General features: G+C 39.5%; 1 protein-coding gene across 3 annotated transcripts; it reads right to left on the bottom strand.

Annotated features, from left to right (window-relative positions):
* Positions 1–10,486: 10,486 nt before the first annotated feature.
* On the bottom strand, positions 10,487–117,387 carry NOX4 (NADPH oxidase 4). 3 transcript variants are annotated; one of them, XM_074861057.1, is made up of 18 exons: positions 117,242–117,387; positions 116,372–116,467; positions 105,356–105,466; positions 104,283–104,367; positions 103,540–103,637; positions 101,591–101,618; positions 98,424–98,496; positions 93,853–93,933; positions 89,194–89,422; positions 86,964–87,128; positions 86,761–86,823; positions 67,944–68,004; positions 46,188–46,269; positions 22,903–23,022; positions 19,347–19,455; positions 18,706–18,774; positions 16,544–16,644; positions 10,487–11,147 (listed from the first exon to the last, which is right to left on the bottom strand). In XM_074861057.1, the coding sequence occupies exons 1-18, from the start codon at positions 117,296–117,298 to the stop codon at positions 11,027–11,029; spliced, it is 1,749 nt and encodes a 582-aa protein (XP_074717158.1). In that variant the 5' UTR covers positions 117,299–117,387; the 3' UTR covers positions 10,487–11,026. The 3 variants fall into 3 exon arrangements, with proteins under 3 accessions (XP_074717158.1, XP_074717160.1, XP_074717159.1); XM_074861059.1 differs by having other exon boundaries at positions 105,356–105,462; positions 117,242–117,361; XM_074861058.1 differs by lacking the exon at positions 93,853–93,933.
* Positions 117,388–121,896: the final 4,509 nt, after the last annotated feature.

Raw genomic sequence — 121,896 nt, 5'->3', positions numbered from 1 at the left:
AGTAACACATACGCACATATACACATACACAACATTTCCATGATTCAAGCAGTATGTCATTAATTAAAACCAGGTCACAAACAGCAACTCAACCATGTTTTGCTCAGTCTTGGAATGCTTGTTTATTCCAAAGTCATGAAGCTTCCTGTAAAGTAAATACCTTGAGAGTACAGTGCCATAATTACATGATGAGTAAATGTATGGTGCTTCATCAAATACAATAAGAGACATTAGCTCACGTTAGGGCATCCTGCTAATATAACAGAATGTAAAAATAACATCTGAACAGCAATGGAACTCAGCAGCCAAACAATTTACTTGTCAGGATTGCCATTAAGATAAAACAGCTAATACCGTCTAGTATTTTTGGAAGGAAGCATCCTTTCCATACTGCAACCAGGATTCTGCAATTTAACTAAAATTTGAAATGAAGGAATATTTGTCAGGAAATCCATAAAACTCTTTTCGGGTGTGACTGTCCCCATTTTACAGGTAGGCAAAAAGAATATGGGATTTTAGAAAGAAGCTTAACGCAGTTGGGTATCAAAACCTCAGGGAACTTGAATTCTTCATGTTACTCTGAAAATCCTAAACAGTGACTGGTTTGTAGGTGAACTATAAGACCATGGGATAAAGCCCAGGATTTCTCCCTACCTGATCCTTTTTTTAGCCAAGGGTTTGCACCTACCACCATAACACTGTATAATTAAGAAAGGGTCACTATGGGAAAAGATTTCTGCACATGACTCAGGAGAAAGAGAAGAAAAAAACCCCAGAGGACTCAGGAAAAAGAGAGAAGAAAAAATCCCCCAGCTTTTCTGATCAGTTTTCTAGCTCTGCCTTATTATACCTCTAACTGGTAAAAGTTTTGCTTTATTTGATGGGAACTAGCAGAGTTGAAAAGCTTATTGCTTACCCTTTGCAGGTTTACGAGGCATGCAGTTACAATAGTGACCTTCCAGACAGTGTAACACAGTTCCTCTGTGTTGGGGGGTAGCAAGCTGAAGCTACAAAATGGGCTGTTTCATATGACAAGAGTATGACTTGTTATGGGCACGAACACACTAAGTACTATTCTTTTTCTTAAAGTCAAGCCTGGGGGAAAAAATTAAAAATGAAGTTCAGGACCAAATTTTGCTTTCTGTTCCACTTGGAAACTAAGCAGACATTTATCTTCAAAAAATTGTACCACATCTTGATCTATAAAAACATAAGAACAGATTGAAATTACATTAATGTAAACAGGCATCTCTGAAAAGAACATTGAGTGCTCAAAATTGTGGACATTTATGCTACTACTTTCCAAAACAGTTATCTTGCATATTGTACAGGGATAAAAAAGTAAATGCCGCCTTCCTTTTTAATACATGAGTTTTAGTTCAGCTCTAGTGGAAAAAAAAATATAATTACAGAATTGGAAATTCAGAACAAATTTTCTGGCCTCTCTTTTGGGAGAGAGAAAAATGCAGTGACCAGTGAAAAAGTCAAGACCTGCAACTACAAAAAAGACGGGGTATTCATATTTTCTATCACATATTTTCCAAAAATTGGAAAGTTGAACTGAGTTTATTCTTTTTTCCGAATTTTTCCAAACAATTTAATCTGTCTTCCTTCCTGAGACCGGATTTTGATTAATTATCTTCTGTCTGTGTAGCACTGTGTTTCAAAGAAGTCCTTTGTCTAGTGGGATCACAGGCTAAGGTCTTTTCAGGACACCCACACTCGTACCAGTGTGCCCAGTTCTCGGATATATACCATATCAAACTCTCACATGGCTTATGAGCCACAAGTAACGATCCAAAGTGAGAAAAATGGATAATTTGTCTTCTTCCTTTCCAAGATAATTCCTAACTCTATATCCTCATCACCTCAGAAACCACTATGAGATAACATAACCTGTGGCTAAAGAAGGCAAAATGCCCGTCATGCTCCCTGCCCGCAGAACACACAGCTCTCTCATGAGAGGGCTGCTGTGTGTGCAGGAATCCATCGAGCCACCCGTGGCCAGCTCAACTTCTGGGCTCAAGTTATGGAGCAATCCAAGTCTAGATTTGCTGCAGACATTGCCTTGAAGGTTCAGATGACAGTGTAGAGATTATCCTAGAGAGATGGTTTGCTTTAAAAGGAAGATATTCACTTGTCAAAGCTCAGATTGTAGTAGTATTGCTTAGTTTGAACAGTACTTTTCATTAATGAAGGTTGGAAAGAAAAAAAAAACCAAACCCAAGAATGCTTTGTCATTAGAAAATAATAGCTTTTTCCAGCTGGTTTCCACTCTTCTTCTAAGCATCTTGAAAGAATTTTTTTTTTAAAACAGACATGTTTTGGACCTGCTAACATTTCCAAGTAAAAAGATGTTGGGGTTTTTTTGTTCTGCTTTTTTGTTCTGAAATGAAAATATATAAACAATGTAAAACCATAGAATGTGAAAAAAAAACCCCAACATATGCACATTATGGAACAATATAGCTAGCCCAGTCAAAATATCTTTTTGGACATCAGTTTGAGGAAAAATGTCACAATCATGACTTTTCTCCTCAACTATCACAGACCAAGGGAACCATTTCTTACCCAAATGTACTTCATAAAAATTGCTCTTTCAAGTGATGAGAAGGAACACAGGGAGAGAAAAACTCAGTGGGGTTAAGGGTTTCACAACCTGGCACATATGGTCTAAGGCTACTTGTTTCAGAAAAAGCTAATTAATAAACTCAGAGCTTCATCAACATATGGATCCAGGAAAAGGGTCTTGGTCACATCTGAACCTCAGTGAAAGCTCTGCCCTTCTGCAGCTTCAGTGCCTCCTTCTCAAAGATGCAGAGCAGAACATATGTGTTGGGAGTTGTCTGCTTAACAGCACAATCCTTCTTCTTTCCCTTTATAAACAATGAGTTCTCAAGCTCCCTGAAGCAAAGAAACCAGGTGAGGAAACATTTAATCAGTGAAAGGAGGAATTTCAATGTAGTTGATAAACTAGGGGCTGTATGGAAATAGAGAATGTAATTGAAAAAAAGCAACCCTTTTCATCACTGTCCGCTGCCCTGAAATGCCTATGTGCGAAAGCAGAAACATGACTTCATTTCGGTCATGGCCACAAACAATCTGACTTTCACAAAACCAAATCCCTGATTCTCATTCAGAAGATGGTGTAATCTTTGCTATTATGAGCTTTCCCCATTTTCTACAAAGCTGTCCTTGCAACACTGCCCATTATCTCATTCTAAAAAGCATCTCCAGGACTAGGATGCTGCCACCCCTCACTTTCCTAAAGCTAATTAAAGTGACTACAAGATCCCCATTGGTTTGTGTACATTAGGAGTATTATAAAGGCTGCTGTATGCTATGAATAAAATTGAGGACTTCTGCATTTCCCAAAGTGGCATTTTCCTGAGTTAAAGGAAGCAGAGGGTGGGAGAAGCCTCTTGGCACAACACATGCTATGGAGGGAGACAGCAGAAAAAGAGGACTATGTGACACATGGATGAGGCTGTTTCCAGTGATCCAAAGGTTAGAGCACATCTCCAGATAGAGGCTGAAGGTATACATAGAGGAAGAGATGGATCTGAAAGCTCAGCTCCCACTAATATTCCATGAAGAGGGAATAGACTGAGATTACTGAGAGCACCAATGCATCCAGCTCCAACAAATGATACTTCGCTACAAGGTGGAGACCCTTTGCCAAGTTGCATCTCAGCCACATTTTTAAGCTCTGCCTGGGGACATTATGTTTTTCTCAAAAAGTGTTTATCAAACAGTTACAAGTGCTTATGCAATCAAAACGAATAATGTCGCAGATGAATCTACACATTCCTATCAAATATTTTTAATAGTTATTTATGTTGTTCTGACACAATAAAGAAAAAACACAGCACTTGTACCTTCTCCATAGAGATTTTGCCATTTGTTCCTCATGAACACTAGTGCAAATATGGGCAGAGTATATTCAGTTGTCAGTGGAAGCTGGCATTCACCATCCTCATCTTTTCTGGACAGTACATGCTTTCAAGCACCTAACATCTAATGAAGTACAACAACATACCCCGCTCCCCAGTCCCTGAACAACATGCTTCTACCAAGCTACAGAAATACAAAGGGTATGTGCATATCCTCAGCTAACCACACAACTGAGACTGCACTCAAGAGTCAGACTAGCTCATTGCCTACACAATTCACCCTCAGATATGACAGGTCTGAGCTCCAGGCTGGAAAGCACACACAGGTGGCTCACCCGGCTGTATTTAAATCTGCTTTCATCCCACATTGCAGACTCAATCTGAGAGCCCTCGACTCTCCCTGTTGCCACAGTGTGCCTTTAGGATAGGCTCTGACTCAGCAACATTCAAAGACATGACAGCCAATGTTGTGACATGGCCTGCTTCTGACTACAGATCATGTATCACTGCCATGTTTCTCCTTAAAACAGCTCTTTCCTCTTTGCCTTAAACCTTGCCTCTTCCCAGCAGCTTGCAGAGTTTCTGTGCAGCATTCCTAACCAGGCTGCACTGAGTGCAGCTCGGGACACAGTCCACTCTGTATGCTCTCTGGTATTTATTTTGCAGCTCTCTCAGATTATTAAAGGGAGAAGAAAAGGCTCAGAGGTGTTATTTATTCAATTCAGAAGCAACCCGTTATCACTGTGTTACATTTCTAACATGCAAACACCACTACACAGCACCAGGAGGGAATCCGTTATCCCCGAAAAAGAAATTACATGCTCTTTTGAAATAAAAAAAAAAATGCCCTGCTGTCGATGAATATATTCTTGGTTACAGCACCAGGAGGAAGTTTTCGCTTTTCCTCCCCCACCTCTCATCCAGTTTTCTTCCCTGGGGTTGTAGAGTATGAGATGAGCAACGTGACCTTGCAATGACAGAATTTTAATGTGTGACTGGTGCACCAAAAGCAATGCAGCAGCATCCCTCTTCTCAGTGTTGCTATGTACACTAGACATTTATGTAACACTGCTTCTCATCCTCAAGGCTGTCCTTACCTAGGGTCAGCAGCAACGAACACAGAATTTATTTAGTCAACTGTCAAAGCTACTTACAGCTAGCACAGAGAACTACATGCTTCAGTATTGTGGTGAAGAGGAGCTAACAGGTTCTCCAACCCCAAAGCAGTAGTAGATAGTTTTTTGAAACAGGTTAACTAGAAAGAGTCAATGGTGGGTTTATTTCAAATAAATTGCTTATTTCCAAGGTGTTTACTAAAATATACCAGTTTTCTTATGTGCTTTAGCACCGAGTCTTTGCATAGATTAGTTCTCAAAGCCCAGGGAGACTTTGTATCCACATCCAGACAATGGGGCTTGTTTGTAATTTCTGGAGTTGAGGAGCCAGGAAGAATGTCACCCTTTCTTTCCAGGTTCAAAATATTTCATTCTGTTCATTGCTGGCATTCATCATGCTCTCCTGCCCGCCTTGGTTTGCTCCTCAGCAGTTGACAGCAGTTTACCCGAAGCTTCAGGAGCTACTCTTGGCTTCCCCCTCCTGGTGTAACTGTACAGATCATTAGGAAGAAAGTGCAGATTTTGGACTGTGGCATGGACAGACTTTGCCAGGAAGAAGCAGACAGCATGTATTTTTTGCCAGGTCTGACATTCTCAGAAATCCAAGGGCTCTGTTAAGAGGCAGTCTACAACTGGGATGGGTTGATTTCTCCAGCTTTCTCTCCATGCCCCTGTAACAATGGAAGAGTTCCACTGCTGTTAGTACAGCACCAGCAGCTGTCTCTTACAAGTTTGATCCTTCTAGGGAATATAACACTTCAGGTATGGCAAAACTCCACTGCAAATTTGGAGATATTCATAACCTCAGAGGAAGTGCACAGCACACACGGTACCAAACCAGATCCCATCTCTCTTACAACATGGGTGATACAACTAGCAGGATACTAAACCTCCACAAATACTCATTCAGCCCTTTAAAGAGCAGTATTTGTTGCTCAAAACCTTTTTGCAGGAGTATTTGTTATACATGAGAGTCCATCAGAAAACTCAGGGTTCAACCCTAACAGATGCTGGCTAATTAATCTACTGTACCTACAAAGGAAATTCCAGAGTTTCTGGGATTTTGTATGTTTGGTACAAAGCATTAAAATATCAGGCTCTTTAAAGGAATGAAGAGTCTCATTTCAGCTCCATGCTTTTACCAGTGCATCACTACAGTGGCCTTAATGAAAAACACCAGCAGCAGAGATGATGCAAATCCCAAATCACCGTTCACAGTTGAGTCATCAGCTGCATTATATATAACCCTGAAAAATGTACATTCATTGCAGAAAAGCTCAGTTCAGCACAGGAACCAGTGGCATTTTGATTAAACCTTGCTGTTAAATCCTCTTTGTTAAAACAATAAAAACTGGTTTTATTTGTGAGGGGTGGGAAATCTGCAGACAAATCAGATGCATAATCCAGAGAAGAACAGATCCAGCTTATCTTAAATCACACTGGCATGTTTATGAAATGATTGCCAGGCTGAAGTGAAAATTAATCTCCCTAGAAGCCCTTTTATTTTTAAAACAAGTAAACATTGCATTTTAATAACTATGTCTCTTCTCTGAATTATGGGGCTTGAACTGCTATAGGCAATGACTAGTTAGCCTCCTGCCTGCTTTTCTAGGCAATGTCTTGTAGTTTTAAACTATAACTTGGTGCGTTAGTGTTGGGTAGAGGCTTTTCTCTTAGGCTGCTGTTCTAAAAGCAAATGTTTTACCAAACAGTTACTTCTCTGCTCTGTTGGGTTGTTATAGCTGAATTACTGTCCCCAACGTGGCTGGTCTGCCACTTATATTATCTGCCCCTTCTCAGCCAGCTCCAAATTGCTTTCTCACCTATGTGCTAGCAAAGGGACGACTCTGCACTTGCTTGCACTGGTTGCAAAGTGTGCTCGCAGGTAGCTCCGTGCTTATATCAGATTGTGCATGGATGAAAGTATATGCAGTACTTCTCTCAACTGCAAGGCACATCTGCTAACAAGATAGGTGAAGATCTGCAGCCAAAGAAAACGATGGGGATTCAGTGCTGAGGGTGTAAGCCCACGATCGGGATGCAGTGGAAGCTGAACGTGCGCAGTGCTTTCATACACATCTTCACATCAGGCTTGTGTGGGCAGGAGTCTTCAAACAGAGAGGGTTTATCTATTCTCCCTTTACAGCAACTGTTCTCTAGTCGCTTGTGGCAAAACAATCAGCATTTTGCAGAAAAATGGATTTGGCTGAAAACTTTCTACCTTAAGCAGTGCAGTCATCGGCTAGGTGTCTGTGTTATGCAGTGGTGTCCTCTCCCCAGCCCAGGCTCAAGGCTGTATGTTGTGATCTCTCATACTCCTTTCAGTCCTGTCTCCTAGAAGAGCAGATAAAAGACCAAGGAAGAACTCCCATCCTATTAGTACCATATGCTGAAACAGGGAAGCGTTGCTCCAAACTCAGGGCTGCAATAATCATCATGGAGGGACTGGCTGTCCTGCAGACTTCAGAGATGAAGGTTGCTCCTCATCAGGCCTTCCCATGCTCCATCAGTGCTCACCTCTGCAGTCCTTTGCTACAGCAGTGCACATTTACTCACGCAAGTAATCTCAATGCTATGGGAATAGGATTTCCCAGGTAAATCTGATTAATCCAGCTGTTAGCTGTGCAAAGCCCCAAGTCTCACACTGCTGTACAAGGGCTGATTCCCACTGCAGGGAAAGGGCTTGGTTTCCATAATAGCATGAAAATACCCCTGGTTTAAAGAAAAATCCTGAAACGTTTATGATGAATAAAACACAAAGATTTTGCTGAGCAAACACTGAGGCGTCTGCAGTTTTGTGACAGACTGAGTGAGAAGTGGCAGAATACATGGTGGGATCCTTCCCCTGCCAGCAGGACACTTATGACAGATCGACTTACAGGACTCAGTTTAAAATGTAAAAAGATGTTCAATTACGTAAGTGCAGTTGATCTGTAAATGTGGAATTAAGTGCTGTCAGCCTTCACTTACTTGTCTGGCACTGAGTTAATTTTCTTGTATGCTTGCTTACAGAGCTTAAAAGAGGGCTTGGCTTGGTCTTGCAAGCTGGAGACACACTCAGCAGCAGCAAGGACAATGCAGCTTATAGAAAGACTGTGTTTATCACAACATCTGCCACTCCTGAAGCCACGTCACGGTCACTAACCCTTAAACTTTTTACTCCTCTAAAAAGCATAGCTCAAGGAAAAGGAAAAAAGCGACTGAGGCTTTTAGCCTTTTCCCAAACTTACCCTCACCTGGTCTAGCAACAGATCTTTTCACTGCAGGTGCACTGAAGTGATCCCAAAACATTAATTAAGTCTCACAACACTCCAGAAAGGTAGACAGTCCCAAGCCTGTTTTACAAGTGGGCCTGCTGAGGTTGGTACAGGAGAAAGGCAGAAAGAGGAGACCCTGGCTCTGCTTATATCTTGCTCTGACAGCACTGCCTAATCTAACAACAGGCATTTAACATGCCTACACACAGTGTCAGCTCCTGCTACAATGCAGAACAAGAGCACAGTACTAGTATTACTATTTTAATTATAAAGCTCTACCTATGTAGGAGCTAAGCCAGAAAATGGAATCTGTTTTAGCACAGAGCTAACTACAAAACTAGCTGCTCATTATATGGTAATGGAACTGATATCTAACAGAGAGGAGATGTGAAACCACAAATAACGTCGTGATTAGGTGACTCTACACCATATTTAAAAACCACTAGATACTAGATCCTAAAGTGAGGAAAAAGATCACTGTCTGGTTGTGGATAATAGATGCAGACATGATTTCAATTATGCTTTAAGCTAACCGCCAGCAAAGAAAAAAGTCTGCAGCAATATCCAATATCTACACATTTTGCCATCAGTGTTATATGTATTATAAAACCCATGTAGGCAACATTAGAAATAAATCTTAATGATTTCAAAGGATGTAATCCTTTGCTGCATACCCCCAGTTTTACAGTGATGGATGAATGAGATCCAATGGGAAAATAACGATCCTTCCAGCCTCAAAAAAAAAAATAAAATAAAATCAGTAGCTGCAACATAGGCTCCCATCTCACACTTCATTTCTATTTTGGCTTCTCTCCTCTAGGTTACATTGAGAATTCTCATCAGTAGGAATATGTCCATCTCTGGCTCTTTCCTTCCCTCTTGAATTTCAAACTGGGCAGAGCCAGAGGTAAAAACTTCAGCGCAAAGTCCAGACACTGAGGAACATGTCCCCATGTGGCTTCACTGCTGCTCCTCCACACTGCTGCTCCACTGAGGGCAACTCCTGAGCAGAAGCTGCCAAGGCACAGACCAAACTCATTTTCACTAGTTCCACATACATCATGCTTATACACCACCTACTAGAAAAATGCTTCCCTCTGAACACTGATACTGATACTTGTAGATCCCTGCACAGAGTTTGTGTTGTGAGCTTAAAATTAGTGTCTTTCCTATTAAAATAGAAAAGGTCTTCACTGGAAAGATGTCAACCAAATCAAAGGCACTGTGCTAAGTACAGGTGAACCACAGGCACAAGAGATGCTGAGCCATCTTACATCCATGTGTGGTGCAAGCACTACAGGGTATTGCTCCCAAGCTTCTGTTGAAGATTAAGGGGCAGGTTTTCAGCATGTGTAAAGTGAAGATGCTCTACCAATATGCACTAGAATTATGCCTATTTATGCCAGCTAAGTGTCTGACTCCTGTTTAAATGCTCTCTTCTCAGCAAAATAAGGAAAAGGGGGTAAAGAAGAAAAAGTTATAAAGTGCGTGTTTCAACCTCTAGCCCTTCCATGGCAACTATGAGCAGAGTGGAAAACAGCTGTGGGAAGAGGAAGGGAAGGAGAGCTTAAACTTGGATGTTTCAGATCCTCCCCTTTGGAACATACTGAAACTATACTGCAGCTCCTGAAAGGTTTCTATCTGCACACATGATGCAAAGAGCCACAGTAACGAGGGTTTCGTTCTTACTCTGCTGTAGGTCTGGCCTGATCCTGCTTTCAGTGACATCACTGCAAACAAGTGTGACTCCAGGGAACGTACTCAAAGGATCACAATCAACCAAACATACTCTGGAACCTCTAAAATTGGATTTCAACCTGCTGTGTTGTAAAATAATCAGTAAAAGCATCTGAATGCTTGAAGTATTTGACATTCATGGCATGTGAGTGCAGAGTGAGTGCAACTTCCATGTTGAGCACGTGGTATAATAAAACATCATATCCTGTTTTCTCCCATTAATCGCTTTTCTTGCTCCATCTATCTGGCTGCATAAATCACACATTTTGCAAACTCAATGAATGCTGAATCGATGCAAGATAGAGAGTTCTCCATGAACAGCTTTTTGCTTGCCAAAAGGCTGTGATTTACATCACAGTGGAGTCTCCCTACAGGTGTTACACAGTTGTACTCACTTTTCCATAGGTTAGCTTACATCTTCCCCCATATTCCACCCTCTCTTTCATTCAGGGTGGGAATATTCACATCCATTACAAAGTAGACTAGTGAGAGTAACAGTCTATATTTTAAATACAGAATCCCAAATCCGCAATGTATAAAATCTTTAATATGGAGTGTTTCCACCCCAAAGCCATGAGATTTGTATACCAGCAAAAGCAATAGTCTTTGTAATACACTATGTTTTGTCATTTGGATTAACCTGGGGTTTGGTTTACTGATCCAGCTTCAGAGGACTGAAGTGGAAGAAGTTAAAACATTCCACAGAATCTTCTTCCATCAGCTTTTAAAACAATTGTGTCTCTCCCCAGCTTCTGTACTTTTTAATTAACAGAAACAACTTCAAAGAATCACTGCTGCCACAAATATTGTGCAAACTTGTTTAGGTTTGAGCATAAGCACTTATTAGTTGTTGGTATACTGCTGCATTCATCATTTTCCAAAGTCTTAAATAATCATAAATAAGAAAATCTGTGCTATTCTTTGGTACATTTCTGTCTGTTTAAACCACAGCTGAACTTTTAAGTTGTACAAACAAAAAATTGCACTTTTATCTTCTAGAAAGTCTTGCTAGTCCAACAGTCTTTCAGCTGAAGGATTCTTTATTATACTCAAACCTTGCCCCATAAGAGTTGCTGTTGTTGCTCAGTTTGTGAAGTATCTTAGAGATTTTGTTCGGTCCACAACAGAAAACTCCAATGGTCTTCCTGTTAAGAAAAAAAGAAAAAAAGTTACGATATTGCAAATGAACAGTAACTTCTAATGATAGACAGAATTGGATTCTCACCTCACTGTATTAGAAGTAAGCCAGCTATGCAGAGATTATAAGGTGAGAACAGCTCACTAGATCATGTATTTAGTATTACTGGAGCCACCAAGTATCCCCACAACAAGCCCTATTACTTATTTGACTAAGACAACTCTTAGGAAAAAAGTACCTCATCTTAGTCTCAAGACACCAAGTGATGAAAAATTACTACTTCTCACTCTAATTTCTTCCATGATTAATCACTTTTTTTGCTAAAATGTGTCTCACTGTAATGACTTCATTAGTGTAACTCGTGATTTACACCAGCAGGAGATCTAGTCACTAACAGTGATTCGTTACACTAATGAAAACAGAGCACTACTAACCCATGATTATTTCTGGCAGCAACAGAATAGTTTTACCACTTTAGTTTCACATTAGCATGCAATCTTTCCCTCAACAGCTATATCAGAAAGTCTTACGAAAAGCCAAACACAGAATATGATCCTTGTTCCTCATCCACAGCTATCAGCCTGGATTCACTAGCTAACCTGACTTTTTCACACCACTCCACTGACAACAGCTCTTTGCTCTCTAGTCACCTTAAACACAGGCTGTAAGTCAGACTCACAGTCATACAGCATCTAAAGGCTCAGAAGAGTAGCCAGCATCAGAACAGGGCACATCCAGAACAGCAGGGCTGGGTTGTTCATGATATTCATCATCTCCCTTTTTTTGAAAGATTAGAGAAGGGAAAGGAAGGAGCAAGGAAAGAGGATGCGGTACTGTTTCTTCTATATCAGAAAAAAATAAATGTCTTCATCTTCCTGCTGAAATTGTGCCACTACAGAGAAAGATCTTAAAGATTTACTGGAATGGAGAGAGAGCACGCAAGAGGGAACATGGCTCTAACTATTGTGATCTCCAGCACTCACCAAGAGGCTGGAGACTTGCATTCTGGTCCCTGCCTCCAGGACTGTTTCAGTATTTTATTTAATATAAAATATTTTAGCACATGCAGGATAATCAAATGCACAGTTTAAAGCTGCCTGTGTATGAGTTTGGTGAAAGAAGGGAACTAACGCATATAAGACAAAATCTTTGATGCATACTGTCAATGTATGTGCCTGACGTTAGGCAGCAGTTTGAGCAGCATGGCAGTCCGTGCTATTGTGCACAGCACAGCAACACTGGCATGGTGCAACTGAGGACTCAAACATCAAAGAGCGTTGCAAAGTTATGCAGGTAAGTGCAACAGTGTCCTTGTGTGGGCACCTTACAACGCTGACTTCAATTGCTTTTAATCTCTCATATCAATCCCTGGCAAATATTCATAACTCATACTTTTCTCACCCTTATGTATATCTATTAAACTTTCCTGTCCTGGCAGTACTCCTTTTAATGGCAAGGAGCGTTGTGTTGGTGGCTGGATTTGCAGAAATAATGAGAGCACTATTGCTTGTTGCTCTCAAATAAGATTCTTCAGCACTTACAGACTCTGAACACCCTCTGATCTGTGCACAGTGGAGAAAAAGGGTACATGAGCTGCCCTCAAGAATCTATCTTCGACTGTGTATTTGAGAGAATTAATGTTGGGGGTTTTTTCATTAGTCTAATTAGTACAGACAACTGATAAAAGAACCCAAAGAGTTCATCTGTCTGTCTCCCTTTCATTACATATATATATAGCCCCTAAAGCCCAGACTGCTAACGTGTTCCCATCCCAGCAACATCCTTCCAAGGTACACAGAATTTTTGGTTAGAAAACAGAATCACAGAAAAGTTAAATGATTTGTCTAAGGTTACACAAGAGACCTGTGGCTACGAAGGTCTCCTGAAACCCAGCTGATCCACTGCACCATGCAATGAGCCAGAGGCTCTTGAACTTCCTTCCTGGCATACTCACCATCAGCATCTCTTCTGGACATCCCTCCACGCACCACTCACCTCCCACAGTTCACGCCCCACATCCTCCCCCACCCATGCCCCCCCCTTCCCTGCTTGCAGATACCTTCCTTCCTGCCATGCTTGGTCCTGCTCGGTTACTGTGACCACAAGCAAGCAGGGAGCTGAAAGCAGCTACTACACAGAGCAGCACACTACAACCCTGAGCTGATGGGCTTTAATTGTGTATCACTTGTTTGGGTCAATGGCTCACTTTGTTGCTCAGATGAAAATAGGCAGATAGGTAGTACTATGTCTGAAAATCTTTATAAATACCATTATGTATGTTTAGAATTAGGGAAACTCTGTTAAGGGCCATTCTTTGTAATAATTATTAACTTTAATATAGGATTTTACTCATTCAGAGCACTAAGCAAGTAACTCTTTAGAGTTACTACAGGATGAGTAGGTCAACATGTATTCTTACATCCATTTTATGAACAGTAGGAGGTGAGGGAGAGGTGAAATACTTTGCTATCTAGAGAGGACAGAGTCAGGACTTGAAATGTTTCAGTTTTAAATCCCACATTCATTCCTAGAGAGAGGTTTCTCCTTTAAAGTGCATGAGAAATGTATCATGGTGCTCCATGCCTTTCTCTTCTACAGATACTCATGTCTTTTTCTAGGTCAGTCTCAATCTGGAAAAAAGCACACATCCATTTGACCTGAGCAAAACTGAGAAATCGTGGCAGCTAAGGCATGTGGTGTAAGCTTTTGATCCAGGACAAAACTGAACAGGAACAAGGCTGCTGTTCCATCCCCAAAAAGAGAGCATGAAAAACAAGATCAGTAATTTATTATATAAACTGTCCCAATGCACATCGCTGGGACTGCGGGTGTCATATAAAATATCAACAGTAGATGGCATGCGTCTGCTCCTCTTAGTCCAGAAGAAAGAACTGGGAACCTGATGCTGGGTTGTCCCATGTCATGCTCTGAAGGTCTGGCAAAGCTCAGACACTTACACATGCTTTGCTTATTTGGGACCCAAACAGCAACAACAGCAACAATTCACAAACCACAAGCCAATCAGATGGCTAAAACGATGAGAGGTTTGCCAGCTGCATGTTTATTTACGCATGTCTTTTACTAAAATCACAGATAAAAAGTGGAAAATATCTTGGCTGCCCATAAACAAGTCCAAGGGGATGACTGCAAATACATGTGAAAGCCTGAACACTGGCACCAGATGTTGAAAACAACTTGGTTGCCCTGTTTTGGTTTTTGGGTGGTGGGTTTTTTTTTGTTTTTTTTTGGTCTCCATATTGCAGAAGGGTCATTTAGGTGGAAAGTTACAGAGAAATAAGAACAGAAATAAAGTTAGTAGACCATGAAATTGGACTACAGAGAAAAACTGAAGTTCCCATCTCATCCAGGGAAATAGGAAGAATATTTACCTACAACAGGTGGGGTTCTGTGGGATAGCTGAGTTACACCTTGCACTACTGTCTATCATTGTTACATGTAACTATGTCTATAGATACAGACCTGTATCTATAAACCCTGATAAAGGGGTGACAAAGGGTGAGGAAGCCTACATCTTAGCAAGCTGCAGGATAATCAAAAGAGTCAGAACATTATTTAGGTACTAAAAGACACCTGGAAATGGTGGCACAATTTAAAGACCTGATGTGAAAATGCAGAGGAAATGGTACTTGAAGTCTAATTAGGAGTAATGCGATAGAAAGCACAAAAGAAAAAGCAAGTATGACTGCCACTAATAGTTTCAGCTATATTATGTGCACTTACAGTATTGCAAGGAAGTGGCAGAAGCCTCATCATTCTCATCTTTTAAAACTCCATTCACACAGTTAAACAAAAAAGACATTAGAATGGAGCATAAAATGTCAACAGTTCTCTATGCAGAGGACTCTGAGCGAGAAAGTCAACTTGCTTCTCTGATCTCTCTATTTTCCTTTATTTTCCATGGTTCTTTACTGCAAAACCCTCCTCTAAGTGATACGCATTTCCACAGTGTGAGACTCCTACTAGAGATGCCCCTCTGTAGCAGCGTTTGGGGCATCCTGGCAAAGGACCCTGTCCACAACATCCTCTAGAACCTGAATCAAAGATACATATTGTCAGCAGCTTACATTGCCAACAGTGATATATATTGGCACTCAGTATTTCTCAAGAACCAGAGCTCAGTGTCCCCTAGTCATATCCAGCATCAGAAGAGAAGAGTCAATAAGCCATGGGCAGATGTTCACTTTGCAAGTGCAACAGAGGACAGAAAGTTCTCGAGGGAAAGTTCTGCAGCTGAACATGAAAGCCCCTCTCAGCCTGGTGCACAGAAATTTCTATCAACAGCTACTGAGGTTGGTTTTCTCCAACCCCACTAGCTTTTCCAGAAGTGGATTAAGGAAGATTCACATAATCTCTTCTACCAGGTCAGCTTTTGAGGCAGAAAACTGCCGGTGGGGGGTAAAATACTTAACTAACAAAGCTGGATCTGGACAAAGACATTCCATAGTCTAATTGCGTGTCTTCTCTGGTTTACAACCGCCTTGTTTCAGACCATAATATGTTTGCCTAGCTGTCCTGGTTTAACCAGGATAGGGTTAAGTTTCCCCAGCAGTGGGGGGGGAGCTCTAGCCGGGTTATTCAGATACCATGGGGACGTCACATCCTGGCGTGGGAGCGCGGGCCGCGTGGTTTTATACATCTGCTCCTCTCACTGCTGTATTGGTAGATATTTTGCTCTGTTCATTGTTATCACTATTACTGTTATTGTTATTGTTGTTGTTTGTTGTGTTGCTGTTGCACTGTTGTATTAAACCTTTCCTTATTTCAGTCTTGGGGCTTTGTATTTCACTCCCTTTGTGGGGGAGGGGCAGCGGCCGCGTGGTCTCAGACCCCAGCAGGGGCTAAACCACCACACTAGCACAGTAAAAAGGCATTGCCAGGTCTTAAGAAAGAATAAAAAAGTGACAGGAATCTCCAAAGACAATATATCCTCTGAATAAAAACAATATAGGATAGTAAAGTTCTTCCTTGTGCATTTTGTTCGTAAACCTGCTCTATAAATCATGAAAATTATAGAACTAGTCAACTATTTTAAAAAATGCAACTTCATCCATAAAACCAGCATATGTTGCAAGGAAGATATTGCCATGGACAAAAGCATACGCAATCTCTGTGCAGTGAGATGGAAATCTATTACTTTTATTTTCTGGGCCACTGAATATCTTAGATGCATGAAAAGATGAACTGTTCTGAGTTTTAAAAAAAAAATCTTTCAGTTTGTACAGGCTATCTCTCATAGCAAAATATTAGCTAATTTCAACATCAGTATCTTAAACATTACACTCTGAGATAAAACCCAAAAATATTTTCATACAAACATAGCTAGAAACAGAGAATATCCCCAGCCTTCAAACTGTGGCATCCTCCAAGCAGACTGGTACTTACCGCCTGTTACACTTTGCTATTTCATCAAAAAGGAGTTTCCACCGGGGTCGTCCAATCAAAAGCCTTGAGTTTAAAGCTTGATATTTTTCACCAATTATTTTCTGCAACAAACAAAAAATTCCATTCTCCCTGATTTGCAAACTGGCTCATATCACCCAGGGCTCCCATTTCTGACATTGGCTGACTTACCATATCGCTGAGGTGTAAAACCTGAGCACAAGTATCAGACAGTTGTGATTAAAACTGCAGCCATTTCATGCACCAATACCTCTGCTCACTGCCTTTTCAATGGCTCTCCTTGGTGTTCGTTATACGTTGTTCCTCATGCAGCTGCTCATTAATCTCTCCATTACTTTTAAACCAATTTATTTAAGCCATAAAAAAATAACCATGCTCCTATTATTCATTCCCTCATTGGCTTTTAATGCTAAGCTGGAAGAAACACTGCTGATGCAAAAATCATATTTCTGTCTGAAGTCTTTTTTTTAACTTTGTACAAGTAACTATTAAGATGACTAGGTCTGAAAAAGTAACAAGGGAAATCTTACATTTCTCCCCGAGAGTAGTTTGCCAGCTGTTTTGAGCTGCTGTAACAGCAGAAAGAAGCCAAAACTGCTCCCCGGATGGAACCCAACCCCTTCCAGCAATGCCAACTCACCAGCATTTTGATAAAGTCAAATGCCCTTCCATTGCAGGGCACTACCCTTCCTTAGTTTTCTGTCCTGATGTGATAGGAAGGTAGAAACTTACATCTTATCTAGACTCCCACGTTCACTCCACTGCTGAACAACCTGAAACATTGTTCCTACCAATGCAGAGTCTTGGTTAACTCATCCTCGGTTGACCTTTTATATTCAAGAGGCACTTGCTGAAGAATGAGCTTCGCTCCCTGCTGTTGCACAGGCATGCTACTCATGAGCAAAGGGGGCACAAAGCAAAACTGCTCTAATTTGTACAGTCAGCACTTTGGACTAACATCAGTGAACACATAAGCTGTATGGCAATGGAGAGTTGAGTTTAATTCCTCCTTGAGAAATTATGAGCAGCATTATGGATCATGCCAGTTTTGTTCATTAGCCACAAAAGAAAAGTGACTTTAAAGAAAAGAGTTAAAACAAAGTTGATCTAATAAATCCAGTAGCTGCTTGATACATAATATTAGAAAACTTGCTTTGAATTGTCTATTATTACAATCTTGCTGTGTCATTGCAATTCAGTCCTGCTTCAGGTTTTAATTTTAACCTAACAATTACATACCAGGTTCATCAATTAGGTATTCTCAAGCATCCCATTTCAATAGACATAGGTCATCCAGGCATTAAATTTGTGGAGCGCTGTTCACAACTACTGTAGCTATCACATCATTTAGACTATTGGATAGTGCTCCTACCAGAGCTGTGAATGTTATGCTATCTCCACCTGATACCAGGAAGATCAAAACCCTTTGGGTATGGTTTCTCACGGCATTTCATGTTTTGTAGTAATTGTTAGGCTTGGTTCTGGGCACGCTGCAGTCAATGGAAAGCTTCCAGACACAGCAGGGTAAAGAATCAGGCCCAAGCTCACGTGCTAAATAATGTAAAATGAAGATCGTAAGCATAAATAGCTATGGGAGATGCCAAGAGCTGGGGAATTAGCCCAGTTTTGGGGTTTGCAATACATGGCAATTGACAATTCAGTAGAATTTCCAGTCTCATACATCAAGAAATTTGTAACTTTTGTCTATATTTGAGGCAAAGAAATTCAAACCTTTTACAAATAGCTAGTTTCTCTCAAAATATTTATTTGAAAAGAAGATTTGAGCTTGCAAACTCCTAGAACTATTCTGTTTTGATTCTTAGCCCAGAAATGATGCAGATTTCCCATCAAACACGGCCAACTGTCTGGTCTGTGGCCTGGCCTGGAAGGACCTCTTTCCTAGAAAAGGAAGATATGGATTTCTGCCCACATCTAATCAAGTTAGAACTACTAGACTAGATTCTCTTAATGCTGTGGGGATGGACTTGCTCTCTTGCCCTAGTAATGAAGCAGTCACTTGAGTTTATAGCCTCATTTCCTGTTTTTACCATCTGCAGTAATTCTCTTTTTTCTTTGACTGACAGTTTACATTGTCTACTACCCCAAGGTCTAGTTTGGTTTACAAACAGCATTTAGCCACATACCTGTATTCCATCTGTTTGACTGAGGTACAGCTGGATATTTATATAGTCTGGTCGATTCTCCTGCCAAAGCTGGGAGGACAATAAAAACAGCTAGTGAAATAATATCCCTTCTCTTAATGTAAGTGTAAAGTCACTTGTGCCTACTATGCTGAGGGACATGGGTTTCAGCATCAGTGAAGCAAGCTTTTTAATGAAGAAAATACACTTGCATAGCTACCCTCTGTGAACCCCAGAATGTTGCACAACATGCTGTGTACAAAATATTATTTTAGGAAGCTACACTGCTCTTAAAATCCACCTGAAATTGTAAATCCCCCTCCTTTTTCTATCTGTCTACTAGTCAAATGGCTGAAGGCCACCCTAACCTGCATGCTCTTCCATCTCATAAATTTCACAGGTAAATGTCCAGACTACTGGTACATGGCAACACTATGCAATGAAATACTGGTGACAGATACTCAAACTGTTTTGTGCACTCCAAGAGTAAATGGAGTCTGGGTCAGTTAGCCCAAGCGGAAGTACTACTGGAGCTCCCTTGTTTTGAGCAAGGCTGCCTTTCTCAACTAGCATGCCAGTTGCATGGTGTGGACATACCTTGCATTTACTAAGTTGTCAGTACCCCTCCAAACAACACCCATTACCTTGTTATGCAACATACAGAGCAGATCTGCAAACCAGCGGAAAGATTCAATGTCCCTGCACACCCAAATGAAGTAGAGTCTTCTGAGCTTGTAGCACTGCCAGCCGTCACTTGAAAATAAAATGTTTGGGTAATTAAAAATTATCATTTAAAGAGGAAACATTAATTAATGTGCTTTATATTCATTAGTGGAAATGTGAGTTTCCATTAGAAGCTAACTGCTAAGTTGTTCTTCATCCTATGATACATCAGACACTGAAATGACCAGTGCAGCCCATTAGGATGATCCTGAGAATATTAAATCTCTAGCACAGAGCTAACACCCTTCACAGATCCTGTTTCTGCATTAGGAAGTTGTCAGCTATACAGATGATTTGGGCAGCAAATATGGATTCATGCATCATCATTAAACTTTTATTTCAAAGCAAAGCAGACATTCTAAGTTCAAGTGTATTATGTCAATTCTTTATCAGGTTTATAAAGCAACCCATAAGAGGAAAATATTGACAAATGCAATAATGTCAGGGCTTAATTCTGCCTTTATCTGTGAAAGGCTATGGTTGATTATAATTAATACTGTAGTGAAATCACAAAGACCAAATCAAATCAGAGCTCCATTACATTAGGGAATTGTGTGATATATTACAGTCCTCAGAAAATGCTGGTGGGTAACGTGCAGTCATGGGCAGATTCTGGCATTGCATTTAGTAAAACAGGACTCTCATGTCTGATTTCTAATTCAAATAAAACACAAATATAGCACAAAGGAAGGATTGGAATGAACTGGGGAAGAAAATAAAGTGAAAAAAATCTTGATGATTAATGAGTTCAAATAAAGCACAAATATCCGGGAAGTATCTTCTTAGCTGGCCAACACTGTTTTCTGTTGTTCTAATCACTGATATGGTCAGTGCACAGATTGTTTCCTCCTTTTACTCCTAAAATAATGGTCAGATAGAGAAGGCCATAGCTTGTCAACTTCAAACACTAGTCCCAGGAGCCAACTGCAATCAAACAGTCTCATGATACACCTCACCATACCCATTGTGCATTATTTCAAACTCTAGTGTTGCTGGCATATCCAGCAAGGGTATAGTATTAATAGATCTACGTAAGTGATGGCTTCAACCACTGTCTTACCTCCCCATACCCCTAACCTCCACTGTAAGACTGAGAAGCAAGGATGGAGACATTCTCAGCAGCATGTTGAGGCTGAGAAGTCACCTTTTGTGTAAACTCCCCATAGAGAGAAAAAAAGTGCTTTAAGACTGCAGAGTACAGTGTCTTTCAAGTCCTGTTTTCAGCTTCATTATTTGACTTTTTTATTTGTAAACAGTTGACCTGCATCTTTTTCTGACTGCCTATACTAACACAAGTCTTTAGGAAGGGTGACAATCTGGTCAGATGTGACAAGATAACTGTGAGCAGTAGCAAAGAAAATAAGTGCCTTTCACCATAAAAAATGATAAAAGAAGAGAAAAATGCCAGGCATTTTGTATTGAAATACTGCAGTTCAGTAACAAAACACCACTCTTGGTGATGAAACATTGCAGCTGGACAAAGAGGCTGGACTGCAAGCATTCATGAAACAAGTCAAGTATAGATTTAAAACAGCACCTCAGACACATGCTTGGGTCTACCTCAAGAAAGATATATTATGCAATAAAGGTGCAATCCCCCACTACAACCAAATCCACACATATATAACACTTCTTGTGTGTTTCTATGTTACCACTACCCATAATAACAGCCATTATTTACAGACCCTTCTGCATGCAAGCCACTAGCTTTCCTTAATGTAAGTTATTTTTTCTTAAAAATAGAGCATAGGGTTCAACAGTTAAGTGGAGGGAAGGGCAGAATCAGGAATGAAATTGTGTACATACAACAGGAACACAACTGAGCAGGAAACAAATGACTACATCAACAAGCTTCTGATCTCCCCAGACCTGCATGTCCTTGACACAACAGGACTGGCCCCGCTGCTCTGCAGCACTGGCATCGTAAGGCAGTTTGCATGTTCACACCCACCAATTTCTGTTTCTAAGCTAGGGCAAAGACAACAGGCATATCATCCACTAAAACACTGCTTTGTTGATGTTTAAATATTGAGAAGGGAATCAGGCTAGAACTGTTCCTTTTTCCCAGAATCACAGAATGATTACCCTGCATATTGTAGAGTGCACAAGGGGAAGATTGGCTACAGATGTAGGTTGGACGCCAATTTATGGCTTTATCCAGATAAATGGACATTGCAATGGACATTTTGGATACTAACCTTCTATGGCAATGTCTGTGCAAGTTCCTACAGCATCTGGTAACACACTAGTAGAGGCAAACATTACCTGCTGCTGGCCCATCATTATGATCTGTGACATTTTTGCTAAACTTTGTCAAGGATAATCCATCACAAGGAAAATGGTCATCTTATCCACCTGGGCTCCAGGCTTTCAGCAAAAATGTATCCTCTTCTTGAGAGGATGATCAATACACTCTCAGGAAAAGACAATGAGGAAGCCCCAAATGGTCTTTCAGGGCTGCAGTGCTATGAGACAGCCTGGTGGGGCTAATTTTCAGAAGCACTCAGCACTGTCAGGTCCAGCCCAGATCAAGGACAAAAGAACGTGCGCAGCTTCTAAATGCAGCTTTAAATTCACTTCGGAGTTAGAGCTGGCCATTGGCATGTCCATCTTAGAACAAATGCTTCAGTTGTGCACTGTAAAACCCTCTCAAAGCCAGCTAGCTTTTCAGGGAAGGTTTGCTGCTTTGGTTGGCTATTTATACAGTGCCTACAAAACAGGGGTGCTTAACCTGTGACTGGAGCTCTTAGCCAATACTCTAGCAAAAAAAAATAATAAAAAAATCAATAGCAATCATAAAAGCAAGCCTGTTTCACACAGTGTAAGATTTGGTGGGAACCATGTTGCCAGTGTGATACAGAAACAAGAGATGAAAGGTTTGGTCTGAATAGAATGTCGAAGGCTTTAAATTTAAAAAAAAATAAAAATAGAGAGAAACAAGAAAAAAAAAAAAAAAAAAGAAAAAGACATACCTAAAATTTAAAATTTTCAAATGGAGTTGAACATCCAAATGCTATCTGAATCCAAGTTGATCCCTTTCCTTTAAAACCTTAAGCTTACACATTTACAGAAGTCAAACAGACCATCAGAGCTGGCCCTGCATTTCCAGCAGAAAGACTGTCACAATATCCTGTCTCTCAAAAACTCACTATCATAGTCCATAGCCTCATCTAACTGAAGGGCTGTTACTACATTACTCACAGTCTAGGCTGGTGGCAGGGTATAAAGGCTAGTAACACTGTCCCATTCCAGTTCAAGTGCATTACTGGCACAACTCTGCTGCAACTCTTTGGGTTACAAAGCCTGGATAAGATGATTTATGCTCTTAAGGGGACATCCCAGTCCTCTACCTCTCACCAGAAATCATTCACTTACGTTACGCTAATGGAAGTTTTTAAATACTCTGAAAGTCTTTCTGACATGCACTACTATAGTAAATTGGGGGAAAATGGGTTTAAAAGGCTTAAGCTTACTTACAGCAGTGTGTTGAGTACTGATGCAAATGGTGTAACTCCGATACCTCCAGCCACGCAGAGGCTGACCTCGTAGTTCAGGGATTCCTCAAAGGGACTTCCAAAAGGTCCATCCACATACAGTCTGCAGAAAAAGCAAAAAACACTTTTAGAGAAACCTGTTAAAATTGAAGAGAGGAAAAGAAAAATGAGCTGGAATTAAAACTCTACAAAGAATTTGTTTCAATTTTTTATTAGTCTTGAGATGCAGAATGTGAAAATCTTTTTCCTGGAAAGCTTTATGTGGACAGAAGCCAATGTACAGGTGGTGAGAAAAACTGTTATATAAAATCTCTTGGCACATTCCATGATTAGACAAGCTATTTTTTAATCAAACAAGTGGAGGTGACTAAATTATGACTGCCCTTTGTGTCTGGTATTAGAGGGCAAAGAAGGTGCTGCACTGGAAATAATAACAACTTGGTGGATCATATGCAGGAAGAAAAAGAGTTTGGCTAGGCCTGCCTAGAAGGTTCATCTCTTGAACATCAAGAACAGCTGAGATGGGCAAAGGGTTAAAGAAATCTGTTTTTCCTGGCTTCTCATAATGCTTTTTAAGGGACTCCAGGGAATAAATAAGAGGTGACACATAACCATCCTGCAGTGTTCAAGAGGAACAAATTAACATCTGTCTACTCCTTCACTTCATGTCCAGACCCTTGGGAATGTGATCTATCCAAATCATACAGGATATCTGATGAGGAAGAAAAATCGCTGGGTTGTACCCCTTTGACTCATGCCTCTCACTATTATAACAGTTTTGTCCACCTGCTTTTAAAGATTGTTTTAGGAGACTGAGTCCCATTTCCAATCCGTTTTGAGTATTTCAGATACTACTGGAAAATCAGTTGACTATAATTTAAAAATGGGCTTTTAGGCATCCTCAAAAGTTTGACCACCAAGTCTTTCCTACACTGCTGAAAGTCTGACCAAGGTCATCCATAGATAGCTCAAAAATTATGGGTTGCAAGATCTCCAGTAAGAATCACATAACCGCTATTCTACCTGTGGAATAACAACTGCATATCTTACTTCAGAAATAAATTCACATTTAGAAACTACTACAAAGACAACTTGAACAATACATTTAGACAAGGTCCATTCAGTGCATGAGTGGCTCACTGGATCACCACATTTTAGGTAACCAGTGAATTCAGCAAAATGTGGTGGGACCAGCACCGTGTTCAGCAGCTCAGTGACTAGGTATTTGCTCACAGCTAGACTGACTGAGATCAACCTTTGGCCTGAGTCCACAAAGAAGCTCCAACGTATATTAGTTTTATAACACACGTGCTGGTACTATTATGCAACTAAGGCACGCATACTCTATGTCTAATGAAAGGGCATAAACTTCTTTATAACATCAGCCAGAGAATTAAAGGAAGAAGAGACTCATCTTTTCCCAGACAAGGTCTTCCAACCCTCATCTGATTCTTTCCTTAAGATCTCAGTCTGATCTATTTCTTCTAGCTTTGTGGTTTGATCCTTGGCATCTTACCAGTCAAGACAACAACATCTTGTCTGAGTGTCTTTGGCCAATATGGTCCTTCCTAGGAAATTTCTTCTGGACCTCTGCTATTGCTGACATCTTGATGCTTCATATGTTAGGCTCCTTCTTCCACAGTGTCTTATCTAAACACAGGTAAGTACCTACTTTCTGATGGATATGGCTGATCCTTAACTATGTCCTGTTTTAAAAACTCCCTTTTTTGTCTCTTGGTGTCCTACCTGGAGAGAAAAGGAGAAGACACTGGGCCTGTCTTCATGGCTGTCATCACCAGAAGGCAGTGGAAGTGTTGGCCGTAGGTATTTTTAAGTAACCAAAATTCATCACTGATATTCATAGCTAAACAATCTGAAACCTAAATATGCTTATTTCTGTCCTTATATTCTGAAGTCACTATAGTATTCTACAAATGTTCTCTTGGAGAATCTCAAAGATTTTCAATGTCAGTTATATTAGTTCCAGCATGATGAGAATACTAGAAAAACAAATTCACTCCTTACTTAGGACAGATAAATTCTTTTGCACAATGGGACCAAGAGAAACTTAACTGGACATGTATATACAATATAAACAGAACTTTAAGTATCTTCTCATTAAATGTTTCCTGTTACATAACACTATATACCCCATTTGCTTAACAAGGTTTATTTTTCCACTAATGAAATGATACCACTGCTGGTGCAGAGTGCATCAGCTTTTAAGAGATCTTCTAAACATTGCACTGTTATTTGACTGAGGAGGTAAAGGAGCATCACTTATTTAAATAAGCAAAAGGGGAAATGTTGAGAAGCAGGTCATTTCTCTGAAATTAATCTGGTCCAGGGAACATTTTGAGAGAAGTCCACAAACATTATGGGTCTCAGATGTATATCTCAACAGAAATATAATTTTGAGATATCAGTGTAGGGCAAAAAGAAAAAAATTTACTGGCTAACAAAGACCAGCAACTGAAGTCCAGTGTCATTCCTGGCTTACCTCTTATACATATATTACCCTAATCAGATCCTGCCTAGCTGGTGAAATCTGGAGAATCACTCCTAAAGGTATGAAGGGCATAAGCACAGGCCTGAAGGAAATTCCTTTCATTTGGCACAAGCAGCACTAACTTTCATTTGGGTATGCAAACTTAAAGCCAACATTTTTGGGGAAAAACACAATCAAACAAAGCAAAAGCAAACTAGCAAAGCACATTTTTCCAGAAATAACCACAGTGGATGTGACAATAGTCATATACTGCAGGGGTGCCACTTAGCAGAACTGCATTTAAGCCCACTTGAGGACTATCTGAAGCATGTATGTATGTATGTCTGATCTCAGAACGGACTAAGCAATTCCTGGAAAGTCACTGCCACTGAATACCACTGACATGATCAGCAGTTGAAATATAGAAAACTAGATCTGGTCACCGCAAACCAGTCAAGTGTGGTGCGTAATTCCATGCCAGAAATCCAAGAAACAACGAAAATAACAAATAAATATGTATTTTGGTCAGATTGCTCTAGTTTGTGGCCCATTAGCCCCATCTGGCCTGTAAAATATTTCTATCTGCCCACTGTGTCTTCCTCTGAGGGAGTGAGGAGCAGTTATTTGGACAGAAAATGCAGTCAGAGGAGCCAAGAGCCTCCTGCTGTGCCTGCATGTGGTCCAGCACAGGACAGCCAGAAGTCACCATTTCCAACTGTGAGAAAGAGAAATGGGGAAAAAGATGGAGAAATATCGCTACTGCATTAACCCACTCCACAAGACTGCCTGAAAAGACTGACTCCAAGGATAATATGATCTCCCTGGAAGATTTTGTTGGATGTCATAAACATGCACTATTTATTCCCATTTTACTGTGGGGATAATTTATAACTAAAAGAAATGTGGATCTGATGCCTTGATGGAAGTAGTCATTTAGGAATTGATCCTTTTATTCAAGTCACTGGAAATAAAAAACCTCCTGATGCCATATAAAACAGCGCAGTGATGAACAGAGCAGTGATTCAGTCATGGACTTTTTCAGAGATTATGCAACTTTCGCTTCCTGTCAACATATTCCTCCTTTCATTTGGTAGAACTGAAAAGTTTTGCATAAAAGCAGTTCATTATTAAAATGAAATCTCACAGCGTTCAATAAAAAGACAGACAAGCCAAGGGGGTAAGATGACTTTTTGTTTCTTGAGTTGTGCCCCAGATACATCAAACTACCATGCTATGCTCTCCTATTCCCCCAGCTTTAATTTAATTAACATGAAGGAAGGGAATGGAATTTTACTAAAAGTTTAGAAATTCCCCCTTCAGGCAAACTTATTCAAATAACGAGTTGTTCTTTTCACATGTATTCATTTCCAGTCTTAGGAGTGCTCTCAGTTATTCTGGCACAATTTCTTAGCTCACAAACAGAAAAAAAAGTTCCTCAAAACAGAATGTATCACAAAAAATAGCAGAGCATATTATTAAAAAGCATCTTACAGATAGCTGATGAACATATTTTCTATTTAAAGCACACTTACATTCTACAGTGCAGCAGTACAGAAATATCCCAGCAAGCACCAAGACAGCTTGTTCCAGTGCTGGGCAATGCAACTGCACTAACATGGGGCTGTCCCTAAACCAAGGGACACTGTCTCAGGAACACAGGCAGCTGTACTGCTTTTGACACATAAGTTATTATCTTCCATAAGGAACTGTGGAGACACCTGTTGACACCTCGGTCAGACTTGGACCTCAGTGCCATGATTTACTTCAGGGTATAGGTGCCCTTAGAAAAGTTTAATGCTTATATTATACTTCACTACCTAACTGTAAATGCTGATATTATATTTTTTTCCAGGCTTTTTGGGAGCTATTGTGAGACATCATCTGGGATATTAGTGGAATAACAGATGGATAGGGGAGTTAATTGAAGAGCTTGTAGGAAATTTTAACTAAAGAAGTATCAGCATTTGCAAGCTGAACAAAATGCTTGAATACAAAGTACTACGTAGAGCACAGAAAGTGAAGTCCTAGTCTAACTGAAGTTTGCAGAAAACTCTTACAAAAGTCAACAGAGTAAGGATTTCACCCAGCAGTATGAGATTTTTATATCCTTGGAGCAGTATTCAGTTTGTTACTAAAACCCAGGTGTAGATACCTTTGTGTAAGCATACTGAGTAAGTCAGTCCCCGATACAGTCAAAAGAGATCTGGTCAATACGGTTAACGGAGCCTGGAGAGAGATTCAGGATGTGATGAATTGTTCTCTATGTCTACTGACTGTACTGACTCAATTGAACAGGACCTTAGAGATCAGTGTCTGTCTGGAATGGCAGCTGAAGGCTAAGCAGAACTGAAGTGGCACTAGACACCTAGCCTGAGGCACTTGAATCCAGACCCAGATATCTACTGAGACAACTGGAGCTTTGATACCTAGCTCACACACAGACACACACATTCAGATGTCTTCACCTGGAGCTGAATCCCTCCCCTGACCCCCTATGAAAAATTGACCATGTCATTAGGTTTTGGATAAAGTTCTCCAAAATCACAATAAAATCAACCAAACAACCCTCCTCCCATGCTCGTTCTTCTCTTTAACTTGTCCTACCAAAACTTAGTACTGCCATGATGGATGCAGCCTGGGAACTCCAAGGAACCAACTGTCTGATGGCTGAAACAGTCTCCTTATGCTCTTCTGCTGCTGTAACTCATGCACCAGAGAGATACTATCACCAGCCTCCACCCCCATGTGATAAATATTCAAACAAGTGCCTTCATGTCCGCCCACATTGCCCTTCATGCCTGGGAGGAAATCTCTGTAAACATTTGCAGAGTTATTTCATTATCTCCCTTCAAACTCCTTCTTAAGACTCCTCTTTCCTCTAATATCTAAAAACCTGATAAACCAGAAGTTGACAGTAGTTAGGCTGCCAATGTGCTCGCCATAGCTCAGTCATATTCTAGCCCAGTACTGTCTCACTGTTTCCCTGAATTTTGCTGTCTGATTGTATCCATCTGTTGTCTCCTGTTCTTCTAGTTTAAGTTGGTTTGGTAAGGATAGTCTCTCTGCTGTGAGACTGTGTGTATCAGGGTGGCTTTGTCATGCATGACTGTTTCTTCAGAGCACTAGGATAATATAGATAAGCAAAGAATTACTGGAAATGATTCAATTCTGAAACTTGTATCAAAGGCAATCTTTCATATGGTAGGCTTGCAGAAAGTAACACTGACTACAGAAGTGTTCCAGACCACTATGGAGTCCAAGGCACAATTCACAGTTTTCAGTAAAAACCTAGCTACAACAAATTACATGATTTAATTTTTCAAAGAAGCTGTACTTACTGCGATAGAAGATTTACAAATATATTCTCCAGCAAAAAAAAAAAAAATGACAGCCTCTTCATTCTTTGAAGTCAGCATATGACACTTCATGTCATTACTTAAACCTCAATTAATAAGTGTACACTCTTGACACTATTTTTGCAGAGGGCCTGTGATTATAGACAGCATTTCAGTACGAACAGTCTTTTACAGATGAAGAACCACCACTGAACAAAGTACATCATCCTTGGTTTGTAGAGATTTCTGAAACAACAATGGCTTTCAAGGTTTAAAAGCGTAACAAAATGTGACATCTGGCATGTGAGATCAGATCCCCATGTGTTCTCCTGACATTGTGAAGGATGATGTTTTCATTACAGAAAACAGCAGCCCCTTAGACAAGTAAGCTTGCAAAACCCAGTGGTTCCAATTAACTTTATATACTATTTTGCGCAAGACTGTGAAGTGTTATGATTATAATTCAGATTTTATTAGGCATCCTCTAATTTTTTTAACAGCTTGAGTTTAATTTCTGATTGATTATTCATATTTTTTCCTTTCAACTTCAAACATAGTCTTAGAATATGTACTACGGCTTATAGAAGTTTCCTTTTCTCTTCTACAGAAGTTGCTTCCTTTATCAGTTAGTGAAACATCCAATTATAACCATGTAGATGGCTCAAAACCCTATAGAATCAATTAGCATCAGATTTTATTCTCATAGAAACATGACAAATTACTATTATTTTTAAGATTCTAGAAAAGCTGTTTGTTTTAGTAAATCTCAGTTCCATTTATTTCTCCCTGGTTGGGCAAAACAAAACAAAATCTCCTGTTATTATACTCTCAAGGGCCCAGACATGACTGAAGAAGAATTTCCATTTCTACAACATCTTAGCAAAAGAAGATATGTTGAAGGCATGATGACAAGGGCAAGAATGTGGAAAAGCAGAGCAGTTTTGTGGATGAGGCTCCTTCTGTAAACCCTGAGCTGAGATCCATGGCTTTCTATCAGACACAGTTCAGGTTCAAGAAGATCCCACTGGAGTAGGCTGGAACACTACAGCAGCAGAAATTGTACAACTACCTGTTGGGAACTTGTAACAGAGGAATGAGGAGGATGGTAGAGGAGGAGAAAAGAACCTCATAACTATGAATGAAAATTTCAAAAGAGCGTGGAGATAGAACTTCTACTGAAGGCAACAGAAAACAGACTTGCACAACCGATAGATACCCTTATAAGCGTGGCTCTTCCTTGTTCAGGACTCCTAGAGCAATCTGAAGGCAATCTCTCAGACCAAGTTAATTTTCCTCAGAATTGAATAAAATTGTCTAAATATTGCCCAAAGTATTTACAGAGAGCCCATATTTCTTATTACTCATTGCTGACTACTACAGGAGAGAAGCAATAGTTTAGGCTATTCACTTACTTCATTAAAAAGGTCTGTAAAACCCCTATGAGAACTACAATCAAGAATAATTATGTATTCAGACAACTTTGTTCTCTGAAAGTAGTACTTTCTGTACCAAATTCCTGGGTCAATATTTTTATTAATGTTGTATTAATTCTTCTCCATGGCAGCCTTTTTACCATCATTTTTATAAAATGTTTCCAAAACATATTCCTTGATTAAAGATCACACATGATTTAATTTTATTATAACAAGAAATCCAATTTTTCTCTTATTGCCTTTACAAATTACAGTATCTATTTTGTGAAATGTCTTGCCTCTCTATAAACTCATCTCCTACCAATTTTGGCTCAGCTAATAAAGAGAATAATAAAAATAAAAAGACGAGTATTTGTAATGACTGCACCACCTATTGTAACTCGCTCTTTGAAAATTTAGTTTGTTACATCATTAAGTGATAAGATGCTGCAGACCAGCAACCACAATTAGGTTGAACGTGTTCTCTACAACTTATTTGCTGGCACAGTAGTTATCTGCCCATCTCACTGCAAACAGTATTTCTGGGTAAGCAAAGTGACTTAGTCAAACCTATCTTTCTCTGGAAAATTCTCTTTGTAGGAAATGTCTCTTACAGCTATAGTTCTTTTAAGGAAGGATGCTCTCCATGAGCCTCACATCCTACACAGGCCAGTGAATGTGCCTATAGGAGTAGGTTTCTTTCAGGGCAGCTTCATGAAGTAAGTAATTACTGGTTTGAGGGTCTGTAAAACATCTTTGCTTGAACTTAGCTGCCAGGAAGCCTAGAAAGAAATTCTCTAAATATTGCTCTGACAGTTGAGGAGTGAGGTCTGCAAGATAATAATAAGGCAACTCCAGATATTCAGTGATGGCCAGACAAGCTCATTTCATTAGGCAGACAGCTTCTTATGTGGAAAGGGATATAGAAAACCAGCAAGGCCAAAATGGCAAGAAAGAACACCTGCCAAACACTAGTGAACCATACACAGTTGCAGTAAAATGGCGGATTAAGAATGAGATCATCCAACTTGGAGGAGGAATTTCTGAAGTCAAGATAAGCCTATAGATGAGACTGAATACAGATTCATGGGCAGAAGCTTATCAAGCTACCAGAGAATATACTGCATTACATCATAGATGAGCTCAATGCAGGCCTGACCATCTTGACCTCTTCATTGTTTTTCTCTGAATATTCTCCAACTTCATATTTCAAGTTCTGTTTTTTAGAGTGAATGACCCATTATTGTCTGCAGTGTTCCAATTTCAGTCCTGTCAAGGCTCTATATAATGGCATCATTATTCATAGGTGGTACTGTCATTATTACTACCTTTCTAGACATACAAAGATGCCTCTGTACAGCCCTCTGGCCTCTTGGGTTATTCAAAATAAAGAATTTTTCATCCCTTGAATTTTTAAATTCCTTCAAGCTCTTACCTTTCTACGTGCTGTAAGAGTATCCATGATAACAGAGTCTTATTTTTAGCGTTCCTATGAGTTTTAAGAAGCTGAGAGAGGACAGTTGACCCCGAACAAGACAGATGAGCAAGTGACTTGGTGAGAGAGAGGGGACTAGTGTTTAAGTACTTCAAATATATAATTCCTCTCACAACTCTTCCCACCCTTAGTTTTCGTAAATATCCTGAGGGTTACAACCCACCGGGTGTGAAACACTGCTGTAGGGCAGGGTGACTATAAGAAACTGAAGAGAACAGAGGCTAGACATCACAGCAGAATACATACAGCACAGAGTCAGGGTCTAAGCTGAAGGAGCTTTTCCTGGAGGTCCAATACCATTTCCTATTGACCAGGCCCCCTGAAGCTGCTCTGTGTATATAGAGAAACCCCACTGTGTGTGACTGGTCTCTCATTCTAGAGACATGGCAAATCTTGACTTGTGAGACTTCTTGCATAAAATCAGTGTCCTGCAGCTCCACACTAGTCAAGCTGATCCCTGTCATGTTCGTTGTCATTGTGAAATACAGATCACAGGACTGTGCCTCAGGTCTGACCTCAAATGCCAGTTTTGATCAGTCAGAGAGGAAGAGAAGTCCAGCCTTTTAATCCCATCTCTCTCATGCCAATCCACTGTCATTTCCAGAATATTTACATCCTCAGCTATGCTCTTCCTTTTGGTGAAACCAGGTAGCAACACCTTCTCAGACCTCCCCTTCACGAGATCAGGAATGCTTAATTTAATAGGTTTAATACTCAGACACATGCAGACAAAAAGCTGTTATAAAGTGCTAAGTATGATCCTAACATTTCCCCCACCCCATGTCACTGTTTCTTCTTCAACAATGGTAATTTCTCTCTTGGTGAACTGTCTGACATTTCTGCCTATTCGAACTCATCCTCCTTTTCTTCCACCCACCTCCTGAAATTTGCCAGATCATTCAGAGATTTCAATCCATCTGCTCTGAAATATACTACCCTCCCTGGTCCAATATTATCCGAGGATTTAATTAACTTGGTGTTTACATCTCCCTTCTTGTCATTCATTATTTGATATATTGAAAAGAACAAGCCCCAAGATGAATTGCTGCATATTTGATACCTCACCCCTTTTAAAACCGTCTGCTTAAGAACTATTTGCTTCTTGCCACCTGTCAGCAGTGACTTTTTCTTTTCTTCTTTTGAACATACTGTGCTGTATTCTTATTTAGACAATACTTTGCTAAATTCTTTATAGAAAAAAAAAATTCTATTCCAGGTCAAAGCAAATGGCAAAAACACCACTGAATTCTATGGTAGCAGGACTTATTTCTGTAGGACTGAAAGGCATATTATCAAGCAGATATCCACTATACAATTGTATATATATACCAAGTCTACTTTTTACTATTTATCCTGCTGTGGTACCTATACTTGTAAGTAAATACACCAGGACACGGGCAGTACACAATGGATTAAATCCTAGAGGTCTTCATTCTGTGTATCTACCAAACCTCATTATTTGAAGAGCTAACTCTGTATCCATCAGCTGTGATCAGGTTTAGGTGTTCCATGTACCATTTACTTTCTTTCTGTTTAAGGGTTCCCTTAACAATTGTAATTTAAACAAATTGTAAAGTGAAGATTGGACTGACAGGTGCATACTTTCTGGTTGTTCCTTTCTGAGATTCTGAAAACTGCATTTATATTTTCCCTAATGGTTGCATTCATCAACCATTTGCTAAAACACCACCACGCATTTCTAATGTTATTACTGCTACATCTATTGTGGAAGTGCCCAAAGGTTCCTAATCAAAAGGTACTTTCCCCCTTGGAATAGAAACTTTACAAAGAGTTCAAAGAGCACAAAGAGGAAGGATGAATGCAGAAGCTTGGGTTCTGTGCTGGGATCCAACTCGCTCTCTGCCATACCTTCCTTCGGAGAACTTGAGCAAGTCTGTTTAACATCGAGTGACAGCATCTACCTGTTAGATGGGAACAGTCATATTTCTCAAACAGAGAACAGCATTGCAACAATTACTTCATTACAAGTTTGTGACGCCCATAGATACATCTAGAATGGTGGTCATAAACCCCATCAACGTATGGATCACAGTCCTTAATGAGCAAATAAAAGGAAAGGAAGGACAATATTACACAAAGGAGTGTTTCTAGAGATTCATTGTTTTACGGTTTCCATCTGTCCAGCTGATGGCTTTTATGTGCAGACCTGATTGATACAGTTTAAAAAGGGTAAGCGATAGCTTCGTATCTCATTGGAGAAGTCTTACCAAGAAAAACAAGTGAAAGAAAGGGTAAAGGTGACTGTGGATAAAGGCACCAGCCCCATTATTTCCTTGTTCATTCTTTTTCATTAACCTTACATGACAGTATTCAAATATTTGAGTGCACAGGGGTTTTTTACCACCAGTGACCCAATGATAACAAAACTACACATGGTTTAGAAGCACTTTTTATATTTTTTTTTCTGTGAACAAGTTTTATGGTGCAATGTCCCTTGAACTGTCATCCTCCAAGAGACCTTCAATGCAGAGAAAAACAGACCCCAGACTCAGCAAAATCAAAACACCCCTTTTGTTTTTTAACAGATGCTAAATATTTCAGTCATGAGTCTTCTCCTTGGACATCATAAGAAGGATAGACCAGGGGAATGAGCCAAATTTAATTGGCTCTTAATTGCCAAAACATTTCCATACGGTGCAGATGCTATTTGCTGGTGCCAGAATCTGAGTGCAGGGCCAAATAACTAACAACAAAGTTAATTCAGTGAAGGGGGTTCATTTGACCACGTACAGATGGCATAGCCAATGCAGAGATGAATGGATTTCTTAATCTCCAGTGATGCTCTTTAGAGTTGCTTGCAGCCACCGTGCTTTATCTTGCTATAAAATGACTTGAGAGAGCTAGCTTAAATTTCAATAATCACTGTTTGCACCAATCCCTTCACGTGGATTCATTAACTGTAGTGCAAATCTGCACCAAGAAAAGTTAACCACCAACCACTACACAGATACTTACTGCCATCTAATAACATGAAGGCAATATGCTTATAGACAGACACGCAAAAATGCATCCAAACAGCAAAGAGATGCTGCAGATGGGGCAGTGAAAGCTAGAGAAGTTCCCCATCTCAGAAGTGCTGCTTGTGCTGACTCTGAAAGAGGGAAGCAGGGGCCGAGCCCCAGGGGACAGCCCTTATGCTGCACTCATAGCTTGGAACTAGATGCTCAAGTGCATGCTAATGGCACCATGGGTGAAAGAAGCCTTGGAGATGCTAAACTCACTGCCTGTTTTCTCCTAGGGACACAGTAATTCGCAAATAAATTAGCAAGACATTCCTTAAACCCTCCTCCCCAACACAAGACGGAGTTCAAGTTGTCCATCAATGCCAGCATCTCTTGCCTGTCACAGAAGAGCAGTGCCCAAAGGCTCTCATTACAGCTAGAGCCCTATGCAGCTGGACAAGCTCATTATATTTTGATCTGCTGATCCCATCCGGTAAACCTGTTCTTTTGAATTGAGGTATCTTTCTTCATGTAATGTGTGGACTGTGCACAAAACAGAAAGCTACATCTGTCTTTACTTCCTTCCTGCTCTACATCCCTCCCTCCCTTCATCCTCCCACTCAGACCACTCAATATTCATCATCACTGCTCTCTTCCAAGCCGTTCAGAAACCACACTTATCTTAGAGTTTTTTCTTTTTCTTCCGTTCTCCTGCAAGATTGAGCTGAAGCAAAATTTCATGTTGTCTTCTTGAAACAAAACAGACCCAACAGAGAAGCTGACATGTAATGATTGTCCTTCAGAGAAAATTTGCTCTTTCTGGGTGGAAAGCAGCACAGCATTTCACTTGGATATAACTGAAATATGTAACCAATGACTTTTACACTCTTCAGATCAGCTGTGATCCTTCAGGACAGCAGCCCCCGCCCTTCCCACTCAGAAATACTGGCACAGCCACTGAATTGCCTACTGTATCACCCTAACTAATGGATTTTGGTACTTTCCAGTCCTTCTTGCAGCTTACCCTAAAAAATTATGACAAGCATGATTTTGGTTCACAACTCTGACAGATCTTATCTTATACCAGCTTAAATGAAGTGCCAGTTTCCTAGATTTTGAGCAAAGTGAGTGGGATCTCTCCAGCACACTTCAGACTCTTACTGATGGAGCAATTAGCTGAAATCCTAGAACTGCTTCCCTTGAAAACTGCAGTGGCAGGAGATACTCTGGTATATTATTAAGATCACAAAGTTTCATCTTCACAGTGCCCAAATGCTCAGAACACCAGGTTTATAACTCCTTCACAAGATAACATTACATCTACATGATTTGCCTGATCCAAGTTGAAACTACATCTGGGGATGAAGCACAAGAAAACGTATGGCCCAGCTCTGCTCTGGTAATAGTAGTACATGTGATGGAGAAACTGTCACTGATCACTTCCATTGCTCTGTTTTCCCTAACAACATAAAAAGTATGGCACAAAAAATAAACTACAAATAGCTTTCAAAGTCTTTTGAGAGGGGATGCAAATACCTTTATTTTGGAGAAAACACTGGAAATAAATGCCTGCATTTCAAATATTGTTTAGGAAGCTTCAGCTATACATGCAAAAAAGGACAATTTAATCTATTTTAAGATCTTCAGAATTAGTTTAGCAGAGGGAAATCAATATAATAAAGAAATTCAATCTTTTATGGTGATTTGTCTAAAAGAGGAAGTAATTATACCTTAAACATTCCAATATTAGAAATCACTAACAGTAATGTATCTAAAAGACTATTTTAAGCTTTAAAAGACATAGTATACAGTGAAGGGAAATACACAGCTATAATATTCTTAGGTAACATCCCGATGCACCATGCAGAGGAAAGCAAGACCCCAGTCCTCAGAAGTGCTCAGGCATTTGGTTGTCATTAGACACTTTTGAGTACTTTGGAAACCAGAGAGGAGACAGAGAACGCTTACACTGACAACTATATAGGTTGTTGTTTAGGTTACTGTTTCCATACTGGTCAAATGGATTTGGGGTAGGAGGACTGACCCTGCACCCATGTGGTTTTTTGAAGTATGCAGCAATTTGCTTTATATAAGCTCCCAGAGGAATGAGGAAAGTTCCTTGCATAGTTTGGTTCTAAATGAGTTTCAACCGTACACAAACTTAATTTAAACCTTGTATTACAAAGATACCTTGACAGCAATGGATAATTAAATAATAAAGCAAAGTGTTACATGAAAGCTATTAGGCTCTAAAGCAAATGATTTTAGTATCTTTTCTTTCTGGTTGGTGCCTGTAACACAGCTTCTCTCATTACTTTGGGGGGAGAAAAAACATTCATGATACCAAAGAAAAGAATTGCTAGCCACCTCACTCAACACACGTAATGCCTCACTTTAGGTGCAGGTGCTTAGACTGGTAATTTTCTGACAACTCTGTAACCCACAAAATTCTTCTATTAAAAAACAACAACCAGGAACTCTGAACATCACCCAGTTTATCTTCACCATCCAAAAACTCAGTATATATCTTCTATTCAAACAGCTTTTGTGTTAGAATTTATCTGCTTTAGTCTCCAATTCTGCTCATGAACAGCCTCAGCTAGCTGATTAAGCAACACGCAGAAAGGATTTGGCAGCTAATATCAGGGGCTGTTGCTGTTCTGCAGCTGCTAACAATGTTTTCCAGCTGCTCGCTGTCTGGCTGTTCAAAAGCACTTGTGATTCTTACAAACCACTTGACGTGGTCGTAGAGGAACTTTCCTTGGAGCTAGGCTTGGCCTACTGGGCACAACCTCCCAGCAGGCAACTCCCATCCCCAAGACTGAGGATAATTAACATTTGGAGTAACACACTACAGGATGAGATAGATTTTCTACCACTGCCAGTTTTTAAGACTTGATAGTTACTTCTGAGCTAAGCTCTAGCCTAGATACTGAGACATCTTCCTCCATGAAAGGGGGTTGATGCACACATTTACTTGGGGATACTCAGTTCAGGGTGCTCCATTCAGCATCCCACAGCCCATATCTCCTATCCATTTCTCAGAAGAGACAGGGGATGGCTGTTAGATCAACATGGGACTCCTGCTGTCCCTGATTATCACCAAGGGCTTAAAGCCCAACTTGTTGCATGAAAAAGAAATGTGAAGTGTCTCCCTCACATATACTAAAGAACTTGCCACTCAGAATTGAAGCACTCCACTAGTGCCACCCACCAAATTGTTGCTAGAACTGAAATCTAGGCTCATGTTCTGATGAGAACAAGCCATCCTTGCCCATTTTATGCAAAACTAGAAGATAACTGTCTCCTTTGTCTTGAAGGTTTGCTCTCTCCTCTGCTCTTACACAGAGCATACACTTGCTCTGCTACCCCAGGGGCAGAAGCAGTGTATGCTGTTTTCTGCATTATTAAACAGCATGAAGAGGGACTTGTGGTACAGTTGAGATGCCTATCTAACAGTTTACCTTCTTCTTCAAACCTTGTTTGCGGAAGGGCCAGAACAGCAATGAGTGTTGCTAAATCACTGTCCTCCTTAGAGACCAGGAAATATAGTTTTTACTTATGTCTTATAAGAAATATATAGGACAAGATGGTAGGCAATGCCTTTTTCCCTCCTGGTTTCTTTCACATGTTTAGGGGCATAATATTGTCCATTTTCCCCTTTATTATAGTTGGAGTCTTTCTTTTCTCCCTTTTTCACCAAGACTTACTAACAAAACACCAACAAAAGATGCTGACTCCTTTAACAGGTTCTAGGAAAGAAAACAGCCTCCAGGGTCCCTCACTGGAAGCATGGGGCCAAAAATTAAATTGCTAATGTGCAGGTAGGCACATAGGAATGAATGATGCTGTTCCCTTTTATCTCTAGAGTCAAGGAGGAAGTCACTACTGTCAACAACCATGACTCTTTAGCACTTGTTTTTCAAGAGCCTGGTGATTGGATTTCTGTAACTATGGCAATTGTGAAACTATTTTTTTAAACTAATATAAGTCATTATTTTTAAAACTATGATAAAATTGGATATAAGGGCTGAAGGGATCATTGTAACTCTCTCTTGCATAATGAATCAAAGAACTTCACTAACAATTTCTGCATCAAACTACTATAACTTCTGTTTGAGCTGTTTAAAAAAGCATCCTTCAAGATATCATGTGGCAGATAATTCCCCACAGTCTCACATTGCTGCTCAGTACTAGGCAGGTATATATCAAATAAATAAATAGGCTTTATCAAGAACCATGCTCATGCTCCCAAACAGCAGAATGAAAACCAGCTGTAATGTTTTGTCTTATACCATTCACTTTGAACAAAGCAGTGATTCCACCTCCCAAATATTTTGAAAGGTGTAGGCATCTTTTATTTTCAGTCAGCTCTTTCCCCTTCTCAATTGAGAGCACTGAAATGTTTTGCATAAAACAGTTTGTGACAGCTAATGATCCACAACTATGCTATGACAAACAGAGTTAAGTTAAACTTGCATTCTAGATTGCTTGGTTCTTAAAAGAAAATATATATGCACATGGAGCTTCAATTTTGCATATATGTTGCTGCACAAATCTCTCAGAGGATACAGGGTTTTCCCCACATCTTTCTACATCTAAAGGATTTGTACTTGTTTCTTCAAAGTTTCTTAGATTTCAGGTCTGAACTCTGCTGAAGTTAGCAGCAAAATTGACTGGTTCACTCTGTGTTGTCGGTACTTGAACTTGAGGCCTTTGCAAACAGAACAGAAGTGTCTTTATTTTGCACTAGAAGTTACGGGGGCATTGTACTGAAACTCTAAACAAAAATAGCCTCTGTCTCAAGGAATTTATGACCCACATTTGAGATTAATGTGCAGTCCTAAATATTTCAAGATATTGGCCTTGTTTGATACTATGTGGGTGTGTCCACACAAGTCTTTGTAGGATCTGAGCCCAAACATGTAGTGCACAGTAAGAATTCCTGTCCTCTTTCTTCCCATTTTCACTATGGTTGCAATGAAATCTAGATCTGATACTTGCATTTTCAGTGACATGATTACTCTTCTAACACGATTGTTGTTTTTTATAAGCAGCTACCAGCCTTTACCCCATTGCCACTGTTCTTACCATTTGGAAAAAATCCCAAATGACAGAAAAATGCCCTTTACTTATAATTGACGTTTTATTGTCATGGAGCTCCACCTTGCACTGGTCTGCAAACTCTACAGTATAACCTGATATCACTGCAAGTCACATTAAAATAAAAATAAGAGACAAAATCCCAAACCACTACAAAAACCTACAAACATTCTTCTCTATAAACAGCTTGAGTTTCTTTTAAAGCAGGGTTGTTTTTTTTTTTAATCAAGTAATCAAAATTCTCTGAGACTCAGTTTTTCTGAGTGCTCAGTGCTGCTGGTGAGATACTTAGCTTCTAGCCTGCATTTTGAAATAAACCTTTGAGTGCTTCAAAACCAGTAATTTTCATGCTTAACGTACAATGCTACACAAACATTTAAAGTGCTTGTGTGGGCACTTCTGAAAGGCTCCTTCACTTGGCACTTTCCCATCTGATTTCAGCAATATGGGCAGGCCACATGTTTTTGCAGTGGAAAACAAGATAGATGTTATTTTAGATGAGAGAGTCAATTGCACACAACTGAAAGGAATGTGGAAGACCTGATTTCTATTTCTGGCCTTGTCCCCAGGAGAATTGTTCCTGGGTGACACTGGTAACTCACATCAGAGTCCCATGCTTCAGTTTCTCCTTCAGAACAAGAGAACTTCTTTTGTAAAGCCCTTCAACAGAAAGCCTTAACAGAAAATCACTCTGTGAAAGTTCTACACCTCTTTTTAGAATTAAAAATCTCTTTGCCTTTACAATGAAGACTGAGTGACAAATACATATGTCATGATTCTTCCCCTTGTTGAACACCAAGAAAGATGTTGCCTTTGTTTCTAATGTGAAATGAAATGGGTTTCTAGGCCACGATCCTGCTAGCTGCTCTTGTGCATGCTTAAATCTGGGATTCTCAGCGGATGCAGTGTCTGTGCATCCTCACTGCCAGAAGCCACAACTCACTACTTCCTCTAGTTAGACACAAATTATTTTACTCTGAAAAACTTCTTAAGACAGTTACAAATAAGATACAAGTTTTATTCCTGGGGTATTATTTATGAAATATTATCAGTTTCTTGGCTTGGATCTCAAGCTGTAGTAAATTGGCATGGATCCATTACTGATCCATTATCATTAAAATGAGTAGCAATTGGGAACCAGATGGCACAATGGTTTAGGGCACTAACTTTCTGCCTCCTATTTGTCTAGACTACTCCATGATGAGAATTGAATAACGCCATTTGGCTTTGTTTGAGCTAAACTTTCAGCAGCTTTTCAAAAATGACCTTCAAAAATAAGTATTTGAAAATACATATATATATAAAAAATAAGATCCTTCTTTTTTATGGGTTTTTGTGACATGAAAATGACCAGTATTTTTGTGCCTATACAAGAAGTCTACCTTAATTTACTACGAATATATGCCAAAGAAGGTTTTGTAAGTTTGTGACTGATGGAAAGTAAATGTATTTGGAAAACTCTGTTATTTCATTACACCTGTTAGGTCCTAACTTGATTTTTTTTCTCCAAAGTTCAACACTTTGTCACTCCATTTAAATAATAAGATAGTGCTCAATTTACATTGTCTCCCTATTTGACTACAAAGAAGTGTTGTTATTTCTCTATGTGCTCATTATAGAAACAGTTATCAAAATACTTTCTTAATTCCTGCCCATGTTTTTTTTTTTAAAAAAAAAAAAAAACCAACTTTGTAAAGGTCTTAAAAAGAAAAAATTAATTACTAGAGAGAGACCTTTTAAGTAAGCCTTACCCTTCAAAAAAGTTTTATTGAATTAATTTGTCCAAGAGAAGGATAAGTGTTTAAATGACCTCCAACCTCTTGTACAGAGGTGTCATTTCAGATGGTACAAGACTTCCTTATTTAGCAGAAAATGGTATAGTGAGATGGTAAAGAGTAGAAAGTGAAGTTAAAGAAATTAATGTTATACATACGTGAAGTAATTGACAACTGAAACAAGCTGATCTAAACGCTTGTGAATTTTCCAGTTCTTAACATCTCAATTTAAAGACTGGATATCTTTCTAAATTCATGCTCCGGTTGAACCAGAAGCTTGCTGCAGGGATTAACGGGTAATGCTCTATGGCTTATGTTAAGAAGGGACTCAAATTAGCTGGAACATAACAGCTCCTTCTGTTCTTAAAACCTATGAATCATCCAAGAACTTTTCTACCAAACCCACAGAAGATAAGAATGAAGACTGCAAATATTTCTGAAGGGGGAAAAAAATGAAGCAAATAATCCCTCTAAAAAACCCACATACATATTTGAGGATTTCAGCAATATCTTGAAAATATAAAGTACAGCTGAACTGTCACATCACTTGTATACAGAGAAATTTGCTAAAAAGATGTAATACCAGTAGCATTTCTGGCACATCCCTCTCAAGCACTGTTTTGTGCAGTGTCAGCCTCTCTCCTGCCTTTTTCACCCACCAACCTAATTCCTCACTCTTGCACTTCTTTTATCACTTCCCTTATCATTCTGGTTTTTTGTTGGTTTTTTTTTTCTTTTGACATTATCAGGCCCAGCTACAAGAGACACTTCTCCCTGGTGTTGCAAGGCTATTGCACACCCTTCCCTTGCACACACAGCACAGGCAGTCAGGAGTGGAGTGGAGTCAGCAGGAAAAGACCAAAAGACCCTGGTGGGACAGAGCAACCTAGGACCCTACTGCTAGCACCAACAGCCCTGTTACGTGCTGAGCCCTACAGCCCAATTAATGAGCGTACAGTATCTTCTTCAGGAGCAATCTTCTGTAGCCTGTGTCAGCACTTCAGCAGTTCCTGCATTTTATAAATGAATCCATGTAGTAAAACAGCAGGAATCTCATGGGTGAAGCAGGCAACGAAGAAAAGCATAAACTTGATACCCATGTGAGGAAAGCTCCTGCAAAAATGTGCTAAGAGTGAAACTCTGAAGTTTTTTATGAGATATAGGAGCTCTAATGCTCATTGGCAAAGCAATGAGTTGGATAAAACTCTTTGCAACAAGTTTAGTTTGTTGACAGGCTTGATCATGTTGGTGTAACTCACCTCAGTGACTTCAGCATGCTCATGGAGTGAGGGAGAGAAGGAACAAGCTACAAGTATGTCTGTGATTTGGTTTGCATATAGAGACTCTTTCCTGGAGGGTACACTCAGAGGCAGCTATGTATCCCAACCTATTTGGTTGCTCACAGCTGCAGGTTTATTCTTAGTTTCAGGAATGTGAATCCTCACGGACATGGTGATGGCTTCATGTCAGCTAGAAAACAAATTTTTTCCTCAAAACATTTCTCTCTGTGGATGGGTGGGTTTCCCGATGAGGTAGATGAGAGGGGTCTAGTGTCTTCTGATTTCTGAACCGTGCATTTCATCCTCTGACAGTCACTTGAGGTATCAAAAGGACTTGTCTGGATTAGACTGGTTTTACTAGTTCAGCAACCTGTAATTACGTGCAGTGCAATATGTTTCATTAAGAAGCTCTACTGTAGGCATTTATAGGAGAAAATAATTCCATATTCCTTCCCTGATAACTATAATTTTTCCAAAACAGTTACATTGTCAGGTGAATGAAGCATAACATAAAACCAAGCTCCTTCTGCTCTGCAACCTTGTAAAGAAAAGTGAGAGGATGCATACTGCAGTTTGGGCTGACTGGATGAATACTGTACTGATGTGCTGACATAGTCTGCATCTCAACCCAAAGGCCACGATCAGAACCAGTGCTCATGATGCCACGCTACTTGTGGACACACAGTGATAAGTCAAGGAAGTCAAGGTGACGTGCCGTGTGGCTTTAAAAACCTTAATCTTTGTAAACTCAGGTCTCTATAATCTCCTCCATGTGCCAGAGTAGGTATTTGCTCCTTGGCTAAACCAAGACCAGCAGAATAAACTCAGGCAAACACAAGGGCCATAAAAAGATCCTGCATTTCTCCCTTCATCAGCCAGGAGTGCAAAGCATGTTTCTTTGAAATATTTACCCCAGCAAATCCAGAACAATTTGCATGCATATTCTAGAAAACTTCTTTCAGCCATTCCAGTGCACAGGCATCTTCTCTGAGAACAAACATGTACCCAAAATTATCCTGCTGTTCCCTGGGAAAGAGTTGAGGTCTTAATATAACAAATGTACAAGAACATAATTCAGGCCGGAACATCAAGGTTTCTGTTTCTTTCAAAAATTGATGGATTATAGTTTCCTTATTTAACCTTTAATATTTATTACTATGTCTCTGAATATCCTGAGAGATGCTGAATATCTTCCTATCCAATCTCCTTTCTTTGGACATATGTCTCTTAAACATGTGCAAACTTTTGTCCTTTCTACCTACTAAGCCCTGCTTAGGCAAGCTATTCAGCTAAGTCATTACTAAAATTTCTCTTCTATTTTTAACCTTGTATATTCTTAGCATTTCTTTAAGCATTACAAGCTCCAGCTTACGCCTCATGACAATGTCTCATTAAAATGACCTTACTGCTCAGATCTTTATGCCATACAACCAGCCATTGCTCAGCTGAAGTCAATGAAGGAACACTGATTTATGAGATCTGTCTGTTCGTTATCTTCATTTCTGTTAACTGACCTTTCAATGAAAACGAGCATAGGGAAGGGAAAAAACAGACATGGGAATAAGACAAAATACATTATGAAGATGAACAGGTTTTCTACCTTGCTGAACACAAGTATTTCACTTGAAAGAAAACCCCTAGGGAAATTAGGACATGTCAATAGTCTTCAACTAGTTTCTAAGTGAACTATAATAAATGATAAATTTCTGTAACAAGCAAGCAAATTTGCACCAATTAATGATGCTATAAACAGAAATATACTGCTTTTAAGAACATATGCAAGCTTCTCTTTCAGTTAGGTGCCAAAGTTTGGCTGATTTTCTATATTAGAGGAATCAGTCAATCTTGCCAAGTAGCATGGCTGAAACCATGTATCATTGTGACGCAAGGCTGCTATAACTTCAGACAGCAATAGAGTTCCATACTGCAAGCTATTTGTTGTATGATCTTCAAAGAGCTGAAGCATCCATTGAACAGAAGACAACAGGCACTCATTCACCCATTAATCTGACAACGTGTAATATTACTAGTAGACTGTACTTGCCAAGAATGCTAGCAATAAATTGAATGTAAGGAGATGGAAAATCAGACACATTAGGAATGATTTATAAAGAAATAAGTCTGTTCTTTGAGGCAGGATGATAAACTAGTTTCTCAGACCAGTCTAACAGTGTCTGTACCATAAGTGAAAACATCTAAGCCAAGCAAAGCGTTCTACTGACATGGAAAAATCACTGTTCCAGTGCTCCAAAGGGTGAGGAGAAGAGTCATAATTCATGGAAGTCCTAGTGAAACAAGTAGACCAGTCCATCTACATAAGGTGCTTCTCACAGTTTCATATATTGTACTTCACAGCATTCCAGTAAAACAGTGACAATGGATAATGGAGTCAATAAATTCAGGGGGATAAAATCTTGTCTCCCTTGAAGTCAATGCAAAATGTCACTATTTTCACAATCAGGATTTCAGCCTTGAATGTTTTTATTTCCAAGTATTCACAGTGAGGAGGTGACTGGTTTTCAGCACTCAGGCCCTCTATTTGTTGCCTGCTCTTAAAAAAAATTCGTATTATCGGATTTTAAGAGGTGTATTTAATACTTAGCTCCACTGGCTTCTTACGCATTTCAGGAATCTGGTAAGAATAATAATTAAAATAAATAACTTTCCATAATCATTGCTGGATTGACTCCAGACGTTCTTTCTTCCTTCTCCCTTTGCCCATTCTGCACTTGCCTTCTTTCATTGCTCACTCAGGCCATGGTTAATGAGAGGGTTGTTTCTTCTTCTTCTTTCTTCCCTTCACTGCCTCTTTTTAAGACTTAGCTGAAAGTGACTGTTTCTTTTAACCAATATAATAATGAGAACCATTTATTGTTTCATTCAGGTATGTCATTGTGGAGAAGAGGTTTTGTCCAGGATACTCAATACATGCAAGACTGCCTAAACACGTACCACTACTCTTTTGGTTTGCCTGTACATATATCCCTAAAAAGGGCAGAAAAAACCTTTTTTCTAGTGCTTGCAAGCTTCCAGAGGGGAGGTTGTTAAAATCCAAGGGAATATGTCACCATAAATGATGGAATCCTACAAGACAGAGTAGGGGTTAGCCTGACAAAACATCTGCCTATGTCAACACAGTGTCAAGTGAAACAAAACTCCACCACACACTGATCCAGGCAACTTAAAATCTGCACTCTGCCACCACCTCGCCACTGACAGCAGGGCACACTTGCAAAGCACGTCTGCTTCTCCCTGACACCACTGAAAGACTGCAAAGCTCAGTGTAAGTGTGGCTCCCTAACAGCTCTGCCTTAGGACTTCACACCAAAAAGCATGTACAGTGCTATAAATGCTTCATCCTCCCTCGCTGCAAATAGATAAAAATTTTATTTCTCCCAAGAAGACAATCTTACTTACTTGGGATAGCGCCTCTGCTGAAAGATGGGCAGAATCTCTGTATCTTGATTTGAATGTAGAAGCAGTAAATCCCGAAATCTTTCTGTCAGAACAAAGAAAAAAAAAAAGAAGAAAAGAAAAAAAAAAAAACCCAGACTGTGACTCTGCATTATAAGTTCAGGCCACAAGTAAGCAAGCAGTAAAATCAGTGAATTATATTGTCCAGCACTATTTACCAGAGGAAAAAGCTAAGTGTATAGGCAATAAAATCTATATATTCATACAAAACTGCTGGTAAGACTAGAAATCACTGTTTCTTGTAAACCCTTTTAATAATATTTTAAAATGTTATTTTTTTTATCCAGTATTGAATTCTAGTAGTGCTTACAAATTTCTGAGCTCTGCACACAGGTCTTCTGGGTATCACACACAGACAGCCATAAACAGTCCCTGCCTTGAAGAGCTTAGTCTAAACAGAAAGCAGGAGCAACTAAGAGTTCACTAGTCACTCAAGGATCACAGTAGTCTAAACAAACATAGACTAATTAATTAATCTAAATTAAATTGCAGTACAAGTCCTTCAGTAACTTGAAGTCTTCAGCTACAGGTTTTATCCTTCATTTGTTAAACCACAGTTTGTAGCCTGTGTTGTATGTAGTAGCTGTACCATGGGTGTCTCTAAACTAGCTATTTTTTCCATGTAAGTTTTTCATTCTGGGAACTGAACCTGAGGATAAGTATAGTCCTTTCTCCCAATATACCCCTATGTATCTTAAAAATCCTCTAACACTGGGTTTACAGATAAGGAAATCAAGGGACAGAAAATCAGTGGAGGAAAAAATCTGAAACTCCCAGCTCCAAAAAGGAACCATAGCAGATTTCTTACTTCTTACAGGTTAGTATATGATGGTTTTCTTAACATTCAGTTTTATGTAGTGTTTTGTCATCATAACTAAACTCCATTAATTTGGATACAATTCTGCTATGTAGCTTTTAAAATGGAAAAAGAAAACCCAAACCCCTACTTCATAAAGTTATAATACTTTGAAGAAAGCATAATAAATTCAGAAGAAAAACTCCCTTGTTCAGGGCTCAGTTTTAAAGGTCAGTTGTCTCAGATGGCCTGATCTACTCTTTCATCAGCTGGCTAAGATGTATTACAAACATCTCAGAGGACATATCAGGATCTGCCAGTGAAGAAACAAGGACTGATACTTCATTCCTTTATTTCTACACCTCTTCTGATTCAATTTTGAAAGAAATGAGCACTTGTACCTCCAAATTCTTACCATATCTTCAAAATGTAACTAAGCTTTCGCTGTACCTAACCAGAACAGAGACTGGATGTGGCAACAATAAATGCAATGCTGTAAAGATGGAAGTGAAACTCAATGAGCCTGCTCATTGTCTTGACAAAAAGCTTGCCATTATAGCTACTTCTTGACCTCTTCTTGAATTTTTAGAAAGATGCGGAGATTTACTTTTTTCTTAGTTCTCTGGTATATGGCAATGTGCTATATGTGGGCATGCCCTGTTATCCTTAAAGATGATATGATATGACCTTCAAAAGCCACTGGACAAGAACTGAAAGGCTTTGGGAAGCTTTCACTGGTGCAAAATATCCAACCGCATATGTATCAGAGCAAGAACATTAGCTTCCACCCCTACTTCAGGATTCTCCCAAAGCAACTGAAGCTACTGGTGCATTCCTAGGAACCCTTTATAAAAAGGGTTTGTATGAACAACAACAGCCTTTGCGTGTGCCTGGTGAAGGAAGGAAAAGAAGTCTTCAATGACAAACATTGAACGATAGCATTTCCTTTCATGACTTGAGGGTTTTGCCCTCTAGAACATGATGCCATGATTAAGGATTTGGTTTTGGTGTAGTTCGATTTATTTATTTTTTAGGGTCTATAACCAGGTGCAACAGCAATGCAAAGTATGGGGAGACATATTCATTTCAATACCACGCAACACCACATCACATGTTAAGTGAGAGAGGCTGGTTTGGCAGACCTTGCAAAGGGCCTGTGACTCCCTGGGAGAGACAAAACACATCTCAGTGAGGATGGACACAGACATGTTCCACTCCATTGTTCTGCCCAAGATGGATGGCACCCAGGCAGAGAGCCATATTCCATCTCTATCTCCGACTATGCGACTCTTTTTCTTGTGCTGCTGCCCTTTCCCATTGATCCAGGCCACCTGGCTGCACTCCAGGACTCAATTCAACAAGCCACAATTTTGAAATTATTTTGAATAGTAATGTGCCAGGGCTGGACAATACTGGAGTGAAAGCAGCCAAGTTATGGCATCTGAAATTGGCCTAAACAGCTTCCCTACTGGATCTTGTTTTAGTTAAAGTCAACTTTTATTTTTTTCCCCACATTATGGCAAATTTCCCAGGCAGATGTGTTTTCTTTTCACCATATGACTTTACTCATTTTTCCATGGCAACACTTATGCTATATGGTAGTGTTCCACCTCATCTCAAATACATCCTGCAACTTCCTCCAGCACATGTAGCCTCCACACCCTGTAAATCCTCTTAAGAGAAATGGCATACTGAACAGAAGCCTTTAGGATTAATTTGTCCCATAGGACCATTATGTACATGCTTCACCCTTCAGGTCTATGATATTCTCATATTACACATATGTGTGCACAGTACAAAAGTCACACTGGTGCAAATGACACTATTGCCTTTAAGGATTATTGAGCAAGGTGATGAGAGAGGTGATGAGAGCTTTGGCAGCTACTGACAGAACACAGGTACTTTTGGTGCTCTGACAAAAGTGAGTATCAGAAGCCTAACACTTGACAAGCGAAGGCTTTTCAATTTGCAAGAAAAAATCACAATGATACTTTCCAAGGGGGAAGAATTTTTTTCAAAATACTAAGATTTTCTTCTAATCCATGCTACAACAAGAAATAAAAGATTGAGAACTGATGAACCTATTAATTAGAGCATTTTTACATTATTTTGATTTGCAATCACTAGTTGATCAATAGAACCAAATCAAGTCACAGACAATCTTATCATTATTTGGATCATTTTAGAGAGACATCTCCCAAAATTGAGTCTTTTCCATCATTTCCTACAGTTTAGTACCTAAAATGTGATGCTTTTGTCTACGTGTTGGTCTGGTTTGTTAACAAAACATGAATAGCATTTACTCAACGAAGTTTTAAAAGGTTTACTTCTGAAAATCTGCAATTATCTTCTCTGTCTCTCATTCTATCCATGCAATTCGCATTAGTTTAAGGCAGTATTAGCTAGTCCCCTAATGATTTTTTACACTGTTCTGAGATCAATTAATTACACCATTGATTGTTTTGTCACTCTGTTGAGTGTGACACTACAGACACCATCTCACTGACTCTCTCATAAGTCTACCCACAGGTCGAAGTTCTCACTGACATCAAGAATGGCCACATCTTGTGCTCAAACTTATCTTTTTAACATGCTGAGTGTCTCCAGTTCCTCCTGGCTTCCATTTTGAGCATACAGTTTCTTCCAAATCCTTGATAAGTGAGAAGTCCTCAGCTACATTAAGGCAGTCTCAGTGGGACCATATATGTTTAGCTAAATGTGTAGCATAGTTACCTGTGATGACTAGAGGCTGGTTGTAATAACACAATCTTATGCCCTGTCCTCCTAAATCAGGAAGGTTGTAGACTATGAAGAGAGAAAGTTTGCCATTGAAAGCTTTAGAGATTTAATCTGTCCTCTTACATATACCTCTCTTCCTTGTCTTTCATCTAATTCCTATTCCCTCTTTTCCACCCTTTGTTCATCCTCCCCACTCCCAGCTCAACATATTCAGAAGTCAGCTACTGGAATCTCAGTATAAATGCCCACTAACATCTTTATGATACCCGTTATGACAAACCAGTTACCAATTTACAAGGACAGAAGGATGCATTTCAAGGGGAATTTTCCCTTTGAAATATTTAGATGCATGTCATTGCTGTTTTCAAGCAGAATGGGGTTGTGCTCAGTATGGCAAGTAAATGGTAATGACAGAAAAATGTGAGCAAGAATGGGCGTATGGTCTGAAGCCCATTCAAACTGGCTACACAGTCAAGTTTCCTTTTTTCCAGGATACACTATTAGAGAGATGGAAAGAAAGGCAAAGGGAAATTTTATTATAACATTTTAATATCTGGGGCTCTCAAAGCAAAGAAAAATAATTTGTATGGAAGGTCCCTATGAATTAAAACACATTACTATTCACATTCTGCAGAGACACTGTGGCACAGCAGCACTGGCCTTGGTTTTTGTCACATCCCGGAAGCCCTTACTGCTTTAGCACTTCAAAGATGATGCCAAAAGTCACACGCTGCAGTTGGGTCAGGTTTGACCTTAAATGTCATGTCTTGTGGTTCTTCTTTCCTTGCTCCTTCTTGTTACAAAATACTTTACAGAAAATAACAGCAAAGTCACTCTGCTGAATTCCAAGGGTCTTGAAAAATCAGATTCCTGCTCTTTCTGAGTTTGATGGGTCTGTACCTATGAGGCCACAGCAGTATATAACTGAAGTCTGAGATTTTGTTTTGTTTATCCCAACCACCTTTTACCCATCAGCTTCAGACCACTCTGAATCTCTAATAGAAACAGGTAGAATTGCACAGAATCAACTCAATTAAGAACACTGTAAAACTGATGGTAATTGGTTTTTATGGGATAAGAATTTTTTATATCCATTTTATGGATTATTTTTTAAATCAGAGTTCATAAGGACAAACAGAAATGTGATTAGAAACCAGAGAATGGGAGATCAGAATAGCCTCACTGGTTATAAAGTACAGAACATTGTGGTCTAAAAGCCTAGCTGTCTACCAAAAAGTCTGTCCATAGTGACACTCTCATGCATTTGGATATTTTGCAGTCATGTTTCTGTAATTACCTGTAGCACTTCTGCATTAACTGAGACACGAATCTCATTTCCATCTATCACCACATAGACTCTTTCAAGCCCTGCAATTTCAAACTAAAAAAATCTGCCTAGTTTTATGCAAAATGGAGTGGTCTGGAGAACCTTCCATGCCATGAATAGCTCCTCATCACCTTGCAATAATTAAAAAATAAAAATAAAAATTGCCAGCTTTCTTAAAACTGCCAAAGGCGTTTAAAAGAACCTTTAAAACCCACTAATCTGACTTTCATGCTCTGTATATTTGGGAATGCTGTCATAAGTAGTTCCTCACTACCTTGTAAAAAGAAAAGGCATTTAGGAAGAAGTCTTTGCCAGTTAAGGGCTACAAAACTATGATGAGCAATAAGATTGCATAAAACTGAAATGTCCAATACTTTAGTTTGGCGTGGCTTATTAATGGCCAAAGTTTCTGAAGTTAAGGAAATATCACTTCTCTCCTCTTGAAGAAGTGCTACAAATATCCTCCATCAGATTAAAAGGGGAGGAAAGAAAACAATGATGAAGTAATGCTGATGAGCTAAAAGTTCCAAAATTATTACATCATAAGTCTTGGAATTCCCCTGAAACAAATGCATTTTGCTGATACGAAGAGACAGGCTTTTTCACCATCTTGAACCTCCATGATTCTCAGTCCATTAAGCCTCACGGAGTTTAATTCTCCTGTTTTTTCACCACTATTTCCTTCCCTCCTGATCAGTCATCTGAAACACTAATTAGAGACAACCATTTACAGAGCTACTAAAAAAAAAAAAAGATAGTAAAAACCTAGAAAGTTGAAAATTATATAAAAAAACCTTGCTGTTTATATTTCTTTAAGGGAAATAGAGAAGCTTTTATAGAAAGGCAACTGGTCTCTTCATTTTCTAAGCTAGGTGAATAAACAGTGATCATCCCTCTGTTCAACATTTTTTTTTGCCGGATTTTAGTTTATTTAAGCAGAGGGCAAAAAATAAGGACACCAACTAATCATTACACACATCAGCAGTGAACCTTCCAGTCACTCTGGAGCTGCAGAATAGTCCTCCTTTCTTTGAAGAAAGTGTCTGTACATCCTGCCTTCCCTCCTAACCTGCATTTGCTTCCTAAAAAGTAGTCAGCTCCTCTTTCTCTAGCTGTGTGCTTACCAGCTGGAAATCATTTTCCTTCCCTGATTCTGGCATCATCACATCCTTTTCCCTGCTGGAGCTCTAGGTGTTTTCTTATGTCTTTAAAGTGTCCCACCTACTATGTCAAAATCAGCTTGGACAGATTTATTTCTAACTAGACCTCCCTCATTTACACTATAATCACACATATTGCATGATTTATGTGGGTACACCCATCTATCAGCCAATGAAGAAACAGAGTAAAAGGCAGTTCTTGTCCAAGAAACCTTAAAAGGTTGGAAGATGAATGATGGGAAGGAAAAAGCATCACTTGCTTTGTTTCAAAACAGGGAAGAGAGATGCTGAGGACCATATTTAGACTGCATTTTGTATGACAAGACAGCAGTGAGTGACCCAGACTGCCTATTAGCTACGCTGCCAGACCCGGATTCCCCAGAGAGCCAGTGAAGAGAAGTGGACACAACACTGAAATTAAGCAGTCTCAATGCTCAATAGTGAGTTAGAAATCCTTCTGTAAGTTATACAGCAACTCCCTGGCAAAGCTGGGGATTAGCTAGACCGCTGGAGTTTAAAATCAATGTCTTAATCAAGATTTTTTTTGTTTCTCAGAGGTACTTACTATACTTGAAGACTATTTTGTCATGACAATAGAGTTCATTCCACAATTCGACACTTACAAAGTGCAACAGTAAAACAAGGTTTAGAAACAACACAGAACAGTAACTTTAAAAATACCTTTATAAATACATGCTCTGAATCGAATGTTATTTATGCAGATTTTATTAGCACTGAGTTCTACAATCATTCCCTTTGGCCATGAAGAGCCATACTTTGTTTGAACTCCCCATGAGACAATGCAGGGAGGCTCAACTACCATTTTCTTCACTAGTGGTGTACTTTCCTCTTTCACAACGTGCCAGAAGAAATGATGAGGCATCAGTATACCTATCTTTGACTTTAAGGTAAAATGGTTGATCTAAAAAGTCCTTACTTTCACAAAAATAAGACTCAAATTATGTGAGAGGGGGATTCAACTGATTCTCTTTGTAACTTGTCATCTGATACAGAAACTAGAGAAAGCCCAACTTTTCAAAAGCTACATGGGATTTTAACACTGACATGGAGCTACTATCCAGCTGTGCAATTACTGCAATAGTGTCTAACACTGCAAATCTCCAGAGGGTATGCCTCTAAAAAGCTGAGCAAAGGCACAATTAGTCAGGCTGTACTGATTCACACCAAGGGCCCCCTACCCTAACATCCTGGTTCACATCCAGACACGTACAGAAGAATCAGCACAGGGCAAGACTCTCCTGCTGTCACTTTCCAGCCCCCAACCACTTCTGTCTCGGTCGACCTCCTGAGTCTAAGGTGGTTTGTCTATTAAGAAATGCCTTGACTTTTCTTTAAAGTACTTGTCCAGTCTCCCATGTAAACTTCCTAATCTATCCCATATCCTCTGACAAGGAGTTCCTGTGTCTCACCTACTACATGAAGATCCATCATCTTATGTTTGCTCTGATGGCCAAAAGTTCCGATACTGGCAGAAACCATGAATAGTCAGGCCCTACCCACTGTTCCAGTGTTATGCATGATTGTGTAGACCACTGCTATATTCCCCTAAATTATCTCTTTTCCAGACTAAATAGTCCCTACATACCCAGTAGTCCCATGTTTGGAAGCTTTTCCAAGCTTTTCATCATCTTTGTCATTCCCTCTTTAACCCTGTCTAGTATCCTGTCTGAGAGATGAGGACCAGACCTGCACACAGGATTCAAGGCCTGGGAGCACCACAGAAATAGCCAGCTGCACAGTTATATCCTCTGCTTTATTTCTACTGTCCTCCTAATAATTTTTCTCTTTATTGCTGCTGAGCACTGAGCTGATGTCTTCATGGAAATAATTATCATGACTCCAAAGTGTTATTCTTGGGATGTCACAGTCACGTCATCTCCAGACACGTGTATTAGTTTGTCGCCAAATTATCAAACATCAGTACATACCCACATGCATACATGCACTTTTATGTATTTTTAGCTAGGTCTATACATAGGTTTGCAAGTGTAACATATTTTATACATTTGAACAAGCTACAAGAATTTTTCATTAAACATACTTAAATGGCAGTCACAAAATAATGGAATTAATCCCGTCCAAGGCTAAAATTTTGTATCATAACAAAACCACCACCAGTCACTGGGAACTTATTCTTGGGCTTTTGTCTATTCACATTTGGTGTCAGCTTAGACTGTAAGCATGGGATCATTTCACCCTCTTACTAATACAGGCACCACTTTGGTATTACACTCGAATATGTAAAAAAATTACCATATAATAAATTTGCAGAATCACAGAATATTTGAGGGTAGAAGGGATCTCTGGAGATCGCCTAGTCCAACCCCCCTGCTCTGAGCAGGGTCAGTGAGAGCAGGTTGCCCATGGCCACGTTCAGCCGGGTTTTGAATATCTCCAAGGAGGGAGATTCTCTGAGCAACCTGTTCCTGTGCCTGACCACCCTCACAATGTGGAAAAGATTTTCCTTACATTTAAGAAGAACTTCCTGTATTTCAATTTGTGCCCATTGCCTCCACTGAGAAGAGCCAGCTTTACTCCCTCCCAAGTAAAAGTAGATAGGACAAAAGGTTTTGGAGGGAACGATTACATGCCATGAGACTTGGATTCAAGATCTAATGAACCTTTCCTGGTCCAACATAAGGGGCAATTTAAGGCTGATAAGATTATTTTCTTTTCATCCACTGTTGAGGTGGGTGATGCACAAAATGCTTTGCATACCCAAAACACACAACAGGCCAGTCTTGTACAAAGCACTCCCACTCCATTACAACAGAACAGGAGGGAAGCACTAGCAGATTCTGGCCTAGCAAAGGATGACCCATAGACACAGCCCTGCTAAGTATGTCTCAGTTCTTTGTGTCAACTCCTTTCTTAAAAGTCACCCTAAATTACACTGATATAATCAGCAGGTCAGCATATGGGAAAAATAATTAAAAAAAAAAAAAAAAAAGAGTATCAATATTTTGTGCTGTTTCCATTGATTGCCACCTTTGGATAAAACTGCAAACCCACATCTGTTTGAGAGGGACACAGCAGGTTAGGAGGCAACTGTCCCCAGTACAGTCAAGACACTGCCCTGCCATAGGCTTTGTACATGCTGGACACGTTAGATGCTGGTTTCTCTTAGTCGGGGCAGGGATGAGAGGGAAAGGAAAAATGCTGAAGAAAAAAGTTTGCAAATGAGAACAAACGGGATTTTCCTTGTTAATGCACCCTCACTCCCTGCCTTGTAATACAAGGTAGGGGCGAGAGTGAGCAGCCCTCTTCCCACCAACTGCAGCTGTGAATGATGTTGCTAATCACCGAGGCTTAACTGATGTTAGTAAGATCATTAAGCATAATTTCTACTTTCTCACAGCTAAACTGTGTGAACACCTACATTGAAGGTGCTAAATCGTTCTCAGAGTCTATGTTGAAGGTCAGGCTGAAAGCTGAAACAGGCTGATTACTTAGAGACAGTGCTGGGACAAACATCACTGATACACAGCCTGTGGGGAAAATGCCTGGCCAGCCAACCACTCAGCTAAACTAAAATGCCAGAAATAACAGTAACAAGGCTCCAAATAAGAAACAAAAGAAATAGGGTATTAAGGGACTCCATGTATATATAAAAATAATTTCTCCTGTGTTTTCAGCTGCCTGTGTCTTTCAGAGAACACATACAAGTTCTTCTCTAAAAGCACTCCTAGCACCAGTTGCACTGAAGCATAATACAGGATAAAGTGATCAGAGCTCAGCTGGATCCTATTTTCTATATAAATTTTGCTAGTCAACTGGGGATGATCCACTGAGAAGAAATGCACGTTTTTTCCAAAGATCTAATCACATCTGAGGCTCCATTTCATATAACATCTCTCAAAGGGCAATATCAAAACCTTAGCAGGAAATCATTTGAATGACTGGCAAATGAAATGAGCCATTGGACATTGTTTTTCTCTTTTTTTTTTTGGATAGGTGATAAAACATAATGCACACAAGTTATCAGGAAATGTATAAAAAGTTTGGTTTAATTTCACCCTGCTGTGAGCAATTCTGTTATTTCTTCTTACATGTGAATTAGACAAGTCATTCTTGAGAACTTAAGCCAGCACACTTTCTGAATATAAACTACTATATATAACCTAGTCTCGTAGTTTTCATTTACTCTTAATTAATAATTTCTTAAAATTACATATAATTGCTGACTTAGCACTAGCTCTTGTGTAGAGTCTCCTTAAAATATGCTGCAGGATTTTCTACCAGATTGTTGTCCCCATCTTTCAGCTATCATGATGTTATGAATGTAATGAAATACTGAATAGGCATATTTTTACCTGACAAAGTCTGTTACTACTCAAGTCAACAGAATTATTTCCAGCCTTGAATGGGAGAGGAAAGCTTGAAAATGTTATTATGTAATACTACCTTGATAACTATTTTCTAGAACAAAGAACCAGTGGTTTAACAAGATTTAGATCACACAGCTCCTCACATCATTTTAAGGAAATGGTTTGACATGTACTTTCCTGAAAAAGTAATTTTACCAATTCTTTAACTATAAGCTGTCATTAAATAAATATCTTTTGATTCTTTTAGTTACCAGTCATGACCTGGCATATAGCAATGCATCGATGTACCATCACGAATTCAGCAATACAAAACGGCACAGAAATGATAAAAACCTCTTCATGCGGAAATGGCACATGCTGGAACATATGTGTTGAGAAGTATGGGAGACTTTTAAAGAAATATTATTTCTAAACAAATTTTTGGATTAATGAAAAGCTGCTTTATTTGGAAACTGCACTGAGAAAATTTCATTTGATGTGCTTGTTAATAATGGGGCACAATTAGCATAATCCCCTCAACCCATTAAAAAAATGCAAACATCAAATAACAGAAGTTATAAAAATGTCTTCCTTTAATTATAAATGTTTCCTTTTTCAAACCAGTCGTGGCTAAGCTCAAGAGACACTCAGCTAACACAGTGTAAGTGAACTCCTTGAGGGAAAACCCTGTGCTGTCAGGCTGGCACCAGCCACTTGGCAAAGCACGGCACAGCATCACAGCTTCATCTTTGAAAATGTGCGTGGGTGTCTGTGGCATTTTCCTTGAGGAAATGGCACTTACAGTGTGCTTAATGGATAAGGGAATATGTTAAATATGGGAAGAGATAGTCCTTAAAACTGCTTATCGCGATGAAGAGCACAAACTGCCCACTGATTTATTTTCATTTCACATAACACAAGGAGGCTTCTCAGAGGCTGTAGGTGTGCTAGTTATCACTGACAGTACAGTAAAATCACCACAGCAGCTATTTCAGTAAAACTCATAATAGCCAATAATCTCTGAAGCTCCTCCCCTCCTCAAAATCTCCCTTCAACACTGAAAAATATGTCAACAGCCCTTGATAAATGCCACCCTCTACTGAGTCCCCCCTTGTCAACACACACAAAAACACAAATGTGCCTATTTGGATCCCCAGACCTTCCAGGCCTTCTCCCCAGCAGAGAAGCATTGTCTCTTATTCAATTTTCTGGTTCCAGGTAAGTCACAAAGCTAAGCAGTCATCCACTGTTTATCAGCTTCTACATACAGAACAGAGTCCTTCAAATTACTAAAAACACAGTGATGTTTTGTGTAAAGCATTACCCAAATTTTACTCTCTATAGATGGATGAACATTCCCAATCAAACTGTTGTTTAGATAGGATATTACGAGTTTAAGAGAAAAAAAAAATACAAAAAACACACCCAAATGCTGAAAGCTTAGGGATGTGTGTGGGCATGTACATATAAATAAAATACAGCACTTCATGCAAGTCACAGTGAAGTTTTCTCCTGTGCCCATCCCTACCCCCAGTTAGACTCTATCTGCCATGATGCAAATGCTTTCTCTCTCCAGGAGAGAGGGAGACCATTGCATAGTACAGAAAATCTACCCTAAACTGGGAACCCAGTCAAGAGAAGATAAAGAAAGCTGAATACATACAAATGCTAAGAGGCTATGGGGAGAGCATTTACAGGTGATATTTTTGATTTTCAGGCAGTATTTTTGACCACATGAATTTTTTGAGAAACAAATAATATTTCTCATGGAAAAGGCAAATCAACTTTAAGAAAAAAAGTGGGTGGGCATCTTCTATTCATTTACTAGGCAATTTTATTGTTCATATTTCTCAAGGAAAAAATTGCTTTAAAAAGTAACAGGGAATGTAATTTCATTCCCTGTTCTTTGCTTTGACTTTGCTGCCTCTTTGCCAAACGTGCTGAAGGCACTGCATGCCTGAAAGACAACCTGTTTTTTTCCGGCTGTTTCAGCTGATCTAATAAAAGATATTACCTCTCCTTACAAAACTTGCCTCTCATGGAATATTATTTCATTATAGTGTACTTTGGTCTAATCTGCTACAAATGTCACAAACTATATAAATAAGAAGTATCATGATATCCTTTTTGAAACAAGCTCTGTCACTTTATCCCCATTCTGAGCAAAAAGCACTTTAAATAAAGAGGAAGAACAAGAACATGCCTGAGCTGCAGAACTGTGGGTTATAATATCAGTGAAACAAAATACATGCTGCACCCTGCCCATCAGCTGCTGCACTTCATACCAAAGCGCCATTTATTGCCGTCACAGCACACACTACTTCACGTGCCACAATGGGCAAGGCTGCAATCCCATTCACATTTTGGAAAGTGATTTCCAGCCTATGAATTCCCTCCTACAGTTTCTCCTCACAGCTCTTTAGTTAATACCGAGATAATGGAGTCATTTGTCTCATTAAGAAATGTCATGTTCAGCACGTAGCAACCGCCATTTCAAATTTCACTCAAAATTCAGATGTATCAGCAATTAATTTATCTTGCAGTATATTAAACTTTATAGAGTATTTAAGGCATTTCTGCCTCACTGCCTTTTGAAATTTCAAATCCTGATAAAAAGAAAAAAAATTGGATTTTAATTACAAATTAATTTAGTGGACTGACAGTCACAAAAGGATGACTTTATATTAAAAAATGGATTGCACTGCAGTCTGACTCCATTCCCATTAGGAACTTCCCGTCACATCTGTATTCTGCACTGAGGTATCCGCTTTTTTGAGGCATGGGACCAAAATAGTCCAGTACAGAGCTACGATTAGCATGTAGTTTCGTGTGTGGTTTAAGTTCATATAAAATGCATAGCCATAAACATTTTAAATTAAACTCTTCTGTTTATAGCAGATACCAACATATTTATTTTGATAAGTTGTGGAAACCTGCTGTTGGCCCATTGTCATGACATGGTGCTTTCAGTGCAAGTTCTGAGGTTTAGTCTGGTTTGTTTCTTTAAAGGAGGAAGTAACACTTTTGTGGCTGTCACACACCCATTTTTTTCGCAGGAATCTTATTTTTGCAGTTGATAACTATATAGTTGGTTGGTGGCAGACTTTTATTAATAATATTTATGATTTAATGAGACAGATCTCCAGGGGAGGACTGGGGCAGAGAAGAGCTATGGCTGCAAGATGCCCCTCAAAAATTCTTGGATCACAGACGGGCTATATTTCCCGATGGTGAAACCTAAATTCTCCAGCTAATGCTGGATGCATTGGAGAAACAATGCATGTAGAAAATTCAAAGGACTGGCTGGAGCAACAAGAAGGTGTGTGGCACATAAATGCAAAGCTGGGTTGCAAGGGGCTGCAGGGAATTGATGCTAAAATTTGGGTGGAGGATTTGCTTCACATGAACAAGGCCAGCACTGATTTTAATGCATCTTGGAATAGAAAGAGATTTTGGAACAGACAGTTGCTGTTTCAAGGAATTCTGAAGTTTGGGCTGAGGACATGAAGCTGGTGAAAAGTGCGGTAAATATACTTATGGAATGAAGGAGGAAAAATAATGCAATAAAGGAGATGGGATAGCCTAACTAGAACTTCAGCGCTAATATCATGCCAAGAAGGAGCTATACAATATTTGCTGTGTAAATAGGGTGAAAATGTCATTTGACCATGTTATTTGATCATGATGACATCTGCAATTTTGTGGGAGTTTTAATTAACTCCCACAGAGTTAACTGCTGAGCACAGAACAAATTCTGAGCAAGTGATAGCCCTTCTTCCTTCCAATCCGAGGCTAGACAAGCCACCTGTAGAAATAAGCAGACAGGTAGGAGAGACCAAGGAATAAGGAGCAATACAAGGTAGCATGATAGGTAGTCTTCTGAATAGCCCAGCAACCATCACTGCTAGTGATCTTAATGGGAAGAGAGCTACACTTTAAATCATATCACAGCTCAAATCAGCAATGAGACCTCTACTGAAAAGCAAGCCCACTTCTGTGTTTAAAAGGAATATTAGAAGTGGAAAGGGTGCAGAAAGCAGAGACAAATGCAAGGTCTCAAAACTTGAGCTTAGTACAACAGATCAACCAAACAGAAGGTTCAAAGGTGCCATGCTCGTTTTCTGTAAGTATTTGCACACAAAGAGGCAACAACTAAAATACACACACTTTTTCCAGTGGTGGTTCTTGACCTGAAATGAAGTAGGAAAGGGAGAAAAAAGAAAAACAAGCAGGAAAAACTACTAAATTATGACGTCATCACAACGTTGAGCTTCATTTTCACAAACAACACAGAAAGAGCCCACGGACATCCAAAGGTTGAAGCTGAAAAATCTGCAGACTATTTCAACCTCAAGTTTTGGTTTTGGCTTAAGTTAACTTCCGTACAGAAATTATTCTAAGAAATTCTAAAGCATCATGTGGGAGTTGGGAGTGCATAAAGATAACTGCCCTTTCTGATCATACAGTTTACAAGTATCAACAGTTCCCACAGAAGTTTTTCCTATTTTTTTTAATGTTCCAAATTTGAAATATATTTTTCCTAATTAACTACAGCATTTTTACAATCTGTTAGAAAAGGATCCCAAAAAGAAACCTTTCAAATCTACTTTTAAGTTATTTTAACTAGCAATTTTTGGTTAAACTGTGGTAACCCATAATTCCAAGTCTGAATTGTGTCTGCTTTTCTCTGCTGTCCCTGAGGGAGAAGTTTCAATGAACTCAGGAAAAAACAAGATGATGTTTGGTAGGGATTCCTCAGCAAAACTTGAGTGGCATCTAGGGGAGCCCACTATTGCCCTCAGGGAAGTGCAGGCATGCATGAAGAGCTGGCATTTTGATGTGAACTCTCCCATTTCTCTAGAAACCATTACACATCTGAGCTTGTTAAAGGTGATAACACAAAGGAATCAGCAAGTCCAGCCAGACTTTATATTCACTGCTTGAAGTAGCTGTGTACCTCTGCACAGTAACTACCATAAGAATGGGACTTCCCTAAGCATCCCTAAGCAAAGATTAACAGAAAAATGCTGAAACTAAGCAAAGATTTGCCTCCCTAAGCAAGGATTAACAGAAAAATGGTGAAACACAGGCAACTCCAGAACAGCAACTTTGCCTTCTTAAACAGACAAACACAGCATATAAATAGAGATTACAAAACCAGAAATTTGCCTGGCAGTCCACTCAAATACACGTCCTAGAGCTTTTCTATCTTGTGACTCTGTTTTCCAAGTAGAGAGTAGCTTTTTGCTTATTTTCACTATACTCATTTAGATTCCATCAGCTGCTACACATTAATGTGCTCCACAGGTTTCATTCCTGTAGTTCATAAGGGTAGTTAAAACATCTGAGGCACGGCAAGCAATCCTTCAACCTTGTATTCTTGGATCAGTTCTTAACTACAGGAACATTCACACATCCTGTGCATATTATATCGAAGGATAAAAATAATTTACATCATTCAGCCATGTCATTTTCTATAATCATTACATGATTAAAAAGAGACTGGGATATGCAAAAAGGTGGAAGTTTATAAATAACAGGATGCATGAAGAAAGGATTTCAAAGTAGGAGAAAATTTCCTTCAAGGCAACTTTCTCACCTAAAAATCTTTTTTCCTTGTAGAGGTAAAACTCATTAACTGTTGAAATCAGAGTTGACTCAAGTTATACCATTTTTCGGTACTAAGTCAGCTGGAGTTCAAATAATGTAAAACAATCCAGGTCTGGAGCCAAAAATTCAGATGTGTTCACCTTCAGCATTAATTCTTTAATTAGAGGAAAGAGGTTTTCAGCTTTGAGCCAGTAAACTAAATCTGTTCTTTTTCTCCGTTATCTTATTCCTGTCTTATATTGAGCTTGTTTGCAGTCATAAATAAAGTAATTAATGAACTTTAATGGCAATGAAGACTAAAACTAGTATTCCTTATGGCACACTTTGGCTAATTATATTGTTAAGGTATTTTAAACTCCTAGGATTGTAACAGTATTACTTTTATTTCTAATGTTAAATTATATAAAAAGAAACACAATTAAACTGGTTTAGCACTAAATTCTGATATCGTCCTCAGAAGTGTAAGTAGGATTCACTGACAATATAAGAATCGGTAGTCATAAAATCTAGCAGGGGAAAATAACATCTATCCCATCTCTGTCTTCTGCTTCCAAAAACCACACACTGATTTTGCTGGAACAACTGACAATACCACGTCATTAACGCCTTTACACCCTGCCAGGAGTCTCATGGAATAACTAAACACAACAAAATACATGTTACTATGGAATGAAAAAGGCCCAAATCAAACAGAGCTTGCAGTGATAGCAAAAGAGCTGACCAACCGTTCCAGTGACTAGGTATTTTCAAAGAAACTCAGTAGCAGTTACAGTGATCCTGGGACAACCTTGTCACATCCTGCGGGCAGACTTTGTAGTCTTATTATTCCTTCTTGTCATCTGCTTCACACATTCCTTCAGTCTGAATCAAGATCTGCTAAGAATATAGTAGATACTGACTGAATGATCCACTACTTCAATATCTCTAAAACTGTCCCTAGGGTTACTGAAAATAAAATATTGCTTCTTTGCTAGCTCCTATGCTTGCTGATAAATTCCAGCTAAGCACAGCAATGCACAGCAAGCCTTAGGATGCTTCAGGCATTCTCTAACTGGGAGCTGCAAGGGCTTAACAAGGTCACGTAGATACTCTGGAACAATCTGACAAACGCTTCCAGTCCAGCAAGTTTAGATCATTTTTCCTTCAGAGTATGGTATGTTTATTTTCTTCTGGTGAGCATGCAAAAAATCCTTAGTCAGCCTCCAAAATCCCAAAAACTGCCTTAAAATTTTTGTCTCTTTGCTGTCTCAGGTTTATAGTCAATAGAGAACTAAACAAGATCTATGCTTTCATACATTTGCCATGTTCTGCAAAACTGTTGGTTTTAACTGAAAAATGTTTTTTCTCCTGAAACTTCCTGCTCCAAATTTGGACCTTCCAAAAAAAATTGACCATAACAACATCTGACAAAAATTCACATCATATCACCTCAGATTCAAAATAAGATAGCCAGTACCTAAATGACCTAGTGACCGTGTATATCCTCATCTCCAGCAGGAAGAATTAAAGAAAGATATGTGTTTTCTGAGGACACCTAGAATTTACTAAGGTGATGCAGATCAGTACCCTATGATCTGTCTGTTCTGGCTCTAGCTGGAGAGTTCCTGCACACATCAATACCTCCTGCTATCATGACATTTAATAACCTATAGGACAGAAATCTGAGATTCAGTGGGTGCTACAAAAGTGCTCTTAGATCATCCCCACAATAAATACGATGCTGCTCAGAATGGTGGACAGGCCTTTGAACATCTCTAGAATCATATGCAACTACACAGAAGGATGATGTCACTACAAGATAAAAATTACAACAGGGCACAGAGCAGCAGCAGTGTTTTAAACACAGTCCCACACCAATTTGTACCAGCAACTCACTGCAAAATAACAGGAATGTTTTATTGCCTTAAGGCATGCAGTTCACCTTAACACCTCTGAGTGCTGTGTATTTGTTTTCCATAAAAACATGCTGTATGGCTTCAGAAGTCTGCTTTTTCAGCATCATCAATATCACTTTATGTCTCATACCCTGAAGTTTGTCTAGTGAATGAGACACATTGTCTTGATACACTGCCGTGTTTTTTTTTCACTGCTGTCAAGTGGTTGGACAAGAGGCATGGCCTGTGGCCTCTCTTTTTCCCTCTGGAGGTACCAGACAAAATGTCAGCCTTAAAACTAAACAAGCAGCAGTACTCAAGGCAGCAGCAAGGACAGAGGAAGCACGAGGCTGAAAAATGACAATGCTGAGGACAAACTAGACAGTAAGTGGGACAAAAGAACTTTCAAAAACCCTTTTGTAAATACTAAGCCAATAGTTTTTTCACAGCTGAAGGAGAAATAGGTGACCACAGAGATATGAGAGAAGCAGAACAAAACAGGTGTTTAGAGGTGAAGCTAGTAATAAGATCAGTTTATTAGCTAATCCATGGATCTCCCAGCTCTGATCCATGCACGAGCAGGGACTTCAGTGTTACTGCAAAGTTTAAAGTTGCCATCCACCAGCTCAGCTGCAAGAACTGTCAGGCAGCCTCCGAGGAAGACACACTGACTTAGCTCTCAGCAACAGGGCTAACCCAACTTGCAGGTCTCTGTGTTTGCAATTACCACAGATCAGCCACTGTAAACCCATCGTAACTTGGGTGTCTAAGCACTGACGGGCTAACTAAGCTGTGGTCTACAGCCATAGGTTCCACCTCTGTAATATGACGAAATAATTGCACCAATAGTACGAGCCACCACAATGCCACAAAATCTTTTTTTAATACAATAGGTGCTGACTTAAGTAGTCATGTCAGCACAAGGATAGTAATTACATTATCACAAAACCATTCTTTAGGGAGGTCTATAATAGCTGTTCCACTATTCACAATACCCTGTGCACATGGCAAAAGATAGAAAAACCATGTTAGGAACCTTTATGTGGGAAAAATCACAATTGTCAATTGTCAATCAACTAAACTACCTCTGAGGCAGTGATGTATTTATCTACGTTCACTTTACAATGAATGAAGAGAAAAAGGCATGCATGGGGCCTGGCTCTTCCCATCCTAAACTGGACACATAAACAGGTCAGAGGTCTACAAAGGGAGCCATGGGAAGTATTTCAGGGGAAGATACTTGCTACACAGGCATCTGAGGGCACATTACAGCAATACCAGTTCCTGTGTGCCTCTGTTTTCTGTGATGAACATGAAAGCTAAGCACAATACAGTTACTAATACCACCATAACACAAATGAGAAATGAAAGAGCTCAGATTTGTATTGGAAATTTATCTAAAGGATCCTGCTGCCTACATAATGGCAGGGAATATTGTACTTTTATCCAAATCCACTTCTGAGAAGGGCAGGTTCTCAGCTCTTCTAAGCTCAGATAGCACCATTTGATTTCAGTGAAGCAAGAAATACATCACTTACGGGTCTGGATTACTGTTTGGTTTGCAAAGGTCTCAGAGCTACTGTTTCTGAGGTTTCTTCCTCTCTTCCCTAGTTTTTCTGTCCTATGTTTTCATTATTCAACTCATTGCTTTAAAAAGCAAATAACAGTATTGCCTGAAAATCTACTAAATATCTGCTCCTATGCAAAGAATTATTTCTAGAGTGACTGCCTTATCCAGAAGCTGCTTCTTGTGGCTATTTCTGCTGGATATCTAAAATGATATGCACTGGAATATGGGCAATAAATGACTTTCCATTAACAGCAACTTCTCATCAGGAGTTGACAATTCTATTACCCCTTATCTTTTCTCTTGTCATGCAGTTGCTTTCCCAACCCACTAAATAAAGTCACTAAGGCCACAAGGCATTCTATTAAATTTTCAAAACATAAGACTCAGTGACAGAGTCTTGACCCGAAACATAACTTGCAAAATTGGTTTGCCAGCAGTGTGTATCTCCCCTCAAGTCCTTCCAGCTAATGGCAGGAAATTGTTCTTTCACCACATCTTCCAAATGCAGGCAGCAGAAGCTGAAGCCAGTGAGAGGAGACATGTCTCAAACTAACTGATTCTTCTCTGCATTTCACAGCATATCTGCACTCTTGTTGCATCCTCTTAATTTAGGCTTGTAATTGGGTTCTCTGAAATAAATTGTTAACTCTCTTTGGTGTCAGGCATAAACTGTCAGGAATGTGAAAATGTGATACAAAAGAGAATTTGAATAAATAGGAGAAAGGCTGAGAGAACAGGTCACGAGAAGAGCTCAAATGACAGTATGTCGCATAAAAACTCCTCCAACCCAATATCCTGCCTGCAAAAGCAGCCATTAGAGCATGCTTAAGAAAGATTATAAGGAACGTGGCAAATATAATAACCCTTCCTCAAACAGTCAGTGGATTAGAGACCATTAATTGTCACAGGGTTTAAGGGACTGAGTGAGAACGGGGCTTCATTGGTATAGATGCAGCATAAAGGGTTGGATAAACCACCTGCTTCTTGACAGCACATTTGACCCCTGAAGAGATATCCCTGTTTAGCAAAACTAATTCAACAAATGGTCTCTGTAATGTGACAGTGTCCTGAATCTCGTACAGTCCCACTTAGGCAGACCTGCCTCGCAATGAAGAATATAGATACTGAGTGGGAGAATAACATTTAAATGCTAAAAGAGAACAATTCGCACCACAGAGGCAATAAGAAAACTTCAAAGATCCCACTTTTTTTTTTGAAAACTCATTTAACTAGTACTTCTCCACCCCACTTGTCCCAATAGCCTACTGTTCTCTCCCAGGTAGGAATGATGCTTAACCACAGAAGAGCCATCATACTGGGGCAGACCAGAGGCTAATTCGGCCCATAATCTGCCTCTGTTGGGCCAATATCCCATACTTCAAGCAAGAACAGAAAATCAGGGTGATTATGGAGCTTACGTGCATAAGGCATTGTCCTTCCAACCTTTGCCTATTAAAGTTTCAGCCACTTTCACAGCCAAGCATGCAGCCAGATCAACAAGTTCAACAGATATTGATGGATTTACTCTCCCTGAATTGGTCTAATCCCTTTTAGGGAGACAAGCTCATTTGACTCAGTTCCACAAACACACCAGCGAATACAAATTAACATGGAAAACATTTCTTCATAAGAAATGAACATGACAGTGTTGTATATTTGTCTTCATTACAAGGAAATGCTATGCTAAGCAAGAAGAAAGTCAGCCACCAAGGAATAATGACACCTATCACTTGAGTATAAAACTGTCACAGAGAGCAGCAAATTACCATTCTCCTCTGTGGGGAATCCTGGCTTACACCCCTGGTCTGGAGGCCATTCAAAGAGCAATGGAAGAGCATGGAAGAACATGAAAGCAACCTGTAATCTCAGTGTACTGTAGGCATTAATTAACCTGGCAGACATCCAAACTGCTGGCATCAAAATCTGCTTATCTGGGAGCTGCACATTTCAGCATTTCTGCAGACACTACTATGCACAGAGGCACTGCACTGCACAGGGGCAGCAGGCCACTGAAAAATAAGAGAAAGAGGCAGAAACGGAGGAACACTGAAAATTATTCCACTGCAATCAGAAGATCTGTTAGTAGTTGGAAAAACATGTTATCTGAAGAAATGTACATCTGAATAAAGCAGGGGTTGCATCAAAAATGAAATAAAAACAACTTTGGGAAAACAAGCATGAACACTTTCTAGTGAGAATACATCACAATCAAGGTACAATCATGCTGAAGACAGAAAGGGTTAACAGTTCAAGTAAAAGTATTTGCCTCTAGAAAGGAAGTGTTTTTCTACATACCTGTCCAGTCTCCTACTACTTTAAGGTGGACCCCAAACGTTGCTTTGGTATCTGTAGGGCACTAAAAATATTAAATATATTAAAGACTGCTTCTGAGTACCAAGAAAATAACAAAATGCATTCCAAGTACAGTTGTTAAGACAGAATCTGGAGTAAATAGGTCATTCCTGAGCAGCCATAGCAGCAGCTATACCTTTTAAAAAGCAAATCTAGCAACAGTACAGTTCACAAAGCCGAGCATGGCTAGTCTCCACTCAGTCTTAACCCTTTCTTCTGGTCACATAGGAGGTTGGCATGGGTTTGTCTGGGGCTGTGATTTGGAACAGCCACTTCACTAAGCATTACTCAGCAATGATATCAACTGAGAATACAACAGTACAGAAATACTCCCTCTACTATTGACACTTATCATTTAAAATCAGGAACTGCTCCATCACTCCTAAATCAAGGCATTTAAGAGAGTTCTGGATCTTGAATGTCAGGGCACACATCTTCAAGCTGATCATTCTCACACAACTGACGCTTTCTTCTAAAGGGAAACTGAGATTTTGCTGCACTTCACAAGAGCTTAAAGTTTGTAAAGGAAAAACACCAGATTGCATGGCACATCATAAAAATCACTTTGCAGACACCATTCTCTCACTCTTCACCTATGCCCTCACCTCGGGGCTACTTATGTGTGACTATCAACACAGGAATGGTATTATTTACAGTCTTATCCACAGCATGGTATCTAAAAACCTCCAGTCAAGCCACGTCAAAGGTCTAAGGAGTCCCCTCAGTTTCATTCCTTGTTAACTACAGGGAGATTTCAAATACACCGTCTGAACGGCTTTAATACATAAATAGGACAAGCAACTATTCCTCAAGAAAAGATGCTTCACCTTCCTTCTACAAACCAACACCACTGATTTCTTTCTGATAGAAGATACCACTACTAAGTTTTGATGCCTTTCTTAGAACCTGTAATGGTTGATCCAAGCTCCGTCATGAATCCAACACCCAACGGATGACACTCCTATCTTTTTTTCTTTTCTATTGCTATCGACAAATATGAATTTTGAGGAGTGGGTTTAAATTCAAGGAACACATTTATATTATAAATAAAAGAGTCCTGGGTAGTGAATCCAAGCACCCAATACTCAATCACCCACCACACTTGTGAGGACACTTCTTGGCTCTGTCCTGGACCATTGCCATTAGCATTCTAAGATAATCTGTTGTGGAGTGGGAAACCACTGGCCTCAGGGCTGAGGATCAGTTCCTATCAGCAGGCACAGATAAAAGGCTAGTACTCTCTGCATCTTGGCAAACCTAAAACAGGGAATAGAATGTCCCGGCTGGTCACTTCATTTTCCTGAAGTGACTTCTTTCCTGAAGACCATTCTTGTTAAGATTACTGATTACTACACAGACTTTAATTTTTTGTCATCTTTCAAGTTTTCCAATAAAAATTTGGTACAGAAACTTAAAGTCAGAATTGTTTCAGCAAGTCTTAGCCTTCAAAAAAAAGGGCATCAAGGGAGAGATGCAGGCAAACCTCACACAATGAGGCCAGTATTTGCTGTGGCTAGTTGCAATCTTTCAAGAAAAATATCAAGACCAATTCTCCATGTAAAAGTAGGTAAGCAGCCTCTCAGCTAGAAAGTTGCATACTGGCAGCAAAAAGATTTGTTCTGGGGGCTTCTGTAAGAGCCTTTGGCAGAGTTTATTTTTCAGTCTTGGCTGTCCCAGGGCACTCTCTCACAGGAGGTTGAGTGATTTTCTTAGTCCAACTATGTACAGTCCCAGGTCAGCACATCTATAAAAATGTCTGCCATTCTCTCCTTCCATTAAAGTTAATGGCAGAACAACCCTTGTCTCCAGCCAGAATAGGTTCAAACCTGTTATCCTTTACATTACCCTTGTGACTAACTTCTTTCTGCACTACTTTGAAAAACTATCCAATAAAAAAGAGATTTATTTCTCTTTAGACTTTAGGAAGCCTATTTTGATACCCATAACTGGCTATGAGGGTTCCTCAGAGAGTTCTGGAAAAATCTTATTGTGCTGCTAAATCTTACCAGAAGACACACACCCATCATCTAGGCTACACGGAGTAAATTTTCCCCAGCTCAAGTGAGAGAAAGATTGTAGATGGTCCAGCGAAGGGCCACCAAGACGATGAGAGGATTGGAGAACCTTATATACAAAGAGAGGTCAAAAAGGGAATGTGCTCATGTAACCCGCAGAAGAGAAGGCTCAGGGAGATTGTTGTCTTCCAATACCTAAAAAATAGCTATAGAGAAGATGAAGGTGCTCTCTTCACCACCATGCATGGTGACAAGACAAGAGACCAGGGGCACAGGCTGCTTCAGGGGAAATTTCATCTGGATATAAGAAAAATATTTTTCACCACGGAATAGGTAGCCAGAGAAATGGTGCAATTCTTGCTAATTCAGCTTCATAGGTCCCTGGATAATGTAATCTATGGCCCTTGTACCAGAAGGTTGAACCAGATGATCTCAAGAGGCCTATTCCAACTTAAGACTTTCCTATGAATCTGTAATTTTAACTTTGAAAACTGTATTTATGTTTTTACTGCACAGAACACTTATTTTACCTCTCTCATCTCCAGAAACACAATTAAGTCTCCAAATTGTGGCTCTTTCCAGACTGTTAGAGAATATATTCCAGAAGCTTAAGAAAACATACAAAGACAGTTTTTCAGAAGTTTAATTATGAAAGTGGGCAACCTTTCCCATGTTATTAACAGACCACTGGGCACGTGTAACAAAATGCGATGAAAATATCCTCTTATATATTCAACCTTCTTCATGAAATCACAGAATTGTAGGACAGCTGAGAGTAGGAAGCACCCCTGGAGACTGGCTACTTCAAACCTCCTGCTCAAGAGAGCAAGTGGCCCAGGACAGTGTCCAGCTGTGCTTTGAATGTTTCCAAGGATGGAGACTCCACAGCCTCCATCCACAGGGCAACTTGTGCCACCCTCACAGAAAAAGTGGGGTTTTTATTATGTTCAGATGGAACCTCCTGTATTTCAGTGTGTCCTGTCACCAGGTGCCATTGAGAAGAGACTGGCTCCGTTTTCTTCACTCCTTCATCAGTTCCAGCCGTCTCACCCTCTCCTCATATGAGAAATGCTCCAGTTCCTTAATCATCTTTATGGCCCTTTGTGCTCCAACATGTCCATGTCTCTCTTGTACTGGGGAGCCCAGAATTGGACACAGAATTCCAGATATATAATCTCACCAGTGATGAGCAAATGAGGAGGGTCAACTCCCTCGACCTGCTGGCAATGCCAGGAGGCTGTTGGCCTTCTTTGCTGCAAGGACACATTGCTGGCTCATGGTCAACTTGGTGTCCACCAGGACCCCCAGGTCATTCTCTGCTGAGTTGCTTTCCAGCCAGTCAGTTTCCATCATGTACTGGTACCTGGCATTATTCCTCAAGGTAGGATTTAGCAATTCCCTTTTATGATCTTATGATGAGACTAGCGTCACTTCATTTTTCCAGCCTCTCAGGGTCCCTCAAATGGCAGTACAACCACCTAGTGTATCAACCACTCTTCCCAGTTTCATATCATTTGCAAACCAGTATTGACCCCTGAGGTATGCTGCTACTGACTGGCCTCCAGCTGGACTTCACAATACCGATCACAATCTTTTCAGCCCAGCAGTTCAACCAGTTTTCTACTTACCTCACTGCCTATTATCTACTTTGCACTTCATCAATTTCTCTATGAGAATTCTTTGAGAAAGTGTCAAAAATCTTGTGAATTATGATGCTCTTGTTCATTTTGCATATCTAAGTCTCTGATCACCTATTTTACTTTTAATTTGCCATATCTCATCTTTAAAACACTGCACAGCTAAACACTGCTTCAAGATCCTTATTACAGTCAGCTCATACACACATTTAAACTGACATCTATTTATGTTCTAAGAAGACAAGCACAAGCTGAAGCACCCTCTTGAATTGGAAATTAAGAGAATAAGCACATGAGCCTTGGTCAAATAAAGGCATATCAAAGTGGCTCCAGCAACGCATGATGTCCTCTCTGCAGCTGTGAACAAAAACAATTTAAATTGTTTTTAAAATGTATTTTGGCAAATAGTGCTCAGATTTCCCCCTGCTCCTTTAATCTGGGAGCCCTAAGAAACAATCCAGTGATTGTTAACTGTACTGTGGCGAGAGCTGCATGCAGCCCCTTTTTTTTTGTATTGCCCAGGACACTGCTCAAGACAAAATTGTAAAGATTAACCAATCTCGAAATAAAAAAATACTTTCTCTTAGTTCCTTGTCCTTAAATAAACAATGTTTTCCAAATAGGTAAATCACTAACTTGAATAGTCTGTAATGAGAAGGGATATTAGACATCGTTAAATAAAAGGTCATAAGTAGTAAGTTTTCCAGTAGTTCCTTTCACATTTTGAAGAATTAAATGAACCCCATTTGCCGCACTCATTTGAATAAAATGCTGTGGTACACAAATTAACTGCAGCAGATTGTGGAATTATGTGAAGCTATGTTAATCTTATTCTAACCTCAAGCTATCTATACCTTTAAAAAGTGAAAAATTCTACAGGTAGGAGCATCTATGCTAATCAGGTTATCTGCCAGAATTTGGCCATCCTCCAAAACCAACTGAAAACCAAAGGAATTCTGTTAAATTTAATAGAGCTGTGCAGATTTACAACCCCAGAGAAACCAAACTATGTTCTTAGCATTGGGAAGTTTGTAGAAATCCCAACTCCAAAGAATACCAGTTGAGGAAATTGGTAGATTTCCTCAGAGCTGTTAATCAGATGTGAGCAAGTTTACAATGCCTATTCTTATTTTATTTTTGTATGTATTTTCACATTCAAAGCAGTGAGAATAGTATTTTATATGTGGATAAAATTTATGGAATACAGATTATTCTATATCTTGATGAAAAAAACACCTTTCCATATATTTTTTTCCTTTTTTTTCAAGCTAACTTGAAATACAAACGCAAATTTTCACATTGGGGATTTGAAACAATCCCTGGAGAACTTTATGCGTATAAGCCACCAAATTAACTATAGTCATCAGTAGCTATAGCTCTACTATTTATGTCTAAACTGAGATAAATTATAGATTATAATTTTTAATAATATTTTAATTAATAAATGTTTGGCACACTACTAGATAAATATATATTTGAAATGTATTTTATTTATCCATTTTACATCATGAACACGATTCTCAGTTGTCTTCTATGCCTTGCTTTTATATGAACACAAAGTGAGTGAACTAATTATTGTTAGATCGTAGTGGTAATACTTTACACCCACTTTATATTGGTTTAAAAATCTACTGGAGGTGATGAGCAGTGGAGAAATCTGTGTGTATGAGAGCACAACATATAGTAAATGAAAGCTATGTTACCAGGATCTGTGTTTTCAGCTTAGAATTCCCCGAATATTTAACATAACTGGTTTCTGCTCCCAGTCAAGAATCCTGTCCAGAAATAGAAACAGGACAAACCTTATTGAAATAATTTTAATGGTATTAAATACTATTGAAATATTGTAAAACATTCTTTTTAGACCTTGGGGTGCAGGGAGTTGGGGTGAGTCAACAGCAAACTAGCAAGAAAATAGAAAGTTCATTCCTGAAAGTTTCCAGTTCTTCTGTATATCTCTACCATAAGAACTGTGAAGACTCTTTAGAGAGATGTTAGGTTTTGATTACAGCGCTGTCATGGAAGCGCTGATGTACACACCAGGACTACACTGCAGAATATCTATTATCAGAAAAAAGGAGATGAAGGGATACCCAAGTTACGTACCCCCATGTGGCTCTGCAAGTAAAGCTCCGTACAAGTTGCTGTGGAGATACTTCTCTGAAGCTTGTGCACCACAGAAAACACCAACTTCTGTGTTTCATGCTGTAGTAGATGGCCTGAACAGTGCCCAAAATTACAAAGAAGATCTGTGCCACAGCTGGAAGAACAAAGTGAACCTCATCTTCGTCTCATTTTGGGAACTAAAAAGTTCATTGTGGAGTTTGTTTAAATAAAGGGAAACCCCTTCAAAGAAGGCTTTCACTTTGGGGAAAAAGCCATGACATGATCCTAATATGGATTTGCAGATATCCTGGCAGGGACTGGGAACACTGCTGAGCCCCCGATCTGTTTCCATGCCTATGTCTGCCTGCCTGCCAGGGTGAACCAGCTGTACCACAAACGCCATTTCATAAGCACATCCTTGCTCCAGACTCAGACGAACCCTTACACAGATCAAGAAAAACACATTAAAGACTTAGCTTGTTTGGGAAAGAGGCAGTACTGGGGTGGGGGGGTGGGAAGAACTAAACAAAACCAATTTATTTTCCCTTATGTAGAAGAGGGAAAAAAAACAGGTTTTCAACTTTCTCAACTGACAAGAAAATGTCAGTTGAAACCTCGGAAGCTCAGTAAGCTGTGGCTTGTCTGGTTTCATACAGAACTGATATAAACATTCCTAAAATGATTCATCCTAACATTAGAAAATGAAGAGGAGTGATGACAAACACAGGCATGCTATATAAAGGTAGCTAAAAAATAGTAGCGAGACTTCAGTCTGATTCATAGGAGGTGAACTCTGTTACACTGGGCTACCCCTGTTTTAACTAATGAATCCCATAAGAAGCAAACTTCAGAGGAAAAAAAGTTAATCTGAGGAGTTACTCTTTTAAACACATCTCAGCCTCAAGGCTAGGAGATTCTCTAAAATGGCTCTGTTTATTTTTGTTTCATGTTACTTTACAGATTGGATTTTGTCTAAATGCTTTCCCTGTTAGAGACTTGGCCTTACACCTATCCTGATTTAACCGTCAGACATCAGCAGACATTATAACATCTCTGAATGTGGGGAAATCCTAACCACAGAATGTGATTTAAGTATCAAGGGTGTCTGGATGATCAAGGCGAGACCACCATGCCTTGAATACTCATTGCTTCAGCCAGAGCCCTCCCATTGCAAGCAGCCCAGCTGCAGAAACATATTCCAAACACTTTTCCCCTTCGCTTTCCATTCCCTTATATTCCTTGTTGTACAATCCCAAACACCTGCAGTCTAGTTAGTGGAAAAAACACACCATAACACTGTGGGATGCTCAGAATGCATCACTGGTCAGCTGCAGTGCTAAGAAGGATCATTCTGGTCATCTGGGGTCTAACTTCTTCTGTAACATAAGCCACAAACCCACACCCATTAATTCCCGTAGTTCAGCATTTGCTACTTCAGTCCCTGCAAGTCTCAGTTGTTAAATTACTCTCAGCGTTCAAAACAATCAGGTTTTTTAGGTCACAGTCTATGAGCATTTGTTCCTTGATTTCACTCTTGCACCACAAGAAAACACAAATCTTTACTGTAATAGATGTCTTAGGATTATAAATAGACCAATAGTTGTAAGCGTAAAATACATATAATGTTGCATAAAATATATACATTATTGAATAATATGAAATTATTTTATTTGTTTTCTAGTAAGTCTGTAATAGCCCAACTGCTACTCTATTGCTGCTATCAATGCACCACAAAGAAACACTTTGACAGACTAGTCAGTATTTATTTGCCTCTGCTGCTCAACCAAGATAAAAAAGTTGCTGACTACCCTTTTACCCCAGCACACACATTACATTTCATAGAATCATAGAATGCACAACTTGGAAGCAACCCACAGGGATCATCAAGTCCGACTCCCTATAGCATAGTAAAAATGTTTCAATCCTAGCAATATTCAGCTTGTATAATTTATGCATTTCAAGTTGCTAGCTAGCGGAAAAAGCAAACCACAACCTTATGGGATGCTCAGGATGCAAGCCTTTGTCCCTGAAGGAGTAAAACGAGTAGAGCAGTGTTTCTGCCCCAGGCTGCCTCTCCAAATCCTCCAAGAGTTGAGCTGACAAATTGAAGTGCTAAGGCTTGGACAACTGGCCCAAGCCAGAGTTGACCTATAGATGAATCCTGTATATTTTATACCTGATAACCATTGTGTTAATAGGTATTATACTAAGTTATAACAAACCGCTTATTCTGATATAAAAAGTGCTAAAGTGTTGAAGTATTGAAGCCCGAACAACAGGCCCCAAACCAAGCTGATAACTTAGTATGTAGTCATTAACAAAATATGTATGCTCACTGATGAAAGATGTAGCTTAGATATCATATACTCATTACTGATGATGAATGTAATGAAAACATGTCTATCCTGAATGTATCTTTCTTCTTCTTTGTGTAGGGGTAAGTTAACAAGGCCGTGAAGCTGGCTGTCTGGCCTTGGGACCAGACGTGTGGTCTTGTTTTAAAAAGAACATAAATAAATTAGATAAGCAGGGAAACTCCCTTAGCTTCTCCCTTTAGCCCTGGCCAGGCTCTGGGGGAATCTAATTGGACAGTGACACCAGATATTTTCTGCTCAAAGTAAAGGTGCCAGCTATTCTGGCTTGCTGATTTTTGGTATATAAGGCTGGACCCGCTCACAGCGACTTTGGAAGCCTCACCTATGGGTGGACGCACTGTGTAGGACTTCCCACTTGCCGGGACAGGCTCCCAAATCCTCGCTGTAACCGGGGCTCCCCAGCGTATGCGGGTCTGGATGATGGTAATGGGTGCAAGTGGTGATGGATCTTTCTTAATCACTATTCTCTCTCTCAGGTAGTAATGATTTGATGCATTACCCTGCATTTTCCTATTTGTTTGCTTTAAGTGCACTATTCTGTCTTTTCTTACTGTATGTTTTCTGTATTACTTTGTGATATTATTTAGTTATCACCAGTAAAATACACCTACTCTTTTCACTCTGGTGTCCGAGTTTAATTAGTATCCTTCATCAGCAAAACACAAATGCAGCTGCTGAGCTGACAAATGCATGAACAAGGAAACTGAATGGCACAAAAGGCTCCCTCTCCACCATCCCTGAGCAGAAACTATGGCCCATCTCCAGACACGTGTTAACTGGCTCACAGTGGTGTGAGGCACTTGTGGAAAGAACCATCAAAGGGTCAATAGGTTTTCTGGTTGGATCATCAACAGCTTGAGGAACGCTGCGTCCCTCCAAACTACCCTACCAGCACACACAGTATTTTGCCAGGCTAAAGCACGGATTCCAGCCAGTCAGCTGGTCTTAATTTTAGGACAGCAAGAAGCAGGGCACTTCATTTCCTCTAATATTTTGTCCGCATGTTAACTGTATTCATGCTTAAATGTTGTGCTTGTTTTTTTTCATTTTGACATTCTCCTACACTTCCTAGACTTTTCTCCAACCTGACCTAGCAGCTAACCTAGAAGCACTACCTCTAATGGGAGAAAACACACTTTGCTAAAGTCAGTAGATGTTTGTTATATATTGTAAATTTACTTTCATCATATCAGAAAAAAAAAAAAATACTCATGAGAAGAGATCTGACACCTCCTATATAAAGTATCTGCTGAAGGATAACTCAGGACTTAGTTAACTGGAATGTAACAATTTCTGTGTTCCCTTGATCCAAAAGAGTCAGATCTGTAAGTTTAAATGAAAGTGAAGGCTTACTTAGGGTTTTTATACAGACCCCAAAACTATTAAGCCCCATACCAAACCAACCAAACAAGTCTAAGGAAGTACTAAAGGCATCTGAAATATTAATCTATTCTATTTTTGTTTTACTTAAATTCTTTGTCAAACAGCTGCTGGATTTCCTACTTCTATGAAGAGCAGACAAGCTCTAGGGATTTCCTTAGTTTGCCAGCAAGATACTTCACAATATCTGCATTTCCCTAAATGCTCTGTAAATCATCCCATAATGACAAGTTTCATAACCATTTTCACAAGATATTTAACAAATCTTATTAGAATGTCATCATGTTAGATTTTGTTTTTATTGTATTTATCTGTCAGTATGAACTTAGCTCTTGATGTCCTTACATGCTTTTTACTCAGGCAAACTTCCAACAACTTTTCAATTTTTTTTTTTTTTATGAAGTATTTCAGAATTTGGCCCCTAGGCTTTTCCTGTTGTGGATAGTTTATTTCTCAAGTTTACAGTACAGGACATGTGTTTCTCCATCATCTCCAGTTTTGCTCCTTGCACAGTACAAAATTTCTTGCTTAAAAGAAGCCTAGAGCTAAAACTTCACTGCTAGATTGTTAATACCTTCACCGATTTCAAATGAACTCTGGGGTTTCTCTTACAAAAGCAAATGTTTTACTTGTGACATTGTTTATATTCATGTATTATTTGTTGAGACCTTTCTGACAAGGCATCAAGCCCTAAAATGTAAATGTGCAGATCAGGGCCATCGTCTTGTAATCCCATTGTGCCTAAATCCAGATACCAAATGAATGTAAATACAGGTGTGGAGGTAACAAGGAAAACTAAATCTACAAAAAATTAAACCAAACCAAGAACCTTAAAGGTAGAAAATGCATGAATAAGTAATAGCTCAGAGACATTTAGGCAAAGTACTATAATTTGTCATGTGCATCCAGAAACTTCTTTCAGGTAATTCTTCTACCTACTCTAAGATGATTAATGGATGTAAGAGTTTCTCTCCCTGGGCTTCAGTAATTACTACTTTATAGAATTTTAATTTGGATACTAATCAGACCAAGTATTCTTCCTCAGTAATATACATTTGAATTTTGTCTATGGATCTGAGTATCTGCATAAGCAAATTTGTCTTCTACCCTCCTCAAAACTCAGCTTTGACTTATTAAAAAACACACATATATTGGGCCCCTAACTTGCTACATGCCATAAATGTCATAGCAAGGATTTGACCATCCACGCACATGAGCAGAGAATTTAACTTCCTCCGGATTTTTTCTTTTCTTATTCATACAGAACTGTATGTGGACAGAAAGGAAGGAAGGTGTCGCACTACAAATCCTCCTGATGTGATCTGCTTCAAATTAACCATCTGCACAAAAAGATGGAGAACCAGCAAATCAGCAGAACTTCTTGGAGCTTTTTAATACAGACTCTTCCAGCTTCTACTTCAACGGGATTTAAAAGCAGATTTTTTTTATGCAACACTGAAGTAGAGGAGGTCAGCACACATTATAACACAGGAGAAAACTTCTAGTTTCAAAGAAAGTTTCAAACTACCTGTTGCAGGTAGTTGATAGCTGCTGACCTGCTACCAGAACAGGGATCTAGACACTGAATGAAAAGCCAAAACTCTTTGGAGGATCTGAAGCAGCCACCACTCATGTTAATATAAAGCAGATATTTCATAAAGTCCTGGAGGCTGAAGGCTGGAATCTTTGCTTTGGGTTCTTTGGTTTGGTTTTATGTTTTGCTTTGTATATGCCACTTCCATACCATCTGCCTCTATTAACTCTATCTCATGAAGCTACTAATCAGTGGATATGCAGAGTACATCTCAAACAGAGAGGCAGAGAAAGCTCAACAAGAGTTTATGCAAGTTACCTGCATCTGAGTATCAACGAGTATCTTGGGATACATGTATGTATTAATTAAAAAAAAGTCACCAAAGGACAACTTCAATGCTAAACCAGTATTAATCTGAAAAGACAACAGACATCAAGCTTGGGGTATGTATCTCTTGGAAAAACAAATAAGGTCCTGGACAGCTTTATAGATATGAGTAAAGTACAAGGACATTTATGCAAAATATTTAACATTGCACTGTTCACAAGGGCAGAAGAAGCGGTACTCTTTCTACATAGTCAAATTCTTATAATGTAGATTAACATCTTCATGTTAAAGGTGGCTTTTTAATTGTTTCCAAAAGGGATTCTGGATGCTTGAAGGGGAACTGCAGGATGGGAAGGAGCATTCCACCAATGGTGCTGGGTCATGAGGAATAATGGAGAAAGGAATTAAATCTCTATGTCAAGTCAGTCAGTGAAGGTTGACCTAATACAGACCAGGCAATGCTTTTCCTCTGCCTGAAGAGCCTAAGCTTAGTGGGCTAAGATTTATTGGTTTATGACTTCCAAAAAAATTATGCCTTGAATCTCAGAGAAATTCAGTATGGGTTATTTGTCTGAGTGACTTCAATGAAGAATTTACACAACAGGAGTTCCAGTCTAGAGGAAGTGTTTTCTCAGTGTCTACCTATAATGCATAAAACTCTGATGTCTCATGTCTTGGGTGCTAAAGTAATACTTCAGACACCTTGTGAGGTGTCAACATACCTAAAAAGACAATTTATTATACACACACAATTGTCAGAAATTAAAGAGGACAATCCTTTAAGACCCAATATTTTAGCTGGAAGAAAAAAAAAATACTATTCCAAATAGCAGATCTATGCTGTTGTCATAAAACAAAACTTATTGAAGACTTTCCATCAGCAGTTCAACTTCAGAAAAGAGGATACTGCAAACAGACTCATTCAATCACCACAGCACCTGCTAGGCTCTTCTCCATAGCCACCACCGTAAAAGGCAGCAGTAAAGAAGCTTTGATGAAAGACTCAGTTCAGTACCTCATGTACCATCGAGACTAAGGGTTTTTTTCTCCTCTGCGGTGGTACTTCTAGTTTAGAGATGGTACCCACTGAAAGAACAGTGCACCAGAAGGAAGGATCTTAAAAACTTTAAGCTATTCAGACAGCAGTTTAAGTGAGCTCTGAATTCACAACACGGTGGTAGAAGAGTATCTCCTATCTTTGTGCAACACAGATTTCAGTTCCAAGGGGAAACGTGGGCATGACAGCAGCTAGTGACAACCAAAACTGTCATGAATTTGGAATAACAGATCATTTGATCCTGCATTTGTGGATGTTTGTTCCAGAGCAGAAGTTTCACCAAACCTCAGATCTGAGCCATCTCCAAATTTAGAATAATTCACCTCTTGGTTTTGTCCTTATTTCGAGGTCTTTCACACTAGGTTCCACATGAACTGATGTAATTGTTCCCTACCTTCTTCTGCCACAAGCAAATCAACACTACTAAAAGAACAAGGTTACCAAGCCTTATGAGGTGCTGGGACTAGACACCAGTCTTTTGGTAGCCAAGCTGTCTAAACTGCAGCTTGTGAGAGTTTCTGGCTTGCATTGACTCTGTAGTAGATTCAGCAGAGACCACATGAAAGGATCCAGCACATCTTCTGAAGCACTTAACATCTACAAAATACAAGGCTATTTCCATGAGGCTTACTGCCAATCACTGCATGCCAATGCAAGAAATTCCAAACACAAGGCAGAAAAAGTGACTTCTCTTGTAAGAAATTAGTATATATTCTAAATGGGAATCTACTTCTGAAGTTATTCATTAGCCAAAAAAAAGGAAGTGTGCAGCCATAAATGGTGAGCGTTGTGGTTTCATGAGGCTGCAAATACTCAGTAGTGTGGTTAAGCGTCTGGAAAGAGAGAGGACTCAATACCACGTAGAACATGGAAGATGGAGATGGAAAGAAAACCAATGCTAGCATAAACTGCAAGCCTTAGTCTCGCCTTGTTCATACAGGTTAAAGCAAAGAGCAACCAGAATGAAGTCAGAGGAAAAAAACACTTTCCAAAATATAAAAAAAAAAAAAAATATGGAAGAATCTCCATAAACTACTTTTTATTCTTAGTTTTGATAAGAGGTGGGGCTTTGTATACTAAAGAGGGGAAGCAATGTTTTGGTTATATGAACTTTAATGAAGGACCATTCTTACTACTACTGCTACTATTGTTAATGCTTGTTTTGTTTTCCAAGGGCTTTAAAGATTGTTATAGACAATGACATTTAAACTCTATTCCACAGCAAATGAGTTTCACACTTTCTTCCACAAAAGAAACATCAGTCTCAGGAAGCAGAGCTCTAAAGTGAAGATTTCTGATGTTTCTTTGGATGGTCTGATCTCCAGATCATATTGTGCACTTGGTCTGAAAGACAAATCTCCTTAAAAGAGTTCATCAAGTAGAAACACACAAAAATCCTTTGTCCTTTTACAAACCCTCAACTAAAATATTACTTACAGAAAATATTTCTCCCCACTACAGATCAAAATATCTTGGAGCTGCCTGTATTCTGCTCAGATTCAATTGTAAGATGCAATAGCGTCCTATCTAAAATAAGTAGATTGGACGCAAGGGCATACAGGACTGAAAATGTTACTCACATTGTTTTACACTGCATAGTAACAGTTGTGTACAGTTGTGTATAGAAACTGGTGAAAGAAGCACGGTAAAACATGTTAAAAAGAAAGCATTTTGTTGAAGTGAAATCAAAGACAATGGGGCAATGAAGACAACATGAAGCAAGCAGGCCCCTATCAACTACCTACACTGGCGAGCAGGTCACTTGCAGAAATCCCTCATACCTTCATTACCATTCCCAGCCTTTCTAATAGATAACAAAATCAAGAAGTCACTCTAGTGAATGCAAAGTCACTAGTGAATAAAAAACAGTGGAAACACATTTCAAAAATTTAGTTAAAAAATGCCAGCTTTCACATTTATCATGAGAGAAAATTGGAATCTCTGAGTGCCTGAACATCAGAGTGTACAAGTGACACTGACAGCAGGTTGAGGGAGGTGATCCTTCCTCTTTATTCAGCACGTGTGAGGCCATGCTTGGAGCACTGTGTCCAGTTCTGGGGTCCTCACTACAAGAGAGATATGAACATACTGGGGAGAGTCCAACCAAGGGCCATGAAGATGATTAAGGGCCTGGAACATGTCTCCTACAAGGAAAGGCTGAGAGAGCTGGGACTGTTCAGCCTAGAGAAGAGAAGGCTCAAGGGGACCTTATCAATGTGTTTAAATACCTGAAGGGAAGGTGCAAAGAGGATGGAGCCAGGCTCTTTTCAGTGGTGCCTAGGGACAGGACCAGAGGCAATGGGCACAAACTGAAATACAGGAGGTTCCCTCTGAACATCAGGAAACACTTTTTTACTGTGAGGGTGACCAAGCACTGAAATAGGTTGCCCAGGGAGTCTGTGGAGTCTCCATCCCTGGAGACATTCAAAAGCCATCTGGACATGGTCCTGGACAACTGGGTCTAGGTGGCCCCGCTTGAGCAGGGGGGTTTGGACAGGATGATCTCCAGCAGTCCCTTTCAATCTCAACCATTCTGTGACTCTGTGCATGAAGCCTCTGATGGCACAGCCAGGTCACAGGTTAGCAAAGAAGCCAGACTGGCAGCTCTGAGTTCAGAGCAACATGGATTTTGCTTCCCCAAATTCCTGTGCGCATTTTGCACCAGTGACTTCTGCTCATTCCTTCCATCAGCAAGGGGAAGAACACTTTCAGTTAACAAGGGAAAAAAAATAAACACCACTGTACACATTTCTGAACAATGCCTACCTCTTTATGTTCACTTGGTTACAATTCAGAGCTCCCTCTGGCTCCAAGTGAAACGTGTGGGAGCTTTGCCAAAGTGCAATGGGAGTGGGTTCAGGCCCTTTACACAGGCTCTCAGTGTTTTCCTCCACCCCAGTGTTATGTAAGAAACTGAGCTAAACTGTAAATATTACACAATCTCGAAAAGGGAAGGGACTAGTAAAATATATTCATGACTCCTTCACGCTGACTCATGCCTTCCTTCCACTTTTGCTTATAGTCCTCACTTAGAGTATAAATATATGCCTGAATTGGTCACTTCTTGTCTTTTAAGCATAATCCAGGCACAGTCAGATGTTTCATCAGCTTAGACAGGACATCACATAGAGCCTGGGGACAGACTTTTTAGCAGCGCCTGCTGTGATAGGACACGGGGTAGTGGCTTTAAACTAAAAGAGGGTAGATGCAGACTAGATATAAGTAAGAAATTTTTTACAGTAAAGGTGGTTAAACTCTGGAACAGGTTGCCCAGAGAGGTGGTAGATGCCCCATCCCTGGAAACATTCAAGGTCAGGTTGGACTGGGCTCTGAGCAACCTGATCGAGTTGAAGATGCTCCTGCTTATTGCAGGCCAGTTGGTCTAGATGGTCTTTGGAGGTCCCTTCCAAACCAAAACATTATGTGATTCTATGATTCTAAGCAGGACAAGTGAGACAGAAAGAAGGGTGCAGTCTTCCCCCTCACTTTGCTGTGGTCATTGCTGCACTGTGCTTCCAGTATCCAAAGCCCCACGTGCCCCTTGTGCTGCTCTTTCTCTGGCTCTGAGCCCCATGCTCCTACACCAGCCTAGAAGAATAACCCAGGGATTATCATCACTCAACAAAAGAAGCAGCAGTAGTGTTCCAGCTTGCTTGGTAACTACAAGTAGGTCAGATGGAAGGAGAAAAAATACTGAGTTAAGCTACTGTCTACACTCTCTATAAGCACAGTCTCATGTCTGGCATCATATTAAACAACAACAAAAAAAGCAGCTTTCTGGACAGCAGCCCAAGGCATATTCTATGACCTAGAAAGGCATGTGGAAAAGACTGTCCCCTGCTTAGGCTGGGCAAAAAGATTGTCATAAACCTAGGTATTTCATATCCTCATTATGCAGTAAAACAGCCATTTACCCCATAACAGCATTTCTCCATCATAGTTAATGTTCTACCGAAACGTGTTTGTGGCAATAAAAATGAAGCTCAGTAACTCAGTGGTAACTCCATATCTTGTAATAGTTAAAATATGCATGTGATCCTGAAGGATATGCTGTTATGCTGAAGGATATCACTGTACTTTAAAGTGTAAAGCATTGAGCATGTAGAGGAATTGCCTGGTCTACTATTACATACCTAAAATATAATGCATTGTGCATGAATGGAAATTGCTACTTCTAATGTTACATTATTTAATATGTGACTGTAAAAATTACACAAACTGTAATTTATCAACTAATGTATCTGAAATATACTGCATATCATCTGAATATAAACGAGTTATTGATATTTGCTAAGAAAACTCAGACTCACAAGAGATCTATTTTCCATAGCTCCTAGATCTAGGAGTTCTCATGCAAAAATAACTTTTCATAACATTTATTATTATAGTATGCCATTTTAAATACTGGATGAAAGCAACTCATGCAAAGAATCTGACTTCAATAAAACATCTTATTCAACTTCATTCTATGATCTCACCCAGTATGTCCATGTCAGCAGTCTCTTTTCTGACAAAAATTCTCATCATAACAAATAAGATGTTTTGCCAGAGAAGAGACTACTGAAACAGGCCTAATATTCTTTGATGATATTATTTCTGGAAATTTGAATCACATGATTTCACTTTTTTAGCAGTGTCCTAATATAAGAAGAGGAAATCTTTGTAAGAATCCCACAGTTTCCAAACTGTGCAATTACTACCAATGATCAAATAATTATCATTATTTTAATTTCCACTGAGATGGACAGTCAGAAATTAAGAACATGATGTTTTGAGATTAATGTTTAAATAAGATGTGTCCACTGGTATAGAATAGGTCTAACTTTATTAAATATAGCTATGCTAGGGCCAAATGAGTGTAAAGAGCAAACTGAGATTTATGCTATGTTCTTTAAATTTATCTTATCGCTAAACTAATAAAAAATATAAATAAATACGGACTGAATCATTCTGCACAAAAACCAGCTGCCAATAGCCATAAAATCATACTCAATGCAGATAATTTTTCAGCGCTGCATATCTAGTTATCTTTATGTGCTATATAGAGGAAAGCCTTAAAAACTGCCTACTGGAGTTAGCAACAGATAAATAACACACGCCTTTGCTTTCTACCAGTAAAGTGAATAGCCAGGAAAACTGCAATAATCAGACTATGCAAGCACCAATATTGCTTCACTAAGCTATACAGAGGCGGCTTCCCTTAAGTGAAATTTACTCCCAGATTTACAGCACAAAATTTATTTTGGGTGGAATTCAGTGTGACAGTATCTGCCTCCTGGCTTGGCATATAGATAAATAATTAAAAAAAACCAAACAAACAAACAAACAAAAAAAAAACCAACAGAAAACAAAACAAAACACCCCACAAAACCAAAGAACTGAAAGTGGACAGGACTTAGTTGTGCCCTCTGAATTTCTGTAACAGTAAAACATCTCAGCTGTTCCATAACACTAAGTAAAATTCAGTAAGGATAAAGTACCAGTTATCAATCCAAAGGAAACAATCAAATGTGAATATTTATCTCCATGATCTTCTTGAAGAAGAATATCCATTTCAGGCAATCCTAAAGCCTTTATTCCCTTTGGAAGGAAAAGGCTGCCATTAATATTCAACCTTAGACTCTGCTTTTTATAACAACACAGCCAGTGCAGTACAGAGATTTTTTGTTAACACCTTTCAGGCTTCTGCACTGCTCACTCCTGAAGAACTTCAGGTCTATTTATATACAATTTCACTTTATTTCATTCTGTCTCCAGGAGGTCCAATTCCCATTCTAGATCAACTGAGCTGAGTAAGTAATAATCCCAGTGTTGTATGATTTCACTGGTATATCACTTTAAGTCATCAATATATCTCTTAATATAATGATAAAGCAGAAGACTATTGCAGAAGCTTCTTTTTTAAACTTGATGTTTTTCTAACTTTGGAAAAGGCAGTGGTAGGAATGTCTTTCCATTGAATAGGAAAGACGACAGACAATTCATTACAGTTTGTGCTCATTCTGCATTAAGATCTACAAAAATGGCTGAAACCTCTTTTATGCAACAATGATCAAAATCATATGGATTTTATTAATTTATTATTGTTTTTCATTTATGGAAGACTTTGAAAAAAGTGCCCCTTTTCATTTTTTCAACAGTGGAGAAAATTAAATATGGATTGAGTACTGTCATACATAATAATCATGCCATTTCATATTCATTGGTACCCTCATAAATGAAACATAAACTCTTCTGGAGGGAATTTTCACCTTGAAGGAAATAAAGACCATTTACTTACCAAATATAAATAAAAGGGAAAATACAGAAAAAAAAATTGTATTTCTTACCATTGTAAGGGTGAATGGATGGCTTTCCAGTGCGGACACTCTTGGACAGTGTAGAATAACATACTGAAACAAAAATCAGCCAGAGAAAATAAAATGATAGAAAAGATATGCTCAAAACATTCTTAGCACAGACAAAGTGAAAGTGATCCCTATAGACAATGCTACACAAACAGCAGTGATTTTCTAGGGGCACATTAACTCACCTGACCAGGTCTTGCTTTAAAGTTGTCCTTCATCATCCTTACTTCAAGGACATTGGAGGGATGACTTATCACTGAAGTTATTGTGACTGGTTTATTGCTGCGGATGTAGCGGTACAGCCTTTCCACACAGTACAAGCAGAGAGGTCCAGAAATCCAAAACCAGGTCTATAGGAGAGCAAAAATATGTCACCTCAAGGACTTTTCATTTTATGTTTTCTAATTTCAAAACTACATGAGTTCTTGCAGGACCTCATTTCACACCTACTGTAGAACAGTGTTTTGGTCACAAGTAACCTCCACATCTCTCCGTGTGCAGAAATCCAAGCGTGTTATGGAGGCTTAATCAGTCTAACCAGCAGCATCATCCACAAACACAAACAATCTCAATCATACAATTCCATCAAACAATTTCATCAGGAACAAAATGCTAATGACTTCATTTGCAACTATGTTACTCGTTTTATGTAGTTAGATTATAACTGGTTCCAGCAGTGAATGACACAGTACATACACTGTTTCAAATTTTAACAGACCAGAGTGCCATAAAACTGGTTAGTCTTATGGAAAAACATTGTCTGACTTGCAATATTATTTGACTGTTATATTCTTTTAATCATCTCAAGTACAAGCAAAAAACTAAGAAGTATTCTTGTACTATAGAATTTAAGCTTACATTAGATTAGTGTAAAATCATAGACAAGGGAGAGAAATGGGCACTTTTGAATCACAATTCATTTGCCCCCGTGAAAGATATGTATGCTAGACAAATAAGGCCCTGGAAATGCCCATTTCTCTGCACTGATTATATGGGGACCCCTGGGTGACTACCTCAGATAGAGACATTTGCAGCTGCTCAGCTAAATTCCATCCTAAGAGTCAATTACTAATAGGTTATGGCAGAACTAACTACTAATTCCACATCTGCTCAGTCATTCAAGCCATGGTGCTGAAGTGCCCTCAACCCTCATCCACCCTCCCTTCCCAATTTTTGAAGTTAGACATCAGCATCTCTTGCAGCTAGCAGAGTATTTAATTTCCTCAAGCACCTCTGGCCTTAAAATCTTCAGTAGCTCACAAGACCTAAGGCTTTTTATTTAGACTTGGTACTAAGTGCATAAAACACTTCCAAATAAAAAAAAGTCCTAAATAATGTTACAAGCTGCCGGGAGAACACAGAGTGGCCACTTCTTTCTATGGCACTTCTTTTCCCGTAAATGCCTCTAAAGTAGGCACCTTAAGCCCCTAAGAAGACTATTCGATGTCCTGGGGTCATATGGAGCCAGATATACATTGATGCTTGTAATTCAGGAGTATTACCACAACAAAATACCAATCCAAAGAATTTTGGCAGAGGACTTCAATGTAGAATTGACTGGTTCTTATTATGATTAGATGCTCCATAGTAAAATGGGTTCCCACTGCAGCTAGTAAGGGACACGTGTTCTACAGAAAACAATGATAATAAGAAAGAGAAACTCCTGTGAGGTCTGTTATGGGACCACCTTGAATGATGGGCCTTGGTCTTGTGAACTCCATATTCCCAAACTTCCTCAGGCTACTTGCCAATACAGCCCAGCTCATCTTTTCTCAAAAGAAAAGAGAAACTTTGGATGAAGGAAAAACTGCTGCCACAAAACATAAAGAAACAAAAGGCAAACGGAAAGCAGAAGAAGAAAAGGCTTTTCTATCCCCACTGTCATCATAGTCATTTACCCATGCCACATATAAAACAAGCCTGTCTGCAAACAACAGGCTATACAAAGCCAAACCACAACCAACTGCAACCCAGAAATGAGTATTAGGACTTCCATCCGCATGGTAAAAAAAGAGAACAAATGGAGTTTGATTATTTCAATTAACTACTGCCACACAATGCTTACAAAGGGACCTTATGAATACATTAAATAAATGTTTGCTCTGAAGTGCTATGCTGTAATTTAAAGTCACATTTATAGCAAGACTAATACATCTCTTACTGTGTCATACAAAAAAGAACATTACAGCCAATCTCTCGACATTTTTCCACCCTATTCTATGCAGCATATTGTAATGCAGTTCAAGGTTTAATACAGATTGTTTTTTCCCCACCAAATCTTTGAATGCCTGAAAAGGTTTTAATAATATTTTCCATTATTAAAACATCTGGTCTGGAAAAGCAATAATTAGTGGTTATGGCTGACTGAAAGACTTGGCATGGTTTGTAATACCTGAAACGTCGGATCATACAGACCTCTGGGAAGTGTGACTGGAACTTGGGTTCCTCGGAACAAATTCTCATAAAGTTATTTTGTACAAAGGGTTCTGGTACTGGTAAGTCCTCTGGGAAAGGCTCAGTAGTATAGTCAGGAAACGGCTCTTCAAAAACCTTTGGCACCGTCATATTCTGTCGGAGTGTTTTGTTAGGATTAAAGCAACCAGGAGGGTGTTCCTCTAAGTTGGTCTGATACTTGAGCACACCCCTACAGAAAATAAAAATAGAAAAGACACTGAAGTAGCAGTCAAAAGCAAGCAACTCAAATCTTAATTTGAAGAGAGTTTTAGAAAGCAGTCACAAGGCTCATCTTCAGCAAGAATTTTTATTTCGTTTGCTTTCAGGACTTTCAATGAGATCGAAGCTTTGCAACAATAGAGCCCTCTGTCACTAGAGGCAAGGTTTAACTTTTCCAGCTCACTTGGCACTCCCTCACTGAACAGCCTCAAGCTTAATACTGCTTGAAAGGGGGAAGATATTGTGGGAGCCTTGAAAAAAATTAAATAATCATATCTCCAGTTCAGTCACACCCAGGCTTTTTTCACTCATCCTCCCTATAGTCAGTAAGTAATGTAACTTACTGTTTTTTTAAGGCAATCTGTAACAGAAGTGGCCTAAGTTGCCAAATCATAAACTGTGAGAATGTTCCCACTACTTGGTGTTTATCAAGTTTGCACACAACTGTATGATCTGCTCCTTTGAATATCATCTTGTCAAATAGATAGAAGGAAAAAAGAAACTCCTGCATGATAGCCAAGGAACTTTCTTGCAAATTATTTTCTGGGGTCCATGCTTGTTTTTTAAGCTAATGTTAAATTCATAGTATAATGAAGTGAGAACTTTGCAGCTGCAGTTAGAAACTATGAAGAAAGAAGTGGAAACCAGAGACACTCTGGCATATCTCAACGCATTAATGAATCAGTGAAAATGGGGAAGAACTGATAATACTAGTAATAACATTTTTTGGAAGTACTACTTGCCTCCAAATCCAGATTTGATGACAGTAAAACCATAAGGAGGAATATTTAAAAAAAAAAAAAAAAAGGGGGAGCTAGCTAAACAACATCTGTATACGATGGTGCTGGGTGGGAAATAAGGCACACTGACACAACATCTGGTGAGACGTGCCCTCTGAGCGCTAGGCCATGCGATGAAGGCTCATCTCAAGTACACAAACTTAAGGACATATGTTCCCCCCTCCCCTCCCCAGTGTACACGCACAGCAACAGCAGTGACAGACTTTAATTCACAAGAAGAGAGAGAAGTAGGACATCTGCAATATTCCCAACTTAAATGGGCTTCGACAGGCTACTGGCAACCTTCCCTACTGAAACGCAGTCCTGACAGCTAGTAACAAGCTTCCTGCATGGTCCAGTGAATAATGTACAGCTTGGAAGTTAAACCTGCTCACTCTAAACTCTACGTCCAACCCTGGGAGAATCACTTGGGAAGCGTTTGTGCGCCTACACCCATGCTTCTGACTGTATTTATTGCCTGATCATGCCTATCGCTTGCATCTGGCATCACTGTTGGTCATCGCACATTTGCAAAGTGACAGATACCCCTAGCATTATGCTAGTTCCCTGCTCCATAAATATGATGGTGCCTCATGGATTTAGCTGGAAGTCAGAGCACATGTGATATTTTTCCAATCAACCTTGTGTGCATGCCTGCCAGCTGCTCCCACAGCTTCTCTGTTCTCAAAACATCCCAAAAGAGGATGCAAAGTTTTCCTTGAGGCATGAATAGCTGAACTGCAAACATGAGCATCCCCTCCAGTGATCTCTAGTTTGTTTAAACTATTACAAACATGCTAGCAGAGTGGCAAACTGGGATGACAAAGCTGCCTGTTAACAGCAGCTGCAGTGACTCCCATTTCTGAAGCTGTCAAGGAAAGGCAAGTTGTCTTACACACCCAAGATCAGTTCCCAGAAAGATTGAATTCTACACAACTCTCAAGGAATATAAGATATATCCTTAAATATTTATTTGGTTCAACACTTGAATACATAAAAAAAAAAAAATCAGTGTGGATGGCAGTGAGTAGAAGGCAGACAACTTCAGCAAACAAAAATGGGAGAGACAAAAAGGGTAAGTCATGTGAAAGTGTCCAACAGGCTAGGGAACACAGCATGCAGGATTTGCATGGGCATACATCAACCTCTGTCCCATTTTCCAATCCCAAAATAGACAAAATTAACTTTTGGCTAGAGCTGGAAAATATATATCACTATTTCTTGAGATTTTTATGATAAGCTACAGGTCAATGGTTCTAAGTGTTTCTATAGGGAATTGCACTGCTTCTATCTTCTCATCCATCTTCTGCTGCTCAGCTCAAGGTGAGAGGTCTGCTAAAGGTCAATGTGTGGGTGGAATCTTAAGAATTTTCACCCTTTGGAAGATAAATCCTTGGATAACTCTAGTGACAGCACAAAGGCCTTATTCTCAGCTCCTGTGAACCAGCATAACCCATTTAACTCCACAGTAATACCAAATTTGGATCAGCTTTGTATGTTTTACAGCTCCTTACATTGGTACTAGAAACATCAAGCTTCTATCTCACATAAACTATTTTTTGTTGTTGCTATACAGGCTTAAAATATAGTTAAACTAATGTAGATATGCACCAAGCCTTAAGCCACTAAAATATTTGAAAGTCACACTGCAAGAAGTACAAGAGCAGCGGAAGTCTTCAAGGATAATTCCGTGAAAGATTCTCCTCTCCCTTAGGGTAGGGATGAAAAAACAAACAAATAACATATGACAGATGAATCATATCACTTTATATACTGCTGAGAAGTGTTTGGCTGCCCTGAAGAAGAGGACACTATAAGAACATACCCATAATATTTTGAAACAAAACAAGAATGCAGGAATACCATGGAAATACTGAAAAGGAGAGACTCCCAGGACAGGTAAATCCTCACCCGATCTGCCTGCACAGTTCGGCAACAGGAGATGCCTTGCTCTGTAGAGTAACTGGCTATGCATCTGCAAATCTCTTAAGACATACCATGCAGGAGTCATTTGGGCACCTAAGTGTGGGTATCTAAGCTTCCTTTATTCTCAGAAGAGATCTTCTAATCAATATCACCCATGGAGCCCAGAAAGTAATCCAGCCCACTTGAATATAGATCTTTGTAGCAGCAGGTTAGTTGAAGCATCCTTCAGGCTCTATTGACTGTATTTATTAGAACTCATTAGACTATAATGGGAGAAAGACACTTAGAAAACATGTAGAGACCTACATTTAGGCATCTTAAACTTGAACTGACTCCCACTCTTCATGACTCATTCTTCTCACACTTTTAATTGACAATCAGTTCTTTTAGATTTGCACTGAGCGACTTTCCAATTCAATAATAAAGAGGTTTGTACAAGATGCCTGTTTAATGCCTGGTGTATTACTGCAGCCTTGGTTTGCAAACATCTCCAACTAGACTTCTTTCTTCATGAAGTGGCAATGTGGTTCGGAATACAACGGGCAAAGGATAATACAGTGACAGAGATGAATTAAACTCGATGTGAAAAATACTCCAAAGGCAATCACTGGAACAGATTGCCTAGGGAGTTAGAGGATCTCAGTCACCAGATGTTTTCAAGTTAGACAAACACCTGTCAAGAATAATTTAGCAAAAGTTCATCCTGTCCCAGGATGGGGAGAACAGGTTAGATCCATCTTCCCCAGCTATGAACAAGAGCTATGCCACAGGAAAAAAAACAAAACAAAACAAAACACAAACACAGAGAACTGGAGTTGTGTCCAGGACTTCAAATTGTTTTGAACTCATTATTTCAATACACCAGATCTCAAGCTGCGTTTGTTTTGTTCAACAACATATTCCTACCATGATCTTGCTAGGCCTAATTACCTTTCACTGTTTACTTCAAGCAGCGGTGCTCAGTGTCGCACAGACATTCCAGCACCCCGTGTTTCAGTAGATGTTTGATGACATGGAGAAATAAACCTCATTCAAATACAGCTTCCCTTCCCTTATACCACTCTCTGCACCTACATCCACAAAGGAAACTTCAGAGATGTTAATGGACCAGATTTTCACACAGCATAACTGGTGGAAGCTGCTTTACCTTGCGGTAGAGCTGGGTTTATTTGTGCCTGACCAGACCTGACCATCAGCTTCACGGCACATGAACACTGGTCTGATGTTTGTGAAAACAAGAAGAAAAAACTAGTACATTTCGTATCATAGCAATGAGAAAGGGATAATTAGGGAGACTCCATTCCTCCCCTCTCCTTAGGACTCAAAATTGAAGGTAGAGAGGAAAGAGAAAGGATGAGCATCTTTGCTTCACATTCTCCTGTCAGCAGCCAGGTAAGAGGAAGCGGAAAAGAAAAAATAATGTTTTCCTGATTTCCCACTAGAAACTGGTAAAATGGACAAGGAATAAACTTGAAAGTGAAGAAGTTTGTGCTAGCTGGATGTAGTAGTACACAATTCTCCAAGCTATAGTCTGAACTTTATTTAAACAAACACCTGTAGAAAAATGGAAGAGGATAGCATCTTGTCAAGAAGTTGGCCCACTGTGCACAAGTGAGCTTGGGAAAGGCAGCGATCAAGGGAACTGCTCCTTCTAGTCGTGCTTCAGGAAAAGGGACGGCATTTTCCATTTACTTACCCAGAAACATGCAGCATCAGCAGCATATAGAAGACAAAGAAAAGGTTGTGTGTATACCAGAAGATGTCATAGTTTGAAACCCTGAAAAGAATAAACCATGGTTCAATGCTGTTTCACTCAGATGGAATCACTGCTAATTAAAAGCAGATCTGTGCACACAGGACATCATTATACACCATGTAGTCATGTAGAATAGTCAAAGCGTAGCATGTATTTCTACAGGCACACTGTACTTGCAAGCAATTAAGTGTTGAGAAGAACAGGTGACTGGCACAGAAGTAAAAAGCTGAGAAAGAGAGATGAAGGACACAGATGTACAGAGCCAGCTGAAGAAGAATTCCTTAATCAGGAGACTTCACTGCTTTCATAAGTTCTACTTAGTCCCTCTGAGAACCTTATGGCTAGAATAGTTCTTCAGTCTCCGGACTCAAAACTCAACCTCTTTACAGTGAGTGCCTCCTTGTGTTCTCCCTGCCCCAATACAGGTGTATAATATGTCACTACTGATACAACATATAAACAGGCAGCATAGACAGCAACAGCAGGACTAGTGGGAAAGGAAACAAACTTGTGAAGGTATGGAGTGGGAGGAGATATAGGAGGAAAGGGAACTAGAGCAAGGAGGCAACATGAGGACAGGTAAGACAATGTTCGGGGCAGGAGGCCACATAGAGCAGGGCTCTAGGACTGACGGATTGAAAGGAACAAGAAGGACATTATGACTGTGAAGATCAGGAGAGGTGAAGAGGAAAGAGGACTTCCTTTCATCAATAATTTGTTAGGTAATGTAAAAAGAACTAAGACCAAAGAAAATACCCATCTGGAGCTGTTTTCTGTTAAGTTTGTTTGTTTTTTCTTGAGTGGAATAGTCACCAAACAACAACCAAATGGTTAAGAAAATATTCTACTTCATAGCATGCAAACACACCTCTCACACTACACAGCATGGTAGGAGAGTCCCTTCCAAAACCAAAAAAACCTAGCCCCATTCATAAACCAAAACAATTATTAAATATAAACCAACCCTAACTCTGAGAACATAGTTTAAGAAGCTACTCCTCTGACATAACTAATTTTTTTCAGAATTTTTTTCCCTCCTATGGCCTTTTACATAAACAGCTAACTACCCTTGCTTCAATACATCTGAAACATATACTGCATTTTTTGCTGTCAATACAGGACATATTTTTTCTGTCTTGAGAAATAAAGCAAGTAATTTCAATAATCTGAGGGCCACCAAAATAAAATTCAAGCAAGGGCAGTTCTAAGGAACCCAGAAACAGCAAGGGGCCCCAAAACCCCTCTTTCATCCTGCCATCCTTCCTCCATTCAGCACCATGTTAACACTTTTTCCTCCTTGAGGCTGCTCAAACCATTTCTAACTACCCACAGCCTGGTAGGCATTTCCATGCAGTCACTCATCAGTATCTTAAGGCATTGTGGGAGTGAACATCAGTAAGATGAAAGTAAAGGTTGATGGTGTGGGAAGTGGAAGCACAATGGGAAAGAACAAAGAGAATAACATTTATCCCAAGACCCAAAACAGATCTTGGAGCTTGGGTTTAATTTTGTATCTTGTTACAATACCAAAAGCTGCACACAGAATTCATTTTTATTGGATCTTGAGCACTTTTTTCAGAATGCGCCAATTTTCCAAAATTTCAGTGATGGAAAGTCAATCCCTGCTTCTGACACATTGTTTTCAACAGCTAATTATTATTACTGATTAAAATTACCATCGACTTCTTGTCTGAATATGTTGAAATGTCAGCTTCCTGCCAGTTGAGCATTTTATTCTTTCAGCATTCCTGCAGACACCCCTACTATAAAATCCTGGCTCCTGACATGTATCAAGTTCCCCTAAATGTAATCAGATCCTCTCAAATTTACCTCCTTAAACTAAAGGAATGGAGATCCTTGAACTCCTTACAATGAAGCATATTTTCCAACATTTTATAAATATGTATTTCTTACTTGTATCTTTCTTAAACTGTGTATCCTACAGATACATACAGTATTCTAATATACTCAATAATCTTCCTACTGCTACACATATTTTTATAGTTCTTCAGAACATTTATTACTTTCTTTACCTTCTTGGGCCTTAAAATAGACATTATTCCCAGAATGAATGCATTTCTTAGGAACACAAGCTCCTGAAAATTTGAGATCAAGTTGAATATTTTGTTTTAATTTTGGTTAACCTACTTCAGAATTTTGAAGGTGAAGACCTGCAAGAGTTAACTTACTGAGAAATGTAAGGGGAGATTGCTATGCTTTCAAGAGACACAGTAAGCAGCAGTCTTCAAAAAAATATTTTTAACCCTGTTACAGCTAGTTTTGAAAAAGAAGATATATGTGGTAGTTTAGAAGATGAAATTGAAGACTGTATTATTTGGTTACAAAAAGAGATGGCATTGGAGCAACTTGTATTTTAATGTTCCTTTATATATATGATTTCCAAAGTCACTAGTAATTGTGTTCAATGGAAATACTCTCAAACCACATTAATCTGAAATTTAGCAGAGATGTCAACATTTATTGTATTTTCTCATAATTTCATAACCCTTCTAACAAACAACTACTGAAAAAAAAAAAATGTTGGTCTAATTCTCAGGTATGACACAGCAAAAATTTAGAAAATTTTTCAAACAGTACTCACTTTCCCCTTTTAAAACATCAGCAGTGAATTCAATCCTCCTAATACTTATTCATACAGTTTACTGAACAAGTAAAGGCACAAAAATATCAGGATAATCATGCATAGAAAAATTTCAGGAAGAACATACGAAGGAAGAAATGATTAAGCAGGTCAGTGTGCAAGAGTGGATTAGGGCTGGCATCCAAGAGAGTATAATAGCCTCTGAAATACTTTTTAAAAAGCTTAGTTTCTGATAGGCAGTGAATATTTACAATTCATTTTCTAAGACTATAAGTCTTAGCCACCATAAGGCATGTGAGAATCCACAGGGAAAAGGAGATTGAAAAGGGACAGAAAGATGCACAGGGAAGCTTGTTTCCTTAGGAAAACACACTATAAAGACAAGCTTGAACCATATGCCAGAGGGAGAAGCCAGGATAAAATTTCTAAATAAGAATTATTGCTAGAGTAACAGGAGATGCAGATGAACTCTTAAGGGCTTTGGTTCTGCTGGCTAGATGGCAGAAAGACGGGAAAGCACTTGCACTTACAGTAATTGAAGAAGGAAATAACAAGCGTGTAACTTCAAAAGATGGAAACCTTTGTTGCATTAAACCCAAAATTATTATTTCTAAGAATATGATTGTAACTACATATATTTTCCTAAATTTCCCAATCATTAATAAATGCTGTTCTTTTTTTCTAATTTATCACAGCCTTGGAGAAAATAGGACTTTGCTCTGGGTCACTGCTGCAAAGTGAAGCAATTGTTTTATTTTTCTATCTTCCCAAAACTGGTTTTCTTTTGCACGTAGAGCCATCTGTGTGGACTATGTACATGCAGCCATGTTTGACATCTTGTGCAGCAGTCTTATCCTGCACATCTGTAGCCTACAGCGCTTCACAAAGGTTTCAACCCTGGAAATATCTTTGTCTACAAAATTGCACAAGTATTTGCTGAACTATTTTCTTGAATCAGCACCTGATAACATTGCTACTCAGGGAAGACAGATTCAAAGTTCAAAACCATATATCTAGCTCACATCAGTGAAACACCATTCATGTTTGAAGGTATGGAATTAAAATATCCTTCAGAGTTTGCTGAATTGAGATGATGTATTTACATAATCAGCCTTTGAATTCACCAGAGACTGCTATAAAAATCAAGGGGTTTTTTTATATGGTTCAGTTGCAGAATCCAAGACTTAAAAAGGCTACAACGCTGGGCTAGATCCTCCAAGGTACCGTACGATCACTCAAATGTGTTCAGTAATGCTGGTGCAGAATGTAAGCCCACTGGAGGACCAAACTTTTACAAATCCCAGCAGCTACTCTGAGCCAATATTGCATTGCTGTTTCAAAGTTATAATCGACATTAAAAGGCATATATCTGACAACCAGAAGCAAAGCTTTAAAAAAAGCATCATTTTACTTAAGTAGCACAATTCTGTTTCAGTTTGCTTCGTTGCTGTTTTTTTCCATTGTTGTTTTTTTCCAGTTTGCTGTTACATTTTAATTGGTGAAAATAATTAAGATAAAGATATCATCTTATTTTACTTCCAGTGGACTTAATTTATGCATTAGACAGAACTTTCCATATGCTTAGTTTACTGCCTCCGTGGACAAACAGGAAAAAAAAAATTATTTGAATTTTTAAAGGTCTAGATATTTAACTGAGCACATTTCTCAAACAATATTTTTCTCTGAAGGCAATTTAATCAGGTTTTGTAATTTTTTGAATAGAAAATTCACTGTGCTAATTTAACTGCAAGCTAGTAAAAAACCAAATAGGGCAAGAAAACTGGTATTTTTAATGCTCATTTAAATACTTTTTCCCTCATATTGCATTTACTCTTCAATCCCTCTAATCAGTATGAGAATGTGATTACTCAAATGGCATTTTCAGCATAATGATCAGATTATGTCTTACCTGATGGCATACGTAGAAGCTGTACACATTAGGAATAATACCAACACCATAATGACTCCAGTCAGACCTGGAACTAAGAGGCATAAGATAACTTACATTTGAACTGTGAAGAGGTATACTTGTGTCCTATGAACATTTAAGAAAGTGGAAGTTATTAGACATATAAATTATGATTCAATCAAACTCTTGCATGTATTTATCTCTTAAAGACAACTCATGTATCAAACTAGATAGGAAAGAAGAGTTGTGTTATCTCCAACCTTCCTAGAGAAAACTGCCCTTTTCCTCACATTTCACCATGCATCACTGATTCTCATTAGTCTTTGTTCCTGTAATCTTTTGCTCAAGACATTTGTCTCTAAGCAGGTAACCAAGAACAAATCCTGCCTATTTGTTTGAGTGACTGTACAAGTTTCTATATCTCTTTTTTATTCTAAACCCTAAATTCTGTTGAACACAACAATTAAAAACCTGGTCAGGGACAGAATTTCAAGCAAATCAATTTCTATGCAAGCTGTCACTACAATTGTTTGCCAACCCATTTCATCCTGGAATGAGAAAGAGCCTGAAATTACTCTCCATGGCATTGTATCATGCTTGAAATTGTTGCCCATAGAGCAAGGTCTGTGATAGTGATCTACAGCCAGCATTTGAGAAGGAAAGGTTAAAAACATTAAGGATTGGACTCACCTGCTCAAATGCAGGCTCATATTGGAACTAGTCTATCCTCAGCTCTTTTCTAAGTCAAAGGAGAGAAACAAGTATTTCTATAGCATGATTAATCTCATCCTAAAGTAGATTCCTGCCCATAAAGTATAATAAAACATCAGCCTAAAGACAGATTAGAAAAATCCCAACCAAAGTTACCACATTTCCGAGCACCTTATCTTCAAAATTGCTACCCCAGGATTTAAGAATCTGAATTAAGAATTAAGAACTTAAAATCCATGAAGCATTCCATCTTCTTGAAGAATGATTTTTTAAGCATAGTCTCTGGTCACCCTAAAAGCCACGTGTTTAAACAAAGTCAGTCAAACCAATCACCAAGCATAAAGCTAAATAAGTGCTATTTTAGTGTCAGAATATAAGCGCCTCAACCAGCTTTCATGGATGTAAATAGCAAAACCACAGATTTTAATGTTCCAGGATCTTTTACAGGACCCTAATGATAAGAACAAGCTAATTTTTTAAATAACGGATTGTGACTTTAGACTCTTTAGCAATAAAGAGACAATTTCAAATCTTACCTTTTATAAATTACTCAATATCCACTTGTTGAAAAGCCTGATACCCAAAATCTGGTATGTTGCATATCACTCCTCAATTTTACAAACTGTAGGAAAAATTCTGGTCCTACAACCTATGGAAGTTTTGTCATGGACTGCATGGGGAATGTAATTTTACCCCTTCATGTAAAAGTTACAATTAAAAGCCGTTGTAATAAAAAAATGTGCGTTCATCCCATTGCCTCCTTAATCTGATATGCAGTGTGCAATCAATCTCCTCTCTGACAAATACTTCCAATCCAATTGCAGTACAGCACTTGATCCAGCTTCCTACATTGCCACTCAAGCCACAGGTCACCTTTTACATCCAGTTCTTCAATTCTCTTATCCATCAAACTGCAAACATTAAATCACTCACAGCCTTGCCCCAATTCATCAGTGCATTTTTAGTGTTTCCTCTCCTTCCTATCTCTCTTTTCCTCCACTAACTATAATCTTGAATACTTGCTCCTCCCAGAGCTAGCCTCACACCCTTAAGCAAGGAGTTCTTTCCTGGCCTGATCCGAAAAGCCATCACACTGTAAATCCTTCCAACTCCTTATTCCTTCTCTTCACTGTGTTAAAAAAAAAAAAATAAATCAGCCAATAAATCTAATTCTGAACTGTTTGGGAAGAGACAATTTTTTTTGTATATTTGTACAGCTCCCAGTGCAGCAAAATCTTGGTCCTTGTCTTGGTAATTTCACAGCACAAATAATAAATGTTAATTACCTGTTGTTAGGATGGAGAGTGATCTAAACAATTTTAAATTTAAGTTGACTTGGAATCACTGCTTTTTGCAATAATGTGCTCAAACTTTTGAAAATGCAGTATCTTCCTGGCTGTCAGAGGGTAAAAGGAGTTCCACCGTGCAGGTCCTCTGTTCAGCTAGAGAGGTCTCAAGGTGTCCCCAGAGCTGTGACAATATTTGATGGGGCCTGTATACTCATTCTTCATCCCAAGTCCTTCTCCTTTATCTAAGATATTTAATAGAATACGAGCTGCTTGTTCTGATTCTCCCTCCCATCTTTAACTCCCTCCTCTGAGTTACTTTCTTTCAAAGCCTCCACCACTGATTCACTAACTACACCAGTTACTCAATGTATTTCCAGTTAGCAGTTAACTTGTACCTCAATTTCTATCATTTCATTTTCTCACTTCCTCTACTCTCAGCTGACCTAAACCTTGCTTAGGTTTTTTGGAAAGCCCTTTCCCATAGGCTGCCAATTCTAATAAATGTATTGGAATTGACAGGTTTAAAACCCCATTTATTGCTGTCCAGACTTCGGACCTTGCCCTAAAAGCTACCAAGTTGGGATTTTTGCATTTGATTTAAATAAGGGTGAAAGAGAGATGACCTCAGAAAGGACCTTTATCTGCTTGTGAAGCATGACGGTTCAGGCTTGTGCCTACTCCTCCACACACAAATGTTGCTCCCTTCTAAATTCCTGCACCAAAAATGTCTTTGCTTATTTATTCTTTATGAGTGCTGAAGCCTGATTCCTGTGTAACATTTTTGAAGGCTCTGAAGTCAAACCAACCCTTAAATAAACCAGTTGAAGCAAGAAGACCGCTTTTGTTGTGTTTCTTTTTCTAGAAATTGGATCATTTAGGAATTGGGGTTTAATATTATGCAGAATCTCTGTTTGAGACTGATGATTTTCCACTGACTCATCTGTACAACAGCTTTGAAGATGCTGCTCATCCTACTACAGGGCTTATGTAACTCCTCCCTCCTGACTATTGGATAAGCAAACCCAGGTTATATTAACACAAATAACACATCTCAACCTAGCTGAGATACAACAAATGAAGCATGTGAACACAGGATCAAAATGTTTTGTCTGGAAAGTAATGATGAGAAGCTGAAAACTTTCTCATTCAGTTTTGCAACAGACTTACCAGTAGCAAAAAGCAGTTTCCTTGGGTCCTGAAAAAGACAGGCAAAAAAAAAATAAAATCAACATACACAATTTTATATCTATATGAATAAGGTCATAATAATAATAATAGTAAGTAGCTCATAAAGCTCACATACTTGAAGACATAAACAATCCCTAAATCTGGATGCAGGAATGGATTTGATATTTGGTAACAGTTTACATTGACAGCAATTCAACATAAACTAAACCTTTAGCCTTTGCATTCCCCCAATGAAGACAATTCTGATCTCTTATGAAAAACTGAGATCCAGATAATGCTAATTATTTTTTGAAAGCTTAACTTTACTCAGTTACCTCATACCTTTGGGAGGACAGAAGGGAGCAGAAGAGATAAAGATTTTGAATTTAAATGAAAGACAAGCAGTGAGCATTTTACTGCCAGTTACATCACCAAGAGATTTGCAGTGGACTCTAGTGAAGCACTGCAGGACTGAACACAAAGGAGCTCACAATACAAGGCCAGATGTTCCTGTTGTCTTCACCACATGTGAAAGGAAGAGGGGATATGTCAACATCATAGGAAACTGCCCCACTTCCCCTGAGTCCTACACCTCATGAGGTTTTGTCTTCACTGCAGAGAAAAACCTCTTTTTTTCAAACTTGCAGTACAATTCAGTGAGGGGAGCTGAGTTTTCATACAGGCCAGGAAAAACAAAGCATCTTCCTCCCTGACCTTGTTCAAGAGGTTCAAGAGCTACTAGAGTACCTAAAATCCATGAAGTTTTGGTCCTAGAGTTACTAAAAACTTATTATTATCTCCATTTTCTATTGCAAAATTCCTAAGGCTGCTTAGTACAGGCTGCCATGCACACCCTGGCACATTCTTGCCTAAGGCAAGCTCCTGCTAATGTTCCTGATGAGGCTAAGTCTATTAGACCACTCCTAACACATGCAGACACTTGAGTTCAATCCAGAACCTCAGCACAATAGTTGGTGTTGGCATGTCTGTCTGCCATAGAATAGCTCTGTGATTAGATCATTTACCCAGGGAATGGAAGACCTTGGTTGTTGGTCCTTATGAGCCTGGGCTGAGTCAAGCTCTCTTTTTCCAGGAAAGGATGCAGCTGGGATAGGGTCATTCTAAATCTTTCCTAATGAAGCTGGTAGAAGAGAAATGCAGACTTAAGACTAGAATGAATATAAACAAGACAGAACTTGATTGTAGCCCAAAGAAGAAAGAGTCTTGGACTCTGGTCTCACTTCTAAAATCTGCAAACATCTCTCCAGCGCCAATTGCACAAGCAAGCACCTGGAGGAGGGGCTAGGACTGTGGTATGCCTTCAAGAGATCGGCACCACAGTCAGGGAAGTCATACAAACAAAGTATTTTGCAAGTAGAAATCAGCTTCCAGCCCAGTTCATGCAGATAACTAATTCCACTCTTAGCGTATATATCACAGTTCCTACTGCAGTTTAAAAATGCAAAATCAATCTCAAATCCCCGGTATATGTCACATATCACTATATGACAAATATTGCAAACACAGAATGTATTTTCCCAAAACAGCAGCAGAAGCGTCTCGATCAGGCCAATCCAAGGAACAAAGAGAATCAGAATAGAATAGACTATTTCAGTTGGAAAGGACCTACAACAATCATCTAGTCCAACTGCCTGACCAAGTCGGGGATGACCAAAAGTTAAAGCACGTTGTAGAGAAGCAGAACAGGGCGCAAGGTGAAAGGACTTGATGACAGCATTCTCCACCTAACAGTCCAATAGGTCTGAATCCTGCTGTCTTAACCAAAGTGCTTAATACCTGCTTTGTCCAGAGAAAGAAATAAAATCCACAGCAATCCACAATGGTGAGTTTTCAATGCACAGAATCAGCAGCACTGGATAGATCATAAGATGGATCACATAATGGAATTGGATATACAAATACTCATATATTTAGGACAGCCAGCTCACCTCACCGCGATAGTTCGCTGCATTTAGTGACAGAAAGTCTTCGTTGTAGTTCTCAGAGAAGTTAAGAGCGTTCACCAGATGAGCAGCAACATGCAAGACTGAAAAAAACAGAGTAAAGCTGAGATCCGTAAACAAGAGGTAGATGTTCCCCTGGAGTAAAGAGAAGTAGCTACCCAGATGCCAGGCCATAATCACATCAGCTGCGTGAGATGCATCAGGGACTACGGAATTATTTTTCTAAAGTAAATCAGGTTATAGATATTCCTGGCAGAAAGCTGTATGTATTTTAAGATTTTTTTAACACTACTGCAATCATTTCTGTACTGCAATGCTTCAGCTGGGAGACAACATTCAAAGGTGTCCACCAAAGAACGTTTCTTCTTCAGTGAAATGGGTATTTGCCTCCACTCCTCCTTCTTCTGCAGATAAGCCTGTAGCACGCTGCTTCTTCACTCAAATTCCTCAGGTGACCATCGAGTCACTTATAATGGCAAATTTTGACCTGATCTCATATACCTGTCCTTTTAGAAACTGGAATTTTAAGGAAAGGCTCAGCATTAGAATGTAAGCCCATGTGTTTAAAGAAAAATAAACCTAAACCCACACACATCTGAGAAAGTATTCACGATTTAAGGGAAGAACAGAGCAAGACTACCCCCAAATGTATCGTACAAGAAAAACCACAAAACACTGCTTTAATGTGTTTCCCACACAAGCTGCTGCTCAGCACGGTAAGATCTCACCTGAAAAGATGCATATTGTAACACCACACGTCACATGGAAAGTTTTACTTTTATCTAGCAGCCTTCTGGTTTTCCTGCTGGCAACCTAATAAGAGAAGAATTCAAGCAATCTCTCTTCTAAAACAAAGCAAAAAAAAAAAAAAAAAAATACTAACAGCAACTGAGATGATTTAATAGCAACTTCAGCTTTTACTAGGTTTAACACTCTTGCAAGCACAGTACCTAAATTTAAAAACTACAGGATTATGTCAATGAGCCAATTTTGAGATCTTAATGAAGAAATTACAGTTGGATCACAGATGTCAAGAGCACACAAATTAATGTCCCTTCTAGCCTTAAAATTTAGGACTAATTGTTGTAGGTGTCACCGACTCTTCAGCGAGCAGGATCAGAGGGAAAGGTACATTTGCATCTATAGGCATCAAATTTTTTAGATATTGTCACATGATGAAGAGAACTCATAGGTTCAGTTTGCAACCATCTCATCTAGAAAACACAGATGTTCCTCAAAAGCATTACTTATATCTGTAAAAGCAACTGGCAAATCACAAACAAGCTAAACTATTGTTTACCGAACACTGGTACAGAAAACAAACCCTCTTAGCTTTGCCAGAACTCTTTTCATTCTCCCGTGATAGCAAATATATCAGGTTGGGTATTTTTATTTGAAGTTCTATCACTGCCAGTGGGACAATTCTGGTCATGCAGACATGAAGTTTTTTGCTCTGTTGATTTCTACCAGGAAGCAGCAGAGAGGACACAGATGTCTTTTATATTGCAGTTGGGAAAGAAAGAGGGGACTTTGTCTGGTTATAGTTCCACAGCAACTCCCCATCCTTCAAAAATGCATTGAAGAAACCTTCCTCACAACAAGTCCAGTCAAACCAGACAATGTCAGCCAAGGCATTGTCTTCAAAGGAGTGATGAATCTAGGCTGAATGTCTCACACTTGCACCATGCAGGCACATATTGTATAATAAACAGGGATATAACAGATTTCTTCCTATTATTTTTAGACTAAACAGAGACTAGGGCCCTCTTCTCAACTGCTGCATTCTGGGGACAGTACTTACCTTCTGAGATCCTCGCAGGAAGGCCAAGAGAACCCGGCACATTGGTAGAAGGACCAGGCAGCAGTTGAGATTGAGGACAGACGCTGAAGCTCTGCTAACACACAATCCTAGCTGAACAAATATAGCAAGAGTTAGATTACAGGGAGAAAAGATGCTCTAATGGATCAGGTGTCAATATACTGCCTCCTTTTCTTTGCCACAAAACCAAACCAAGCTCTCTTGACTCATCAGAATAGTGGAGTTTCATGATGCTTTGCATGTACTGGCAAAACCTCTGTACACACAGCATGCTATCTTGTTCTGCAAGGGAAACAGCTCTCACCTTTGCGTCAAAAAAATCATTCAAAATTAATTTTGTCAGCAATAATGTCAACAAAAGACAACTTTCTATTGAAAGAACCAATATCCTCATCAGTGCTCAAAGTCACATGGAACACAACATATCTGAGACAAGAATAAGCATCCACCAAGAAATTACCTGAAAGCTTCAACAGAATAATTAAGAGATAAATACTATGAAGACTCTAGACAGCCACTTAAGTAAAGTGTAGTGATTTTCTGGTAAACAAGCCAGAAAATATGTAAAAAAAAAATAAATTGATTCAATTAAACTGAAATGATAATATTCATTTAAGGACTGTTATAGAATGCCACAGAACTGCTCATCCATTCACATTATGCAATGCCACATTTGGACCTAAAGAAAGTAGGTTTTCTTTTAGGTTTTCTTCATTTTAACTACTCGATAGCTGGAAACTGTAATGAAATCTAATTTCACTAATGCTTCCACTGGTATATTTGGAACTTACATAATTAGAACAAAAACACTTGTCAAATAAATGAACAAAGCACACATTAATGTCATAACCCTGTATTTTTTAATCTTATTATATTCTCTCATTCGTTTATGATTTTTAAAAAGTTAGCAAAATGCCATTGTTCTCCTAGTTATTAGGTTGAATTATCATTTTACTAGCTTATATAAAAGCTGCTTTTAGACTGTCAACAGATTTCTGGAACGATATTTCTTATAATGTTCTCTAAACCCCAAGTTTTTCAACTCCTGAAGAAATTAATAAAAAATATTGTAAGATAATTCAAATACTGCAGCGGTATGTGAATGATTTGAACAGTTACAAATTATCTAATAAAAATTACTAAAGATTTATTACTTTTTCAAAATGAGATTTTATGGCAAAAAAAAATTTGTTATTTCTCAGTCAAAAAAATTTCATCAGAGAAACATTTATTCATATCTTTCTTATCAAAAAGAAGAAATAAAGTTGAAGAGAAACAGATTTTATTTGGAATTTTTTTTTACAAAAATTATTAGAAAAGCCTTGCAACTTCAAAGTTTGTAATCACTATTAGTTGTTTTTTTACAGACTTATCTACATGTCACAGAAAGGGTTGAATATATAAACTAGTAAAAATAGAGTAAACAAAATAGCTGGACCTCAGCACATCTACCAAGATCACAAGCATGACAGCATGACAGCAGCTTCTCAGTGCCATAAAACATCAAAACTGCCTGCTATCACAGCTAGTAATACCCATGTGCCCCATCTTCTCTGCAGTAAATCTGGGCACAAAACCAGTAGGCAAACAGAAGGTAAAGATGTTCAATCTACCTGATGCATCAAGCTCTCAACCTAGATCCTGTTTCTTTCCTGGCTACTTTACATCATTTAGTGAGAGTCGAGTGCTAGGGACCTCCTCACCAGACATTACCAACTTCCACAGAACAAAGCAGTCATAAGGACACCTCCTCTCAAAAGTTGCCCATAACAAGTAGGAGCAATTACCCCACAAAATGTGCTCTACCTTGTTCTCTACCATGTAAATGTGGGATCCCTGGCAAACGTCCCAGGAGCAGATCTCACAACAGTTACACTGAGAGGGACACTAACAACAGAGGCATCTCTAACCTACTGAATTATAGAAAATAAGACTAAAAAGAACCACATCACTTAGTTCCTTCCCACTCTCCAGACCTCCCCCACTATTTCTTCCAATAGTTAGTCCTTTTTTTCCTGACATAAAACCTCCCTTGCTTCTATTTCATGTTACTTCACTCTCTGTTCACATGAGCAATGAAAGATTAATCTTGTTACTTTTCCCTCACAAGTCATGTTCTCTAGACTTTAAATCATACTCTACTCCCTGCTCTGGACTCTCCCAACTGGTCCAGAGCAGTGACTGCAACTGAGCACCAGCTACAATGGCCACAACCTCAGGACCTGAGCTGAGATTTTACTGAATGCTGATGTCACTTACCACTTCAAAGTATGATAAAAATAAATGTGAACAACAACAATAAATATTTCTCTGTCCTTGCCCACAGTAGCTTAAAGGGACTTTAAAACACTGTGAATATTTTTGAACTATCAGATAAAACGGCAAGACCCTTGAAATGATTGGACTTAATGGCAAGTAAAATGTCTCTATAATGCTCTGTTTGCATATACAAGATTGTCTCTATCTTCATTAATTATTATTCCTCTAAAGGGAAGCTAAAAATGAGCTATACACTTCATAAAAGCAATAACTTTAAAAATATGGTCATAAAACACATAGAAGCATTTTTATTAGAGCTTGCTGATGTGCTATAGTATTTCAGTGATTAAGTGAGCATGATCTGAAAAACCCAACAGTTCTGTAGAACTAATGTTACGCAAAAGAGAAGAAAACTGAACCGCTTTTGTAGCTCTTGACTAACACCCAAAAGCTGAAATAAGTTACATTACAATTAATAAGCAATTGGAAAATTGTAATAACTTCTATTATATGACCTATATGATACATCATTAGTTTCTCAAGAATTTATGTTGTCTTTTGAGTCTAAACATAAACCGGGCATGATACCAGTTATACAAGACTTCCTCTATCATGCACAACTATTCTTCTTACAAAACAGTCTAGTTTGGAATAGTCTAGAATAGTTAATTATACACTGTATAGTATTAAATAAATGAAATAATTTGTTGTAAGAAATAAGTAAAATGCCAAACAATTTAATTGGTACAAAAATATGAATCAGTTATGATGAGTAGAAAAAGCTACCCTACTAACTTTCCTTTGTGTTTTTCTATGCCACTATTTAACAAATAGCAAATATTCATTCATAGTGCAATTACTATGGAAGAATGCCCTTACATTAATTTTAATTCAATGTTATTAACATCTGTAAAAAAAAAAAAAAAAAAAAAAAGACTAGGAAAGACCTCTTCAAATATGTAGTGAACTTCTAGGAAAGTGTGATTCAAATATTTTCACCAATGGTTCATTTAAGGTTTTATTCTGAAGAAATAAAGTTGAGCAATGTTTGCTGCAACAAGCCCTTGACCAATCTGAAAACAATGGTAAAGTAATACATTTGGCAATGCTTAGAATCACAATTCATGCAAGACCCAGAGGAATAACAAAGTTTGCTCTTAACATATATATCCAAAGGCTAAAAATATCCCCATGAAACTAATGCTTTCCAAATGGTTTCCAAGTGGTCTCTTTCTTGACTTCCTTTGCATTGCCTGGGTGTCATAGTAACAAATTAACATAGTGCATTGTTGGATTTTAAACAATAGTGAAATAAAAGATGATTTTTGCTCCAAGGCAACTCACTGGTTCTAGAAGGGAATATATATCCTTATTAAGTAGCTAAGAAATGATAGAAATATAATTCTTTTTTCTTCCTAAGATTATTGTTGTCTTAAAGAAAAAAAAAAAAGTGATATTTCATGTTAGTTACATGTGAAATTTTCGTAGGATCAAAAAGAGAGAAAAAAACACCCCCAAAATCTCTGCTGGACACTTTCTTTTATCCACCTTTGCTGATACCAAATCCAAGCATTTGACAACCTCCTTCTGTACTCTGCCTATCCAATAACATAGATGCTGTTACCCCATTTCATGGAGGGGCAAAGAGGCATAGAAAAACTAAAGGATTAATCAAATTCACAGAGGAGATCTGTGGCAGGGATAGTAGGGAACTGGACCCACTATAAAATCAAATCCTAAAGTCTAGGCTAGATTTTTTCTCCAGACAAGTATAAAGCAATCACCATATTTTCCTCCTCCAAACCAGCAGAAAAGGGCTCCAGAGATACTCTCCAGCTATCCCTGTCTGGTGTACAGTCCCACAGAAGTTGGGATGGACTCCTGGCTGTGCTCATCTAACGTGCAAAGTAGTACAGAGACACAAAGACTCAGTGCTCGTTGGATGTTCTGTGTCTTGTTGCCAGCAAAGTAGGGGAAATGAGCTTCTCTGTAGTTAGGCAAATGATTTCAGTATTAGGTTGAAGGCTAAAGTAACTTACTGTGTTCCACAGAATTCCTCAAAGTTCATCAGTTATAAATACAGATATTAATGTTACCTGCAACTGCTGTGCACAGAAATCTAATATTCAATACATGGTTGCAAAACATACTGGAGAGCAAAATACAGGAAGACTTCAACAAATATTGTGCTATCCCACCTTTTAAGCCCATCTTGTAGCAAAAATAATGGAAGAATACTGCAAACCCTTCCACACCTCCAAGTGATGTGATTCTGTTTCTCAAGACTTCACTATCTAGAAGTAACAATCCTAACCAGGTCATGGTGCAGCAGAGACACCACATTCGATACTCTCTCTGGAGGCCAGTCTTTGAACTTTTTTCAATCTTCTATGGTTCAGGGCAACTTGAAAGGTTGTAGGAAGACTCATAAGCCACATGCTGCTCTGTAGACACAGACCACCTCTCCAATTCAGTACTGAAGCAGCTAAAAATATTTTCGTAGGGTGGACAAACTGTGCTACACAGTGTGCCTCCTTTTGACCTGACTTCCTCCTCTTCATAAAGTACTCCTTGTTTTGAGTAACAGAGCACAGATAATCTAAGATGAAGGACAGATATGAATTGTACGGATAGCAATTATTACCCCTAGGCCTAACAAATCTGGCTGGAGATCTAGCAAAAAAAAAAAAAAAACCCAAAGCAGCTGAAAGCAAGCTGAAAGGAAGGAAAATATAAGGGTAGCAGAAACCTACCAGAACACATGAAAACTACAAAAGTTTGACTTGGTTTTGTTCCTGAATATGGAAGGTTTCAAAGCAGAACTCTAAATCCCAATCTTATGTACTGCAACCCTTTAAAAATTATTTTAAGACTAAGTGGTGTAATATTTTTGAATCATATTTCAAAGTATATTAAGTATTAAAAAAAACCCAAAACAACAAAAACTATCAATTCTCTATGCAGAGAATTTAATACCAGCCCAGTTCTCTATGGTAATTCAACTTCAGTCTTCTGCTTGCACATATGAAGGAGAAGTTGATAGGATATTATAGAAAGGAATATAATATTATAGAAAGGGATAAATATCAGGACTGGACAATGGCAACAACATTTTTAGCTCTTTCACGAGGTATGGGGTATCCTCCCTGCACTGAGAATCAATATTCTCACCGTTCACTTATAACTCACCAAACAGGCATTCCTTCTCTTTCTGCCTACGTATTTAGGTCATGTTCTCATTTTATACTCAGTACCTTTGTGTTAGATGTACTTCTGCTGCTGCTTAAATCAGTCATTCAGTCTGAAGAAAGCAACTGTCTTAATCTGGAATTCAATATTAGCTTCCAACTTCTATGATAATCTCCGAAGTGTATTCACTTACAAGATTTCAGGCCAAATGTTCATCTTTATTAATCTATTAATCAGTTAATATCTGTTAGAATCCTGACCTCAGGAAATAAAATTTAAAAAAATACTTTTGTTGGTGTTGCCAAGTTACGGGGGGTTTTTGTGCCAGGTAGAATGACACAAGACGAAACTGGAAGGGATCTCAATTTAGCTTCCAAATTTGAGTGTTCCAGACCGTCTTTCTTCTCTAGCAACATCACAAAGTGTGATAATATTTTATATATTAATTAGCAACAAGAACTTGCATGGTTGATCCTGCAAGATACAGCATGATCTAAACTCCACAAATTCAATCATGGATCAAGGGATAAACAGTACCCAAGTGCCCCCAAGAGATTCACAACATGCTGCAACTCACGACCAGAGCAGGAAGTTGCTTATTGTCGTATCTGAGTCACAGTCACACAGAAGAGATGCAATGTCTGTGACTAAGGGCTTCCTTCATGTTGAATTATTTCCCCTTATCACAACACAGTAGGAAATATGGTCTGTAAAACTGGTCTTCTGGAGTGTAATGCAGCTATTTTAAGACCTGCCATTGTTGGACTACCATGGGAACCCTGCAATAATACATAATATAATGAATAATCTACCAAAGAGACATTTTGGCCATAATTCGGTTCTGTTCTATACAGAATATCATGCCATGATCATCTTAGTCTTGTTGTTATCATTGCTCCTCATTCTATTTTTAACACATCTACATGATACATTAGTAAAAATTTCAGTTAATCATTTGAGATGTGTCTCTACTAATTGAACCTCCACTATTGACAGCTTCACAAGAAGTTCTGCAAAGGTGGAACTTCTCCCATAAAAGTTAATAATATAGATGTCCTTCACAGGATTACTGCCATCTGAGCTGAAAAAAAGCCCCAACAAACAAGCAAACAAGAACTACACGGTGCAAAACCCAAGTTCTTCATTGGCTTATAACTGAGAATAATCTCAGCAATGATGCTGAACTGCGGGCTGTCCAGGAAGGACACAGGGTGTTTGGGCAAACAAAAAAATCTAGAATGAGGCAAAGAGAATGTGAGAAGAGATTTACTTGCAAATTCAAGGGGACTATCAAAATAAGGTCTCTTGGATTAACACCCTCAGTCTTCATTGGGGAATCCTGCATATATACATCTTCTATAGCAACATAAATTGTTATTAGACATTTTTGTTACAGGTAACACTCTAATAGCCTGGTTACAAGACAATTAAATAGCAAAACCACACTGCATTAAGGAAAATAAAGGGTGAAGATACACAACTCCCTCCAATGTTTAGATGTGATGGAGAAGTGGTTGCATAAAGATCAATGAAAGCAGAATTTGGCCTCAATTAGTAAAATCTCTATCATTACAAAAAAACTAGCAAGGAGAAGCATACAAGTTACTGGAACATCTGGAACATATTCCAAACAGTGAATAAAGATGGCATAAATGTGATGCACAGAACAGTATAGTAAGAAGGCAGCAACTGTATAGATAAGGAAGTGAGGCAGCATTTTTCCTTTTCAGTTCCATTTTCAGTTATTCAGTCTTTTCCCAAGCAGATCCTTCTGAGAATGCATTTTCTTCACTGTGGTCTGAAACCCAAAAGCTTATCTCTTGCATTAACATCCATTTGACTACATTAGGGTTATTTGAGCAGGGATTAGAGAGGGAATAGGGAAAGAGAGACCTTTTATGCCATGACAAAATGAGCCCAATGCTCTTCCTGTTCACAGGGAACTCAAGCAACAAGAAACAGGTATTTCATTTAATGCTGTTAAAAGCAAGATTTGAATTCTATAATAAGGCCAGTACTGAATTTAGGACTGAATTTGTTGGTCAGTCACAAGCAAACTTGGAAAAATATACAGACAAGCTGATCTGAAGAGAGAAATCTTGACGTCTGCAAAGAAATTAATCATATGGACAATTTCTCCGACTGAGCAGACACAACACGTCCAACAATGAAGATTTTGGAGTCATGTCAAGTAATTTATGACTCTTCCTTTCTGTAATTCATGCCTAATACATTTTGTAGTATCTGTCATGAACATGAAGGTAAGAATATTCTTTTCCTCTCATCCATACTCTCTTATAAGAAATTCATGCCTGTTGAGTGCTTCCCAGGCTTCTCTTCTTTAAGCAATGTAAGGCCACAAGTTAACATTTATTAAATTATGAAAAATTGAGATTCTTTATCTGAATCACTTTCTTGAACCAGTGGCAATGAATGCATTCATGCAGTAAGACTATGATCTGCAGTGTTACAATCAATTAAGTATCCAAAGGGATGGTTCATCAAGGCAAAAGTAATGTGAAGGGGATTACACTAGGTTCTGGTTGAACTTACACTGCAAGAATCATACAGTCACAGAATTATTCTGGTTGGAAGGGACCTGGGGATGTCTCTGTTTCAATATCCTGCTCTAAGCAGGTTCAACACCAAACTCAGACTAGGTTTACTCAGGGTTTTGCCCAATCAGTTTTTGAAAACCTTCAGGGAATGCTGATTCCAAGGTGAAGAGTTCATGGTGTCATCCATGGGACTGCAACTGTGCAAAGCAGCAATGCAGTGACATTTGACACAACATAAGTTTATGTACTAAATTTTGTAGCATAGAATAGGCTGATTAACCTCCTCCTAGCACATCAGAGCCTTTGACTTATTCATTCTCTTTGCACTTCCAGGACACCACCACGCTCTTAGTGCCTTTTTAAAGATACAGAATTAAGGATCAGAAAGATTGTCATTGAAAGACTGAGTGGGAGTTAGGTACCTAAATAATTTTAAAATCCTGTGCTAAGTATCTTGTTCAAGGTCACAGGGAATGCAATCAGAAAGGAATAAAACTGAGCCTCCTTCTGTAGGAGGCTGAAGGAAAGTGAAACACTTCAGTGACCACTAAAGGAAAGACTAACCTCATTCCTTCTCCTTCCTCACATCAGAAAGAAAAGACATGGCATGAAAATGTAGCAGTTAAATTTATTCAGGATATTCAGTCCAAGATCTCCTTTCATATCACAATCTGATTTCCTCCAGCAACTCTTCTTGTTTTCCATCCTGTTACTTGGTAAACAATAAAATTACTAGTGGTAAATCTTTCAGTGCTGCAAGTGCAGAAGTTCTTAAGGAGATTTCAGGCTATTGTACCATATAAAGAGAGAAAAAAACTCCTCAGCAGACCTCACTGAAGAACAAGAGAAATTTTTTTTCAGTCCAAAAATGCCATTCTTTTTTGCCATTTTTTGTTAACTGGCTGGAAAAAGGAATCAATTTTCATGAAAGTATCTGTAAAAAAGTTCATTCTGTTAAGACAAAAAAAAAATAATCAACTGTTGAATTATAAATGAAGAATTTTCACCTAAATATCAAATTTTCAAACATCAAGAAATGGCACACAGAGGCACTGCAAGCCACTCACCCATGTATGGAACAGAGAGGAGACTGGTTATGCAGATGGGCACTGGGCCAGCAGCTACACAACTCAGCACAGAAAAAGAAAAGGAGCAAAATACCCTGTGGAAGGTAACAGCAGCTGTAGCATGGGTATGCTTACTCTGTTTTCTGAAGAGACTAAAATTGGGTTCAGTTTTCCTAACCATTGAAAAATAATCTGCATGATTTATACACATATGAAAAGATACTGAAGAGAAGGGAGAAAGCTAACTTGAGGGTCTAAGGATGATATTTAGACAAACTGTAGAATGTGAATTGTGAGAATGTTTCACAGACTTTAATATTTCCAAATCTTTTAAATTAGTTTCAGAAGTTTGACCAAAAGTATCTTTTAGACTTAGCTCTTCACTCTCCTCCTCATTTTACAAAGTCTCTAAACTTGTTTGGTATTCTTTCCCACAGTTGCAGATGCAGTCAGACAAATTCAAACGCATGGCCTCCTGGTCCTCATCTGACCAAGACAAGGAATCTGTTACTTGAATCATCTCACAGGTTCTGAGCACATTATTATTACTTTGTATGGGTCTTTCATTTTGAAGTATAAGAAAACCAAAAAAAGACCAGACAATGAGCTGGTACAAGGCAGATGAGTCTTGTGAATTGAGAGGAACTTTGCTGATTGATACCAGCTGACAATCTGGCCCAACACATTGACCCAAGAACATTTGCTTTATAAACAACCCACTTGCTCTGCCAGGAACAAACACAGTTTTCACATGGATGCACCAGGCTGCAAAGCCATTAGAGATTATGGTAAAATTAAACACGTTTTCATGCTTTTTCTGTCAAGAAAGTCATCATCACGAAGGACTTAAGTATTTTCACTCCTTTTTGCACTATCTTTGCTAAGATTAATTTCTTGAACAGATCTGAGTCTGCCATAAGAAAAAAAAAAAAGAGAAAAGTATATCAGGTCAACTTACTTTCAACAAGTTAACAAAAGCTTATGGAACTGGCTAGCGATGGCAATGATATCAACCATATGAAAAAATACGTTCTGGATCTACCAAAGATAAAACCCACAGGCTCTACAGCACGTTAGGATACACATCATCTGTACTTTAACCCCATGTCAACATTCCATTGAAATCCATTCCCAAGCATGACACAGTGTTACGAAGTATCATGCTATTCCTCCACTTTTTCTTGGATTCTCAAATTCTGAGGAACCCTAGAGCACTTTCCAGAAAGTGGCTAACCCTTAATCTATTAGATAGAAGTTGTTTCAAACAACTGCAATGGCATAGTTGTGGATAACTTCACAAGACAGACTAGCATCTCATTTCCCCAAATTATCTTTCTGGGTTCTTCTGTTGGTGGACCCTTGCTAAATCAAAACAGTCAAATCTTCATTAAACCATTCAGATTCCAAGAATTTGTTATTAGAAAACAAACTAAAGTTATACAGATTACAATGATTTACACAAAACAGAGGATCTATGAGATGACAAAGACTCAAAAGAACTAAGATTTATCAAAAGAATTCCTTCAGCAAATATATATCACAATAACTGGATTAGAAAGAATTTGCCAGCACGAGCCCAGAAGCTTGGCTAACGTTTTGATGACAAAATGCTGAGCTCCAGTCATCTGTTGAGCATGTTTGCGTTCCTATGAGCCTGTCTGCAGCTGGGAACACCGGGAGGGAGGAGAGGAAGGGGAAAGATAGCTGTCCCACACTTGACTGGCTCTTTTTCTTCTCAACACTGGTCACTTTCTACTCCTAAACAACTGTCAACAGCACCCCAGTAATCTCCTACTTGATCTTTCCCCACTTTGCAGCATTAACAGGCAGCTTGTGTCATCCTTGATTAGCAAATGCATTCTGCCCCTTTCCCATCTCCCAGCATCCCAGTTTCCAGGGCAAAAAGTAATGTCCGGGTCACTCACCCCTAACATCTGATGCAAATAATAATACTGCAGCCCTTGATAATAGAGCAGGAAGGTTTTCCAGAAGAGCCATACATTGAGGGAGAGCCAGAAAAACTAAAATGAAACAGAAACAAGAGATTGTAAGTGAAAGTTACATGTCCAGACTTCTCAGCGTTAATTTCATTCATAAAACTCATATGCCTGTAGTTTCATAAACATATGTAAATAGCATAGGAAAACAAACTTAAAGCTTTTAACAAAAAAAATATTAAAAAGAACAGCCCTCTATGCGAGAAATTTTCACTTTCATTGAACTTCACACAACTTTACCTTTGTGACTTAAGATTACTGAGAGCTGGCGAAACCCTCCACACACAAAACGCCGCTGCAAATCTTTAGTTAGATATTGCAGTTAAAGACACAAAGAATAAAAACTAGCAACAAAGAGACCAAAGCGGGAAGAACTTGACCTCTAAGAAAGTTTCCCCCCGCAACTTTCCCAACGGGGATCTAACAAAGAGCAAACACACGGACACCGTGTGCCGCCGCGTCCCCGCAGGACACGGGCGCTGCATTGTCCCCCCCGCGGCACCCGCGTGTACCCCTGCCAGCCGCCCGCCGGCGCGGAGCCCCCCCCCCCCCCCCAAACGCCGTACCTGCCCCCCGGCACCCCCCGCCGAGCACGGCTGGGACCTCCCGCCCCGTGCCAGGGCGAGCTCCCAAACCGCCCCGGACCCGGGGCCGCTGGGTGCCCCGTCAGCTGCCCGCACCCCGCCCCCCCCGCTAGGCCGCCCCGCAGCACCCCCGCGCCCCGCTCCCGAGCCGTCCGCCCCGCCGAGGGGACCCCCCCCAGTCCAGCCCAGCCCACCCCGGGGGGCAGCTCCCTACCAGAAAGAGGTGCTTGCCCCCCTCGTTGGCCAGCCAGCTCCTCCAGGACAGAGCCATGGTGCCGGACGCCTGCGGGGCAGAAACTGGGGGGTGGGGGGTGGAGGGGTGGGGGGCAACGGGCGAGCCCTCCTTTTCAGCCGGGCCGAGCCGGTCCTCCCCCTCTCCCCACCCCTCACCCCCCGCCCTGGCTTCCGGCCGCCGGGGCGTTGCGCTCCGGCTGCGGCCCCGCCGCTTCGACCGCCCCCGGCTCGGCCGCGGCGCCCCGGCCCTCTGCGGCCCCGGGCGCTGCCCCCCCGCCGGCCGCGCTTGGTGCGCGGCGCTGCCCCCCGGGATCCGCCGCGGAGCCGGGCGGAGGCGCCGGGGGGGCTCGGCAGGGGCCACCGCCGAAGGGGCTGAAGGGGGCTGTGGGTCGCCAGCGCCCCCGGCCTGGAGATGTGGCCGGCTCCTCGCATCCCCCCATCTGAAAAACGCATTTCCCCACTGGAGAAACCCGTCCGTGGGGTTCCCCCCCCCCCCCCCCCCGCCACTGCTGAAACGTGATACGAAAAGCAGGAGGGAGCGGGGGAGCAGCGTGCGTGCCAGTGTACTGCAATTCGGGGGAACAACAAAGACCCTGCCCAAGAAAATACTGTTGGGCTGCACATGAGGTCCTGGAAGGCTGGGAAGGGCCGGACTGTGCTGCCCGGAGGCTGATCCCGCTCCATCGGATGGCCCTGGGGGCACGGGGGGGCGGCGGGATCTGCCCGGCACAAAGCACCTGAGTGTGCGGGCCCGGCGGGGTGCGACCCTACCGCTGCCAGGAGGAGGGGTGCTGTGGGCACCTCCGCATCCACCGCGTCCCAAGGTCTGATTTGCGACCTGTCTGCTTTTTGTGGTGGTCTTCATGTTTGGTTTGGGTTTGGTCTTTTTTTCTTTTTGGAGGGGCAGTTGCACCGGATACTGATTTTTATATTAAGAAAAAGCTTTAAAAATCGCCCTTGTTGCTAGCAGCTTTTAAATACAACACCCTCATGAGTCTCCAGGGAAGTTTCCACTCTAAAGCAGGCGTTGTGGCACACAGGGCTGCTCCTCGAGATAGCAGCAGCAATGACAGCTGGCAGCGGAGCAAGGCTGTTTTTCCAAGAGATGCCAAGTCCAAGGAGCAGTGCCGAGAAGTCTCATCCAGTCCAGCTTGAGCTGGCTGGCTGTCTCTTACAATTCGGAAAGTTGCCATTTTTTGTGTTCATCATGACCCATACACCAAGGATCCAGAGAAAATTGGGAAGGAAACTAAGTACCATCTTTCTCCAGTTCCATATGAAGATGGAGGGAGTGTCTGACCTGTATGTGGCCCTAAGTGTAAAGGCCACGAGTAGGGCACGACTCCTGTGAAACTCAGTTTGGCTGCGACAGGAGCTGTCTCAGAAAGTGGCACGATTTCTGTGGCTGTATGAGGTGCCAGGTGAAGTTCTGGAACAGCAGGACAGAGGATTACAGCTATTTTATATCATCAGATGACACTAAAAGGAGAACTAGTGAAAGCGAAAATACATATTTTGAATTTAAGACTCACCAGAACCATAGTTTGATGCCAAAGCAGCTCTAATAGCAGAAGAAATAGTATAGTTTATTTATCTTGTTTGCTATTTCCATTCACTTCCTCATTTCTGTTGGAATGTAAAGAGAGATGGAAGCTGCTTACAGAGAATCAGATGATGAAACTTCTCTAGACAAGCATGTCAAAGCTGGAATGACTGAAAATAAAACTTGTAGGATATGTCAGGCCTAATAATGTGGGGCCTTAGCCAAAGCTGAAGCTGCAGCAAGCACAAACAAAACGAAAATAATTTGCCCATGACATATGCTATACTTCAAAATACCCATAGAAATGTCTCTGAAAAATCAGCTTATGCGGGATTTGACTGCCCACTCACATGAAGCTGATGACTCATGAGCCAGCGACAGCACTTCACGGCCCACTTACCAAGCGCTGCAATGCATGTGGAGTACATGACTCACGTTCCAGTTGACATTGGATCCTACATCATATCTAGGTAACAGTGTGTTTTTGTAGAAAACGTCCCCTTTTTCTTTCTCCCTGGAAATAGCCAAGGAGTTTGGATCAGTATCTCAGGAAGAGGCTGGCAGAGACCAGTGCCACACTAATACAACTGCATTCTTCCTCCATAGAAAAGGCTGTCTGCAAGTGGCTAAATCGTGCTGTCCCAAGGATCTCCAGAAGTCTTCTGTCTTCTTTCTCAGTTTTAAACCATCCCAGATGTATACGAGCATGTGTGTTAAACTTCTTGGTAAGAGCACTCAGAAATGGCCATAAATGCTAGTTATAATCTGAATAATTAGAAAAGTTATGATTCTCAAACATCATTTGAGCATCAGCTCATCTCCTCTGCTTCCTGAACATCCATTCTCCAGTTATAATAGTCTCTGTGCTTTGTCCTACCAGCTGGACAGACCACGGTCACAGCAGGCTGTCCCTCTTAGAGACTGAGGACATACTGTCACTGATAAGGTTGCTTCTACTGCATCAGCAAAGTCACCCTGACTGCACACTCACCTTCCAAGCCTACTTCCCGTCAACATCCTCTACACTTGCATCTACTCCCACAGAGCTTATTCAGGTACTTTACAACACTTTGCTGGGCGTTGTAGTTAATGTTTCAGACATGGCTTAAAAGATTTCTGGTGCCACAGTTTTGCTTATGTACCTGAGAGTGATCCAGATTCATATCACCTAAACTCCTCAGTGTCTCCATCTCTCAGCATATCCTGATCCTGCAGTTCCTGCAGCGACTGAATGTGTTGTGAGCACAACACTGCCTCCCTCCAGTCTGGGGAGCAATCTGGGCACCTCATCTTCTGCTCTGTTGCAGTCTAGATTTAGGCAGACAGGCCCTTAAATTCTGTCTGCATCCCTCAGGGGGTTGATCCATTATGCCTTCTTGGAGTATTTACCCTTAACACTGAGCTCATGGGAGGAGAAGGAAATGTTGGTGCCAATTTCATTACAGAGAACGGGAAAAGTGCAGTTTCTGCATAATAGCTGAGTGATTAGAGCACTTGCCCAACAGTGGGAGAGCTGGACCTTTCTCAAAGAACTGAAGCCATTGCATTCACATCCCAGGAAAGTTTCCTAACCGCTGCCTTTCACCGGGGTCAAGGAAGGAAACAATCTCCAAGTGAGCCACTGTGCAGCCAGGAATGCAAGAGAGAGAGGACAAAGAAAATTGGAAAGGGATGCTGGCCAAGTGGTAGCAGCACGCATCTAAGGAAGGGAGAGGATCATCTAGGAAAAGGAGATTTGGGATGCTAGTTCATTTTTTGTTTCCATTGGAAGAAAAAATGCAGAACAAATTTCAAAGTTCAAAATGTTCAGGAGAAAACTGCAATCACAGGAGAAACCAAAACCAGAAAGGTTTCCCCACAAATGAACTTCTTGTATTTCTTAGAAACTTTCTCATTAAACCTAAGCTACATTCTGCTTACCTTTATAATTTTTCCTATAACTCTAGTGTGTAGTCACAACATAAGGGTAAAATAGCAATCAAAATGTATGTCACTCTTAAGATCTATGCCATGTAAGTAATATCCTGTGCGATGGCATATGGCTTTTATGGCATTATGTGTTGTGTCATTTCTTTCCTTTTTTGAAACTGGATCTTTACATTTGCTGCATATCACAATATTAACTTGCTTTCTTGTATGGTCCCTGATGGACTTGGAGGCCTCCCTGGCGTGAAATGTTTCTCCATATTTGGGTGACAGCCAAGTTTATTAATTTCAATAAAGCTGCAGTGATTCATGGTAATGTATTATTTACTGCTGCTGTAGTGTCCGGGAGTATTAAGCATGGCCCAGATCCAGGCCCACACTTTACTTTACCAGAAAAGTAAAATTTATGCCCAGTCTTCAAATGAAAAGTCAGGCAACAACAGTTGCAGATCTGATCCTCAATTCTTGTAGACACAGCAAAATGGGCAGCAAGGCACGAGTGCACTGGTAGCATTAGCAGACTGTGGTTTGCTTCTGTCAAAACTCTCTCCTAAACCAAGCCTTCAGCCACTGTTCAGCTCCATGCTGCAAGTTCAAAAATGTGACAGGAGGTCCTACAGTATTTTGTCCTCAGATAACCTCCTACACATTCCCAACTCAAACAAGAAAGATAGCATGACAACTCCAACACACGGCGACATCGTTCATCACGAAAGAATGCAAGCACATAGCACATGGGGAAAATGTGTATAATAAATACAGCTGGAGTGCATTCCATGACAATTTGAGAGAAATATCATTTATATTTATTTTTCCAACTGTTTTTAAGATTTTCTTGAATGCTTATTGCAGAATTGAACCACATACCTATGGATCATTAACAGGCAGCATCTTGTACCTTTTAAAAGGTTTTAGGTCCAGTCTACCTTCCACTGAATTTATGAGCCTTTTCTTGATTTTGCTATGAGTGGGGCCAGGTCTGAGAATAGTACAGGGGTTAAAATATATCTTGCATTGATATTAGAGGTTAAAGGAACTATTATATTCCCCCAAACTGGCATTCCAGAGATTCTCAACCAATTATTTCTGTATTTGGCCAATCATCTCTGTTTGAGCTTGAGCAGTTCTTTTTTAAAAAAAAAAAAAATGCTATCCTTATTTTAAAA

The sequence above is a fragment of the Strix uralensis genome, chromosome 2, assembly GCF_047716275.1.
Source record: "Strix uralensis isolate ZFMK-TIS-50842 chromosome 2, bStrUra1, whole genome shotgun sequence".
Classification (NCBI taxonomy): Eukaryota; Metazoa; Chordata; class Aves; order Strigiformes; family Strigidae; genus Strix; species Strix uralensis.
This window is presented reverse-complemented; position numbering and strand designations above follow the sequence as displayed.

Excerpts from the sequence above, each read along its gene's own strand:
- NOX4 (XM_074861057.1), bottom strand. The coding sequence starts at position 117,298 with ATGGCTCTGTCCTGGAGGAGCTGGCTGGCCAACGAGGGGGGCAAGCAC. Across the intron at positions 68,005-86,760 it reads ATCCATTCACCCTTACAATG|TGCCCTACAGATACCAAAGC; the intron begins GTAAGAAATACA and ends TAATATTTTTAG. Across the intron at positions 19,456-22,902 it reads TCAGTACTCAACACACTGCT|TGACGGCTGGCAGTGCTACA; the intron begins GTAAGTAAGCTT and ends TTTATTTTCAAG.